At 40.8% G+C, this 144,179-nt stretch overlaps 3 protein-coding genes and 1 long non-coding RNA gene across 6 annotated transcripts in view; 2 read left to right on the top strand and 2 right to left on the bottom strand.

Moving 5' to 3' along the window:
* acp2 (acid phosphatase 2, lysosomal) overlaps positions 1-19,857 on the bottom strand; it is a 58,818-nt gene extending 38,961 nt beyond the window's left edge. Inside the window, exon 1 of the mRNA XM_061978606.1 lies at positions 19,588-19,857. Coding sequence (XP_061834590.1) covers positions 19,588-19,677 — 90 coding nt within the window. The 5' untranslated portion in view covers positions 19,678-19,857. The remainder of the gene's footprint in view (positions 1-19,587) is intronic.
* A 10,628-nt stretch (positions 19,858-30,485) lies between these two features.
* Positions 30,486-52,068, top strand: LOC133618116 (insulin receptor substrate 2-like). Of its 2 annotated transcripts, none has more exons than XM_061978588.2 (3): positions 30,486-33,213; positions 34,804-35,285; positions 49,234-52,068. In XM_061978588.2, exons 1-3 carry the CDS (start codon positions 30,626-30,628, stop codon positions 49,236-49,238), a joined length of 3,075 nt encoding a protein of 1,024 aa, XP_061834572.1. In that variant the 5' UTR covers positions 30,486-30,625; the 3' UTR covers positions 49,239-52,068. The 2 variants fall into 2 exon arrangements, with proteins under 2 accessions (XP_061834572.1, XP_061834579.1); XM_061978595.2 differs by having other exon boundaries at positions 34,807-35,285.
* Positions 52,069-59,172: 7,104 nt separating this feature from the next.
* On the bottom strand, positions 59,173-102,462 carry LOC140678811 (uncharacterized). Its single transcript, XR_012050427.1, has 4 exons — positions 102,414-102,462; positions 62,947-63,008; positions 61,612-61,668; positions 59,173-59,294 (listed from the first exon to the last, which is right to left on the bottom strand). It is a non-coding gene; the product is annotated as an uncharacterized lncRNA (long non-coding RNA).
* LOC133618149 (chloride intracellular channel protein 5-like) lies at positions 91,205-118,944 on the top strand. Of its 2 annotated transcripts, none has more exons than XM_061978624.1 (6): positions 91,205-94,366; positions 105,501-105,610; positions 108,600-108,725; positions 112,952-113,058; positions 116,780-116,961; positions 117,339-118,944. In XM_061978624.1, the coding sequence occupies exons 1-6, from the start codon at positions 91,523-91,525 to the stop codon at positions 117,498-117,500; spliced, it is 3,531 nt and encodes a 1,176-aa protein (XP_061834608.1). In that variant the 5' UTR covers positions 91,205-91,522; the 3' UTR covers positions 117,501-118,944. The 2 variants fall into 2 exon arrangements, with proteins under 2 accessions (XP_061834608.1, XP_072769272.1); XM_072913171.1 differs by lacking the exon at positions 91,205-94,366 and adding an exon at positions 103,362-103,395.
* The last annotated feature ends 25,235 nt before the right edge of the window (positions 118,945-144,179 follow it).

Raw genomic sequence — 144,179 nt, forward strand, 5'->3', positions numbered from 1 at the left:
TTGTTATTGACCAAATACTTGTTTTCCACCATAATTTACAAATAAATTCTTTAAAAATCCTACAATGTGAATTCCTGGATTTTTTTTTTCACATTCTGTCTCTCACAGTTGAAGTGTACCTATGATGAAAATTACAGACCTCTGTCATCATTTTAAGTGGGAGAACTTGCACAATTGGTGGCTGACTAAATACTTTTTTGCCCCACTGTATATCCATCCATTTTCTACCGCTTATTCCCTTTTGGGGTCGCGGGGGGCGCTGGAACCTATCTCAGCTACAATCGGGCGGAAGGCGGGGTACACCCTGGATATATATATATATATATATATATATATATATATATATATATACACATATATATATATACACACACACATGTACATATCTATATACATATACAGTCATGGTCAAAAGTGTACATACACTTGTAAAGAACATAATGTCATGGCTATCTTGAGTTTCCAATCATTTCTACAAGTCTTATTTTTTTGTGATAGAGTGATTGGAGCACATACTTGTTGGTCACAAAAAACATTCATGAAGTTTGGTTCTTTTATGAATTTATTATGGGTCTACTGGAAATGTGACCAAATCTGCTGGGTCAAAAGTATACATACAGCAATGTTATTAATATTTGGTTACATGTCCCTTGGCAAGTTTCACTGCAATAAGGCGCTTTTGGTAGCCATCCACAAGCTTCTGGCAAGCTTCTGGTTGAATTTTTGATCACTCCTCTTGACAAAATTGGTGCAGTTCAGCTAAATGTGTTGGTTTTCTGACATGAACTTGTTTCTTCAGCATTGTCCACACGTTTAAGTCAGGACTTTGGGAAGGCCATTCTAAAACTTTAATTCTAGCCCGATTTAGCCATTCCTTTACCACTTTTGATGTGTGTTTGGGGTCATTGTCCTGTTGGAACACCCAACTGCGCCCAGGACCTAACCTCCGGGCTGATGATTTTAGGTTGTCCTGAAGAATTTGGAGGAAATCCTTCTTTTTCATTGTCCCATTTACTCTCTGTAAAGCACCAGTTCCATTGGCAGCAAAACAGGCTAAGAGCATAATACTACCACCACCATGCTTGACGGTAGGCATGGTGTTCCTGGGATTAAAGGACTCACCTTTTCTCCTCCAAACATATTGCTGGGTATTTTGGCCAAACAGCTCAAATTTTGTTTAATCTGACATCACATAAACAAAGATAAGACCTTCTGGAGGAAAGTTCTGTGTCAGATGAAACAAAAATTGAGCCGTTTAGCCACAATACCCAGCAATATGTTTGGAGTAGAAAAGGAAAAACCAACAAATTTAGCTGAACTGTGCCAATTTTGTCAAGAGGAGTGGTCAAAAATTAAACCAGAAGCTTGCCAGAAGCTTGTGGATGGCTACCAAAAGCGCCTTATTGCAGTGAAACGTGCCAAGGGACATGTAACCAAATATTAACATTGCCGTATGTATACTTTTGACCCATCAGATTTGGTCACAATATAAGTAGACCTATAATAAATTTATATAAGAACCAAACTTCATGAATGTTTTTTGTGACCAACAAGTATGTGCTCCAATCTCTCTATCACAAAAAAATAAGAGTTGGAGAAATTATTGGAAACTCAAGACAGCCATGACATTATGTTCTTTACAAGTGTATGTAAACTTTTGACCACGACTGTGTATATATATATTAAGGCTGCAGCTAACGATTATTTTTCTATCGATTAATCTATAGATTATTTTTTTCGATTAATCGGTTAATCTATAGATTATTTTTTTCGATTAATCTATAGATTATTTTTCCTTTTACCGATTATTTTTTTTATTTAAAATGAAGATGAAAAAATAAATGTAGGCCAGTTTTTTTCAAAAGGCATGGCTTTTATTTACAAAAAAAAAAGTATGGCCACTCAGTCAACATTGACAACAACATGACAAAATATTCTGTAACAATGTAAACATTTAACAAAATTAAAAGTAGCTTATTTGCTTTTAATGTGCAAATATAAAAGTAAACATCCAGTGCAAATCTTAATATTCTGCAATAGTATAAGCATTTCCAAAGTAAAAGTATTGCTTATTTTGCTTTAAAATGTGCAAAAATAAAGATAAACATCCAATTCAAAAAAGTGCAAAACGGAAATATTCTGTAACAACAGTGTAAACATTTCAACAAAAGTAAAAGTATTGCTTATTTGCTAAAATGTGCAAAAATAAAGATAAACATCCAATACAAAAAAGTGCAAAACGAAATATTCTGTAACAACAGTGTAAACATTTCAACAAAAGTAAAACTTTTGCTTATTTTGCTTAATAACACAACAATGATAGTATGATTAAAGTGAAAGTTAATTGTTCGTTTGTACATAGTATACGTAATTGTTAATGTTGTAAAAGGTATTTGCACAACTAATTAACATTAGCGTTAAAGAGGAGCGCGTCTTTGTAAACACTGAACAGGCACGCCAAACGCTCCTCTCAGAGCGAAACGGTGCTTTAGTTTATGAATTTACAACACAGATACAAATGACACATTCATGTTTTTGTGTAATGATGACAACGTATACTCACGCGGACGATTGACTAGTTGATGGTGATGGCAAGAACGCTGCCGTTGTGCTGCTATGATAGGCCATTTCCACTCGACACAGTGTGCATACAACAACATTATTAGCAGAGGTGGGTAGAGTAGCCAGAAATTGTACTCAAGTAAGAGTACTGTTACTTTACAGATGTATTACTCAAGTAAAAGTAAGGAGTAGTCACCCAAATATTTACTTGAGTAAAAGTAAAAAGTATGTTGTGAAAAAACTACTCAAGTACTGAGTAACATACATATCACATATCATATATATATATATATATATATATATATATATATATATATATATATATATATGTGTATATATATATATACACACACACACACACATATATATATATATATATATATATATATATATGTGTATATATATATATACACACACACACACACATATGTATATATATATATATATATATATACATACATTGATATATACAGTATATAATTTATATTTATTTATTTTGCCGTTTTTGTTTACATGTTAAAGGTGTTTTAATAATTATACATGCATGTTTAACATATAGATTCCTTTCTTTCATGAAGACAAGAATATAAGTTGGTGTATTACCTGATTCTGATGACTTGCATTGATTGTAATCAGGAAGCAGTGCTGGTAACGTCCACGTTTTCAAATGGAGGAGAAAAAAAGTTCCTCCTTTCTGTCTAATACCACATGAAAGTGGTTGTTATTTGGCATCTTATTTGTCCACCTTCCATATTCGTTTTTATACCCTTTACATGAAATACATTGGCGGCAAACTCCGTAGCTTGCTAGCTTGTTTGCGCTGGCTTTCGGAGACTCTTATTTTGAAAGCGCAGGCGCGATGGAGCGGGACTTTTATTGTGAAGACAGGAACTGTGCAGTCAGTCTTTACGGTTGAAATAAAAAAAGGGTCTTTTTTCCTTGATGACTACGTCGACGCGTCGTTTCAGCCCTAATATATATATATATATATATATATATATATATATATATACACATATATATATACATAGGCAGAGGGGTTAGTGCGTCTCCCTCTGCCTCACAATACGAAGATCCTGAGTAGTCCTGAGTTCAATCCCGGGCTCGGGATCTTTCTGTGTGGAGTTTGCATGTCCTCCCCGTGACTGCGTGGGTTCCCTCCGGGTACTCCGGCTTCCTCCCACCTCCAAAGACATGCACCTGGGGATAGGTTGATTGGCAACACTAAATTGGCCCTAGTGTGTGAATGTTGTCTGTCTATCTGTGTTGGACCTGCGATGAGGTGGCGACTTGTCCAGGGTGTACCCCGCCTTCTGCCCGATTGTAGCTGAGATAGGCTCCAGCGCCCCCCGCGACCCCGAAGGGAATAAGCGGTAGAAAATGGATGGCTGGATGGATGATAAAAAAAAATGTTATACGGCCCTTAAGCAGGTTGATAGGTTAGACGAAAAACCCTTAAAAACAAAGTTTCAACAAAGTTGAACATTTAGGGGTTCCCATCGACCATTTCCGTCGCTATGCGTATGCATAGGTATATGATCATTGCGATCCTGGCCAGCGCCTTCCCGGACATGATTGAGCGAGTCAGAGTTTATTCGTTCTTGCTACGCCTGGACTGTGTGAACTTAAAGCGTGTTTTGCCAAGTGTTTGTAGGGGTGTGTTTCGACAGAAACGGGCTGGGATGCGTTCGGCAAGAACATTTAGGGTTCCACATCGACCATTTCCGTCGCTATGCGTATGTGTAGGTATATGATCATTGCAATCCTGGTCAGTGCCTTCCAGAACATGAGTGAGCGAGTCAGAGTTTATTCGTTCTTGCTGCGCCTGGACTGTGTGACCTTAAAGCGTGTTTTGCCAATTGTTTGTCTGGGTGTGTTTTGACAGAAACAGGCTGGGATGCGTTCGGCAAATTGTTGCCTTTGTGCATACTTGGGAGTGAATGTGCGTCAGATCATGTCTGGGCCACCAGTGGATTGGCACGGCGCCTCAAATAAACCAGTCAGTCTATATTTTGCAAGGGATGGATGATCATTTAGGGAGGGCTACCGCAAGAACTTTACATTCTAAAATTGAGGTATGGCTCACTGGCCATGCCAGCAGCGACCCTGTAGAGACAAGTTGGAGATAAGTTACCTTCAATTGGTGAAGTGCTTTGCTGGTTTGTGCAGTTCCAGAAGGAGGAAAAACAAACTCTTGGTAATGTAACAAGCATGGTGATTGCAATAAGAACAACATTTCCCAGACGACCGTAACATCAACCGTGCACCAAGAGACCCTGTATCCATCCACCTCTCAAAGACAGGCCAAAATAACGGACGTAATAATGTTTTATTTGGCCAAAGACATATGTCCTATGTATACTGAGTGCAGTACAATGAATGTGTTCCTTTGTATGTGCCTTTCGTGCATAATCTTATTTTTTCACTTGATCGCTGTGCAATTTAGTTAGCCCTTTGTCTTTTGCCCATTTTATTTTATTATTAGGAATCTGTTTTTGTAGTTTCATTTTGAAATGAAAGTAGGGCTGGGCGATATGACCTTTTATTAATATCTCGATATTTTTAGGCCATGTCTTGAATTGATACCTAGATATTTTGCCTTAGCCTTGAATTAACACTTGATGCATATAATCACACCAGTATGATGGTTCTATGTGTCTACATTAAAACATTCTTCTTCATACTGCATTAATATATGCAAATTTTAAACTTTCATGCAGAGAGGGAAATCATAACTACGTTAATTTACCAAAAGTGTATTTATTAAGCAGTTATTAAGCAGTGGCACAAACATCCATGTAATTTCCAAAACAGAACGTGCAAGATTGTCAGAGACATTTTAAAACAAGCTATTAGTGCACTTTTGTGCATGATGTCACTAAGATGACATGTCAAAACAACACTAAATTAAAGTGCACTTTTTGTACAGAACGCCACTACAATAGTTTAATACAAATAAAGTGCACTTTTGTGCATGATGTCACACAAGATATTTCAATAAGTGTCAAACAAAAATGAGCTGCATAATAGGAAATCAAATACTGTATGTCCTTCGCTGTGTGGTAGGTTCCTGCGGATGTTATCTCCTTCTGTTGTTAACTATTTTTTTCATACGGTGTTGATGTGGAAATGGTTGCTTCTGAATTTTGTGGGTGTGGCACCGGCCGGAGATGTTGACATGCGGAGTTTCAAGCACTCTTCATTCTCTAGCGGGTGACTTTTCAAATGATGATACAAATTAGCAGTAATGCTACTTTTTGTAGCATTACTTGTATTTGTATTTGTAGCAACGCTTAATGCCGCATACTTGACATATTACGGTTGTCTGTTCAACATATTCCTGCTTGAAGCCAAACCACCGCCAGATTATGGACCCTGTGCTGTTTTTCTTGGGAATTAATTATTCCTCCATCATTTGTTACCAAAGTTTGCACCTTCTTTTTCTCGTATTACCACTCGCACCGCTCCGTTTGCACCACAGCTAACGTTAGCCATGCCGCTACCTCTCTGCTCCGCGAGGGCGTATGACGTTGCACGCACGACAGTATGTGACATATGTAAGAAGGTGCACTTGTTTTATGTCTCTGTGAGAAGGAGAGACAAGAAAGAGTGAGAAACACATGCAGCTAAAAGCAACTGCGTGAGAACGTATACTCGAATATCACGATATACTCATTTTCTATATCGCACAGAGACAAACCCGCGATATATCGAGTATATTCGATATATCGCCCAGCCAAGTTTACATACTGTTTGTTGAAAATAAAAAGTGCAAAAAAATATATATTTTAAATAATAGTAAATAATGGTGATTATTAATCATGATTTTAACATTGATGAAAATATTTTGGCCATAATCCTGCAGCTCTAATGTGGATTTTAGAACATGATTAAATCCAGGTCTGAGAAATTGCGTCGAAGAAAATAGAAGTTGTGAGAAGTGTGTCAGAAATTGTCAATGCGGAACCTCTAAATAATCTACGATTAGCCTAATATTTTGACTGAGTTATTTTCAAGCCTAATCAAACAATACCAGTAAAGGTCATTCCAAAATTTTAAAAAGTGTGTTTGTTTGTTTGCCAGCACTGTTCAGTGCGAGCATTTTAGTCGCATTTGTGACTAAAAATAGGTCGTGGGAGAAGAAAAAATAGCACACGTTCTCCCAAAATTAATGCATCCAAAGTTGATCAAACAAGCGTAATATGTTCACCTATCTGTATAGCATGTTTGAAATAAACTTAAACCATAACCATATCCAAATCGACTGTGATTGTGAAAGTGATTGAAAGTGTCCCTCCGTGTGTGCTGCAGAGCTGTGTGTGTCCTCCTCCTCCTCCATGCCCAGAAGGGAGCGGGGCTCCAGTTGCTCACAACACGGATTGAACAAAGTGTTAGTTGGAGGAACTGGTCAGTAAAAGACGTTTTTTTCACCACCTCAAAACTTGACACAAACTGTAACTAGTGCTAGTAACAGTAGTAGTAATTACTACTATGCGCTAGTAACTACAAGGGTTAGTTAGTTAGTTAGTTAGATTCCGTTTATTTCGAACATGCAATATAATTACAACGGAAACAATATTGAACAGCAAATCAATGACTGAAGTGACAAACTTGCCATCCAAACAATACCTTGTTTGTGGACAATCACATACAGCCATGGAAGCACATTCAATCTATTTATTAAGCAGAGGTAACACAAACCACCGAAAGATTCAAAAGAGCTGCCGTCAGAGCCGACAAACTTCTGCTCCTAGCCTGCTAAGCTAACAAAAACCGCTCGAGCCTGCATGTACTCGCTGACGTCACATGTCACTAGGCAACAAGCACCGCCTCTTAAAAGGCACAAACACTGGACGCTAGGGCTGAAACGACGCGTCGACGTAGTCGACGTCATCGGTTACGTAAATACGTCGAGGACGTTTTTGTTCGTCGACGCGTCGCATATTTACATCACACTACCGTCATGGCGGAGCGCAAAGCAGACGATGCGAGCGGTGCGAGCGAGGGGAAAAAAGCACGCCAAAAGTCGTCAAAAGTGTGGGAGTATTTCAATAAACGGCCTAAGAAGAAACGCTACTTTTACTCCGCTACTTTTATCTACATTCAGCTCGCTACTCGCTACTAATTTTTATCGATCTGTTAATGCACGCTTTGTTTGTTTTGGTCTGTCAGACAGACCTTCAAAGTGCTTGCCTTACTGGTGACGTTTCACTTCGTTCCACCAATCAGATGCAGTCACTGGTGACGTTGGACCAATCAAACAGAGCCAGGGGTCACATGACCTGACTGGCTCCGAGCTAACTTCGGGTGTTACCATTTAGTGGTCAATTGTACGGAATATGCACTGTACTGTGCAATCTACTAATAAAAGTTCCAATCAATCAATCAAAAGTGTGAAGGAAAAAAGACCCTTTTTTATTTCAACCGTAAAGACTGACTGCACAGTTCCTGTCTTCACAATAAAAGTCCCGCTCCATCGCGCCTGCGCTTTCAAAATAAGAGTCTCCGAAAGCCAGCGCAAACAAGCTAGCAAGCTACGGAGTTTGCCGCCAATGTATTTCTTGTAAAGGGTATAAAAACGAATATGGAAGGTGGACAAATAAGATGCCAAATAACAACCACTTTCATGTGGTGTTAGACAGAAAGGAGGAACTTTTTTTCTCCTCCATTTGAAAACGTGGACGTTACCAGCACTACTTCCTGATTACAATCAATGCAAGTCATCAGAATCAGGTAATACACCAACTTATATTCTTGTCTTCATGAAAGAAAGGAATCTATATGTTAAACATGCATGTATAATTATTAAAACACCTTTAACATGTAAACAAAAACAGCAAAATAAATAAATATAAATTATATACTGTATATATCAATGTATGTATATATGTATATATATATATATATATATATATATATATATATATATATATATATATATATATATATATATATATGATATGTGTGTGTATGTTACTCAGTACTTGAGTAGTTTTTTCTCAACATACTTTTTACTTTTACTCAAGTAAATATTTGGGTGACTACTCCTTACTTTTACTTGAGTAATAAATCTCTAAAGTAACAGTACTCTTACTTTAGTACAATTTCTGGCTACTCTACCCACCTCTGCTAATAATGTTGTTGTATGCACACTGTGTCGAGCGGAAATGGCCTATCATAGCAGCACAACGGCAGCGTTCTTGCCATCACCATCAACTAGTCAATCGTCCGCGTGAGTATACGTTAAGGCTGCAGCTAACGATTATTTTTCTATCGATTAATCTATAGATTATTTTTTTCGATTAATCGGTTAGTCTATAGATTATTTTTTTCGATTAATCTATAGATTATTTTTCCTTTTACCGATTATTTTTTTTATTTAAAATGAAGATGAAAAAATAAATGTAGGCCAGTTTTTTCAAAAGGCATGGCTTTTATTTACAAAAAAAAAAAGTATGGCCACTCAGTCAACATTGACAACAACATGACAAAATATTCTGTAACAATGTAAACATTTAACAAAATTAAAAGTAGCTTATTTGCTTTTAATGTGCAAATATAAAAGTAAACATCCAGTGCAAATCTTAATATTCTGCAATAGTATAAGCATTTCAAAAGTAAAAGTATTGCTTATTTTGCTTTAAAATGTGCAAAAATAAAGATAAACATCCAATTCAAAAAAGTGCAAAACGGAAATATTCTGTAACAACAGTGTAAACATTTCAACAAAAGTAAAAGTATTGCTTATTTGCTAAAATGTGCAAAAATAAAGATAAACATCCAATTCAAAAAAGTGCAAAACGGAAATATTCTGTAACAACAGTGTAAACATTTCAACAAAAGTAAAACTTTTGCTTATTTTGCTTAATAACACAACAATGATAGTATGATTAAAGTGAAAGTTAATTGTTCGTTTGTACATAGTATACGTAATTGTTAATGTTGTAAAAGGTATTTGCACAACTAATTAACGTTAGCGTTAAAGAGGAGCGCGTCTTTGTAAACACTGAACAGGCACGCCAAACGCTCCTCTCAGAGCGAAACGGTGCTTTAGTTTATGAATTTACAACGCAGATACAAATGACACATTCATGTTTTTGTGTAATGATGACAACGTATACTCATGCGGACGATTGACTAGTTGATGGTGATGGCAAGAACGCTGCCGTTGTGCTGCTATGATAGGCCATTTCCGCTCGACACAGTGTGCATACAACAACATTATTAGCAGAGGTGGGTAGAGTAGCCAGAAATTGTACTCAAGTAAGAGTACTGTTACTTTAGAGATTTATTACTCAAGTAAAAGTAAGGAGTAGTCACCCAAATATTTACTTGAGTAAAAGTAAAAAGTATGTTGTGAAAAAACTACTCAAGTACTGAGTAACATACACACACATATCATATATATATGCATGGCGCAGTGGGAGAGTGGCCGTGCGCAACCCAAGGGTCCCTGGTTCAATCCCCACCTAGTACCAACCTCGTCATGTCCGTTGTGTCCTGAGCAAGACACTTCACCCTTGCTCCTGATGGGTGCTGGTTAGCGCCTTGCATGGCAGCTCCCTCCATCAGTGTGTGAATGTGTGTGTGAATGGGTAAATGTGGAAGTAGTGTCAAAGCGCTTTGAGTACCTTGAAGGTAGAAAGGCGCTATACAAGTACAACCCATTTATCATTTATTTATCATTATATATATATATATATATATATATATATATATATATATATATATATATACATACATTGATATATACAGTATATAATTTATATTTATTTATTTTGCCGTTTTTGTTTACATGTTAAAGGTGTTTTAATAATTATACATGCATGTTTAACATATAGATTCCTTTCTTTCATAAAGACAAGAATATAAGTTGGTGTATTACCTGATTCTGATGACTTGCATTGATTGTAATCAGGAAGCAGTGCTGGTAACGTCCACGTTTTCAAATGGAGGAGAAAAAAAGTTCCTCCTTTCTGTCTAATACCACATGAAAGTGGTTGTTATTTGGCATCTTTTTTGTCCACCTTCCATATTCGTTTTTATACCCTTTACAAGAAATACATTGGCGGCAAACTCCGTAGCTTGCTAGCTTGTTTGCGCTGGCTTTCGGAGACTCTTATTTTGAAAGCGCAGGCGCGATGGAGCGGGACTTTTATTGTGAAGACAGGAACTGTGCAGTCAGTCTTTACGGTTGAAATAAAAAAAGGGTCTTTTTTCCTTCACACTTTTGATTGATTGATTGGAACTTTTATTAGTAGATTGCACAGTACAGTACATATTCCGTACAATTGACCACTAAATGGTAACACCCGAAGTTAGCTCGGAGCCAGTCAGGTCATGTGACCCCTGGCTCTGTTTGATTGGTCCAACGTCACCAGTGACTGCATCTGATTGGTGGAACGAAGTGAAACGTCACCAGTAAGGCAGGCACTTTGAAGGTCTGTCTAACAGACCAAAACAAACAAAGCGTGCATTAACAGATCGATAAAAATTAGTAGCGAGTAGCGAGCTAAATGTAGATAAAAGTAGCGGAGTAAAAGTAGCGTTTCTTCTTAGGCCGTTTATTGAAATATTCCCACACTTTTGACGACTTTTGGCGTGCTTTTTTCCCCTCGCTCGCACCGCTCGCATCGTCTGCTTTGCGCTCCGCCATGACGGTAGTGTGACGTAAATATGCGACGCGTCGACGAACAAAAACGTCCTCGACGTATTTACGTAACCGATGACGTCGACTATGTCGACGCGTCGTTTCAGCCCTAGTATACGTTGTCATCATTACACAAAAACATGAATGTCATTTGTATCTGCGTTGTAAATTCATAAACTAAAGCACCGTTTCGCTCTGAGAGGAGCGTTTGGCGTGCCTGTTCAGTGTTTACAAAGACGCACTCCTCTTTAACGCTAACATTAATTAGTTGTGCAAATACCTTTTACAACATTAACAATTACGTATACTATGTACAAACGAACAATTAACTTTCACTTTAATCATACTATCATTGTTGTGTTATTAAGCAAAATAAGCAAAAGTTTTACTTTTGTTGAAATGTTTACACTGTTGTTACAGAATATTTCGTTTTGCACTTTTTTGTATTGGATGTTTATCTTTATTTTTGCACATTTTAGCAAATAAGCAATACTTTTACTTTTGTTGAAATGTTTACACTGTTGTTACAGAATATTTCCGTTTTGCACTTTTTTGAATTGGATGTTTATCTTTATTTTTGCACATTTTAAAGCAAAATAAGCAATACTTTTACTTTTGAAATGCTTATACTATTGCAGAATATTAAGATTTGCACTGGATGTTTACTTTTATATTTGCACATTAAAAGCAAATAAGCTACTTTTAATTTTGTTAAATGTTTACATTGTTACAGAATATTTTGTCATGTTGTTGTCAATGTTGACTGAGTGGCCATACTTTTTTTTTTGTAAATAAAAGCCATGCCTTTTGAAAAAACTGGCCTACATTTATTTTTTCATCTTCATTTTAAATAAAAAAAATAATCGGTAAAAGGAAAAATAATCTATAGATTAATCGAAAAAAAAATCTATAGATTAACCGAATAATCGAAAGAAAAAAAAAATCTATAGATTAATCGATAGAAAAATAATCGTTAGCTGCAGCCTTACTGGACGCACACACTAAAACGTATCTTAACTGCATTATGCCAGATATTTGAAGTTTTTTTTAAGTAACACATCAGCTACTTTACCAAGAATGTTATGATCCGCTGCCCGGATCATAGTTTGTTTATGTTTCACGTGTGTTTTCAGCACCTTGAGTTTTGTTTGTTTCAGTTGCCATGACAGCAGATTGCTCACACCTGCCTCTGGTTAGTGTTCGGGGCGCGCACCTGTTGCCCGGGCGCTAATCAGAGGGCTATTTTGTCTTTGCCCTGGCCTCACTTGGCCTGGCTTCCTAATTTTACTATGACGACTGGGGTGCATGATGATGCGGGGTTTCGTTCTCCCAGGAATGCAGACGGCTTCGGACACAGCGTGCAGGTAGGAAAATGATTTATTAAAGACATAAATCATACGAGAACAAACAAAATCGTGCTCATAGCACTTAAGGAAAAAAACAAAGGAACTAGCGTGGGAGCTAGCAAGCAAAGAGCCTAGCGTGTAAGCTAGCAAAAATACAAAACAGTCGTCAATTGTTGCATACAGCAAATTAGGAAGCCAGGTCAAAGACAAAATAGCCCTCTGATTAGTGCCCGGGCAACAGGTGCGTGTCCCGAACACTAACCATAGGCAGGTGTGAGCAATCTGCCGTCATGGCAACTGAAACAAACAAAACTCAAGGTGCTGAAAACACACGTGACTGAAAACATAAACAAACTATGATCTGGGCAGCGGATCATAACAGAGAAAGTATTTACATTCAAAAAGTAATTCCGTTAGTAATTTAATTACTTTTTTGGTAAAGTAACGAGTAACTATAACTACCGTAATGACTTCCATCCGTTTTCTTCATAAGTGTCCAGCCCCTAAAATCGATGAAAACCAAACTGTAACCTGCTACCCAAGAATGTACAACAATTCATCTCAACAAAAGAGGAAAAATACAACCTTAGAAGAAACATCTAATCTCAAACATTTGTATGCACGTAGAACACTTAAGACCTTTAACATATCAGTATGTGGAATTAAATTTTGGAATGGAATAAGCAAAGAAATCAAACAAAAGCACTAATATGATTGACTTTAAGAAACTGAACAAACTACAAGTGTTCACAAAGTATAAAGAAGAACAATTATCATAAATATCTTGAAACTTTTTAAAAACGAGAGATAATGATTATTTATGTATTTAATATTTGTTTACTTTCTTATGGTATATTATTTAATTCTTTATTATTTATTCACTGTTCTGTTACAAACAGAGAACATAGACATGGGATAAAACTGCTATGATATGAAAACTGAACTGAACTGAACCTTCATCCTGCATAACTGTATTGCTGTTTTCAGTTTATTCCAAACAATATTATTAATTTAACATGATTCATACATGTATGTGCACTTTATGTGTGTATACAATTGACTGTCCTCAGTGTGGTTAACTAACCACAATAAAGTCACTGTACAACTTGTTGTACAGTGACTTTATTGTGGAGAATATCAACAAAACACCTCAAGTGATTTTTTTCATCCCTAATTTAAAAGACTGTTTACATATTTGGAAAAACAAATTCCAACATTCAGGGAAGGCAGAGTAGAGTGTAGCCTGTGTTACCTTTTACAAAAAGCAGCAACCATTGAAATTGCGTTGAACAAAGAAGGCACAGTCTACGAACTCAAATTCCTTATGTGTTAAACATACTTGGCCAATAAAGCTGATTTTGATAATAAAGAAAAAAAACATGTTAATAACTAATAAAAAATGTGGTTTTAAATAAACATAAAACATTTGTTTAGCCTTTTAAAGAAAATGTATCCACCATTGCTTATGAAAATTGTTATGATGTCATATTGATCACGACCCTAGCCACGGCCACACTGCCACATATATAGTGGCAATCTAAGTTAAAAGTTAAAGTCCCAACGATAGTCACACAAACACTAGGTGTGATGAAATTATCCTCTGCATTTGACCCATCCCCATGTTCACCCGCTGGGAGGTGAAGGGAGCAGTGCGCAGCAGCGGTGGCCGGGCTCGGGAATCATTTTGGTGATTTAGGGCAAACCCTTTAATTATATGTGTGTATTTTGTCATTTATTATAAATGTATAACACTACAAACGATCAAATGTACAATAAGGTCAAGCTGGGATGTCCAATTGATGACACGCAGGCTACTTATGAAACGTAGCTGTTTTTTTATGACGCCAGAAAAAGCATGTGATGAAAACAAGCTGACACATTGATACTGATAAGGAACAAAAACACAAATATTTGTCTTTAAATATATGTGATATACAGTACCTGCTCAGTGGCCTTGTGGTTAGAGTGTCCGCCCTGAGATCGGTAGGTTGTGAGTTCAAACCCCGGCCGAGTCATACCAAAGACTATAAAAATGGGACCCATTACCTCCCTGCTTGGCGCTCAGCATCAAGGGTTGGAATTGGGGGTTAAATCACCAAAAATGATTCCCGGGCGCGGCCGTCGCTGCTACTGACTGCTTCCCTCACCTCCCAGGGGGTGAACAAGGAGATGGGTCAAATGCAGAGGACACATTTCACCACACCTAGTGCGTGTGACAATAATTGGTACTTTAACTTTAACTTAATGTATAACTTTTTTGACCTTTTTATTAGATAATTTCATTATAAATTACATGATAGTGTCGCATGCAACCCTCCCACCCCAACACTGTTTTACCAAACATAATGAATAACCATGATTAACAGGAAAATACAATTCCAGTAGGAATTGTGTGTGAATGCCCAATGCTGGAGCTAAACTGAAATGCAGAAGGAATGTAGAGTATTGTAATAATATGTTTGAATGTACAGTAGGAATGGTTTGAATATTGACGAATGCTCGTTTGAATGTGAGTGGAATGTATAAGGAAAGGTGGAAACGGTTTAACTGTGAAATGGTTTAAATGTAGAAATACTGTGACTGTAGGAAACATTTGAATGCTGAAGACAGGAAACTGTACTGCAACATACGATGAATTTAGAAATGAAAAATGTATGTTATAATAGTTGGAATTAAACTATGATAATGGCTGCAAAATTATCCAAGGAAGTATGCATCCCAGAATAAATGTACTCAATTAACCCTCTCGTAGGTCAGTTCATGCCTTCAGGCAAACAGGATTTGAACCAGTTTCTCCTGCTTCAACATCAATCATGCTAATCACTGTGCTAAACAGCCAGGCTTTCAAACCAGTTTGCTACTTTGGTTAAAAAAGATATGTGTGCGACAGGGCAAACTTTTCTGGATAATTTCGGGTATGAATAAATGTTTTTTAAAAACTATTTATTTATATGACTACAAGAAGATAGGCTCCAGCGCCCCCCGCGACTCCAAAAGGGAATAAGCGGTAGAAAATGGATGGATGGAAGATGTAAACATTTTTTAAAGAAAGATTTACTTTTATGGTCCCTTTCGGGTCTCGAACCCTTTTCAGTGGGGTGAAAGGCACGTGTTAGCCACTCAGCCAAACTGCAAGTGGACGACCTGCGCTACGGAAGAATAATGTGACATAGCATGTTGGTGATGTTTTAGTCCTATACTACTTATTTCTGCTCAAACTCTTAATGGATCTGCCCCAATACAGCATATTTATGTGCATACACTTGTCATGTCAATGTACACAAAATAAACATAACTTTAAAAAAATATTTCTCTCTATCAAAATCTAAAGATAGAGACAAAGGCACAATGTAATGAGAAAAAGCTGACACGTTGATACAATTAATGAACAACGCAGAAATGCAGTATTTTGCCATAATGGAGGTGATTGTTATTATCTGAGGGGGCAGCTCCACACTGTGTATGAAGACACAGCTGCTAGCTTGTCAAAAAACAAATACAGTGTCAGCCAGAGGGGATCTGCATTCATGATCAGCATTAAAAGGCATTAATTGGCAATGGCGATGAAGTATTTTTTCACGAAAATGGGCCGATACTGGCCAGTAGCCGATTGATCGACACGTACCGAGTGTGTATATATATATATATATATATATATATATATATATATATATATACATATACACACTCGGTACACACGGTATACGTAATCTTCCCCCAACAGTCAGTTGGGGAAAAAACAGTACATCAGGTGGCACAACTGGAAAGGAGTGTTGTGTTATTAAATTTAAAAGTCTAAGATTATGTTTTGCAGTTTCTAAAAGTTAGATATGTTTTATACATTCAAATTTTCTTCATGATGATTATACACCCTCACATATATATTAAAAAAAATAAAACATAAATAAATAAATAAATAAAATAAAATAAAAATATATATATATATATTTTATTTTTTATTTTTATATATATATATATTTTATTTTATTGTTTTATTTTTTTAATTATACACCCTCACATTTATATATATATATATATATATTAAAAAAAGAAATATATATATATATATATATATATATATATATATATATTTTTTTTTTTTTATTTATTTTTTTTTAATATATATATATATATATATATATATTTTTTTTAATATATATATATATATATATATATATATATATATATATATATATATACATACATACAGGTAAAAGCCAGTAAATTAGAATATTTTGAAAAACTTGATTTATTTCAGTAATTGCATTCAAAAGGTGTAACTTGTACATTATATTTATTCATTGCACACAGACTGATGCATTCAAATGTTTATTTCATTTAATTTTGATGATTTGAAGTGGCAACAAATGAAAATCCAAAATTCCGTGTGTCACAAAATTAGAATATTACTTAAGGCTAATACAAAAAAGGGATTTTTAGAAATGTTGGCCAACTGAAAAGTATGAAAATGAAAAATATGAGCATGTACAATACTCAATACTTGGTTGGAGCTCCTTTTGCCTCAATTACTGCGTTAATGCGGCGTGGCATGGAGTCGATGAGTTTCTGGCACTGCTCAGGTGTTATGAGATCCCAGGTTGCTCTGATAGTGGCCTTCAACTCTTCTGCGTTTTTGGGTCTGGCATTCTGCATCTTCCTTTTCACAATACCCCACAGATTTTCTATGGGGCTAAGGTCAGGGGAGTTGGCGGGCCAATTTAGAACAGAAATACCATGGTCCGTAAACCAGGCACGGGTAGATTTTGCGCTGTGTGCAGGCGCCAAGTCCTGTTGGAACTTGAAATCTCCATCTCCATAGAGCAGGTCAGCAGCAGGAAGCATGAAGTGCTCTAAAACTTGCTGGTAGACGGCTGCGTTGACCCTGGATCTCAGGAAACAGAGTGGACCGACACCAGCAGATGACATGGCACCCCAAACCATCACCCAACCATGCAAATTTTGCATTTCCTTTGGAAATCGAGGTCCCAGAGTCTGGAGGAAGACAGGAGAGGCACAGGATCCACGTTGCCTGAAGTCTAGTGTAAAGTTTCCACCATCAGTGATGGTTTGGGGTGCCATGTCATCTGCTGGTGTCGGTCCACTCTGTTTCCTGAGATCCAGGGTCAACGCAGCCGTCTACCAGCAAGTTTTAGAGCACTTCATGCTTCCTGCTGCTGACCTGCTCTATGGAGATGGAGATTTCAAGTTCCAACAGGACTTGGCGCCTGCACACAGCGCAAAATCTACCCGTGCCTGGTTTACGGACCATGGTATTTCTGTTCTAAATTGGCCCGCCAACTCCCCTGACCTTAGCCCCATGGAAAATCTGTGGGGTATTGTGAAAAGGAAGATGCAGAATGCCAGACCCAAAAACGCAGAAGAGTTGAAGGCCACTATCAGAGCAACCTGGGCTCTCATAACACCTGAGCAGTGCCAGAAACTCATCGACTCCATGCCACGCCGCATTAACGCAGTAATTGAGGCAAAAGGAGCTCCAACCAAGTATTGAGTATTGTACATGCTCATATTTTTCATTTTCATACTTTTCAGTTGGCCAACATTTCTAAAAATCCCTTTTTTGTATTAGCCTTAAGTAATATTCTAATTTTGTGACACACGGAATTTTGGATTTTCATTTGTTGCCACTTCAAATCATCAAAATTAAATGAAATAAACATTTGAATGCATCAGTCTGTGTGCAATGAATAAATATAATGTACAAGTTACACCTTTTGAATGCAATTACTGAAATAAATCAAGTTTTTCAAAATATTCTAATTTACTGGCTTTTACCTGTATGTATGTATATATATATATATATATATGTGAGGGTGTATAATCATCATGAAGAAAATTTGAAAGTATAAAACATATCTAACTTTTAGAAACTGCAAAACATAATCTTAGACTTTTAAATTTAATAACACAACACTCCTTTCCAGTTGTGCCACCTGATGTACTGTTTTTTCCCCCAACTGACTGTTGGGGGAAGATTACTGTTGTATTTCACACTAAACAGGCTTCTGTTTGAACACTTGTATTATCTTTTTTGTTTTAAAAACACATTTATAATTACTCTTAAAGTACCTTTTTTAAGAGTCATCCTAGTGTGTTCAGCTATGCTGGCATGTGTACCATCAGATATTTTGGGGATCCGAGTTGTCAAAGCATAAAAGTGAAAGTGAATTCAAACTACGGTACATCAATTCGAAAGAATAAAGTTACACATGACACGACTTCATTACATTATTTTACAAATAAGATAATCAAATTGGACACAAAAATATGCGTCATCACGTCATTAGCCCTAAAAACATTTTATAAAGCATATGGGCACTGAGGCAATTTATAAATGTCATGATATTAACTCAGATACTTTATAAACTATACATTGCAGCATATACATATTATAAACCATACATTGTAGCATACTGACATCATAATTCCTCATATTAGCCTGATAATTATCTGTCCAATATTTATTGTGTACCCCTTGTGTATATGCTGTCATTTAATATAAATATTTTATTTTAATTGAATTAATTCATGATTATTTTTATGATGATGTCATTTTCATTCGACTTCAAGAAAATGTTATGCATTTGTCAAGCACTTTGCGTATGAATTTTGCTATATACATAAACTTAGCTTGACTATTGTTTGTGTTTTGGGAGTTGCATCACTGAGGATGTAGAGTACCGTAGATCATGTGTAGTGCTGTATAAGTAATGTCAGGTGGTGACTATGAAGTGCAGTGAAGGAACTCAGTTTAATGCTAAATCACACTAAATAGTCATACTTTGGGCACAATTGACACGTTAACATTCTTGTCGGGGAAAATAAGATACAGTGTTTCACAAGCTGTACACTATTGTATCTGAGTTATTTGTTCAGTGTTGCCTAATAAAACAAATTATAAAATATTTACAAAATGTGAAACACCACGGCTTTATGGTGTAGATTTTCCCACCAAAAGACTTCGCACTTTTTATAAAAAGAAAAAAAAACTAACAAAAAAAAAGCACTCACCAATGTTACATAGTGCAGTTTTTTCCCGGCTGTGCCTTCCACGCCGAGCGAGCCCAGTGCCGAGAGAAACAGAACGAATTCAGGGACCATTTCAGAGTCCGACTCCGTCTACAAAGTCTTGGTGAACTGCGAGAAGATATCTGAGTGTCACAAGACAGGGTGTGATAGTAGTTACACAATATGTGAGCTTTAGTAGCACACGAATAAACATAAACAGTTCATCCCATTTGATTCTTCTTCTGCGGTATAATTCACATCACACTTCGACGTATTCTGGCACCATGCTGCCCCCCACAGGCGGACACGTTTCATGCAATCTGTTTGATATTACCAACGTTCAGAGTCAAATAACAACAAATATTGAATTACTAGTAGTCTCAGTGTGCTGTAACTTTAACAAAACATATGGACAGCACGTTATTGTTATGGTAAATTCATTGAAACAGAGAAAATATTATGAAACAATGATTACAAATGAGTATTAGATTCAGTTAGTATTTGATTCTACTACATGTAGGTGTAGAATATATGTTTGTAATAGTTGTAGTACTTTTAGAAATATACTGGTAGTTTCTTATAGTTGTGGTACTTGTGGTAGTGTACTTTTACTTTCTTGTGTTTGTAGTACTTGTAGTATCAATCAATCAATCAATCAATCAATGTTCACTTATATAGCCCTAAATCACGAGTGTCTCAGAGGGCTGCACAAGCCACAACGACATCCTCGGCTCAGATCCCACATCAGGGCAAGAAAAAACTCAACCCAATGGGATAACAATGAGAAACCTTGGAGGGGACCGCAGATGTGGGGACGGCCCCTGGGCGACCGGTGCAATGGACGTCGAGTGGATCTAGCATAATATTGTGAAAGTCTAGTCCATAGTGGATCTAACACAGTGGTTCTTAACCTTGTTGGAGGTACCGAATCCCACCAGTTTCATATGCGCGTTCACCGAACCCTTCTTTAGTCCATCCATCCATTTTCTACCGCTTGTCCCGTTCGGGGTCGCGGGGGTGCTGGAGCCTATCTCAGCTACATTTGGGCGGAAGGCGGGATACACCCTGGACAAGTCGCCACCTCATCACAGGGCCAACACAGATAGGCAGACAACATTCACACTCACATTCACACACTAGGGACCATTTAGTGTTGCCAATCAACCTATCCCCAGGTGCATGTCTTTGGAGGTGGGAGTAAACCGGAGTCCCCGGAGGGAACCCACACAGTCACGGGGAGAATATGCAAACTCCACACAGAAAGATCCCGAGCCCGGAATTGAACTCAGGACTACTCAGGACCTTCGTATTGTGAAGCACCATGCACTAACCCCTGTTCCACCGTGCCTTCTTTAGTGAAAAATAAAATGGTTAGTTTTTTTTCAAATTCAAGACAAATTTATATGTTTTTTTACTGGTGCACAAAATGAACCGTGCATGAACATCACCTTGTTCAAAGAACAAAACCAACACAGTGCATAAACTCACAACAAATTACACACCTGAAACTCAGTGTGACTTCGGCTGTTGCCGTATCCGTAATACACTGATAGAGAGAAGTTTTTATTTACACGATGACTCGGGTGTGTGACCTCCGCCGAACCCCTGAGGCCTACTCACCGAACCCCTGGGGTTCGATCGAACCCAGGTTAAGAACCACTGATCTAACATAATAGTGAGAGTCCAGTCCATAGTGGGGCCAGCAGGAGACCATCCCGAGCGGAGACAGGTCAGCAGCGCAGAGACATCCCCAACCAATACACAGATGAGTGGTCCACCCTGGGTCCCGACCCTGGACAGCCAGCGTTTCATCCATGGCCACCGAACCTGTGCCCCCCTCCTCCACGAAGGAGAGGGGGACAGAGCAGAAAAGAAACGGCAGATCAACTGGTCAAAAGGGGGGTCTATTTAAAGGCTAGAGTATACAAATGAGTTTTAAGATGGGACTTAAATGCTTCTACTGAGGTAGCATCTCTAACTGTTACTGGGAGGGCATTCCAGAGTGCTGGAGCCTGAATAGAAAACGCTCTATAGACTGCAGACTTTGTTTTGGCTCTGGGAATCACTAATAAGACGGAGTTCTTTGAACGCAGATTTCTTGCCGGGACATATGGTACAATACAATCAGCAAGATAGGATGGAACTAGACCGTGTAGTATTTTATACGTAAGTAGTAAAACCTTATAGTCACATCTTAAGTGCACAGGAAGCCAGTGCAGGTGAACCAGTATAGGCGTAATATGATCAAACTTTCTTGTTCTTGTCAAAAACCTAGCAGCCACATTTTGTACCAACTGTAATCTTTTAACGCTAGACATAGGGAGACCCGAAAATAATACGTTACAGTAATCGAGACGAGACGTAACGAACGCATGAATAATGATCTCAGCGTGTACTTGCGTGTACGTGTAGTAGTGTACTTGTAGTTTTTTGTAGATGCAGTGGTCTACTTGTCATAGTGCAGTTATAGTTTTTTGTAGTTACAGCACTTGTAGTAGTGTACTAGTAGTTTCTCGTAGTTGTAGTACTTGTAGTAGTATACATGAAGTTTTTGTTATTGTAGTACTTGTCATAATGTAATTGTAGTTCTAGTACCTAACAGGCTAAACAGGCGGCTGGCTAGTTTTTGTAGAGAACAGGGAACGTTTATTGATAATTGGCCGACCATTTCCCAAATTACTTCAACGTGTCAGGTGACATACTAATAATAATAATTAATTAGATTTATACAGTGCTTTTCTAGACACTCAAAGAACTGTTAGCGATAGGGAACACACAGGTGATAGACAGTTGCGATAGCCAATCAGATCACGAGTTGTTGTCAGTAAGGCCTTCTAGATGGCCTCACGTTGAACGTGACGTTTACGCATCCTGTGATTGCATACTCATCGGGTCCGTTAGCGCATGAATTTGAGAACACATAGAGTTGATAGACAGTTGCGATAGCCAATCAGATCACAAGTTGTTGACAGTAGCCCATCCAAGTAGCCTGATGTTAACGAGACTGTGATTGGATATTCACTTGTCATTCTAAAGTGAGTATCCATTCACAAGTTTCAATTTAACAGGAAGCGGGAAGTGTTGCGCCGTAGCCAGATCGGGATAGCAGAGAAGGAGAACAAAACGTTGTATAGGTGGCAGATATATACAGTCGTGCTCATAAGTTTACATATCCTGGGAGAATTTATGATTTCTTGTTGACACAAACAGGTTTGAATGGCTAATCAAGGTTCCAATCTTCACCTGTGACATTTTTGTTTGTAATTAAAGTGTGTGTATAAAAGGTCAGTGAGTTTCTGGGCTTCTGACAGACCATTGCATCTTTCATGATCTAGTGATGCATGCAGATAATATAATTATGTGATTTTAATATCCATATGAGTACTCCGTCAACCCCTGCGTGTGGGGCGCTCCAAACTATAATTGATAACTGTGATCTTACACAAATAATAAATGAAGCCACGCCTCGTAGCAGTAATACGATTTATCTAGTCCTTGTCCGGGGTGTCACCATCTCCAAAGTTACGTTACTAGCGTACACTAAAGTAATGTCCGATCACTATCTTATACAATTCGAAGTTCTGCCTCATTGTCAACAAGCTACTAAAGACCAATGCTTTAGCGCCCGTAACAACAATGCTGCCACAACTACGACTCTCGCTGGCCTACTGCCCTCGGTAATGGCACCATTCCCAAATTATGTGGGCTCTATCGATAACCTCACTAACAACTTAAACGATGCCCTGCGCAACACCACTAATAGTATAGCACCGCTAAAGCTAAAAAAGGCCCCCTGGTTCACCGAAGAAACTAGAGCTCTTTAAAGGGGAACATTATCACAATTTCAGAAGGGTTAAAACCATTAAAAATCAGTTCCCAGTGGCCTATTTTATTTTTCAAAGTTTTTTTCAAAATTTTACCCATCACGCAATATCCCTAAAAAAAGCTTCAAAGTGCCTGATTTTAACCATCGTTATATACACCCGTCCATTTTCCTGTGACGTCACACAGTGATGCCAACACAAACAAACATGGCGCATAGAACAGCAAGCTATAGCGACATTAGCTCGGATTCAGACTCGGATTTCAGCGGCTTAAGCGATTCAACAGATTACGCATGTATTGAAACGGATGGTTGTAGTGTGGAGGCAGGTAGCGAAAACGAAATTGAAGAAGAAACTGGAGCTATTGAGCCATATCGGTTTGAACCGTATGCAAGCGAAACCGACGAAAACGACACGACAGCCAGCGACACGGGAGAAAGCGAGGACGAATTCGGCGATCGCCTTCTAACCAACGATTGGTATGTGTTTGTTTGGCATTAAAGGAAACTAACAACTATGAACTAGGTTTACAGCATATGAAATACATTTGGCAACAACATGCACTTTGAGAGTGCAGACAGCCCAATTTTCATCAATTAATATATTCTGTAGACATACCCTCATGTCAGCAGGCCAGGGAAGCTAGGGTCGATATTCTTCTCTTGATCATCTTCGGTGGCATAAGGGACGGTGTGAGCCAAGACATCCAGGGGGTTTAGCTCGCTCGTCTGCGGGAACAAACTGCCGCCATTGCTTGCCGTGCTACCGAGGTCCTTTGTCCCTGAATTGCTCACACCCTAGCAGATTCAATGGGGGTCTGGCGGCAGATTTCTTTGACTTTATCGTTGGAAATGCATCTGCTTTGAGTGTCGCAGGATATCCACACATTCTTGCCATCTCTGTCGTAGCATAGCTTTCGTCGGTAAAGTGTGCGGAACAAACGTCCAATTTCTTGCCACTTTTGCATCTTTGGGCCACTGGTGCAACTTGAATCCGTCCCTGTTCGTGTTGTTACAACCTCCGACAACACACCGACGAGGCATGATGTCTCCAAGGTACGGAAAACAGTCGAAAAAACGGAAAATAACAGAGCTGATTTGACTAGGTGTTTGTAATGTGTTTGAGAAAATGGCGGATTACTTCCCGATGTGACGTCACGTTGTAACGTCATCGCTCCGAGAGCGAATAATAGAAAGGCGTTTAATTCGCCAAAATTCACCCATTTAGAGTTCGGAAATCGGTTAAAAAAATATATGGTCTTTTTTCTGCAACATCAAGGTATATATTGACGCTTACATAGGTCTGGTGATAATGTTCCCCTTTAAACTATCATTTAATAGCTGGAACCCAAATGGCGTGCAACTAAACTTGAGGTTTTCCATCAAACATGAAGTGATAGTTTAATAACTTATAAACACGCTCTTACCTTAGCTAAAACTAATTACTACTCCAACAAAAGACTTCTACCAGTAGCTCCACTCACTTGGCTGATGACTTTATGCAATTTTTTACTAAGAAAATTGTACTTATTAGAAAGGAGATTAAAGATAACGCATCCCAGCTCCAACTAGATCTCTTAACGCAGTGTATGTGTATGCATGTACAGTATGTGCGACGGATATTGCTATCCAAAGTAATATCTCTCTTCATAAATGGGACAAAACAAACAACATGTTTACTTGACCCACCTCCTGGGAAACTTATCAAAAAGATATTTGTAATATTAGGACCATCAGTGCTAAATATTAGTGACTTATCACTTTCCTTTGGTACTCTTCCCCTAGCGTTCAAAACATTCATCCTCTGCTCAAAAGACCTAACCTTGATTCTGATCTCCTGCTAAACTACCGGCCGGTGTCGCACCTCCCCTTAATCTCGAAAATCCTTGAGATTTGTTGCACAGCAGCTAAATGAACACTTAGCGTCTAACAATCTCTTTCTGGAAGAGATTGTTAGACTTGTTAGGTCTTTTTGGAAACAAGACTGAAAGTTTCCAGGCAAATCACTCTACCGAGACAGCCCTCGCAAAAGTGACTAATGATCTAATGCTAACTATGGATGCTGATGCATCATTCGTGTTATTGTTACTTGATCTCAGCGCCGCTTTCTATATTATCGATCAAAACATTCTATTAGAATGTATCAAAACACATATCAGTATGTCAGACTTAGCCATTTCTTGGTTTAACTTCTATCTTTTTGAAAGGATTCAATGCAACGTCCAATGTGACTTTGGAGTATGTTAAGGTAACGTGCAGAGTTCCACAGGGTTCGGTTCTTGGCCCAGCATTTTTCAGTATCTATACACTGCTGCCAGGCGACATCATACACAAATGCGTTGTTAGCTTTCACTGTTATGCTGGTGACACCCAACTTTACATGCCCCTAAAGCTGACCAACACGCCAGATTGTAGTCATCTGGAGGCGTGTCTTAATTAAAATAAACAATGGATGTCGATCATTTTTTCGTATCTTCACACAGGCACTTACTTAAGGATACCACCTTAAAATGTGACAACAAAACAATTATACAAAGCGAGACGGTGAAAAATCTAAAAATAATTTTTGACCCAACTCTCTTGTTTAAGTTGCAAATGAAGACTGTTGCCAAAACAGCCTTCTTTCATCTCCGTAACATCGCTAAAATTGGTCCCATTTTGTCCACCAGCAACGATCATTATTCATGCGTTCTTTACATCTCGTTTCAATTGCTGTAACATATTATTTTTGGTTCTCCCTATGTCTAGCATTAAAATATTACAGTTGGTACAAAATGCGGATGCTAGACTTTTGACAAGAACAAGAACGTTTGATCATATTACGCCTATATTGGCTCACCTGCACTGGCTTCCTGTGCACTTAAAATGCGACTTTAAGGTTTTATTACTTACGTATAACATAATAAATGGTCTAACTCTATCCTATCTTGCAGATTGTATTGTACCATATGTCCCGGCAAGAAATCTGCGTTCAAAGAACTCCGGCTTATTAGTGATTCCCAGAGCCAAAACAAAGTCTGCAGTCTATAGAGCGTTTTCTATTCGGGCTCCAGTACTCTGGAACGCCCGATCGCTAACAGTTAGAGATGCTACCACTGTAGAAGCATTTAAGTCCCATCTTAAAACGTATTTATACACTCTTTTAAACTGACCCCTTTTAAGAACAGTTGATCTGCAGCTTCTCTTTTCTGCTCTAATAATGTACTTGTAGTTTCTTGTAGTTGGTCAGGAAGGAATTTGGTGGGAGATACATTAAAAAATAGAATGTTTGCACCTCCATGTTTGACAGTAGTCATGATGTTGTTGGATTCAGATTCAACATTTCTCAGGAAACAAACAGTCCACTTGATGCCAAACACCTCCATTTTGTTTTCCTGAGACCTCATCACATTCTCCTAGTTGCCTTGTGTGACTCATTCAGGTGTCTGTAAAGCACTTTGAATTGCTTTGTGTGCAAATTGTGCTCTACAAATAAACTTGCATTGCCTTGATTGTCAGACTTGTAGTCCATTCCAGTGTTGTGCAGGTCTACATATGCAATCTCGTCTCTGAGGACCTTTGGTTTTACCCATTGTGGTGTAGAGGTTTGAATGGAAGATGTGTAGCATTATGAATGAAACCTTATTGTAGCTATGTCTAATTGCAAATTAATTTATAATACACAATAATAGGCAGACAAAAAGTTCCACGTGGACATTGTTAGCATCAGTTTATATAAACATAATAAGGTGTGGTATATCACAGGAATTTAAATACACATGCGTCTGTAAATTAGGAAGTAGTTAGTTTAGACCAATTATTGGTGGAATAAACCTTTTATATGCACAGCAACAACGTTCAGTGCTGTCTTTGTTTTCTCCAGCCTTTTCATCTGTTATTTTGTTTTCAGCCTGAGCATGTTTATAGAGAATGTGTGACAAAATTCTACTGGAGCTGTTTATGTGTTTGCTCAAATGTCAGATTATAGCCGGCAGCTAATGCTGAAAACACACGCTTCAAACAGGCTTAGCCCTGATAAGTCATCACCACAGCAAAACAGCCAAGGGTCAAAACGTCAAACAAAGGCCAGAACCACGTCACTAATCATGAGTACGTTTGTGATATGGCGATTACCCTTCATCAGCGGGTAGATACGAATCCTTTTATCATCTACATATGTAAACATATTGACACCTTTTTGGCTGAGTTACAACCTGCTTGATGTAGATTGAGTCTATAAATCCATGTGTTGCATACAAATAAACAGAAAATGATAGAGAAATCCTAACTCAGCTAGACATTTTATAGGATTCCAATCATTCCATCATTCATTTTGTGTGACCTCTAAGGGTTGCTGTAACACAAGACACAAATTAAAGCTACAGAAGATAAAATAAGTCAATACTTTTTAAATAAATGGGTTATACTTGTATAGCGCTTTTCTACCTTCAAGGTACTCACAGCGCTTTGACAGTATTACCACATTCACCCATTCACACACACACACATTCACACACTGATGGCGGAAGCTGCAAGCATGCAAGGCGCTAACCAGCAGCTATCAGGAGCAAGGGGTGAAGTGTCTTGCCCAAGGGTAACCTGTATCGCTGTTGATGAAGTATGCGTTGCATTCGCTCGTGTGTGCGTACAGAAGCAGCACATATCTTGTGACTGGGTCTGAACGATGTTAGAATGGATGAAAAGTGGGCGTGGCGATAGCTCGTAGAATACGTTAAAGGTTAATTTGTTCAACCTTGGCCCGCGGCTTTGTTCAGTTTTAAATTTTGGCCCACTCTGTATTTGAGTTTGACACCCCTGCCTTAGATTGTGTTTATTTCCAAAATGTTCTTTTTTTGGTTCCATTTCCTGTATGTCTCCCTGATTGCTCGTTCCCTCACCTGCCCCTGATTGGCAGCCTAGCCACATCTGGTCATAGTTGACAATTAGGCTGCTATTTATGCTTGTTTCACCCCCCAGTCAGGGCTCGAGGATTGTTTCTTTGTTACTGAATTTTAGCTGCATGTTTTGCGCAAAACTGCTCATCCTGTGTTCAGAATTATGCAATACTTCTCTGTGTCCTGCATCTTCGGGTCACATCCATCGCAACCATGTGAGCTTATGACACTATAGTTAAACATACAAATTCCTTACAACATTAACATAAAAACATGTGATAGGTCAAAAATATAAAATCTTTCAGTAAAAAAAAAACTATTACAATGCCCAATACAACTGTTTTTTCGATGCTCTAAAATCGAGTGAAATTTCTCCAAAGTTAATAATTCAGGTAACCTCAGATCCTTTTGTAAGTCATTCCAAAACAAGGGACCAGCATATCTGAAGGCTTTTTTTTTCTTGCGTCGGCTCTAGGAACCAACAAGATATGAATGTCCTGCGACCATGAGCTGTAACGACTGGAATCTCACAAATAGGTGGGAAACAGCCCAAGAAGAGATTTGTATATAAAACACATCCATCAAGAAAATCTGCGAACAGACAAAGGTGGACAATTTGCTGTTGCATACTAAGTGCAATGGTGGACAAGGTTGCCACAACCAGTAATAAAAGGTAAGGCAAAGTGATATACAGTACAGTACCTAGTGTTTTAAATAAGTGTCGGGTACATACATTAAAAACAAGTATCCTAAATCTAGCAAAGGCATGAAAGTGCATGGTCAGGATCAAGCGTTTCCTAACTAGTTGAGAAAAACTGGACTTGTTTCTAAAGAAAAAAAACGATTTAATTTTAAGTTTTGACAAGTTTTCCTATGTGTTATTTAAAAGACAATTTGTCATCAATAACAATCGACAGGTACTTGTGTGGTGACCATTTTAAGTTCGACCCTATGAGGAGTTGATATTTTTAGAATGTTCAATAGCAGTCGTTTGCCATTTGAGAAAAATATCACCTTAGATTTATTTGCATTGAGCACTCGTCTCAGTTGAGTCAGGTGGGACTGAACAACACCAAAAGCAGACTGCAAGAGCTAAAGGGTTTGCGCCATCATTGGCATGTAACGGTAATTCTTTTTACACTTTGTCAAGAAGTGGGAACTTCTGTATCAAAGAGCGAATGACCATCCTCTTGAGGAGAAGCTGGCAACCATCGTGTGGCGCACAGAGACCAGATCAGGTCAGTGTCTTAGTCAGTGAAGCAACCATGCGTAGGTGACCCTATGGGTGAAGTGCCTTGCACAAGGACCCTATGGCGGTGACTGGGATGGAGGAAGTGGGATTACAACCGGGAACCCTCCTGCTAGTGGACAACTGCTCTATACAATGTTAATTTATGTTGATATTGATGTACAAATGAAATACTAAAAAATATAGGCATGTAGAAAATTAATCTGAATTTCATTGGAATGTACAACAAATGTTTTTTGCATCAAAACAATAATGGATGAAGTAATTATTCAGTTGTTATACACTGTGTCCACTGCAGAGGACATGACCTAAAAAACAAATAAACACATTTTCTGACCAAAATCTAACTATTGTTAAATATTTCATGCAATGAAATTAAAATATGTTACTGGGTCTCAGGAGAATGTTTGCAAATTGTGAGTGTGGTTGAGATTCCAGAAGATGGCAGTGTTTCTACACCACTGAATTGAGCCACCGTTCCTGTTTTTGCAAGAACATTTATGACGCACCAAAAGCCATAACATGCACGGTGGCAATAATCAAGCACCAACATTGATGTTGTAACTTGATGTACAGTTTATTGCCAAACACTTGAAATGTGAACGTGTTTTATGCAGGTCTCAAAACACTGCTTATGTAACAATTGAGCATGCACACTCATGTTGCGCCTTGCAAACGCTCAATCATCCAAATACACTTACACAACAAAAAAGTGTACAATCAGTTATCTACGTGTCATATAACACAAAGTATTGTACACAGTTTTGAAAAATAAACGGAATTTTCAACGGGCTGCGGATAATTGTTTCCATGAGGCTCGAAGGGGGGGCGGTGCTTGCCATATTTGAATAGTAGAGTCAGCCAATCAGCGGCCGCAAATTGGATGATGGACAGACACGCCCCCCTATGACTCGCTGTTCCATTCTGTTTTTAGAGCAACGCGTCACATGTTGTTTTTCTCCACAACCGGATCACTTGGACCCTCGTCTTGACCGCGGAAACGTCTGCAATGGACTGAATGACAACACCGTCGCCTTCACAGCTTCTATATTTGATTTTTCCCGGCTCAAATTGAGAACTTTTTGTAGCAGAGAAATGGCGAGTCCTCCGGGGGCGGCGGGACACTTATTATTGAATGGCGTCAAGAAGTGCGGCGACCTGCGAAAACACAAACACGGACACCGGCGCTTTTTCGTGCTGAGAGAGCCAACCGAGAACTCTCCTGCACGACTGGAGTACTACGACAGTGAGAAGAAATGGCGGAGCAAGGGCGCAGCCAAACGGGTGATCGGTTTGGACTCCTGCCTCTGCGTAAACAAGCGGGCGGACGCCAAAAACAAACACCTGATCGCTCTCTACACCAAGGACGAGTACTTTGCTGTGGCTGCAGACAGCGAGCAGGACCAGGAGAGCTGGTACGTGGTTCTGACGGACCTTCTGGCCGAGTGCAGGGTGTACGACAGCCCCGCGTCCACGTCCTCTCTAGTGGGCTTTGAGGAGGCCAGCTATGGACTTGTTGCCCCTGCTGCCTACAAGGAGGTATGGCAGGTCAATTTAAAATCCAGAGGCCTGGGTCAGGTGAAAAATCTCACGGGCGTGTTTAGACTTTGTTTGTCCAGCCGGACAATCAGTTTTGTGAAGCTGAACTCGGAAACGGCGGCGGTCTGTTTACAGCTGATGAACATCAGGAGATGCGGCCACTCGGACAGCTTCTTCTTCATTGAGGTAGGGCGATCAGCAATTACTGGGCCCGGAGAATTCTGGATGCAGGCAGAGGACTCTGTGGTGGCCCAAAACATTCATGAGACCATTTTGGAGGCCATGAAGGAACTCTCTGAGTTTAGGCCCAGGAGCAAAAGTCAGTCGGCCAGCACCACCCCGATCTCTGTGCCCTCACGACGCAACCTCAACAACTTACCTCCAAGTCAGACGGGCCTGGTGAGGCGATCCAGAACTGACAGCATGGCTGCGACGTCCCCAGGGAGGAAGTTTACATCCTGCCGAGTGAGAACCTCCAGCGAAGGAGACGGAAGTGTGCCGTGGCCTGTGTCCACATCAATGCCTGTGACCGCGAGTCCCACCAGTTCAAACTCTGGCGTTCAACTCAGCAGGTCCCACACACTAAGCAGCGGGCGCACTTGCAGGATGCTAGAGTCGTCCTCTAACCTGCATCACAGCCTGTCTGTAGCGATGCCCAACTCCCCTCCTTGTCCCTCAAGCCCCATCAGTGTTTCTCCTGGATATGCTGGGCTCTCCACCCCCGACAAGGCTGGCCGACCCTTCAGCTGCAGCACCTCCATCTCTGGTTCCCTTAGCGACACCACCTTCATACTGTGCGATGATTACAGCTGTAGTCCAGGCGAAGCAAAGTTCCTGCCCTTGTCCTGCACCGATTCCCTGTCCAGCACCCCCCCATCACGCAATGAAGGAGCAGGGCTGGATAAAGCTTACAGGAAGCGAACACACTCCCTCACCACGCCACCCCAGCAAAAGGTGGTTACACCGCTGTCCTCTGCCTCCCTGGATGAGTACATGCTCATGAGGTTGAGCGGCTATGGACACAACACCACCTCACCCAAAGTGAGCTATCCAGAAGATTATGGAGACATAGAGATAGGCTCGTCCAGAAGTTCAAGTAGTAACCTTGGTGACGACGGCTACATGCCCATGACTCCAGGTGTGACGCCGCTATCAGGCAAGGTAGACAACTATGTGCCCATGAGCCCCATGTGTGTCTCTGCTCCAAAGCAGATTGTAAACCCCAGAGTGCATCCTCACGGGGCTGCCAGCAGGGGCTATAAGACCAGCTCCCCCTCCAGCATCTCACTGGAGGACAACGGTTACATGAGAATGTGGTGTGGCTCCAAGTCCTCCATGGACAGCCCAGACAGGCATGGAGAATACATGACCATGTCACCAGGAAACCCCCCTGCACTGCAGACTCCCCCTGATTACTATACAGGTGCAACGGCTGTAGAACCGACATCAGTGAGGGCAGCGTACCAATCCAGCTCCCACACACTCCCTGCTAATGTCCAAGCCTCCAAGAATGATGAGGGAAGCCAGTATGTGTTGATGAGCCCTCAGAGTTCCCTCCGGGGAGGGTCAGATTCAGACTACTATTCTATGATGCAACCTGCTGCAGCCCAAGCTTTGTCACAAAGCCCTTTAACGGCATCCCCAGCAAGACATGACTGGATGGAGAACCGGCCCCACAGAGGGAGACTGGGCAGACCCAACAGGCTTCCCCTTGACACCATCAAGACCCTGCCTAGCATGAATGAGCACCCAGTGCCCGGCAAGCCCAATAGCCCCGGAGAGTACATTAACATCGACTTGGAGAAGAACCGATTCTCTCTGCCTTCAAATGAGTCTGCAGAGGGGAGGCTGTCGACTTTGACTTCAAGCGACGAGTGTTCCAATAGGTGTTGTCTAACTTCTTACAGCAAACTTGAGTTGGCCTCGCACCCGCTAGAGGAGGCTGAAGGTATTGCTGCAGACCACTTGGATACACTCCCAGACTTGTCTATGTGTCCGAGCTCAAAAGAGGATGGGGTGTACCATCTGGACGAGGAGAACAGGCCAAGAGAGAGGAATGATGTTGAAAGTGACTACACTGAAAGGACGTTTGGGATGAACAGCTCATCCCCGCAACTTGTCCCTCAGGGGACAACAAAGTACTGGTATGTGCTTTTTCTTTTTTTTAACAAGAAGTGTTCACTTCCACTCTGTAGCCTGAGAATGTAAACAATATATATAAAGGTGTTACGTAAAGGGTGTCAAATGAGCAGCAAATCAAATCAAAATAAATTGATTCAATGTGAATGAGATCATTCTAATTTGCTCTGTCAGCTGTAACACAAAGCTAGTACGGTAAGTGGATATTTTGTTCAGATAGGAAGGATTTAGATGTTTTCAGTGCAAACGTGTAATGAAGCCTTATTATAAGTTAAATGCAAATATAAAATGTATAATTCAAAATGCCATGTACAAGTCTATCAAACAACAAAGACAAATGGAGTGAAATAGTCAATATAATTATTTACCTTGTAAGCCAGGCAGTTACAATTAATGTACGCAGCACTATTGAATCTTGAGCATTAATCATCACATTTAAAGACTTGCATGCAGTTTGACATGTGCACTTCGGTTAAAGGTTGCGGCTGTGTGACTGCATCATAATCATGCTACTACACATTATACTGCACCTGCATTTTGTGTGTCTGTAAAATGAAATACTTTGAGATTTAATTTACAAAACATAACGTTACCCCAGCCTAAAATATTTCCACATATGTGTACACACGAGTAATGTTTGACAATATTCTATTCTATCCTAAATAAGACATTTAGATTTTTCTGGCGCTGATTGATTGATTGAGAAGTTTATTGACATCTTAAAGAATTTAATCCATGTAATGCTTCAAAAAGGCAATAATAACAATATTCAATAATAACAGATATATCATCTGTAACATGTATATAAAAATATGTAAAAAATTGATACATTATGTACATATACACAGTATACATGTCAGGTGATTTGAAAAACAATATATACAAAAAATGGGGGTGGAGGGTATATACACTATGTACATGACACTATGTACATGATTGTTATCATCATTTTGTAATTGTTGCACTGCTTTGCGTTCTCATCGAGTAAGTTTTCATTCACACAGCTGGTGAAGTTTGTGGTCTCAATATTTGGATTTAATGGAATTAATAACAACATATTCTGTTCTGAATGTTTTTTGTTAGAATTTCCCCAACAAGGCCTTTGTTGAGCTTTTAGCAGATGCTGGTAGATGTAAGATATGGATATAGTGATGCTCAATATTCAGCAATATAGCTAAAATCTTGTTGCCCCCTGTACTATGGGCAGGAAATGTTAAACTGGTATTTATGAGAAGGTTCAAATGTGCTGTAAAATTTGAAAAACACACTGAATATGAATTATAAAGTTCCATCCCTCCATTTCCTACCGCTTGTCTCTTTGAGGGCCGTGGGGGCCTTGAGCCTATCCCGGTTATTTATTAATGAATAAAAGGTTTTAAACATTTAACACTTCAGTTGGGCTTTTTACTGTACAGTAATGATTTTTTCTTTAGTCTTTGCCTTTACCCTCCATAAAGTTTGGTTGAATTTGCTTACCATAAAGAATTTGCTAAGTATAATATTAACATAATTCAGCACACTGATCCAAATAAAGTTTTGCAGAGGTTATAATGTCTTCATGATTCAATTAGTTTTTTTATTTCTTTATTTTCCAGTAGCCAGAGCGGCAGAGAAAGGAGGCATTCGTTGGAGGAGCTGGCAGTCCCTGAAGGCATTGGGGTCTTCCTCCTTGAGGGTGCCTCTTCATCCACACTGAACCCTGTTGGCTCCGCCAAGGTGATTCGCGCCAACCCCCAAGGACGTCGACGCCATAGCTCCGAGACCTTCTCCTCCACGGCCACTGTCACTCCTGTCTTCCCTTCATTTGCTCGCGGGGAGACTGGGAAGAGGCACAGCTCCGTGGAGAACATCTCATCACGAAGCAGTGAGGGCTCGGACGAGGAGTATGGAAGTCCCGTCAACCGCTCAGCTGGTTACCCTCACGGACTCAACTATATTTCCTTGAACCTACTGGATGGCAAATGCGATGAGTTGGTTGGCTTCAAACCAGCAAGCAGCTGCAAAGGCGGCGTTGGTGGATTACACAGCACGCCATATGCCTGCTTGGGCTTCAAGGAGGCTGCAACCACTGCCAAAGGTGAGACGTTTAAACTTTTTTTGGCTCACCTTTTATTACCTACACTTAATCCAAATGCTTTAAATGGGCAGGCCGTAAACTACCATGGAAAGTCTGACGTTTACTGGTAACCAGGTAAACCTTATCCATGAATGTATGTTCTGTGTTCAATAATATATATATATATATATATATATATATATATATATATATATATATATATATATATATATATATATATATATCAGTGTTTCCCCAGAAAATTAGTTACCGTATTTTTCGCACTATAAGGCGCACTGGATTATAAGGCGCACCTTCAATGAATGGCATATTTCAAAACTTTGTTCATATATAAGGCGCACCGGATTATAAGGCGCTAAAGGGAATGTCAACAAAACAGTCAGATAGGTCAGTCAAACTTTATTATTAGATTACAAACCAGCGTTCTGACAACTGTGTTCACTCCCAAAATGAATAAACAACTGTTTTATTATTTTCCCCGAGCTAAAGTCAATGACGTGGTGTTTTGTTTATCTTTTAACAACAGCAAGGTATAACAGTAGTGCAACATTTATATCACATAGTGGAGGGGAACTTTTTCCTGATTCAATAAACACCTAAAAATGAGTGATACTGTTACGGTAATTCAAACGTTAGTGCAATCACCATATAGCAACACTCGAAATAGTGCAGAGCAATAACAATATATCAATAACTCAACGTTGCTCAAACGTTAATGTCACACAACACAACACACAAAATAAACATGTAAAGCTCACTTTATGAAGTTATTCCTCGAATTCTTCTTCTTCAGTGTCCGAATTAAACAGTTGGACGGCTCCGTCTCTTCGAAGTCGTCATTAATCGAGTCAGTGTCGCTGCTGCTCTACTCCCGTGTTCTACTGCGTCACTGATCGTCTTAAGTTTAAACTCTGCATCGTAAGCGTGTCTCTTAATTGGAGCCATTTTGGAGTCTTTACGTAAACAACCAAATGGAAATCAAAACGGCACGCCTCGTGCAGTCATATATCCCAGCATGCACCGCGCGCTTCTTCTTCGGGGGCGGCTGCTTACCGTAGAAGAAGAAGCGCTTCTTCTTCTACGGGGGAAAAAGAAGTTGGCGGCTGCTTACCGTAGTTGCGATTGATTGAAACTTTTACCTGTTGGAGACTCAATATTGGTCCATATATAAGGCGCACTGGATTATAAACTCAGTGGCCTAGTGGTTAGAGTGTCCGTCCTGAGATCGGTAGGTTGGGAGTTCAAATCCCGGCCGAGTCATACCAAAGACTATAAAAATGGGACCCATTACCTCCCTGCTTGGCACTCAGCATCAAGGGTTGGAATTGGGGGTTAAATCACCAAAATGATTCCCGGGCGCAGCCACCGCTGCTGCCCACTGCTCCCCTCACCTCCCAGGTGGTGATCAAGGGTGATGGGTCAAATGCAGAGAATAATTTCGCTACACCTAGTGTGTGTGTGACAATCATTGGTACTTTAACTTTAACTTTAACTTTAAGGCGCACTGTCAGCTTTTGACAAAATTGGAGGTTTTTAGGTGCACCTTTTAGGGCGTCGTTGCCGCCTGCACCTGGGGGGGGCAATCAATTCTGATTACATTGAACACTTTGACTATTAAAAAATAACCAAATAACAATATCTTATACTAAATAAGAATATTCGAGAAATAAAGAAGCCTACATCCGCTCCATTTGGAGAATGGCGATATACGATATATATCTCAATGTTTTTTCCATAAAGTATAAACAAAACACAAAACAGTCCTAGTTACCTGAGATACTAAGTATGTCATTATTAGTAAGTCAATATTTTGACTTACATCGCTTCTCTGATGTCTCCATCATGTTCAGAAGTCTCTTCTTTATCGGGACATCTTCTTCTACTGCATTCAGCAACTTTGTCTCCATTGGAAGTTTTCGTTTTAGTCTGTCGTGCTTGTGGCTGTTGAGTTTTGCCTCGTGAAAAAAAAATCATTTTTGTAAGGATTTTTACAAAATTACATTCAATAATCATGAATACATTATTTGGGATAAACCCACTTTAGCACAGGTGTAAGATAGTGACATGTTATTTACAACATGTCCAATGGCCCTCAACATCGTCGGGAAACAAAGTGTGTCAATAAAGAACTTCGAGGTATTTTAATTTTGACAGAAAAAACAACCATTTAATGCAACTGCAGTTTTGCTTTACTCAATATTATTTATTACAAGAAACTACTCAAAGCATTTTTAATACAACCCTATTTAAATACATCTAAAACAGCTGAACTTTAATATATGCTTGCCATCTTGACTTCTGATTCCAAAGCAAGTATTTTTGTCACACTGTTGTCAAACAATGAAAATTGTGATTCCACATTGTTGAAAGTGGTCATCTGAGAGCATTTGTAATTGCAGTGCAGTTCATATGAAAATGTTTTGATGCCCCATCTATCTGCCTTTTAACAATATTACCTCCTAGCAATGAAGTTAGCGCCCATATACCTGAAGTATCTTTCACCACAGAAGATTGTGGATTGCTCCCATTGGAATCTTGCTGCTCTTGTACATCATTCGGCATATCTTTGTCTGTGACCAGGCTGTTAAGGGTGAATGGAGAATCCCAACTACTGTGAGAGCTTGTGTCAATATCTGATGTTTCTATTCCAAATTGAATGGATGAAGTTGATGGAGAACCGCCCCAGATCTGCTCGCATAGTTGGAAGTACAGCAAAACAACTCTACCGTAACCACTTCTTCCACCTGCGTCGACTGCTTGTCTGTACTTTCCACGAATCACTTTCAGTTTAGTGTTGATAGTTGTTTTTGTGATGTCCTGTTTCCAGTGAGGAAATTCCTCAGGTGTCCCTCCAAGTCCGTGTTGTGAATGATAAGCAAAATTTAAGTGCAGTTCCCCTTTTAAACCAAATCTTACACTACTCAAACAAGTTAAGGAAATTGGGATTTCATGTGAAACATCAGGATGAATGTAAAATGCACTATAACCTGTACTTAAACTTAATTTAAACTCCTCTAAACTTTTGAATGCACATGTCTAAAGGTTAATTCTGTTCAATGGCCTGCCACAAGTAGATTTAATGCTGCGTGTATGTACACCCTCGCTCATGAACACATAACGCACCTAGTCCGCCGGTGAATACGAAGACGAAGCAGAATGGATCATTAGATACTCTTAATGGAAAAAAAGCAACAGGCAACCGTTCTTTTACATTTTTTACCCTACTTTTTAAAGAAACTAATGAATACAAATGACAGAGATAATTCCAAAAAAGTTTCGCTTTTATTTGATGAAAAGTTAGTGTACTGCATACACTGCATCTTACTCTTAGAAAAAATATACTCTTTATAAAGTTTGTTCTTTTTATAACGGATACAAATTGGACTTTGTGTAAAATAATTTAAAACAATTCTGGCATAATTACTGTGATGCTTTTTTTCGAATGTTGATCAATATGCATTGTCCCAATCAAATATAGTTATTCAATATGGAGTTTCCTATGGAAAGCAAAACTTCTGTCGTGAATGAAATACATCTGTAAACAAAAATGTAGTATATCATTGCATGCATATAAATAAACTCCAACATAGTGTGTAAATGTTGGCCCTGCGATGAGATGGCGACTTGTTCAGGGTGTACGCTGCCCTCCGTCCGAGTGCAGCTGAGATAGACTCCAGCCCCCTCTGACCCCAAAAGGGACAAGCGGTAGAAAATGGATGGATTGGAGATTGAGTACAATGATTGAGAGTACAAACTTAAAACTTCTGAAGCATTGAGAGCAAAATGAAGCATTGAGAGGTCTCTAGTATAGTACGCTGAGAAACGCAGGCTTTTCCACTGTTTGGGCACCCCATCTGTAGCGACGTGCAGCACGACCGCTTTAGTGTTCGTTGTCAAGAAGTCACATAAAGTACGACGCTCTTTTTAACTTTTATTGCCAATCTTGCGCTAACAGATTCAATTCTGACACATACTGTTTCTCGTGCGGACACCTCTGTCTACGTCTTTTTCTCTCACACACTGCCTCGTCCTCTGTTATCTTCACCTTTCAGGCGAAATATGTTCATGAACATGGTAACTCTGAACATAGATAACACATGAACATTAAAATCAACGCATCATGTTGTTACAACAGATATTTAACAGTTTTGTTTATTTTCAATTGCACAGCTCTCTGAATGGTCGAATAGCGTTGCAAATTCGCCCGTCGGTGTCCCGACTTGTTCAGGTGTTGCACAGTCCAACTTCACAAACATCTTTTTCTCTGGTTTATGAGTACAACGTCAATTAAGAGTAAACAGATGTTTCAGAATGATTAGTTCCAGTGTTTAAGACTTTGATGTTTCAGTTTTCATTGCTTATTCTTCACAAAAGGTAAATATTGAGTCAACAACATATGTATTCGTGTTTTTTGGTGTTTTGGAAGAGAATTGCAAGTCACGCGCCAGCCTCCGTGGAAAAGCTATAAACAAATAAAGGCACTTTCACTATGTGAAGCGAGAGTATATTTCAGCCATTAGCAATGTTGTGCTATATGTGTGTGAATCTCCCTACAATTTACTGTAGTTGTATACCAGTATATGTAATGTAAATCTTAAGTGACAATACTATTTTATTATATTATTTTCTCAATGTGTAGGAATGGAACATGTGGGTTATTCCAAGTATTACCTCCCAGGTAGTTGAGGCAGCAGAAGGCTGCTGTGAAACGTGACCAGGCTGATAACAGTGAAGTAAACACTGTGAGTGAGCGTGACGTTCCTGATAGTGTAGCATGCAAACACTTTGAAACAGACATTTCAGTTGTTTTTTTTTTATTAGAGCTACAAAATAACATGTAGGCTAATATTCATGGAATGCAAAATACTTTTTTCGATTCAATGTTAAAATGCAAAATAGGTTGTATTTAAATTTAAAGTTTATGTAAATACATTTCTAGAAATAGAAAGCAATAGCCTCCATACTAATAATTCAGAAACTTTAAAGACAGGTTATTTAATGCATTTGATCACCCCTCCACACACCATACAGAGAACAGAAGATACATTTTTGTAAAATAGCACGCTCTCATGTAAATAATTTAAATGATATAGAAAAATGTACTTTTGTTTAATATAAAACAATGCATAGACGTGTTGTATATGAAAAGTATCCTTAAATGGTTTCTGTTGCCCACCGGTACTATGTTAAAAGATAAGATTACTTTGCTGGTATTGTGAAATGTAACCAGTGTTTCCAACCGGTATTAATACATTTGGCACTACCTGTTCAGAATTTGCCATCCATGTTTATGCACGTTTATGTGGAGACTTTTATTTTGAAACCGTTAATACAGAGGCACTCCTACTTTCGGTTTTGCATATGTTACGATCGTAGCTTTCGATCGTGGACAAAAAGTTGTTGCCAATGTGAGTTTCCGAATGCATTAACAAATATACAGTATGTGACGCATTGATGGCTTCTACTGAGTGTGCCTAAGCAACCCAGTGCCACAGATAGATTACAGTTCTGTGGGAAACAATGGTAACTGTGGAGGAGCGATTGCGTTGCAGTCTGCTGTTTGAGTTCGCTTCATCAGCCTAATAGCCCAGCACCTACACACACAAACTCTATGGGCATGTGTGCACACTAAAAGTAAGTGTAGTAACGATCGCATCGCAGCGCGTGCACGTGTGCTGTTTATGTTGGGCTTCCTCAAACTTGTGATGTCATTAAGCTTTAGGCAGTTCCGGCTGTTTTTCAATGGGATCAGCGTCAGCATGTGTCGCACGTCAATACAAACTTTGTGGACCCTTTTCACTGTGATCAATCCTGTTTCCCGGAATATCCCAATCAACAAAACACAGGCCGCAGTACGTCATAAACAGAGTGCGGCTGAATGTTGACATAAAATGAAACCTGACCCTTGGCCTGTGCATTGTGACCGCCCTATGGTTGATGGCGGCAGACAGCGCTTTGAGGGCTGATGTGTAAGCATAAGTAAATATATGTCCTTGAAGGCAGCAACAGAGTGGGTGCGTTGCTATGCAGTCGCCAGGTAACTGTACATTCCTCACAGCTTCATGGTACTTTCACCGAAAGCGCCTTTTATTCAGCACCACATCTTAGGTGGGCAGCGCGGCGGTTATGTTAGTCTATCATGAAGCCCAAATTCTATAAAACCAGAGCATGGAATCTAAATTTAGGTTTGACATCTTGATTTATTACCTGACACAACTTTGTTTTCATTCACTCTCATGTGCATGAATACTTGTTTACACTGTACAAAATCAAAAGTTTGAATTAACTAAGAATTCTCTCTAGTTGACTCAGGGTCAGAATTATACCAAAAAATAGTACAGCGTCCCAATCACAGCATTGTATGTACAGTATGTGTGTTAGCTAACCCTTCTACTCCTGAACCAATTGTCGATATGAAAGGCATCCTTTAAATTACACTACCGTATTTTTCGGAGTATAAGTCGTCACGGAGTATAAGTCGCACCGGCCGAAAATGCAAAATAAAGAAGAGAAAAAAACATATATAAGTCGCACCGGTGTGTGTATAAGTCGCATTTTTTGGGGAAATTTATTTGATAAAACCCAACACCAAGAATAGACATTTGAAAGGCAATTTAAAATAAATAAAGAATAGTGAACAACAGGCTGAATAAGTGTACGTTATATGACGCATAAATAACCAACTGAGAACGTGCCTGGTATGTTAACGTAACATATTATGGTAAGAGTCATTCAAATAACTATAACATATAGAACATGCTATACGTTTACCAAACAATCTGTCACTCCTAATCGCTAAATCCCATGAAATCTTATACGTCTAGTCTCTTACGTGAATGAGATAAATAATATTATTTGATATTTTACGGTAATGTGTTAATCATTTCACACATAAGTCGCTCCTGAGTATAAGTCGCACCCCCGGCCAAACTATGAAAAAAACTGAGACTTATAGTCCGAAAAATACGGTATATATAAAATAGAACACAATTGAATTGCAGCTTGTGTTGGATTGTTTTGCTGCTCGACTGAGGCTTTAGAGTGAATGCATGCATGATGGGACAAGAAGACACGTGCACAACCCCACCCTTCTGCCTCATTAAGTCTTCCACTTGGCAGAAATGAGACGAGCAGAAGTGCGAAGGGCTTCTGCACGGTATTGTTTGTTCTTGAGAAAGAGGCAGGGGGTCCAAGGTTAAAGTGTAGTCACTTGGCCGTGATCATGATTTTTGTGTTCAAGGTTGTCGCTGTCATTAATTACATACAAGAGGTGCGATCACATTCAGTAAATGTCTTTATTACCCATGTAAATGTAGTCACGTTCAAGCAACCCTTCTGTGTGTTGGACTTCTGGATTATTTAGAGCAGGGCTGTCCAAAGTGCGGCTCGGGAGCCATTTGCGGCCCGTGGCTATTTTTCTAAAGGCCTGCGGGACAATCTTTAGCATTCTAATATTAGCACGTTAGCTTTTTTGATCATTTTTGTAAGATATACACCTCAGCGTCAAATAGTTTGTTGAAGAACTATACCTGTTAACATGAATATGCTAGCATTTGATTTTAGCTAATTTTGTAGCCATACACCTCAGCATACTTGGCAACCCTCCCGATTTTCCCGGGAGACTCACAAATTTCAGTGCCCCTCCCGAAAATCTCCCGGGGTAACCATTCTCCCGAATTTCTCCCGATTTCCACCCGGACAACAATATTGGGGGCGTGCCTTAAAGGCACTGCCTTTAGCATCCTCTCTCACCTGAAAAGGAGACTATTATATCGTTTTTTCTTGCCCTGATGTGGGATCTGAGCCGTGGCTTGTGCAGCCCTTTGAGACACTTGTGATTAAGGGCTATATAAATAAACTTTGATTGATTGATTTTTAAAAACTTTTTTAAGTACACACTTCAGAGTAATATATTTTGTTACTGGACACATGATACAGTTAGCAAAAAATTCTAGCATGCTAATGTTAGCATGCTAGAATTTTTTTAAGCTAATTGAGCAGGTACACCCCTCAATTTCGTAATTTGGTATTTCACTAATGCTAACTGTAAGCATGCTGTTGTTTGCTTTGTACTGTTAGCATGCTAGCTTTTTAGCTAATTTTGCTCATAGTTTTTGTTGCGTGGTGCTATCTGTCCAGCGTGCTACCTGTTAGCATTTCAGTTTGGCTTTGGCTCTTCCGTATTCACACAATATTTCTACCGAGATTGCATTTTTTATATCTTTGAAATAAACCTAAATATTGTACAGGTTTTAAAGGTGAAAACTACCAACATGGCATTCTTTGATTTGTCAGTCTGTGGACTTCAGTGGTAAAAGTTTGGGCACCTCTGAGCATTATATTTATGTTGTCAGATCCAAGGTTAAATGTTTGTACCTTTGCACTGATGCAAACACTCCTATTGCAAGCATTTCTCTTGTGCACATTTCAAAACACTCACATACATACTTTACTTTCTCTCGCTTCCCCATCTGGCGCTGTCCCACAAGCCAAAGAGAGCTTGACCATCCACACTATGGAATTCATCTGGAAGATTAGCAGTATTCGTGTCTATCTCCTACTAAATCTCCCATCTGCTTAGACGTCATTCACTTAGTAGAATAGTCAGTGATGTCATTAATGGTCGGCATACTTTGTCGCACACGCACATACTACATTATTGGCTACCCAGGCACAACATCAATATATCCAATAAAAGAGTTGTATCAAAACTGATCCTGCCATTTAAAAGGTCACATTAGTGATGTGAGGATTTTGTTTTGCTGTAGAGAACAAAAGCACAATTTGACATAAATATAGTTTTTATGTGATCGCTCACATAGAGCAGGCATAACACTACAATTAAATGTACACCACAAGAGTGGATAAAAAGAGCACAATGGGGAAAATACATTACCTAGAACAGTGGTTCTTAACCTTGTTGGAGGTACCGAACCCCACCAGTTTCATATGTGCATTCACCGAACCCTTCTTTAGTGAAAAATAAAATTGAGTTTTTTTCAAATTCAAGACAGTTTTATGTTTTTGGTAAAACTTTAGTATGGGGAACATATTCTAAGTAACAAAGACTTCATTTAGAGTTATTTGGACACTAGGGGAACATATTCTAAGTAACAAAGACTAAATTTAGAGTTATTTGGACACTAGGGGAACATATTCTAAGCAACAAAGACTTCATTTAGAGTTATTTGGACACTAGGGGAACATATTCTAAGCAACAAAGACTTAATTTAGAGTTATTTGGACACTAGGGGAACATATTCTAAGTAACAAAGACTTAATTTAGAGTTATTTGGACACTAGGGGAACATATTCTAAGTAACAAAGACTTAATTTAGAGTTATTTGGACACTAGGGGAACATATTCTAAGTAATAAAGACTTAATTTAGAGTTATTTGGTTAGGAGTAGGGTCAGGGTTAGAGTTATAATAAGGCCATACCGAATAAGGCATTAGTAAGTACTTAATAATGACTAGTTAAGAGCCAATATGTTACTAATTTGCATGTTAATAAGCAACTAATTAATGGTGAATATGTTCCCCATACTAAAGTGTTACCATGTTTTTTTTTACTGGTGCACAAAATGAACCATGCATGAACATCACCTTGTTCAAAGAACAAAACCAACACAGTGCATAAACTCACAACAAATTACTCACATGCAAATCAGTCAGCTGTTGCCGTATCCGTAACGCCGATAGGGAGAAGTTTGTATTTACACGATGAGTGGGGTGTGTTTTGACCTCCGCCGAACCCCTCGGGTTCGATCGAACCCAGGTTAAGAACCACTCACCTAGTATCTGTGCAATTTCAGTAGAAATTGCATGTACATGCAGTATGCGCAAACCGCAGAAACGCAGAACTAAAATGCTTGAATGTCCAGGGTGAGTGGAGTGTGTGGATCGAGGAACGATTTGACTCGCCTGAGAAATGTGGGCGTTGTAGAATTAAAAAATCCCCATTCATTTAAATTGGAATTTCCTATAAATTCGAAAAAGCGGGACTTTTGTGAAATATGGGACATAGTACAATTGCCCTGAGTGGGTTGGCATTAGAATTTTGTGAATCGGTCGAAAATTGTGGAAATGGTAACAATTTTCATTAGAGAATAGGTGTAAACCACAGTAATATTGGGAAAACCGATAATTTTTCTGACAAAAAAAAAATAGATGACTTAAATGTCCTGACTAAGAGGAACACTGGTGGTGGAATGCTTGACATAGGATAAAAATGGGGAAGTATTGAAAAGAAAAAAAGAGTAAAAAAGGTGGTATTTAATAGGGAGAATTTTTTGTAATCTGGGTAATTTGAAATGAATGTACAGAGTGAATGGAGTGTGTGGATGGCTGTTGAAACGGTTCGAATCGGGTGAGAAATGTGTGAATTGTGCAAGTTTGAAAATTGGACGTAGTAAAGCAACAAGGTTAGCGGGTATAAACCGTTACTTAGGATTACACTTACATCAGCAACAACTTTTGCACTGATAGATAGATAGATAGTACTTTATTGATTCCTTCAGGAGAGTTCCCTCAGGAAAATTAAATTGATAGAAAGTTACCGATCATAACATAGGGGAAAAAAACGAAAAGAATAAGAGGCAGTTTCAAAGTAAAATTATTCAAAACGGGAGTCTCCGCATAAACGTGCATAAAGATGGAGAATTCCAAACATGTAGCGCCAAATGGACTAGTGTTGGTCCAAATGTATCAGTGGCGGACTTTCTCAAAGAAATAAATGTACAGTATGTGGAACACTGACAAAAAGATAGAGAACTGGAAGTAATCATAAAGTCAAATCGAGCATCTTCCTGTTGTAGCCAATGTGCTTAAAGTAAGGCTAATTGACAAGTGTCTGCCAATGTTCCTCACAATGAAAGTCTGAGACTCTGCAAACAGGAAACACAAGTTGGGAAAAAAAATTAACAATGTGGATGTCGTTTTTTTTACTACAAGGCATTATATTGTTTCACTTAGATATTTTACGTTATCTTATTACAATAAATAGGGCAAAAACACCAAACCACTCCAACTCACCACCACATCATAAACCTAATCACCAAAATGATTCCCGGGCGCGGCCACCGCTGCTGCCCACTGCTCCCCTCACCTCCCAGGGGGTGATCAAGGGTGATGGGTCAAATGCAGAGAATAATCTCGCCACACCTAGTGTGTGTGTGACAATCATTGGTACTTTAACTTTAACTTTAACTTAAATTACATATGCAAATTGTCCAGACATTCATTCATTCATTCATTCATTCATTCATTCATTCTTTCATGCTCTGTACCTGTTGTGTATCCTATGGATTTCAATTTCATTGAATGCCACTATACCTGAAAGGGTATACTATAGAGAAAAAGCATGTTCTTAAAATAAAGTATGTTAATTAAACTTTCCAGTCATGGTGTGGGCGCGTGTGTGTGTGTGTGTGTGTGTGTGTGTGTGTGTGTGTGTGTGTGTGTGTGTGTGTGTGTGTGTGTGTGTGTGTGTGTGTGTGTGTGTGTGTGTGTGTGTGTGTGTGTGTGTGTGTGTGTGTGTGTGTGTGTGTGTGTGTGTGTGTGTGTGTGTGTGTGTGTGTGTGTGTGTGTGTGTGTGTGTGTGTGTGTGTGTGTGTGTGTGTGTGTGTGCGCGCAGTGAGGTAAAAGTAGGCTGGGATGTTCTAGATCGACGTGTTAGCGGCTGGATAAGTGCGTAGCCAGTGTTCCCAGCGTTGTGCCAGCAGCCTCGGCTGCAGATGAGATTACTTGCGGCAGATTAGACAGCAGGCCTTGATCAGATGCTGGCTACAGGGAATCAAAGCATGCCTGAATATAATTTAGTACCGGTATATCACATGGTGTACAATAATAAAATAATGATATTTGATACCCTGCTGATTTTCTATGTAAATATGACCAATACAGAACAACAGTCAGTGTAACACAGTCAAAATGTTAAAAAAAATGGAATAAAGGTTATATATATATATATATATATATATATATATATATATATATATATATATATATATATATATTGCAATGGGTTGTGGGAAGTTAAGTTAAGTTTTAAGTCCCTAAACTTGGGGAATAGTTGGACTAGCGGACACTAAAACAAACACACATACAGGTGAATTGTAGTTACTGCATTGCAATTGCTCTTCCACAGTTACATTCTACAAACTAAAATAGTTCAATACTAATATATAGGAATGGGAATTGATAAGATTTTTCTGAATCCGATTCCACTTTCGATTCTGCTTAACAACTCGGTTCCTTACCAGTTTTCTTATTGATTCTTATATGGGGGGAAAAAAGGGTAGATTTGCATCAATCTTGTTTAGTTTTGAGGTAACATGACCTTACGAAGCCTACAGTGAGATCTCAAGAGGCACATACATAGCTTAGAAGACAAAAAGAAAAAATAACTTTTTTGTAAATAAATATAAGAAATGTATATTCTTCTGTGGAATTTAATCATTTGCAAATTACACAATAATGTACATTTAGTACCATGTGATATTAACTTAATACATGCAGAGTGAGCTATGTCAAGCCTTTAATGGTTATAATTTTGATGACTATGGCTTACAGTTTATAAAACTTTGAATGGAAAATTTCAGAAAATGTAAGGTTTCAAAAACTGTAAGCCATGATGCTCAAAAGGCTAGACATACCTCACTAGGCATGTAATGCGTTAATATCACAGATTAGTTTCACATTTGAAGTTAATTTTTGACATGAATGGACTTTTACACCATGTTCTAATTTTATGAGTCTTACCTGCATAATATAATGTCTGAGAGAAAATCTGGTTGCAGGAAAACATGCAGCTTTTCTCCGACTACAATTGTAAATTCACCTACCGAAAATCAGGAGTATCTACTGTAGAAAATGTGTGCAAGCTTTTGACCACAAACTTAGTAGCTGCTTGGTGACATTTGTCTAGCAGCAGACGTGAATTGGAGCTGCTCGCCTCAGAGCCAGTCAGAATCTCTCTCGTCATGCTCATCTAAATGAGAAGGCATTCGTTCCAATTGAACAAATAGCCCTTACATGATAGGAGGTGTTAGTTAGTACTAAAAATGTGACTTTCATTTATAATTATTGCATGCTGTATTTAAGTGTTGATTGAAATTGAAAGTGGAGTTTAATACTGTTGCGTGATTGGATGTTTGCGTGTCCTTCCCATTACTCAGTGACACTTCCTGTTTCCTGGGTTACCAAAGCGCGAGTGACTTCATGAAATTAATCTTGCGTCATGATTTCTGGTTTCTTCCGACCTAAAAATATAGATATATATATCGGATATTTAATCGAACACATTTTATATTGATATCGATTATGTGTCTATCGCGATATATACTGACATTGTATTATCAGCCCAGCCCTGTTCTGTGCAGTAGTATATACACTTTTAATAAAAAACAAGAAACAAAAAATGTTGATGTTTTTCCTGATCTGCATTTGAGAGTGCACTGATTTAAAGATAATGTATATTGTACATATAAACGGATATAATGAAAGTGGTGTTATGAAGCCGGGTTACGGGTGCCATCTACTGTTGGTAACGACAAGATACGCCGACAGTCCTATTATCATGTGTTTGTGAGCGAGGAGGACACGCCAAATTAAAAAAAGAAATGGATGGCAATTTTTTTTCTTGTGTCTTAAATGCATTTATGGGGTCACTGGTCCTCCTTGGGTGGTTGCCATAGCAACATAGCACCGTGAGAGTGCCCCCTCCCCCATCACTCCACATCCCACATGACATCATTATGAAATTTGCCATCATTTGCGTGCTTGCCCTGCCACACCACTCTTTGCGTCCCCAAAGAGAAACTGAATGTTACTCATCTGTAATGTGTACAGGAAAGTACGTCATTCCATCAACATAAAACTCTGCAAGATAAAGTGTTTGATTTTAATAATGATTGATAATGGTGTCTTTTCTTTTTGTGTCTTTCAGATTGAAATAGACATCTCGGATCAACAAGACACCATTACTGACCACTGACAACCCAAAAGATGACACACACACACACACACACACACACACACACACACACACACACACACACACACACACACACACACACGTGCGTGTCTGTACTTTTTGCTGTGACCCAAATGTGAGCTCGAGCATGCAAGCAAAGGCACCGATATTACTGTATATTTATTTATTAATATATATGTATATATATATATATATATATATATATATATTTTTGTTATGTATGTATGTATATACAGTATATATATATATATGTGTGTGTGTATGTACATATATGTATGTATGTATATGTACATATATGTATGTATGTATATATATTTATGTTTATATACACATATGTATGTATGTATTTATATGTACATATATATATATAATATATATATATATATATATATATATATATATATTAGGGCTGCAACAACTAATCGATTAAAATTGATTATAAAAATAGTTGGCGATTAATTTAGTCATCGATTCGTTGGATGTATGCTATGCGCATGCGCAGAGGATCCTTTTTATTTTTTATTTTTTTTTATAAACCTTTATTTATAAACTGCAACATTTACAAACAGCTGAGAAAAAATTATCAAAATAAGTATGGTGCCAGTATGCTGTTTTTTTCCAATAAAATACTGGAAAGGATAGAAATGACGTTTGTCTCTTTTATCCGATTATTAATCGATTAATCGATGTAATAATCGACAGATTAATCGATTATCAAATTAGTTGTTAGTTGCAGCCCTAATATATATATATATAAATAGGAACACACACACACACACACACACATATATATATATATAACAAATGCACACGTTTTACAGGTTAAGCCTTAACCCGGAAGTGATTAATCTTCATTCATATTTGATAACACAATATTTTATTTTTATTAATCACATGCGTTAGCGCATTAAGGTTGACAGCCCTAATATATATATATATATATATATATATATATATATATATATATATATATATATATATATTTTTTTTTTTTAATCTATATTTCTGTGATGAAAGTTTATCAAAAGTAACTGGAGGAGCGATCGCGCTACAGTACTAGCTCAATCCCTCCAACACACGCACACACTGTGCACGTGCATGTGTGCACCCCAGGGATTACTGTCGAGGAGCGATCGCACCTTGTGCATGCATGTGTTGATAATAAACCCTGCCCCAAAAAGCTGTAACCCTCGAGGGACCACCTCAGGTGTGTGTGTGTGTGTGTTGGTTTAAAGTAGTAAAGTATCAGTCAGTGAACACTGTCCCTGTGAAAGTATAGAAGTATCTACATAGAGATATAACAGGTGTGTTTATTTTGAAGGATTAATAATATCTATGAAGTTGAACCCAATGCCTTAAATGTCTATATTGTTATTTTCTATCAAAGAATAAGAATTTCTATATTGTTATTCTATTGTCAAAGTATTTTATGATACATTATTCAAAAAAATGGAGTAGGTATGTTGTATTAATACTAAAGTATTTTCATGATATGCTATTTATTCTCACAAGTTTATATTTGTGTCAGTCAAAAAATATATTTGTAAATGTGTAAAGTTCTATCCCAATGTTCCGCCTTTTTGCCGACCTCCAGCGCCGCACCCTGATGTGATTGGACGGCATGTACACGTGACAATAGCAGGGACTTGACGGACACTAGCAAGATAAAACATGGAGGATTTCATGGGAATATGAGAACTAAAATAACGTCCAAATGAGATTACATTTGTGGGAATCATCACAAATACTAGCAAATACTAATATTCTTCCTGTACTTAGACCTTTCTTTGTCCAGTCAAAATCAGAATACAATGACTACAGTACAAATGTATGTATAGCACCACATTGGCTCAAAAGGAATTTGTAAGCAAATACACACACTTCAGGGTACTAGACGTTGAAGTCTTAGAACCAGGTTCCACTGTATACGGGTTGGTACGAGTACACACACTTCAGAGTACTAGAAGTTGAGTGCTTAGAATCAGATCCAAGTGTATACGGAGTAGTACAGGTACACACACTTCAAGGTACTAGAAGTTGAAGGCTTAGAATCAGGTCCCAGTGTATACAGGGTAGTACAGGTACACACACTTCAGGGTACTAGAAGTTGAAGGCTTAGAATCAGGTCCCAGTGTATACGGGGTAGTACAGGTACACACACTTCAGGGTACTAGAAGTTCAAGGCTTAGAATCAGGTCCCAGTGTATTACTGACATGGCAGAATGCAAAAACAAGTTTAAAGAGTTCATTGACGTTGGTATTTATGATCTATGCTTATTCATGTGCTGTAAATTGATTAACTGTGCTGAGAGTACAGAGAATGAATAAATATAGATTTTACAACTAGAATATTCCTGTAAAAAAGATTTAGATTTTTTTTGACTGTGTGTTTAATGTTTTCTTTTTCACAATGTAAAATAAAAATATAATACCTGTACATCAATTGCCTTGTTGACAGACTTGCCCTAATGGAATATGCAATGGAGACAATATTATATTATTATTACAATATTGTAGTTTACAACAGCCCAACCAAATGAACATCTTTCTTTGGTTTGCGCTTTCTACATTTTACTTTTTAGTCTGGTGTCCTCGTCTTCCATTGTACATTGATCCATTTACCGGTACATGGATACATTGTGTACATGATCTATTGTACATCCATGTCATGATGGCAACACTGACAACAGCTGATTTGAATGATTTTCATCCTTTCTGGTCGTCAGTTATTGCATTGAATTGTATAAACTGTACAGCAACCCAAACAAATAAATATATTTAAACAAATGCAACTGCCTTTCTTTTTCCCAACATATCCTAATATTCAAACAGTATATGGTATGTTTTTTGTTTGTTTTGCATGTTACATAAATTAACATCAAGTTACTACACAATTCAACCCAGGGCATTCGATCGATCGCAACTGGACTGTTTGGTTTGTCTTTGAAGACGTTTCATCGCTTATCCGAGTAGGTTTCATCAATTTGTGCTCATAGATTTAGATTGGTCGGATCTAGCCCAGTGGCTGGTGCTAAATACCCAAGTATTTATACTCCAAAACCAGGAGGGTGTGCCTGGGCAAGGATGGTTTCGCCCTACCGTAGTGAAAAAAATAACTGTTTCAATGCAAACAAGCAATCCTACTGTCAAAGCCAACAACAGTCGTTGAAGTGTAAATTCCCCTCGTTTGCATTCATTTGGAGGCAAAAAACTGAGAACTCAACTGATAATGAATCACACAATAGATGCGTAAAGAATTTGTCCAGCAGAAATCTTACCCAACCAGAAAAATATGTATTGGCGAAAGGGTTGAACTTTGCCATGACTCCACATCGGGTTCCTACAGTTGATTTGATCACGGAATCAGCCACTAGGAAAAACAACTGAACAGAAACAGGCTGAAAGTGACAGCAGCTCTTTTTAATGCCAAGCCCTTACCCCCAAACCTCTCCTTGGAGGAGAGGAAGGCAGTAACATCACTGGGCAAAGATGAAAACATTACGATCCTGCCAGCTGACCAGGGGAGATGCACAGTCCTCAACACAACTGACAACAAAACCAGTTGCTTACACTCCTCAAAGACTCCAACACATGAAGTCCTCAAAAGGGACCCCACAAGTGGGTACGAGAGAAGAATCGAGTAATTACAAACTCTACAAAAGTCAGAAGCCATCAACCAGGCATTGCATTACATCTTATACCCACAATAAATCATCCCTGGTATTTATGGCTTTCCAAAAATACACAAAGATAGGGCTCCCCTCTCTCTCACTCTCTCTCTCTCTATGTCCACTACTTGCTGTACATATTCTACCAAGTCAGACCTACACTGTTTCAATATCCATTTCTCTGTTCTCAATTGTTGATGACTGATGATAACAACCAAACCTAACCCCCCCCCCCCTCCACACCCCGAATTGTAAATAATATAAATAATTCAATGTATATACCCTGATGATGATCTTGTGTGATGACTGTATTATGATGATAGTATATATGATAGTATATATCTGTATCATGAATCAATTTAAGTGGACCCCGACTTAAACAAGTTGAAAAACTTATTCGGGTGTTACCATTTAGTGGTCAATTGTACGGAATATGTACTTCACTGTGCAACCTACTAATAAAAGTCTCAATCAATCAATCAACCCTCAGACCCATTGTCAGAAGCATTAAAGGGGAACATTATCACAATTTCAGAAGGGTTAAAACCATTAAAAATCAGTTCCCAGTGGCTTATTTTATTTTTCGAAGTTTTTTTCAAAATTTTACCCATCACGCAATATCCCTAAAAAAAGCTTCAAAGTGCCTGATTTTAACCATCGTTATATACACCCGTCCATTTTCCTGTGACGTCACATAGTGATGCCAATACAAACAAACATGGCGGATAGAACAGCAAGATATAGCGACATTAGCTCGGATTGAAACTCTGATTTCAGTGGCTTAAGCGATTCAACAGATCACGCATGTATTGAAACGGATGGTTGTAGTGTGGAGGCAGGTAGCGAAAACGAAATTGAAGAAGAAACTGAAGCTATTGAGCCATATCGGTTTGAACCGTATGCAAGCGAAACCGACGAAAACGACACGACAGCCAGCGACACGGGAGAAAGCGAGGACGAATTCGGCAATCGCCTTCTAACCAACAATTGGTATGTGTTTGTTTGGCATTAAAGGAAACTAACAACTATGAACTAGGTTTACAGCATATGAAATACATTTGGCAACAACATGCACTTTGAGAGTGCAGACAGCCCATTTCAGGCGCGCTAAGAACATATATTTTTCCACGATTTCAGCACTCAGGTTAACCATACCTAAATAGACACAAAATACTGCATTACACAAGACTACCCGAATGTACTCGAATGATTGAAAAAAAAAAGTTTTTAAGCTAAATTATTGGTAAACACAGTTTATGTATAATAATTTACGTAAAACCGCGAGTAATGAATAAAGTTTTCATCAATTAATATATTCTGTAGACATACCCTCATCCGCTCTCTTTTCCTGAAAGCTGATCTGTCCAGTTTTGGAGTTGATGTCAGCATCTGCTTTGAGTGTGGCAGGATATCCACACATTCTTGCCATCTCTGTCGTAGCATAGCTTTCGTCGGTAAAGTGTGCGGAACAAACGACTGACCATTTCGTCGGCTTTCCCCACAGCCTCGTATTTTGAACAAATTCCGTCCAATTTCTTGCCACTTTCGCATCTTTGGGCCACTGGTGCAACTTGAATCCGTCCCTGTTCGTGTTGTTACACCCTCCGACAACACACCGACGAAAGTGAGAAAATGGCGGATTGCTTCCCGATGTGACGTCACAAATATATATATATATATTGACACTTACATAGGTCTGGTGATAATGTTCCCCTTTAACGCTGTGACATACAATATCGCTAAGTATGTGGTCAACATCTTAGCACCTTTGGTTGGCAAAACTTCACATCATGTCCAAAACCCAATTGACTTTGTAGCGAAGATCAGAGGTCTAAAACTGGACAAAAATTAAACTATAGTTTAATTCGACGTCACCTCCCTGTTCACCCATGATGCAGTAGAGACAGTGAGGCAACGTCTGCTAGGTGATCACACCTTACAGGATAGATCCACACTAAACTCAGTACAGATTTGCCTTTTGCTGGAACACCCTGAGACAGAGATTGGTGCATCCTAAAGACCGGACACCCCACACCCACAAAAACAATCTGGTGTATGCTATCTGGTGTAATGATGAATGCACTGATTCATATATTGGTAAACAAAACAACCACTAAGCCGACACATGGCACAGCATAGACGGAAAAACTCTTCAGGCCAAGACTCGGCTGTCTACCTGCACCTCAAGGAGAAACGGCACTCCTTTGAGAACAAAAATGTACAGATTCTGGACAGGGAGGACGGATGGTACGAAAGAGGGATGAGGGAAGCCATCTATGTCGAGGTTGAAAAACCATCCCTGAACAGAGCAGGTGGTCTGCGACACCACCTGTCTCCGACATACAACACTGTCCTTTCAACCATTCCAAAAAGACTCTGCAATTTAGCCTCCAACAAATAACAGGAGTTCGAAACATTCTGGTCACATTTGTTTACAACTAAATGGAATGCTTATGCGGGGGATTCCGACTATTTCGGACTGGTAGTAGTCGATCCACAGCGATCGTTCTGCCACACAATACCTCAATGCTTACGAGGGGAAATTACACTTCAACAACTGTCGCTATCTTTGACAGGAGAATGGCTCGTTTGCATCAAAACAGTTGTTTTTCTCACTACGGTAGGGCAAAACCATCCTTGCCCAGGCACACCCTCCTGGTACAAATAACCCTGGACGAGATCTGATTAATCTAAGTCTATGAGCACGAACTGATGAAGCCTACTCGAATGAGAGGCTAAATGTCTTCTAAGACAAACCAAACAGTGCAGTTGCAATAAATTGAAAACCGTCAGATGACAATGACCTGGATGAATGAGAACATTCATAGACATACACAATTCAACATGTTCAAAAAGAAGAATAAGAAGCAGTCTATTTAATATGACCCCTTGTGCACAAAATACTACAAAACTAAATTGATAAGCCAACCAAGTAAAGATAATTAAATAGGATAGCATAATAAATTTGACAACATTTAGCTTGTAAGAAAAATGAAGGAAAATGTGTTGAAAATGAAATGGATAAGTGACTAAAATCATTGAAATGAGTATAAAAATCTATAAAAATAGAAAATACAGTTGTTTTTAATAAGGAGAGTAAAGATAATTGATTAAATAATTAATGTGAATACAATGTTAAATACAATGAGAATAAATAAATAGAATAAAATAAGTTAAATGAATGAAACATTTACGCATGTACGAAACATATATTATAATTGTAGTCAAAACATACAACAAAAACTCTAAGAATGTAAAATATCAAAGTGAAACGTAAATTTATATTTTTATGTTGGAAGAAATGTGGAACTTGTTATAAACGTTCCATTCATTTTCTAAGGGAATTTAAAGGATGAAATGTGCTTGTAGCCCCACGGCGGCATAGTGCTTTCGTCTTTGTGAATTTACGTATTTCATTGGGAAGACAACGTGTTCCCAAACAGTCCTAAAGCTCTGGATCCACCTTGGCACGGTTACTAGCCGTGGGTTATTTACATGTTAAAAACAAGGACTTGTACAAATATGCAAGTTACATTCCCACTGACATCAAAGCATTTGATAACAAAAACAGTTTTTGGATTTACTGTATTACAATGTTTTACCTCTTGTAAGTTGAAAACATTCCTTACAAAACAGTTCAATCATGTGAGAGAAGCAAGAAGTCACTGCTGGCTGCAGGCACAGCGTGCGAGTGCTCGTTGACAAAGCTTCAATATGAAAATCAGCTCTGAGAACATGACTCACACCTTTCATAATGACAACTTGTGGTATGTATTATGTTCTGTAAGTCAAACTCCTTCATTACTGACGACCTTCTTGAACAATCGTGATTGAACTGAATACTTTTTAACCATAAATTTAATTTAACCTCATATTTTGGTTATGTATAGTTTCATCGCTTTATTGCTAGGGAAAATAATTATTGAATAAATGTACCCTTACAAAGAAAGAGGTGTGGCTTAGACCACAAAACTAACGACATCATGGATATAATTTGCCCTGTGTATGACGTGTGTCTTTAATAACATTGTTATTCTGAAGCTAACCAATAATAAATACAAAACTTCTTACCATTAATGCGACTTCTTGCACAGGTGCGGTAGAAAACGGATGGATGGATTAAAATGCACGAGAAGGTTTTAGATTTTGAACGTAATTTTTAACACTGTGATTACCAGCGGAATTATTCATTACTTATCGTGTTAAGCATATATATATATATATATATATATATATATATATATATATATATATATATATATATATATATATATATATATATATATATATACACACACACATATATATATACACACACACACACATATATATATATGTATATATATTTGTATTTTTTATTGCTATATATTAAAAAACAAGTTTTGGACACAAGAGGACTTTGAAGGATTTGATAAGGTCCAATAGTTTTGTATATATATATATATATATATATATATATATATATATATATATATATATATATATAGCTATTCCCCGCGACCCCGAAGGAAATAAGCGGTAGGAAATGGATGGATGGATATATATATAGCTATTGGACCTTATCAAATCCTTCAAAGTCCTCCTGTGTCCAAAACTTGTTTTGTAACTTATGGCAATAATATTCCTTGAATAGTACGTCATACATACTGTAATATACAGAGTATGGTATAATAATACATAAATATCAACAGTATGAACAACAAAACACACATATTCATGAAAAGTAAACAGAAAATATCGAATTCATCACGCTAGTATCAATCCAACACTGATACTGCGCTACATCGACATTACAGTTGGTTCTTGCACCTGTCGCTGTCAAATTGGAGACTCCCAGGACGTAAGTACACAGTAATGTAGCTATTTCAGTGGAATGACCAAAGTACAATATTGTGTTTGGAAATGTTGCTCGTGTTCCATTCAGTGACGTCATGTGTTTACGATCTTGTGGTTGCTTGTAGTGACGTCAAGCAGGAATTATGCAACGCAACTCGGCGTGCACCCTGCAGGACAGCGTGACACGCGCACGACGCTAAGAGGTGCATGGTGCGTCACGTGCGCGCACACGCACACCCACGGACACGCACACTACACACGTACACACGTACACACGCACACACAGGTGAATTGAGCCAAGACGTGCAATCAATCTCACTTCACCGCGAAGTGTGTGTGTGTGTGCGTGCGTGCATGTGCGTGCGTGCGTGTGTTTGTGTGCGTGTGTGTGTGCGTGCGTGTGTTTGTGTGTGTGTGTGTGCGTGTGTGTGAGTGAGTGTGAGCGTGCATTTTGAAAGCTCGTGCACCCCAGGGCTCCACGTGACAACTCCGCACACACACACGCGCATTTCCCAGCATCCTCTACGGCAGCAACAGTGAAGTAAACAACTCTCGACAAGTCAGCATTTTTACCTTCATTGTACGTTCAGCGGGCTCTCCCTGCTGGCTAGCTGATGGAATAACACTTTTTTTTAAATCATGAATTTATTTGATTTTTTTTTAAATTATTATACCATATAAATACTAATTTACGGTTTTCTTTTTTAATTAATGCTTCCCCCCCAACTAATTCCTGTCTATAAGATGTGACATAAGAAGCAAGAACACTTTAAATGTGTTAAAATGTGTACACTGTAATGCTTAAGAAATGTGACAATCATGTGACTATCCCTTAATATCAGCTAAACTAACTTATTTCCATTTTTCTTAACCATTAAAGCTCTTTTTCCCCCAACCTGTTCTACCCAGCTAAATGGGTAGTCTTGCTCTCGCTGCCTGGATCTGCTGTACAAATGTATTTACAAGTGTGGGGTACTTCTTATGTTGCATTATTTGTGTTTAACTTTTTTAAATGTTTGGATATATGCTGGCCCGTTTCAAGGTATTTGGGGCCCCTAGGCAAAGGGTGTACCTGGGGCCCCCCAAACTAAAACCGATTGAAGTACATCACACACAAATGTTTTCCCTGAACTTTTGTAATTAAAGCAAATGTATATTAATATGTATACATTCTATCAAATGTGTAATTAAGATTAATACAAAACATACAATGTACCCAACTTGAATGAATATAAATACAGTATGAGTGCAAAATATAATACAAAATGTGTAAATATAATTCATAAAATATAAAATATTTACATATTACACTGAAAATGGTTTCTTAAATAGTTAATAAAACAAATAAAATTAAGCAAACAAAAAATGTAAACATAATTTAAACATACTTCCGGTTCTCTCGCATCAGTAGTGTGGACTCAAGAGTCCTTGATGAGGTGGATGTAGCCACAAACATATTTTTTTTATTGTCTTTGTCCTCCTCAAAAACGTCAGGTGATGTTGATGGCACTGTTGAAAAAATAAGAATTAATTTATTTAGCATATTTTGCATGCATGCAGTGCAACAGTTGACCACTTGTCACATAGATATTAGCACAGGACCTACATTTGAAAATATGAAGCGACTGTATGGACAGTGAGTGTCAATATATAAAACAAAAGATAAAATATATTTGTATGATCTATGTACTGCATCTACTGCATGCATGTGTGTACTCTGTACAGTATGTGTATATGTAACATGTTCTGTAATGTGTTAAAAAAGGACACTCGCAGTCAGATAAGAGAATTACACTGTACCATCATCAATTTGAGGGGGGGGGAGGCATAGGAATTTGAGCAACCACCAAGCTAGTTTATATTTATTCATTTATTTTTAATTGCTTTAAGGGAATAATTAGCTTATTCATACGTTTTGTACACTGACTTTGGGACTAACAAAGCACATTTAAAAGCATTAAGCACATCCGTGTTGGCGTGCATGGTGGATATTTACATCAGCATTAAGCTCGTTTGGCGTGCGTTCAGTAATTTCAAAGTGGCCAAACTCACAGGTGGAAAAAATCCTCAGTGCTGCACTCTGTAGTATTTGCACCTGGCTCGCTGACAATAAGCTATCCATACACTTAGGTAAAACGAAATCCATCCTATTTGGGTCCCAAATCAACCTTAAGAAAGTCAGTGACTTCACTATAAAAGTGGGTGACATTGTTATCACCAGGAAAGATGAGGTCACCTACCTAGGTTCCATTCTAGAGGCTAATCTTTCCTGTGATAAAATGGCAACCAAGGTAATCAGAAAGGTCAACCAACAAACGAGATTTCTCTACAGAATCTCCTCTCTGGTCAACAAAAGCACCATGAAGATTCTAGTGGGAACTCTTATTCAACCCTTTTTTGATTACGCATGCACCTCCTGTTACCCTAGCACCTCCAAAACCCTCAAATCTAGACTCCAAACATCCCAGAACAAGCTAGTCAGGTTACTTCTAGACCTCCACCCCAGATCCCACCTCACTCCTACCCACTTCTCCAAAGTGGGCTGGCTCAGGCAGGAGGACAGAGTAAAACAACTTGCACTGAGCCTAGCCTATAAAATTCGCTACACCTCCCTGATGCCGAAGTACATGTCAAACTACTTCCTAAACGTAAATGACCACCATAACCACAACACCAGGGGGAGCTCCACAAACCATGTTAAACCCAGATTCCGATCTAACAAAGATCTTAACTCATTCTCCTTCTATGCCACGTCAATATGAAATGCACTCCCAACAGGTGTAAATGAAAGTGCATCCCTACCCTCCTTCAAAACCGCACTAAAAGAACACCTTCAGGCAACTACAACTCTAGACTAACACCCTCCCCACCACATCCCACCTCCCCGGATTGTAATTAATCAAATGTAAATAATCAAATGTATATACTTGTACTTATTGTCAGAATAATTGTTTGTGGTGAAATAAGTTCCAGGCAAAAGGACAGGGGCTGTCTTTGAGGCCTACCAAGAGGAAGAAGGCTCGTAAAACTTCACTGTGACTTCAAAGCGGACAGATGGCAGGATCTGCTCAACTTCCAGACAAACTCTTTCTGAAGTATTTTAAGAGCCCTTTTTGAACTATTTTATGGAACTCTCTTTGAACTGTTCAGTAACTGAAGGCAACGCTATTTACGACCCACTTCCCTCTGGAAGCAGCTGTGGGCAGGTGGGGGGAGAAAGTCAAGTAAAGAAGCAGGAGTGCAATCTTGTGGCAGAGCATGGTTGAAGACTGTACCGAGAGTACAGTCGCCATGTTTCTCGTCAATATTGAGTCCAAATTTAATTCTGTCTCTGTTTGATTCTTTGCCTCTTATCTTGTTTAATAGATGTCATCAGTGTTTGAACCTGACACTTATGCTTTCTGAGCTCACTACGTTCACTACTCGCTGTTCATATCCTACGAAGTCAGACCTACACTGTTTCAATGTCCATTTCTCAGATGATATAATTGTTGATGACTGAAGTGCTGATATCAACCAAACCTACCCCCCGCCCCCCGCCCCAACCCCCTCCACATACCACCCCCCGGATTGTAAATAATGTAAATAATTCAATGTATATACTCTGATGATTAACTTGTGTGATGACTGTATTATGCTGATAGTATATACTTATACCATGAACTGATTAACGTGGACCCCGACCGACTTAAACAAGTTGAAAAACTTATTGGGGTGTTACCATTAAGTGGTCAATTGTACGGAATATGTACTGTACTGTGCAATCTACTAATAAAAGTCTCAATCAATCAATCAAAGCCATAGAGCCAAAAAGTAGCAGTCTTACCGGTCTTTTGCTGTTTCTTCTTTCTTTTGTTCTTATTTCTCTTCCACTTCTGGCTTCCTGAAGGGGAAATGAGAACTGTATTCCAACATGCAGACAGCAAACATTCTGAGTATGTCACGACGAGTGGTCGCGCACAGACTCTTCCAAGATTGGCTGCTGAAAGGTACGATTCCGACAGTGTCCTTGACATTATTCTGATATTGTCATTGTTTTTCCAGTGCTAGAATCACTAAAGTGGTTGTTGCTGTTACATTTGAATACGTGACTAGTCGACGTTAGGGGGCCCCCTTTCAGCTGAGGGCTCTAGGCAACTGCCGAGTTTGCCTACCCAGTTGCGACGGGCCTGAATAGATTTAGTTGTTTGCTGCAACAGGACTGTATTAGAAGGGGATACAAAGGAGAGAATAGATGACAGAGGAGGGAATTGTGAGGATAAAAATGTGACAAGACAGAGAGAGGCAACAACAACATGACTACATCAGCAGATACAGTATGTACAAATATGATACCAGTAATGGTAAAAAACAGTTAGTGAAGTACATAATAATACAATATTTACATTGATCATTATTACAATATTATTAAAGAAATAATAATATTAATAATTCTTACTTACTGACTTACTTACTGCCCATAATGCCTCCTAGCATGTAGGGCAGCAATGAAGGATCTCCACTCGTGTCTGTTTTGAGTTGTGTTCTTGACATCTCCCATCCATCCATCCATCCATTTTCTACCGCTTATTCCCTTTTGGGGTCGCGGGGGGCGCTGGAGCCTATCTCAGCTACAATCGGGCGGAAGGCGGGGTACACCCTGGACAAGTCGCCACCTCATCGCAGGGCCAACACAGATAGACAGACAACATTCACACTCACATCCACACACTAGGGCCAATTTAGTGTTGCCAATCAACTTATCCCCAGGTGCATGTCTTTGGAAGTGGGAGGAAGCCGGAGTACCCGGAGGGAACCCACGCAGTCACGGGGAGAACATGCAAACTCCACACAGAAAGATCCCGAGCCCGGGATTGAACCCAAGACTACTCAGGACCTTCGTATAGTGAGGCAGATGCACTAACCCCTCTGCCACCGTGAAGCCCTGACATCTCCCAATGTCAAGTTAATATTTGTCATATTAATATTAATATTAATAAAGAATAATCATACATTAGATAATTAAATAGATTATAAGTGAAAGGAGGAAAAGACGAAAAGGGAGCTGAATATAGAGTATTAACTTATACAGAGTTATGGTATTAATAGGTCAAGCTTAAAAGCTTAATAGTGTGCTGTGTTTTAGGTGAGTCATGACGCTGAAGCGTGTATATGTATGTACCTGTATGTATGTATCCTCCCCATGATCCAGCAGGGGCTCGGCTGATAGAGGTCCACGCCATGCTTAAAGGGGAACATTATCACAATTTCAGAAGGGTTAAAACCATTAAAAATCAGTTCCCAGTGGCTTATTTTATTTTTCGAAGTTTTTTTCAAAATTGTACCCATCACGCAATATCCCTAAAAAAAGCTTCAAAATGCCTGATTTTAACCATCGTTATATACACCCGTCCATTTTCCTGTGACGTCACACAGTGATGCCAATACAAACAAACATGGCGGATAGAACAGCAAGGTATAGCGACATTAGCTCGGATTCAGACTCGGATTTCAGCGGCTTAAGCGATTCAACAGATTACGAATGTATTGAAACGGATGGTTGTAGTGTGGAAGCAGGTAGCGAAAACGAAACTGAAGAAGAAACTGAAGCTATTGAGCCATATCGGTTTGAACCGTATGCAAGCGAAACCGACGAAAACGACACGACAGCCAGCGACACGGGAGAAAGCGAGGACGAATTTGGCGATCGTCTTCTAACCAACGATTGGTATGTGTTTGTTTGGCATTAAAGGAAACTAACAACTATGAACTAGGTTTACAGCATATGAAATACATTTGGCAACAACATGCACTTTGAGAGTGCAGACAGCCCATTTCAGGCGCGCTAAGAACATATATTTTTCCACGATTTCAGCACTCAGGTTAACCATACCTAAATAGACACAAAATACTGCATTACACAAAACTACCCGAATGTACTCGAATGATTGAAAAAAAAAAAGTTTTTAAGCTAAATTATTGGTAAACACAGTTTATGTATAATAATTTACGTAAAACCGCGAGTAATGAATAAAGTTTTCATCAATTAATATATTCTGTAGACATACCCTCATCCGCTCTCTTTTCCTGAAAGCTGATCTGTCCAGTTTTGGAGTTGATGTCAGCATCTGCTTTGAGTGTCGCAGGATATCCACACATTCTTGCCATCTCTGTCGTAGTATAGCTTTCATCGGTAAAGTGTGCGGAACAAACGACTGACCATTTCGTCGGCTTTCCCCGCAGCCTCGTATTTTGAACAAATTTCGTCCAATTTCTTGCCACTTTCGCATCTTTGGGCCACTGGTGCAACTTGAATCCGTCCCTGTTCGTGTTGTTACACCCTCCGACAACACACCGACGAAAGTGAGAAAATGGCGGATTGCTTCCCGATGTGAGGTCACAAATATATATATATATATTGACACTTACATAGGTCTGGTGATAATGTTCCCCTTTAACGCTGTGACATACAATATCGCTAAGTATGTGGTCAACATCTTAGCACCTTTGGTTGGCAAAACTTCACATCATGTCCAAAACCCAATTGACTTTGTAGCGAAGATCAGAGGTCTAAAACTGGACAAAAATTAAACTATAGTTTAATTCGACGTCACCTCCCTGTTCACCCATGATGCAGTAGAGACAGTGAGGCAACGTCTGCTAGGTGATCACACCTTACAGGATAGATCCACACTAAACTCAGTACAGATTTGCCTTTTGCTGGAACACCCTGAGACAGAGATTGGTGCATCCTAAAGACCGGACACCCCACACCCACAAAAACAATCTGGTGTATGCTATCTGGTGTAATGATGAATGCACTGATTCATATATTGGTAAACAAAACAACCACTAAGCCGACACATGGCACAGCATAGACGGAAAAACTCTTCAGGCCAAGACTCGGCTGTCTACCTGCACCTCAAGGAGAAACGGCACTCCTTTGAGAACAAAAATGTACAGATTCTGGACAGGGAGGACGGATGGTACGAAAGAGGGATGAGGGAAGCCATCTATGTCGAGGTTGAAAAAACATCCCTGAACAGAGCAGGTGGTCTGCGACACCACCTGTCTCCGACATACAACACTGTCCTTTCAACCATTCCAAAAAGACTCTGCAATTTAGCCTCCAACAAATAACAGGAGTTCGAAACATTCTGGTCACATGGCACCCCAAACCATCACTGATGGTGGAAACTTTACACTAGACTTCAGGCAACGTGGATCCTGTGCCTCTCCTGTCTTCCTCCAGACTCTGGGACCTCGATTTCCAAAGGAAATGCAAAATTTGCATGGTTGGGTGATGGTTTGGGGTGCCATGTCATCTGCTGGTGTCGGTCCACTCTGTTTCCTGAGATCCAGGGTCAACGCAGCCGTCTACCAGCAAGTTTTAGAGCACTTCATGCTTCCTGCTGCTGACCTGCTCTATGGAGATGGAGATTTCAAGTTCCAACAGGACTTGGCGCCTGCACACAGCGCAAAATCTACCCGGGCCTGGTTTACGGACCACGGTATTTCTGTTCTAAATTGGCCCGCCAACTCCCCTGACCTTAGCCCCATAGAAAATCTGTGGGGTATTGTGAAAAGGAAGATGCAGAATGCCAGACCTAAAAACGCAGAAGAGTTGAAGGCCACTATCAGAGCAACCTGGGCTCTCATAACACCTGAGCAGTGCCAGAAACTCATCGACTCCATGCCACGCCGCATTAACGCAGTAATTGAGGCAAAAGGAGCTCCAACCAAGTATTGAGTATTGTACATGCTCATATTTTTCATTTTCATACTTTTCAGTTGGCCAACATTTCTAAAAATCCCTTTTTTGTATTAGCCTTAAGTAATATTCTAATTTTGTGACACACGGAATTTTGGATTTTCATTTGTTGCCACTTCAAATCATCAAAATTAAATGAAATAAACATTTGAATGCATCAGTCTGTGTGCAATGAATAAATATAATGTACAAGTTACACCTTTTGAATGCAATTACTGAAATAAATCAAGTTTTTCAAAATATTCTAATTTACTGGCTTTTACCTGTATATATATATATATATATATATATATATATATATATATATATATATATATATATATATATATATGTATATATATGTCTTAATAAGGTTATCCAAAAAATAGTGCTCGATACCATAGTACAGCGCAATGTATGTATGTGTGGGAAAAAAAATCACAAGACTATTTCATCTCTACAGGCCTGTTTCATGAGGGGGGTTCCCTCAATCATCTCCTGATGATTGAGGGAACCCCCCTCATGAAACAGGCCTGTAGAGATGAAATAGTCTTGTGATTTTTTTCCCCACACATACATACATATATATATATATATATATATATATATATACGTATATATATATATATATATATATATATATATATATATATATATATATATATATATATATATGTATTTTATTATATATATATATATTTTTAATTATATATATATATATATATATATATATATATATATATATATATATATATATATATATATATATATATATATAATAAATACTTGAATTTCAGTGATCATTTATTTACACATATACACACACATAATTGTTGAGTTAAGGGTTGAATTGTCCATCCTTGTTCTATTCTCTGTCACTATTTTTCGAACCATGCTGAACACCCTCTCTGATGATGCATTGCTGTGTGGCACGCACAAAAGTGCTTTCATCAAATGCACTAGATGGCAGTATTGTCCTGTTTAAGAGTGTCACAACATTGCTGTTTACGGCAGACGAACTGCTTTACGGTATACAAAAACGTGACTGCTGTTGTTGTGTGTTGTTGCCGCGCTGGGAGGACGTTAATGAAACTGCCTAACAATAAACCCACATAAGAAACCAAGAACTCGCCCTCCATCATTCTACAGTTATAACGTGATTGGGCAGGTATGCTGTTTATGTCACGTTCGGTGCGCATGGTGATGCGGGGGTTTGTTCTCCCAAGATGCAAGGGACGAATCCGGACAGGACTTGCAGGTAATAACTTGATTTAATAATAAAAAAACACAAAACTGGTACAAAACAGAAAACAAACCGACAGGAAGAGGTGCCGAACGCACTGGAAGCTAAGGCTAACACTTAGCACAAACTATGGAACTTAGCTGAGTCTAGGAAACAAGAACGAACTTACGTGGCAGTGGCGTGATGCAAAAACAAAGAAAGCAGAACGAGTGATGAACAAAGGTGGGCTTAAATAGCGTCTGTGATTACAACAGGTGCGCGTCAGAAACACAAGCGGCAGGTGGAATTAATAGGTAACTATGGTAACCAACTCAAAGGTGCACAGACAGGAACAAAATGAGTCCAAGACTAACAGAAAACCCAAACAGAAATATGATCCGGGCAGCGGATCATAACAGTACCCCCCCCCCCCCCCCCCCCCCTTAAGGGACAGATTCCAGATGTCCCCTGGAAAAACTAAAACCCACCAACTACACAACAGTTCAAGAGTCAAGGGAGGGCGGAGGGAGGTCTTGGCGGAGGGTTGCCAGGCCACGTGTCCCCGAATCCACCGGGGACGAGTCAGGTGGCGGCGGCGAATGGAACGCCGCTGCCGCAGGCGAGGCGGACGACCACGGAAAGGCCACATTCGTGGCTGACGAGGTGGGCGGGAGTGACGCCAGAACCTCAGCAGTCTTTGAGTCTTACGCCCAATTCGTGGGCATACAAGAATTAACCCCTGAGAGGGCTGCATGCCGGTGTCTGATGGCTGTTTGCGCAGCTGGCCAGCCCGAGGTCGTGGAGGCAACAACGCTGGCGACGAGGAGGGTGGCGGCGCCGTGGGAAGGCCCGCCGGAGACGAGGAAGGAGCAGACGTCGGCGTGGAAGCGGCAGGCATCGTCATCGAGGTAGGCGAGGCCGCAGCAGGAGTCGACGTCGCCGCCGTGGAAGCAGGAGGAGACGACGTCGCCGCCGTGGATGCAGGAGGAGCAGACGTCGCCGCCGTGGAAGCAGGAGGAGCAGACGTCGCCGCCGTGGAAGCAGGAGGAGCCGACGTCGCCGCCGTGGAAGCAGGAGGAGCAGACGTCGCCGTTGTGGAAGCAGGAGGAGCATACATATATATATACGGGCAGCGGATCATAACAGTTTATATTGTGGGTTAGCGGACTCAGGTCCTCATGGACCTGAGTCCGCCTGAATTTCGGGAGATTTTCGGGAGAACATTTGTCCCGGGAGGTTTTCGGGAGAGGCGCTGAATTTCGGGAGTCTCCCGGAAAATCCGGGAGGGTTGCGAAGTAGAATGTTGTCACCCTCTTCTGGTCAAATTTACCGCTACATGTATTAAAACTAGGTTTTATCGGAAGAGTTACTTTCAGACAAACAACAACACGACCACCAATACAAAAGACATTAATACAAAATTAATTACAAAACAAACTAAATATCTTCCTCTACAATTTCTTCTAACACATATTTGACTAAGTTTCGTGATGAAGCTTACACGCTGGGATTTCTACCATTGTTGCTGAATGTGTCCGTCACTTAAAAAGATCGCCAGGAAGCAATGACTCGAGCTGTCGAGGTAGAACATTCATACTTTGTTGTCCAGTCGTTGTTAAAAGTCAGATTTTTGCAAGTTATTTAGATTTTTTTAGGTGTTGAATGTGTAATCTTTTTCAAGTCACCCCACTGTTGCTTCATTGTGACACATATGCTTCGGTATCGCCCCCTGCGGGGTGACGAGGGTACTACATACAAGATCAACCATAGTTTTAATGGTTTTAATGGCATGCCAAATGAAAAACTTTGGCGGGCCGGATATTGTATACTGCAGTGTTTTTCAACCACTGTGCCGCGGCCCGTGAGATACAGTCTGGTGTGCCGTGGTAGATTATCTAATTTCACCTATTTGGGTTAAAAATATTTTTTGCAAACCAGTAATCCGCAAATAATGTGTTGTTGTTGAGTGTCTGTGCTGTCTGGAGATCGGCAGACTTGCCACGTTATACTCTTCCATATCAGTAGGTGGCAGCAGGTAGCTAATTGCATCGTAGATGTCGGAAACAGCGGGAGGCAGTGTGACCCACCCATAATGTGTCACATTTTTGTGTTGATATATTTATTTTATTTTATGGTTTGAATTCCTTTTTGGAGCTGTCATTCCACATTTATCAATATTCACATTGGTCAGTAGGGGGCAGCAGGGCGTTTCTTCCCAATTGAATGCGATCACCTACAGACCGGAAGTGTCTTGTCATTCTGACGAGAGCGACCAGTATGTGACCAACTGAAACGTTCTGTGTGCTTTTTTCCTCCTGTATAACAGGACAATATTATCTGACTGCTTGTCCTGGCTACCTGGGACCTGCAACAGATATTTGGGGGCTCGTCCGGGATCGGCAACGCCATTGATGGTTTGACGGTTGCTGATCCAGTGATATATATGAACCCGAAGGCCAGAGTGACTGCACGTTACTGAAGTGAGGTGGCGTGTCTGCGGTGCGGCGACAGAGCAGAGGTGGTGTGTCTACAGTGCGGCTACAGAGAAGAGGTGGCGCGACTGCAGGACAACTACAGTGCAGAGGTGGCGTGACTGCAGTGCGACTTCAGTACAGAGGTGACGTGCGACCATAGAACCAAAGCGACTACAGAGACTGCAGTGCGACTACAGGGACTGCAGTGCGACTACAGGGACTGCAGTGCGACTACAGGGACTGCAGTGCAACTACAGTAACTTAGTGCGACTACAGAGACGAGGTGAAGTGGCTGCAGACCGACGACAGAAGCAAGGTGTCATCACTGCAGCTAAGGCCATGTCTGAAGGACGAAAAGAACTCTTATGGAGCATCAAAAAGCAACTATACCATCTCTCAGGCACCGAAGCCTATGACGTTGCGATGTCCATCGGAATTGATCATCCAGGCACAGATGAGCTGAGCTTAACCGATGAAGAAAGCTGCATCGACCATATCCTTTCCTTTATGCAATCTGATGATCTGTTTAATTCTAATGATGAGGGTATTGGTCGTTTGATGATATTGAATGATGTAATATTGAAGGTTATCAAAAAACGTGATTGTTTTGAATTGCCTGTTTTTGTTTCAAATGATGAGCTATCTTGTTCAAATGCACCACCCACACGCTCAGGTGATACTACATATCCACACACTAACCCCAGTACACACACCCACACAACCACACCAGATATGAAGCAGCTACAAGCCATGTATGAAGAACTAGGCAGGAAGTTACAGGAATGTGTGACTCCCATCACATCTTCTGGCCTGACAACCACAACTGACCCACACCTGAACAACCATGATGCAAATGACCCCCTAATGACTCAAAGAACCCCAGCACAAGTTGGCAGCCAGCCACGTCACCATAGTGATATTGAACCCACACCACGCCAAACCTCAGAGAGGTTGGTCTCCCTACAAGATCTTGCTTATCTCCAGCGAAAAGAGTACAGGCTCCATGGGGGCCAAATAAGTGACACTACATCTGATCTCAGCTACAACAGCTTATGCAAACAAATAGATGAAGGTCTCAGAGAGAAACACACTGAGGGTGAGGTCATTAGAGGGGTGCTCCGTACAATCAAACCTGGCAACTTCAGAGATATGTTGACAAACAAAGACGACCTGACTGTCACAGAACTCAAAAGCTTCCTCCAGTCACACCTAGGTGAGAAGGGATGCACAGAGCTCTTTCAGGACTTGATGTGTGCCAAGCAATATGAAAATGAGACACCACAGCAATTCTTGTATAGAATGATTGGCCTCAAACAAAAGATTATGTTCACTACTAAACAAACAAGCTCAGTAGTTAAGTATGATACCTCCACAATACCGTGCATATTCTTGAACACATTATGTCAGGGAATAGGAGAGAAGTATGATGATGTCAGGCGTGAGCTCAAGCCTCTCCTTGCTGACCCAACAGTATCTGATGAAGCTTTGCTGCGACAGGTGATAAAGACCACCACAGAGGAAAGTGAGAGAAAGCGCAGATTTGGTCGCAGCTCTGCCCGCAAAGTAAGTCAGGCCCATAGCACCCAGGCTGAACCTGAGGAGAAAGTTAAGAGTGAGGTAAAAGTCAACACTGTTAATAAAGATGACACAATACAGAGACTTAGCTCCCAGGTTGAAGCATTGACCCAGGCAATGGAGACCCTGAAACAGCTGGTCACACAGGCTCATGCACCAGATCAGCGCTGTACACCAACCTCTTACTGTGACCCTGAAAAGCCCAGAACTGAGAGAAAGACACAGAGACCCTATGGCTGCACACAATGTGTCGCCCAGTCCAATCCAAATTGCAACCACTGCTTTGCATGCGGAGAAGAAGGCCATCGTGCAGTTGGGTGCTTGAAGAAACAGAAACCGTCGGGAAACGGGGTGCGGTCAAGACAGAGGGACAACCTTTGACCGCTCCTGCACCCATGTCCCAACCCCAAACAGGCCTAAAACAAAAGCCAGCTAAAATCAGTGATGCCAACACAATACAATCTCAAAATACCTCACAGCCATGCAAGCTAGTAGCCCCACTCATTGGCCGCAAATCCCTGCTGAAATGTAGTATGGGTGGCTACGCTGTCACTGTCCTGCTGGACACAGGAGCCAATGTGAGCCTAATTGACCGCACGTGGAAGAACAAGTATCTACCTAGCCAAGATATTCGACCTCTCTGTGAGCTACTGGACAATGAGCTGAATGTTTCGGCAGTCACCGGTGATGAAGTGCCTTACGACGGATGGGTTGAAGTGGTGGTAAACCTGCAAGGCAATGATGATCCAGACTTATCCATCCGTGTACCCTTCCTAGTGAGTTGCCTGAAACTAGACAGACCATTAGTTGGTTTTAATGTAATCCAAGAACTCATTAAGAGTAATGAAGGCCGGCCTAAACTCATGTCCATTCTGTCTAACCTCCTTGCAGGTGCCATGGAGATTGATGATGTTAGTGCTGGGGCCATAGTGAGTTTTATTCGGACTCAGAACTCCCCAAAAGAGGAAAATGCTGCTGTAAAAGTGGGTTTCAAAGAGGTCACAATTTGTTCAGGTCAGGTAGTTCACATTAAGTGCAGGGTTCCAGCCAATATCAACCCCTCAGAGTCATTTGTGTTGTTTGAACCCAACCTTGACAGTGTACAGCTGGAGTCATTGAGCATTGGAGCAGGCTTAATGGAGATTCACCAGACAGACAGGTGTTTCATTAAAGTTCCAGTGTCAAACCACTCCCAACATGATGTGACCTTGCCAAGCTTCACAGTCCTAGGCATCATTGAGCCCATTGACAAAGTCATAGAGACAGACAGTCCCCACAGTGACCATAAGAGTATTCATGTTAACACTGTTGACTCCTCACCTCCCCCCAATTCTAATCAGGTCCCACCCACTGCAGACCTGTGGCACCCACCAGTGGATGTCAGTCATCTGACAGATGATCAACAAGAGGAGGTGAAACAAATGTTGATGGAGGAATCAGGAGCTTTTGCTCGCAATGATGGTGACATTGGGAACATCCCAACCCTCCATATGACCATCAGTCTGAAAGATGACATTCCAGTCCAAAAAACATATTCATCCATTCCCAAACCACTCTATCAAGAGGTCAAACAGTACATCCAAGAGCTGCTTGCAAAGGGCTGGATCGTCAAGTCAAAATCACCCTTTGCAGCACCTGTTGTCTGTGTCAGAAAACGTGATGGATCTCTAAGACTGTGTATTGATTACAGGCAGTTGAACCAGAAAACAGTGCCAGATCGCCACCCACTGCCTCGCATCCAGGATCTCTTGGACACCCTGGGCGGCCACAGCTGGTTCACCATTCTTGACCAAGGCAAAGCCTATCATCAGGGCTACATAGCTGAAGGATCCCGCCACATGACAGCCTTCATATCGCCTTGGGGTCTATATGAGTGGGTGAGAATACCGTTTGGTCTCAGCAATGCCCCTGCTGCTTTCCAACGCAGCATGGAGGAGATGCTTGTCACCTTGCGTGACGACTGCTGTATTCCTTACCTTGACGACATCCTCTGCTACTCCAAGACCTTTGCTGATCATGTCGATGCAGTGCGTCGTGTCCTGAGAGCCCTGCAACGTTATGGAGTCAAGCTGCGACCCACAAAATGTGAGTTGTTCAAACCAGAGGTCAGGTATGTGGGGAGGTTAGTGTCAGCTAATGGGGTGAGAATAGACCCAAAAGACATCGAGGCTGTAATGTCACTGAGGGAGAAAAGACCCACTACAGTGGGGGATGTCCGTAAACTGTTAGGTTTTCTGAGTTACTATAGGATGTACATTCAAGATTTCTCCCGCATCGCTAAGCCAATATATGGGCTGCTACAAGTGAAAGGAAATCCTGATGCAACACAGGGGAAGATAAAGAAAAGTAAAGGAGCACAGTTGCCTTCAAAGACCCCCATACAGTGGACTGATTGTCACCAGACCATCCTCGAGCAGCTCATTAACGTCCTGTCACACCCACCTACACTAGCATACCCTGACTTTGAACTTCCCTTTACACTACACACAGACGCCTGTCAGCAGGGACTCGGTGCAGTCTTGTACCAGCGACAGAGTGGAAAGCTGAAAGTCATTGCATATGGTTCAAGGACATTGACCCCCGCTGAAAAGAACTATAACTTTCACTCTGGAAAGCTGGAGTTCTTAGCCTTAAAGTGGGCGGTATGTGAAAAATTCAGGGATTATCTGTTTTACGCCCCATCCTTCACAGTGTATACAGACAATAATCCACTAACATACGTGATGAGTACTGCAAAGCTGAACGCCACAGGCTACAGATGGGTTGGAGAGCTTGCTGACTTCAGATTCAACCTAAAGTATAGGCCAGGAAAAGTCAATGTGGATGCTGACACACTGTCTCGTCTCCCACTGGACATAAACCGTTATGTTGAGGAGTGTACTGAAGAGCTCGACAGAGATGCAATACATGCTACTTGGGAAGGAAGTGAGGCTGCAAAAAGGTATGACATTGCCTATGTTGCTTCTCTTAACCTGGCCCAAAGTTCAGAGTCTCAAGTTAAGTCCCCAGTACCGACCATCAGCCAAAGTGAACTAATCAGATCTCAGAGGCAGGATGCAGCCATCAGTGAGATAATCAAGCTGAAACAGACAAAAACAGCACTGACAAATGAGGACAGGAAGAAAGCAGGTGGCCCTGTGAAAAGACTCATGCATGAGTGGGGTAAACTGTATATGGAATGTGGCCTACTGTACAGGAGTGCAGGGGGTCGACAGCAGCTTGTCCTACCTTCTGAATATCGGCCCCTTGTAATAAAGCATCTCCATGATGACATGGCTCATCTAGGATCAGAGCGAGTCATTGGGCTGGCAAGAGGTCGTTTCTATTGGCCCTTCATGAAAAAGGACATTGAGGTTTATGTCACAAAACAGTGCCCCTGTATCAAGAAAAAGAAACCTGTGGTCCATGATAGAGCACCAATGGGCAGTATCACGACCAGTGCACCTCTTGAGCTTGTGTCTATCAATTACATGCACTTGGAGCAAAGCAAGGGTGGATACGAATACATCTTAGTAGTCATAGACCACTTCACCAGATTTGCCCAAGCATATCCAACACGAAACAAGTCAGGCAGAACAGCTGCAGAGAAAATATTTAATGACTTCATCCCTCGGTTTGGTTTTTTATCCAAATTGCACCATGATCAAGGCAGAGAGTTCGAGAACTCCCTGTTTAAGACCCTTCAGCAACTGTCTGGGGTGGGACACTCCAGGACAACCCCGTACCATCCACAGGGAAACCCTGCCGAGAGATTCAATCGGACGTTGTTTCAGATGTTGAGAACACTGCAAGAGGAGAAAAAGAGCAACTGGAAGGATCATTTAGCACAGGTGGTGCACGCATACAACTGCACTAGACACGAGGCCACAGGTTTCTCACCCCACTACCTCATGTTTGGGCGCCACCCCCGCCTCCCTGTTGATCTGCTCTTTGGTCTGTCCTCTGAAGAGGAGGGTGAAACACCCCAAGGGTATGCCGACAAATGGGCTGTGAGAATGAAAGAGGCCTACCGCATTGCATCTGAGAACAGTCAGCAGTCCAGTGCACGGGGCAAGAGACGATATGACCTTCATGTGAAGGGGATTGTTCTACAGCCTGGTGACAGGGTTTTAGTTTGCAACATGAGTGAGAGAGGAGGCCCAGGAAAGCTCAGGTCCTACTGGGAACAAACGGTAAACATTGTTAAGGAACAAATAAATGACAGCCCTGTTTACAAAGTGTCTCCAGAGACAGGTGGTGGCAAAGTCCGTACTCTACATAGGAATCTCCTCCACCTTGTAAACGACTTACCTGTGAGTGTGGCTGAACAGTCAAAGAACCAAGCACCGACTAAAGAGAGACAAAGGAATAGGAGTCAGGTTGAAAGGAATGCAGAGAGAGAGACATTCCAAAGCAGTGCTTCATCTGACTCTGATGAAGATGGCCCAAGACCACAGTACTGGCTCAGAGTATCAAGGCCAGCCGAGTCACAAAGGTCAAATATAACAACCACCCATGTGCCTAATAGAAACCATGTTACTTCTCCATCCTTACATGAACAAGCAAGGATGACCACACAAGCAGTAGAGCACAGACAGCCTCCCAGCTTCACAGCAGAGGAACCTGAACTGATGGAGCAAGAACAATCCAGTGAAGACGAATATTAACAGAATGCTGAAAATGAACATTGCCAACCCAGATATGACACTAACCAGGACAGTCCTACTTCCTCTCAGTGTGGTTCAGTCAGGAGACCAGTGCGAGTCAGGAGACCACCCAGGACACTGACTTACGAGTCTCTTGGTCAGCCATCCTACCAGTCAATTGGGTCAGTCAACAATATTGGACTTTGTGGGCCGCAGACATTGCCAGCATGGGGAATACAGTCAGGCCCAACACCACATTACCCACCCTATCCCACACTATACCCAACACTGCCATACACCGTCATGATGCCATACATTGCACCTTCCTTTGCATACTAACATACAAGTTTTGATTTGAAAAAAAAAAAGTGTATTGAAAAGAGTATTTTGTTTTGAATGCCGGGAGTCATTTTCTTTGTCGGGGAGCGTGTGACCCACCCATAATGTGTCACATTTTTGTGTTGATATATTTATTTTATTTTATGGTTTGAATTCCTTTTTGGAGCTGTCATTCCACATTTATCAATATTCACATTGGTCAGTAGGGGGCAGCAGGGCGTTTCTTCCCAATTGAATGCGATCACCTACAGACCGGCAGTGTCTTGTCATTCTGACGAGAGCGACCAGTCTGTGACCAACTGAAACGTTCTGTGTGCTTTTTTCCTCCTGTATAACAGGACAATATTATCTGACTGCTTGTCCTGGCTACCTGGGACCTGCAACAGCAGCGTGCAGGTAAAAAAGGTGTCTAATGCTTAAACCAAAAAAAACAAAAACAAAAGGTGAGTGCCCCTAAGAAAAAGCATTGAAGCTTAGGGAAGGCTATGCAGAACGAAACTAAAACTGACCTGGCTACAAAGTAAACAAAAACAGAATGCTGGACGACAGCAAAGACTTACTGTGGAGCAGCAAAGACGGCGTCCACAAAGTGCATCCGAACATGACACGACAATCAACAATGTCCCCACAAAGAAGGATAAAAACAACTGAAATATTCTTGATTGCTAAAACAAAGTAGGTGTGAGGAATAGCGGTCAAGGAAGACATGAAACTGCAACAGGAAAAAAGCAAAAAAAGAGAAAAAGCCACCAAAATAGGAGCGCAAGACAAGAAGTAAAACACTACACACAGGAAAACAGCAAACAAGTCCAAATAAGTCAGGGTGTGATGTGACAGGTGGTGACAGAACACCTACTTTGAGACGAGCTAAATTGATGCACGCTTGGTTATGCTTTAAAGGCATATCCAACAATTGCGACAACGACTTTTTATTGTCAATATCGGCTGCTGAGTTTCAGTTTTTAATTATTTCTGCTGGTGGTGTGCCTCCGCATTTTTTCAATGGAAAAAATGTGCCTTGGCTCAAAAAAGGTTGAAAAACACTGGTATACTGTATACCAGTGGTCCCCAACCGGTCTGTGACACATTTGGTACTGGGTCGCAGAAAAACATTAAATAATTTATAAACGACTGGATGGATGCATTTTCTCCGACGTAACTTTCGCCTGTCCCACTAGACCAGCGGTCGGCAACCCGCGGCTCTAGAGCCGCATGCGGCTCTTTAGCTCCGCCCTAGTGGCTCTCTGGAGCTTTTTTAAAAATTTATGAAAAATGGAAAAAGATGAGGGGAAAAAAAAATCTATTTTTTGTTATAATAAGGTTTCTGTAGGAGGAAAAACATGACACAAGCCTCCCTAATTGTTACAAAGCACACTGTTTATATTAAACATGCTTCACTGATTCGAGTATTTGGCGAGCGCCGTTTTGTCCTACTAATTTTGGCGGTCTTTGAACTCACCGTAGTTTGTTTACATATATAACTTTCTCCGACTTTATAGGACGTGTTTTATGCCACTTCTTTTTCTGTCTCATTTTGTCCACCAAACTTTCCACAGAGGTGAGTTTTGTTGATGTTATTGACTTGTGTGGAGTGCTAATCAGACATATTTGGTCACTGCATGACTGCAAGCTAATCGATGCTAACATGCTATTTAGGCTAGCTATATGTACATATTGCATCATTATGCCTCGATTTGTAGCTATATTTGAGCTCATTTAGTTTCCTTTAAGTCCTCTTAATTCAATGTATATCTCATGACACACTATCTGTATGTAATATGGCTTTTAATTTTTTGCGGCTCCAGACAGATTTGTTTTTGTATTTTTGGTCCAATATGGCTCTTTCAACATTTTGGGTTGCCGACCCCTGCACTAGACACACCAATAAGCTTGTTTATAGATGTACAATAAAACCATTTGTTGCCATTTGTTATATTTGTTATAACTTTGTGACATGATACAATGCACATTAATGCACATATAAAATATAATTTTGACAGATTGTAGCCAAAGGCTGATTTCCATCTGCATCTCATTGCACAGAAACAAGCCTAGGGTTCCCACTAATTCAGCGTTATAGTGAGTTGTATTTTTCATGCACTTATTTTTGCTGTATTTATCTGGCACAAGTGGAAAGCCGTTCCCTGAAAATGATGCCTTCATTAAACCGGTCCGTGGTGAAACATTTTTTGGGGACCACTGCTGTATACAACAAGGTCCATAATAAGTTGAGTTTCAGTTCAGATTATTTAATTGAGCAAAAAAAAAAAAAAAAAAGGAAATACATACATTTCCATATTCAACATAAGCACCAAGAATGTTGCTTTGTTTTCAATGTGTACTAGGGCCCATTTAGCCTTTCTTGAAGAAAAATGCCTTATGCTTAAGTTATTTTCGGCTGTACAAACCGTTCAAATCGCGAAAAGGATAAACGTTTCTTCAGATTTCCTCGAGAGGTAAAAGGGAAAAGTGTCACGCACTCCAGTCCAAGGGAGTAGAGTCAAGTTTGCAGTGATAACTTCGTTAAAGATTTGTTTAATATAATTTTAACATAAGTATTATCTTGATATTATTTGTATTTCTTAAACACATGTTTGCTACGAGTGTTTCGTAAACCACCAACTCCGCGAGTCTAAATAAAATAAATCCAATGTGAGCAAAACCCAAAAGAGTTAAGCTTTTACCAAAGGCAACAATCATAAATGAAGCTTTCAGCACATACACAATGTTGACATCTATAGTTATATTTTGATAAAGACGGGGAAAAGCACGCTACTCGTAAACGGCGCGTACAGCAAAAAGGCTAAACACATGACTGTATTTATTCGGGAGAGTCTTGATATCAATTTCCTTGACCCAGTGACACACAAAGAAGTTGTAGGGTTGGAATTGGGGGTTAAATCACCAAAATGATTCCCGGGCGCAGCCACCGCTGCTGCCCACTGCTCCCCTCACCTCCCAGGGGGTGATCAAGGGTGATGGGTCAAATGCAGAGAATAATTTCGCCACACCTAGTGTGTGTGTGACAATCATTGGTACTTTAACTTTTTTTAACTTTAGACCTCCATGCTCTTCCAAGCTTTTATCTGTTTTGTTGCGCAGAATGTCTGGAGCACAAGATAGTCCGGGAACTCCACCGACGGATAATCCCTGACATCACACAACAAATAATTTTTTGATAAAGAATACGGATCGATTCCATTGCATAGTTAGATATTTTGCTCTTATTTGCTTTTTGCAGGGAGATCTCTGCCCCTTGCGTACTCAGAGTTCCCGCGCTGCTTGCTGTACAACAGCAATCTTGGCTTGGTTGACCACCACTGTTTTTCACTTACGGGAAGAAGTCATGTGACTGAACGCAAGCAATATCTAGTTGTATTATATATCAATGCTCTTGTACTTGATGCCCTCCAGGCACCAAATTATTCCTAATTTCTTTACGTTGAGCCGATAGCTCTATTCTGCGCGTTCTCCTCTTTGTCACCTGCTCACCGTATCCCACTCATTTCCCCCTCTCTCCAGGAGGTCTCTCCCAGGCACGCCTCAGCTGCGTCACTCCACGTCAGACTCCCGACACTTTCTGTGTCCTGCAGTCACTGCACGTCACTCTCGCGTTTGGCTTGTTTTTCTTGCCTATGTCCTGAACTCTCTCTCACATGCCCAGCATCCTGCTAATCAAGCAACAACTCTGAGTCCTCATTTGCTCCAATCACATTGTTTGGTCTGCTGTACCCAGCTGTCTCAAAGGAGTTCACTTAACAGTTCCTGAAGTAGCACAGTAAACATACTAAAATGCGCTTTAAAACAAATGCTGATCATAACTTTCTTTTGAATCGTGTCAAATCATTTAACAGTGAAGGTTATTGGCTGCAAACTCCTATTCCTCCAGGACCTGTTCTCCTCCAGGACCAGGAGGCGTGTGGGTCGGATCACAGCTGACTCTTCTCACCCTGGACACAAACTATTCTCCCCTCTCCCCTCAGGCAGGAGACTACGGTCCATCCAGACCCACACCTCCCATCACCTGAACAGTTTTTTCCCATCGGCCATCAGGCACATGAACAATAACAAGATCTGATAGCTCAGTTACAGCTCATGTTATTCTATTCTGTGTTATATGCAGTGTTGGGTTAGTTACTGAAAACCAGTTACTCGTTACAGTTACTAGTTACTTTATTTCAAAAGTAACTCAGTTACTAACTCAGTTATTTACACCAAAAAGTAATGCGTTACTGTGAAAAGTAACTATTTAGTAACTTATATATATTTTTAATTTTTGTAATTTTTTTAAGGCCTCCTTTAATGCCCTTTTAGCCTTCATTTCAGTACTGTTATTGCACTGGAGAATAATACAATCTGTTGATCAACTTGACATGCATTTGCATCACTGAACTCTGCTAAGCAATGTGGTCTACATACAACACACAAAGACAAAGATATGTTTCAAAGGGCCAATTTGTTTCAGGCCAGAACAAATTGACAAAACTATTTTAAATAGCTGCAACATAACATACATAAGTAACAAACAGCATAATAACAACATAGCTGTAAACCACACACTACAAACACAAAGCCTAACCAGGTGTTTTTCTCTCTCAAGAAATTCTGAAATAAAATCATGTCTGAAATCCAGAACACTACACATTTCCCCAGTTTTAGTTTAGAGATAAGGAAAGATTGGCCTGGCCCACTAGGATTCCTCTTTATGTTTGTGAACTTTATAGTCTATACATTTAGTGATGTGATAATCAAACACTCTAGAAGTCTAGAATGAAAGAGCAACAGTATATAAGAGCATTGACAGAGTGTGTGTACCTTCAGTGCGCAGTGCCTCGTTAAAATCCAGCCGCTGTTGGAGGTGGAGGTGAAATATGTCTCTCTTTACTAGCTTCGTCGAAGCATGTTGCTTTTGTAGCTGTTTCAGCAGATTTGAATTGCTAGGATAGAATCTTTGATCCAAGACAACTTACATTTAACTAAAATGTTATTTTCTTTGTGCCCGACAAAAGAAAAGTAGTGAGACAATATTAATATTAATGTTAAGAAACTCGACTTCTGGCTCTGCCATGATGTAAACACAGACACGCCCCCTCCCACACACACACACACACGAGCGCCTCTTTCTCGGTCGCCTTCTGTGCAGCTCTCCAATAAAACACACGCAGATCTTCTCAGTTTCTAGCCGATACTACATAAAAAATAACGTAAAATAACACAGTAACACATCATGTAGTAACGGTAATTGAGTTACTGAATATAAAAAATAACGCGTTAGATTACTATTTACCGCCTAAAGTAACGGCGTTACAGTAACGCATTACTTTGTAACGCGTTAGTCCCAACACTGGTTATATGTGTTTTATGTTGCACGATTGCACCAAGTAAAATTCCTAGTTTGTGAACCCGTTCTCAAACAATGGCAATAAAAACTACTCTGATTCTGATTCTGATTCTGAGTGTGAAAGGTTTCACACTTTTTTTTGCTTAAAGGCCTACTGAAACCCACTACTACCGACCACGCAGTCTGATAGTTTATACATCAATGATGAAATCTTAACATTGCAACACATGCCAATACAGCCGGGTTAGCTTACTAAAGTGCAATTTTAAATTTTGCGCGAAATATCCTGCTGAAAACGTCTCGGTATGATGACGTCAGCGCGTGACGTCACGGATTGTAGAGGACATTTTGGGACAGCATGGTGGCCAGCTATTAAGTCGTCTGTTTTCATCGCAAAATTCCACAGTATTCTGGACATCTGTGTTGGTGAATCTTTTGCAATTTGTTCATTGAACAATGGAGACAGCAAAGAAGAAAGCTGTAGGTGGGAAGCGGTGTATTGCGGACGACTTCAGCAACACAAACACAGCCGGTGTTTCATTGTTTACATTCCCGAAGGATAACAGTCAAGCTTTACCATTGGTCTGTGGAGAACTGGGACAACAGAGACTCTTACCAGGAGGACTTTGAGTTGGATGCGCAGACACGGTACCGTGAGTACGCTTCCAAACATTTGATCGCTTGCCCGTACGTGCGTGCCGCTATGTGCATGTCACGTACGTAACTTTGGGACTTTGGGGAAATATATGTGCTGTATGAACTTTGGGGAGGTGAACGGTACTTTGAGCTGTGGGATTGAGTGTGTTGTGCAGGTGTTTGAGTTGTATTGGCGGGTTATATGGACGGGTGGGGGGAGGTGTTTGTTATGCAGTATTAATTTGTGGCATATTGAATATAAGCCTGGTTGTATTGTGGCTAATAGAGTATATATATGTCTCGTGTTTATTTACTGTTTTAGTCATTCCCAGCTGAATATCAGGTCCCACTCGCCTCTCACAGTATCTTCCCTATCTGAATCGCTCCCACTGCCCTCTAGTCCTTCACTCTCACTTTCCTCATCCACGAATCTTCCATCCTCGCTCAAATTAATGGGGAAATCGTCGCTTTCTCGGTCCGAATCGCTCTCGCTGCTGGTGGCCATGATTGTAAACAATGTGCAGATGTGAGGAGCTCCACAACCTGTGATGTCACGCTACTCGTCTGCTACTTCCGGTACAGGCAAGGCTTTTTTATCAGCGACCAAAAGTTGCAAACTTCATCGTCGATGTTCTCTACTAAATCCTTTCAGCAAAAATATGGCAATATCGCAAAATGATCAAGTATGACACATAGAATGGACCTGCTATCCCCGTTTAAATAAGAAAATCACATTTCAGTAGGCCTTTAAGGACCTATCTCACTGAAAGGACACACTGTGTATCCCATAACATTGTGGCCCCAGAGTTTGTTAAGGTCACCTGCAAAGTCCCACAAGGTTCGGTTCTTGGCCCTGCCTGGAATTGTCCCCCCCAATATTGGAGAAAGATGCGTTTGTCCCAACACAAAAAAATGTACCATGGAAGAACTTGTGCTTTTATTTTGAAAGCACAACACTGTGTCATCATCTCTGAGTGGTGTTTGGGTGGGGTGGGATCGGAAGCAGAAGTGGACCAAGGATTTGTGGCTGACAGTGAGAGTGTCTGAATCTTTTTGGCTGTTGAGCATAAACTGATTTGTGACTGGATGGAGATGGAAGGGGACAGTGAGGGGATGTATGAGGAAGGTATGGACATGGATAGGACGAGGGGGGAGAGATGAAAGAAGGAGAGAGGAGGTCATGAAGGAAAGTCGAGTTCAAAAAGAGTGCCCAAAGATAATGAAGGAGTCGAAAAGATTATGGTAGATAAATGCAAGATCATATATAAATTTAAATCAGATCAATATATGAACGATATTAGTTTGATGACACTGGTCAAGGGATTAAAGAAAGACATTGGAGAGGTGGAGATGGCGAAAGTATTGAGGGACGGACGGCTTTTGATCAAATGTAAAAATGAAGAGCAAAAGAACAAAGCAATGCAGTTGCAAAAACTCTGCAATACGATAATAAAGGAAACAATAGAAGTGGGAGAACGAAAGGGGCCAAGAGGAGTCATGACAGGAATCCCAAGAGGAGAACATTCATTGTGATGATTTGAAAAGAGAAATAAAAGGGGGAACTGTCACAATGATGAAGAGAATGATGACATTGCTAGTGCAGCTTGTTTAGGAAGTCCTCCTGGAAAAAATCATGATAGGGTTTTTAAGCTTCTACGTTAGAGCTTACGTCCCACCCCCAGTACACTGTTTCAAGTGCCAACGCTATGGGCACATAGCTAGTGTGTGATGTGGAAGGTGTGGAGGGGAGAATGAATATGGACAATGTGGAGGCAATGAACAGGTCAAGTGTTGTAACTGTGGGGGAATCACACAGCAGCGAATGGGGGCTGTGTCATAAGGAAACAGGCAACAGAAGTACAGCAAATCAGAGTAGAAATAAATATTACATATGCAGAGGCGGTTAAAGTAAGACATCAAGAAAGTGGAGAACAAGACAGAAGTGAGAACAGTTCAAGTAATAAAAAACAACAAATACAAGAATTTTCCATGGACAAACTAGTTGTGTTCCTGGCATATGTAATAAACTGTACAGAACAGGCAAGAAATAAGACTGAGAAGATAAAAAATAATCGTCAAAGCAGCAGCAAAGTTTTTAAATGTAAAATAACTATCTTGGGAACAGGTGTAAGGTGAACTACAGAGAGTAGACGAAACGGAGTCATGTGACTACAATGTATCCATGTTCATTGTTCAGTGGAATGCCAGAAGTCTAATAGCAGACGGACGGAATTTAAAGGGATATATTAATAATATGAAAACTAAACCACATGTATTATGTATTCAAGAAACATGGCTGAAGACAAAATTGAACTTTAAAATAAAAGGATATATAACAATATGTAAAGATAGGAATGATGGGCAAGGAGGAGGATGTGCCATATTTATTAAATAAGACATGCATTACACAATATTAAAAGTAACACAAGAACTAGAAATAGTAGGAGTCACAATATGGAATAATAAAGAAAGGTACAAAGTGCTAAACGTCTATAATCCATGCAAGAAATGACAAATACATCAACTAGAAACAATAGTCGAGCTCTGGAGTAGCAATATCATTTGGTGTGGTGACTTTAATGCACATAGCACAATGTGGGGTGAAAGGGATGACTGGAATGGGGACACATTGGAAACATTTTTGGAGGAAAAATAATTGGTGTGTGTGAATGATGGGTCAAGGTTAGATGTAGTTACGGGTAAAGAAACAGCAATATATCTAACACTAGTGTCACAAGGGTTAACAGGAAAGGTGGAGTGGGATGTAAATAAAGACAGCACTATAGGAAGTGACTACTACCCAATAAGAACAACACACAATTTTCAAGATATCATCCAGTATAAAAGGCACCGAGCTAAAGTAAGGTATGTCATTAAAAAGACGAAAAAAAGAGTATTGGAGAACATTTTGTGAATCACTAAATAGAACTACTCCATTAGGCCAGGTGTGGGGAATGATCAAGAACATGTCAGGAATCAGAAGTGAACATACAAATCATGTGATGAAAGATGGGACATGGTGTGTGGTAGAAAATAAAGAAAAAGCAGAACTTTTTGCAAAAACATTTGTTAAAGTGCACAGTACTGATATTTTGAGAAATGTACAAAACGAAAAGAGAGAAGAAAAAAATAGTTTAAATATTGGTGAAATGACGGAAGATAACGATAATGGCTTTAGCAACACAATAGATATGACATTTTCTTTGAATGAAATGGTTCGACTCCTCTCTGAGCTGCCACCTTAACGTGGTAGAGGAGTTTGCGTGTCCCAATGATCCTAGGAGCTATGTTGTCCGGGGGCTTTATGCCCCCTGGTAGGGTCTCCCAAGGCAAACTGGTCCTAGGTGAGGGATCAGACAAAGAGCAGCTCGAAGATCTCTATGAAGAACACTGACAAGGAACCCAGATTTCCCTCGCCCGGACGCGGGTCACCGGGGCCCCCCTCTGGAGCCAGGCCCGGAGGTGGGGCACGATGGCGAGCGCCTGGTGGCCGGGCCTGTCCCCATGGGGCCCGGCCGGGCACAGCCCGAAGAGGCAACGTGGGTCCCCCCTCCAATGGGCTCACCACCCATAGCAGGGGTCATAGAGGTCGGGTGCGATGTGAGCTGGGCGGCAGCCGAAGGCAGGGCACTTGGCGGTCCGATCCTCGGTTACAGAAGCTAGCTCTTGGGACGTGGAACGTCACCTCGCTGGGGGGGAAGGAGCCTGAGCTAGTGCGCGAGGTGGAGAAGCTCCGGCTAGATATAGTCGGACTCACTTCGACGCACAGCAAGGGCTCTGGAACCAGTTCTCTCGAGAGGGGCTGGACTCTCTTCCACTCTGGCGTTGCCAGCAGTGAGAGGCGACGGGCTGGGGTGGCAATTCTTGTTTCCCCTCGGCTCAGAGCCTGCACGTTGGAGTTTAACCCGGTGGACGAGAGGGTAGCTTCCCTCCGCCTTCGGGTGGGGGAACGGGTCCTGACTGTGGTTTGCGCTTACGCGCCAAACCGCAGCTCAGAGTACCCACCCTTTTTGGATTCACTCGATGGAGTACTTGAGAGTGCTCCCCCGGGTGATTCCCTCGTTCTACTGGGGGACTTCAATGCTCATGTTGGCAGCGACAGTGAAACCTGGAGAGGCGTGATTGGGAAGAATGGCTGCCCGGATCTGAACCCGAGCGGTGTTTTGTTATTGGACTTTTGTGCCCGTCACAGATTGTCCATAACGAACACCATGTTCAAGCATAAGGGTGTCCATATGTGCACTTGGCACCAGGACACCCTAGGCCGCAGTTCCATGATCGACTTTGTAGTTGTGTCATCGGATTTGCGGCCTCATGTTTTGGACACTCGGGTGAAGAGAGGGGCGGAGCTTTCTACCGATCACCACCTGGTGGTGAGTTGGCTGCGATGGTGGGGGAGGATGCCGGACAGACCTGGCAGGCCCAAACGCATTGTGAGGGTTTGCTGGGAACGTCTGGCAGAGTCTCCTGTCAGAGAGAGTTTCAATTCCCACCTCCGGAAGAACTTTGAACATGTCACGAGGGAGGTGCTGGACATTGAGTCCGAATGGACCATGTTTTGCGCCTCTATTGTTGAGGCGGCTGATTGGAGCTGTGGCCGCAAGGTAGTTGGTGCTTGTCGTGGCGGTAATCCTAGAACCCGTTGGTGGACACCGGCGGTGAGTGATGCCGTCAAGCTGAAGAAGGAGTCCTATCGGGTTCTTTTGGCTCATAGGACTTCTGAGGCAGCGGACAGGTACCGACAGGCCAAGCGGTGTGCGGCTTCAGCGGTCGCAGAGGCAAAAACTCGGACATGGGAGGAGTTCGGGGAAGCCATGGAAAGCGACTTCCGGACGGCTTCGAAGCAATTCTGGACCACCATCCGCCGCCTCAGGAAGGGGAAGCAGTGCACTATCAACACCGTGTATGGCGAGGATGGTGTTCTGCTGACCTCGACTGCGGGTGTTGTGGATCGGTGGAGGGAATACTTCGAAGACCTCTTCAATCCCACCAACACGTCTTTCTATGAGGAAGCAGTGCCTGGGGAGTCTGTGGTGGGCTCTCCTATTTCTGGGGCTGAGGTTGCTGAGGTAGTTAAAAAGCTCCTCGGTGGCAAGGCCCCGGGGGTGGATGAGATCCGCCCAGAGTTCCGTAAGGCTCTGGATGCTGTGGGGCTGTCTTGGTTGACAAGACTCTGCAGCATCGCGTGGACATCGGGGGCGGTACCTCTGGATTGGCAGACCGGGGTGGTGGTTCCTCTCTTTAAGAAGGGGAACCGGAGGGTGTGTTCTAACTATCGTGGGATCACACTCCTCAGCCTTCCCGGTAAGGTCTATTCGGGTGTACTGGAGAGGAGGCTACGCCGGATAGTCGAACCTCGGATTCAGGAGGAACAGTGTGGTTTTCGTCCTGGTCGTGGAACTGTGGACCAGCTCTATACTCTCGGCAGGGTCCTTGAGGGTGCATGGGAGTTTGCCCAACCAGTCTACATGTGTTTTGTGGACTTGGAGAAGGCATTCGAACGTGACCCTCGGGAAGTCCTGTGGGGAGTGCTCAGGGAGTATTGGTATCGGACTGTCTGATTGTGGCAGTCCGCTCCCTGTATGCTCAGTGCCAGAGCTTGGTCCGCATTGCCGGCAGTAAGTCGGACACATTTCCAGTGAGGGTTGGACTCCGCCAAAGCTTCCCTTTGTCACCGATTCTGTTCATAACTTTTATGAACAGAATTTCTAGGCGCAGTCAAGGCATTGAGGGGATCTGGATTGGTGGCTGCAGGATTAGGTCTCTGCTTTTTGCAGATGATGTGGTCCTGAAGGCTTCATCTGGCCAGGATCTTCAGCTCTCGCTGGATCGGTTCGCAGCCGAGTGTGAAGCGACTGGGATGAGAATCAGCACCTCCAAGTCCGAGTCCGGAAAAGGGTGGAGTGCCATCTCCGGGTTGGGGAGGAGATCTTGCCCCAAGTGGAGGAGTTCAAGTACCTCGGAGTCTTGTTCACGAGTGAGGAAAGAGTGGATCATGAGATCGACAGGCGGATCGGTGCGGCCTCTTCAGTAATGCGGACGCTGTATCGATCCGTTGTGGTGAAGAAGGAGCTGAGCGGGAAGGCAAAGCTCTCAATTTACCGGTCGATCTACGTTCCCATCCTCACCTATGGTCATGAGCTTTGGGTTATGACCGAAAGGACAAGATCACGGGTACAAGCGGCCGAAATGAGTTTCCTCCGCCGGGTGGCGGGGCTCTCCCTTAGAGATATGGTGAGAAGCTCTGCCATCCGGGGGGAGCTCAAAGTAAAGCCGCTGCTCCTCCACATCGAGAGGAGCCAGATGAGGTGGTTCGGGTATCTGGTCAGGATGCCACCCAAACGCCTCCCTAGGGAGGTGTTTAGGGCACGTCCGACCGGTAGGAGGCCGCGGGGAAGACCCAGGACACGTTGGGAAGACTATGTCTCCCGGCTGGCCTGGGAACGCCTCGCGGTCCCACAGGAAGAGCTGGACGAAGTGGCTGGGGAGAGGGAAGTCTGGGCTTCCCTGCTTTGGCTGCTGCCCATGCGACCCGACCTCGGATAAGCGGAAGAAGATGGATGGATGGATGGAAATGGTTCGAATATTGAAACAAATTAAAAATTTCGACCCCAGGAAACGATCAGGTGAGTTACCAGATGATCAAAAACTTGGGTAACATATGCAAAGAAGTGGTCTTGAAATTATATAATAGGATATATGAAGAAGGAAAATTACCAGCTGAGTGGAAAGAAGCTGTAATAATTCCAATATACAAACCAGAAAAAGACCTGTTAGAGGCAGGTAATTATAGGCCGATAGCATTGACCTCAAATTTGGGCAAAGTAATGGAAATCATTATTAATGAAAAAGTAGTATATTATTTAGAGTTAAAAGAAATAATAAAAAACTACCAAAGTGGATTTCGGAAAGCAAGAAACACAAACGACCCAGCTGTGCAGCTGGAAGAGGAAATTAGAAAAGGACAAATAAATAAATAAAACATAATTGCAGTATTTTTTGACATAGAGAAAGCTTATGATATGTTGTGGAAACAGGGGTTGTGGATACAGTTAAATACAATTGGGATTAGGGGGAAAATGTATAGATTAGTAAAATACTTCTTAACAAGTAGAACAATTTTTGTAAAAATAGAGAATGAATATAGTAGAAGTAGAGCATATGAAGTGGAAAATGGGACCCGCAAAGGAGTATAATAAGTCCAGTACTATTTTCGATAATGATAAATGAAGTGTTTAGTGAAGTGGAAGTATTAGTGGGGTGGCACTGTTTGCTGATGATGGAGTGATGTGGAAGAGATGTAGAAATACAAATCATATAGAAAAGAAGATTAAAAAAGTGGTAAATAATGTTCAAGAATGGGGAACAGCTTGGGGTTTAAAATTCTCTGTTGGGAAAACTAAAGTCATGAATTTTACAAAGAGGAAGGTTCAAAACAAGCTCTAAATTAAACTTTATGGAGAAAATATGGACTAGGTACAAGAATTTAAATATTTGAGAATATGGTTTGATAAATATATTAACCGGTCAATCCACATCAGTAAAATAGTGGAGAAAAGTAAAAAGGTGTTAAATATAATGTGTCAGGACGTGGACTTTGGCGGCGCAAATTACTGTGCGGATTGCTTTCCCGGGATGCAAAACAACTAGACTGGACATCGGATGAAGGTAGATGCATGTTTTATTTTAACTATAAAAAAAAGGAACATACAAAATGCGTGCACAAGGCGGAGAACAAACTTGGCTATAAAACAAAATTAACATTTAGACAGAAACTATGGACATGAAACAAAACTATACTTACTGTGACGTGAAAAAACTAAACTTACGTGGCATGGCATGAAGCATAAACTATCGAATAAACAGTGCATGGTAATGACAATGTCGCCAGGCAAACTAACTGAAAAGGACAGGCTTAAATAATAGTGACATGATTACAACAGGTGCGTGTGTCCAAATGAGTCCGGTGCGTGAGTCCAAATGCATGACAGGTGAAACCAATGAATAGTCATGGAAACAAAAACAATGGAGCGTAAACAGAAACTAAAAAGAGTCCAAAAACCAAACAGGACATAACTAAACAAAACCTGATCAACAGACATGACAAAATGAGGGCTTTGAGGGGTAAAGATTTGGGGGCTGATGGACAGGCATTGAAAGCAATATATATCCATTTAACTCCATCTGTTATTGATTATGGATGCATCATTTATCAATCTGCTTCAAAAACATGACTTGGGAAAATAGACAGGATCCAGTCACAGGCATGAAGGTCATGTTGTGGAGCTACTAAATCAACCCCAGTGGCAGCATTACAAGTAGAAATGAATGAAAAACCTTCAGACATGAGAACAGATCTACTGTCAGTTTATTGGGCAAACTTAAAAGGGCCCTAGCAAGGACATCCAACTCACCAAGTGTTACTAAACTGCCAAGAAAAAGAGAAGAAAAAGATGAATAGTTTCGGGTGGATAATAGGAGACATATATGAAAAAGCTCAAATTGACAATATTAAAGTTAGCCCTTTGCTCCACTTGGGTACCAGAATTCTGGAATGCCCTGGTCACTACAGAAGAGATAAAAAAAAGAAAAGACTGCTTAGAGCAGAAAAATGAATGAGATGTTTGACAGCAGCTACTTTAACGTGTCCCTCACAGCAGCAGTTGCTTTATGCATTGCTCTGAGGACAGTGCATGAGGAGATGGAGGATAACATAATAAAACTCAACTGCATATTAATAAAGAGTTGATATTATAGTAAACAGGTCTGCCTTCTTACAGCATGGAGAACGAGGAAGAGCAAAAAGACTCATAATACGTGTGGCAAAAATGGGCTTATAACAAAACTTGCTTGTTAAAACACTGAGTTATTGATTCTTTTATCTTGCTAGATTTTTTTTCACAGCTCTGTCTGTTAATTAGATTTAACTGACCTAATACTGATAGTCATAATAACTTATTTACATCTCAATAATCATTGAGGGCATACATCAATCAAACATTTTATGTACAATCCTGGTTTTGGAGGATACTGATGAGAAATAATTATTATTTCAATAGCTGGCATGCTTATGTTTTGTAGTCAATGCAATTGCAATTGTTTTGGTATTCCTTTACCGGTGAATTAGCAGCAATTATGAATGTTCTGCATTTCTGTTTTGCTTGCACTATGAGCGAATGCATAGGATTTCAAGTCAGGTTATACTGGGGTTTAAGCTCCCAGTCATGTGGAGATCAGGTTTGATTTAATCCCCAAGATACAGAGTGAGGGAGAGACTCCATGCGTGCGCATGAGAGAGAGAGAAAGAGAGAGAGAGAGAGAGAGAGAGAGAGAGAGAGAGAGAGAGAGAGAGAGAGAGAGAGAGAGAGAGAGAGAGAGAGAGAGAGAGAGAGAGAGAGAGAGAAGTAGCTTGTTAGGGTTGTCCAACTGTGCTCAAGCTGCAATACGTTTTTCGGCAACTGGCTACGGGTGACTACTTGCTCCTTGTTTCCTTTTTATTTATAGTAAGGTTTTTTTTTCTTTTAAAAAAGACGACGGTCAACTTAGCAGTTTTTTAAGTCGTCTTTGGAGCAGTCTTGAAATTGTATTTGCTTAAACCTATTATCAGCATTTGCTTTGTAACTTCTTTCAAGACACATTTCAATCTGGAATACTGCATCAATCTTACCTCGCATTCTTGGGAAAAATCACTTTGGAAAAAATTTAGGAACTTAAAAAATCTTTGCTATCTTGAAATTCTGGACCGCTTACGCAACTGTCAACAGATCCACAACACAGTTTTTTATATATTTTTTCAATGGCTCAGTCAGACTTCTGTGCCAACACGGACCTGTCAGACTCCACTGTGGTCCAGAGGCTGGTCACTTTTTGTCCAGAGGCAAACACACAGACTGAAGGAGAAAATGGAAATGCTGAAGATGAGGAAATTGAACTCGCCGACGAGGTGGGGGAGGATGTCTTGTTGATGGTTGGGCCAGCTGAAGAAGAAGGTCCAGAGAAGGGTGAAGCAGAAGAAGTAGGAATCCTCCCAATAGAGCTAAAACCAAGTGTAGTGACAGAGGGACAAGATGGGCATGGAGAAAGACAGGAGGAAAGCGGAGAGAAAGGAGAAAAAGAACTAAAAGATGAACAAAATGAGAAAGAGAGCAGTGTTGGGGTACAAGCTTTACAGACATCAACTGAAGACTTTTTGGCAGCAGTAGAAATCAAACATATGGAACTTGAAGGTGATGACAAAGCGGCAGGTAACGAAGAGGTCAAAAACTGTCTGCAGATGAACATAGAGAGTACACAGCTAATAGTGGAAGATGTGGAAGAACTCCAGACAGTAACATCAATTAAGGATTATGTCATGACAAGCGTTGACATTTTGGCTTTGGGCAGTGAAACAAAAAAGGGCGATGGAGAAGAATCAATGAATGAGGGGATTATCCAGGAAGATTGCTCCAATAAAAGAGAGATAGGGACTGCTGAAAACCAAATTGATTTACCAGATGCGCTGCAATTTGAAGATAGCAAAGATGACAACAGTGAAGATGAAATTAGTGACGGTGAAGACGGAGAGACTGAGAAAGCGGGTGGAATCCAGGATGAGCAGCATCACCGAATCAACACCGAAAGTTTTTGTCACATATCAGGACTGGTAGAAGATGATAACTGCCAACAAGAAAATGATGAGCACAAAGACACAGAAGAAGCCAGTGGGAAAAAGGGGGTCATGCAGGAAGAGAGAAGGCTAAAGAAAACAAACATGAAGTCTCAGGTCTCAGCAAAGGATGAATGTGGTACAGAAAGATACACAAATGAAGCACATGGAATGCCAGATAAAGCATCTGGGAACGAGGAAAGCTTACTGGGCAAGGAAAGACCGCATGACATGAACATGGTGCCCGAATGTCTAATGTGTCACTATACGTCACTGGATGAAGGCCAAGATGACCAAGACGAAAACGGGAAAAATGATGAGGATAACACACAGGGCATTGTGGACGTAACAGAAGATATGATTGAGAAAAGTGAACATGAAAATATGCATGTCAAAGGATTAGAAGAGCACCAGATGACCATGGATGAGGACCCTCACAGCGTTCAAGGGTCAGCTACAAATATATACGAGACCTTTGAATGTGCACTGACCACAGATGAAGCTGTTGTCAATGACAACATAGAATACACTCACAGTGTTCAAGCCTCACTTCTAGATTCACAGAAAAACCTTGAAGGTAATGGCATGCACGCTGCCAAGACATCTATCAGATCAGAGGATGAAATGAAAGATGCTAGCACGGATGAAGCAATGCAGGTAAAAAGTCAAACAGATCCCTACGAGGGTTTGCCTGAAAGTGAGGTTATCATACCTTACTTAGCTCCAATTGAACCCACTGTTGATCAGACTATACAGTTGAAGGACAAGGAGAAAAATATTGAAAATACCCCATATGACAATATCGTCAGCTCAGGTAAACAGGAATCCAATAGCATCTCACAACTTGACTTCCAGGATGAGGAGATTTTGGAGTGTGTGGATGTCAACATGCCTGCTTCAGATAGAGATACAACACCAAGTCTGGAAACTGAAGATGAACCTAATATTGAGCATATCACTTATTTTAATAAACTAGACAAAGACAGTTGTATTGGAGGAACGGGTATATTTGAAATTAAGGAGCAAGAGCAAATGAGTTTGCAGATGGCTGAGAATGACAAAGATCCAGAGCAGAAAGACTTGGAAAACATTATTAAGCTTGATCACCAGATTGAGGATATACATTTAAGCAACCAAACAGAGCACGACTTTGCACTAGAAAAAGACGTGGACCTGCTTGGGGAGGAGATGATGTTCGAGGAGTCCATAGTTGATGGAAGCAAAGAAAATATGGATAGTAGAGACAACATGGGGGAGAGGCTATATCAAGAATTGGTAGCAGAACCTGTGACAATTTTAGATGATAACGTTGATGAGATAGACAAGGCTCAAAACACAGAACTTGAAGGTCTGGAGACTATTGGTGATCAATGTGAAAATGCCATTGTCCTGACAAAAAGTGAATGCCTTCACAAGCTGACACAAAGTAACAAATCAGACCCAGACGAAGACGAGAAGCTGGGTCGAAATGACTTGGAAGTGGATATGAATGGTCGAGTCAAAGAATTGAAACAGGCCATGGAGAACGAGATACTTTGTCTTGATCCACAGCCATTAAGGAAGGAGGTGAAATTGTTGTCCACTCGGAGAAAAGATAATGCATGGATTAAAGTAGAGCAATCAGAACACGAGGCAGCACCAGAAGAGCAGGAAGAAAATCTTGTGACAACAGATGTCAGAGAAATAGAGACTGGCGAGAAGAAAGATGCTTTGACTGAGATTTTAAGTGTGCCTGTGAGGGACGAATGGATGAAGGAGCTAAAGTCAGTGATTAAGGATGATGTCCTTTCAAAACAGAGAGAGCAGCAAGTGAAGAAGAAGAAGGTAGTGCTGTTTGAGGATGGACAGTCATTTTTACCCTATCCGGAGAAGCTGACAGAGAGGAGACAGGAAATGGTGTCTCACAAAGCGGTGGAGAGAGCTTTGCCTGCTGTTCAGGAGAACACAACAAAAGCAACACTGGACCAAGATGATGAGATCTCACTTTATGTCAAGGTATGACAAAGTGCACTATATATTTTATATTACCAACACAGGTAGATAGAAAATCCATGATGCATAATGTTCAGCATGTAATACTTAATTTTTGTATGGTGTTGTGGCTTCTTTGGAATGTGCGCTTTGGGCAATGAAGAACTAGTCATTGGTCATGTAGTTCACATTGCTGACTTCAAAACAGCTGGTCGCATTCGCTTACCCCAAGTGCTTCCCTTGACCCAATTATTACTCACACATAGCCATCTGTATTTTTGCCGTAATATGTTGGCAAACAATTCATGTAAATAGAGATTGTGTTTATATTAATCTCTTAATGGCATGAAATCATGTGATAGGAATGGATGGATTAATAGCGCTATGGTACTTTGTCAGCATTGCTACAGTGCCAGGGCTCGAATTTAACCACAGCAACCGCTGCAACTGCCACGACCACCCTCATCATTTGCCGTAATGCCCTAACATTTTTTACCAGCATTGGCGGCAAGAACATGCCATAACCGCCCTTGACTTTTTACTTGTTAATGGACTAGGGATGTAACGGTAAACGGTAATGATAATTTGCGATACAATTTCAGATAGTTAGTAATACCGTCTAATTTTTATTTTTCGGAAAAACATCATTTATTAATGCATTTTAGGCAACAAGAAGTCAGGCGCATGCGCACTTGCGTCGTTTGGTTTGATAATCATGGCGGACTAACTACACAGACTTTGCTCCAGAGATTTCCCCTTGGAGTAATTGGAGCCAAGTGCTTGGTTTAACGTCATTTTCCTTCGCTTCCCAGCGTGCGCTTAAGAGCGCACTGTTGTGTTTAGGTAGAGACAGGTGTTGACAATATTGGAGACAGACGGACTTGTCCCCACGCTGAAAGTATACAGCGTAGGAGAAAAAGTATTTGATGTTGCTTTTATTTTCTGAATAGAGCGTCCCTTAGCTGTTGTGACTGAGAGTTAATGAGGTGAGGAAACATGCAGCAGGCGATGTGTCGGGAACGTTGTCCCACAACTTGTTTATAAAGTCTTTAGTTTGTTTACTGGGACGTTCACTCGTCCTTTATTTAACTGCAAAATGTATCAGTGTTCAAATAACATCAATACGAGCTAAAATGTTTTGTCATCTCATCAAACTGAACGAAGGATGTGAAGATTGTGTATTCGATGTGCAAGGTATCACTTCTCTTTATTTTTGTTGGCCAAACTGTTGTACTGAACCATAAGGAGAAGAACAAAGCGTGTTTATTAGACTTCATCTTCATTAGCCAAACTGCTTTGTGTTTTATTTTGATATCAAAAAGTTAACGCCATGTTTTTTATTTACATTACTTGTGTTTTTTTCATGTCACAAAGGTATTACTTCAAAAACCATTCATGTGACAGCATTTTGTTAATGTTTTATTGTGTATAATTAATTCCTATATGACATATTTCTGCTCAAACTCTTAATGGATCTGTCCCGATACATTATCTACATGTACAAATAGATGGACATAACTTTAAAAAATTAATACATCCATCCATCCATTTTCTACCGCTTATTCCCATTGGGGTCGCGGGGGGCGCTGGAGCCTATCTCAGCTACAATCGGGCGGAAGGCGGGGTACACCCTGGACAAGTCGCCACCTCATCGCAAGGCCATCACAGATAGACAGACAACATTCACATTCACATTCACACACTAGGGCCAATTTAGTGTTGCCAATCAACCTATCCCCAGGTGCATGTCTTTGGAGGTGGGAGGAAGCCGGAGTACCCGGAGGGAACCCACGCAGTCACGGGGAGAACATGCAAGCTCCACACAGAAAGATCCATAATAAAAAAAAAACCTCCCTCTATTAAAATGTATAAATAGAGATAAAGGCATCATGTAATGACAAAAAGCTGACAATAGTATATTATTAAATAAAATAATGTTGTCTGTCTATTTGTGTTGGCCCTGCGATGAGGTGGCGACTTGTCCAGGGTGTACCCCGCCTTCCGCCCGATTGTAGCTGAGATAGGCTCCAGCGCCCCCCGCGACCCCGAAGGGAATAAGCGGTAGAAAATGGATGGATGGATGGATAAAAAACTAATATTTGTCTTTTGATATATAAATAACATTTATCTAAAACCTTTTTATTAGACATTACAAATTACATGATGGTATTAAGTTCACACCCCAGCACTGCTTTACCTAACAATCGGTAATCATGATTTAATATTGATAACAATAGTCGTTATTACTTTGGCCATAATTGGTAGCTCGAAATCTCATACATGCACACTATTTTTATCTATATGGACAAGAAGTGCAGTTACGTCTTATGGCTATCAGGTGCCATATTTCCACATTCTTGTATGTATGTATGTATGTATGTATATGTGTATGTGTATATGTGTAGACATTTTGTAAAATCATTCATCGTCATTGAGACAGGGTTTCTATAAAATTCATTGGGTTAAGTGTGGATAAGTGCTGTAAGGCAAGGCAAGTTTATAGAGCACAATTTGTATGTACACAAGGCTATTCAAAGTGCTTTACAGAAAATTAAAAGAAGGCAAAAATAAAAAACAGTTTCAAATTAAAAAATACAATTATAAAAACAATCACAATTAATTAAAATTAAAACCAATCAAAGAGTGTGGATAAGATATGTTCAGTTGTCACATGCACTATTAAATACAAGTCTTTTCAGCCTGGATTTGAACATTGCCAACGTTGAGACCTGCCTCACAACTTCAGGAAGACTATTCCAGCTATGAAGTGCACAACACAGAACATGACAATGAGAGGGTAGGGCTGGCATGTCAAGCATCCTAAATTGGCAACCAGGAACAGGTGTGTCCTGATTGCCAATCATGTACAGGTGAGAGAGGCAATGCACAGGCCAGGGAAGAATTGGCAGAAAATGAAAGGCAAACATGAAGTGGAAACAAAAAAACAATAGTGCTGGATTGGGAATAACACCACACACAGGAAAACCAACACAAGTCCAAAAACTGTCATGGAGTTTTATGACACAAAGTACAGTTCTCAGACCTAAGTGGATAAAACACTTAAACACTTCTGCTGCATTTTTGCAGTTTTTTAAGTCATTAAGTAGTAAAAATGTATTGTATTACTATAGCACGTATCCATGGAACCAAGTTAGGGTGTAGGAATGTTATTCTGCTGCAGGTGGAAGGCTAATCTTTGCATTCTTGCTCGCTAAGCTGATTAGCCTGCTGTTTGGTGCCGAGCGCTGTGGTCACACTTTTACTTCAACTTTTATTGTTTCAGACCAACAATAACTAAAGTCTGAGTTGGGCTTTATCACCCCAACACATATCACATTGGGCCCCAATTTATACCAAATCCATTGATCATTAATAATCCCTGTCTTCTACTGATCCAGAACAATTATTTCATTAGTTTTTTGGCATTGTAGAAACATATGTATTTAGCCTAAAATTGTCAACACGTGTTAACTCAGCAATTATCTTTTTGACTAAGTATTTATTTGTTTCGACCATAGATGTTTTTCTTACCCGAAACGTGATAGAGATCAGGTCAATGCATATGCCCGTGCAAAAATATCCTTTCAAATTACACCCATCTGAATTTAAGATGAAACTCAAAAACTTTCAATATGACATGCATTCAAGTAAAAACATGTTTTTAAAGTTTGTGTATGACATTCTGACAATTAAATTGCAAAACACAGTATATTGCTTGTATTACGATAAGTGATTTCTTCCCGGGAGTGAAAGCCAATGGGGTTCAACCGAGCTAAAATGACTGTTGTACAGCAAGCAGCGTACACAAGGGGCCTATATCTTCCTGCAAAAAGCAGATATGAGCAAAAAATCTAACTATGCAATGGAATAGATCCCTACACTTTATATATATATATATAAAAAAATATTTGTCGTGTGATAAAATATTTTTTGTCGGTGCGGTTCCCAAACATATTGAACTATCGTAAATGGTAAATGGGTTATACTTGTATAGCGCTTTCCTACCTTCAAGGTACTCAAAGCGCTTTGACACTATTTCCACATTCACCCATTCACACACACATTCACACACTGATGGCAGGAGCTGCCATGCAAGGCGCTAACCACGACCCATCAGGAGCAAGGACGTGACTAGGGTGGTAGAAGCTGGAGATCAAACCAGGAACCCTCAGGTTGCGGCCACGGCCACTCTACAATGTGGCCGTCCCCACATCATTCTACATGACAAAACAGAATAAAACTTGGAAAAGCATGGAGGTCTACAATGTCTTTGTGTGCGGCTGGGTCAGGGAAATTGGTATCAAGACTCTTCCAGATAAATATGCATCGTTTTTGCTCGGGTAAAGTTGCACTTTGTGTCTCCAGTCATGTTTGTTGCCTGCCCCTGCCGTTGCACGCGCCGTTTATGACAGATGTCAACATTGTGTATGTGCTGACAGCTTCATTCATAATTGCTGCCTTTGGTCAAAGTTTAACTCTTTTAGGTTTTGCTCACATTTGATTTATTCTATTTCGACTCGCCGAGTTGGTGCTTTATGTAAAACTCGTAGCAAAAATGTGTCTTAAGAAATACAAATAATATCAAGTTAATACTTAAATGGGAAAAACACTAAATGTTAAAGGCCTACTGAAACCCACTACTACCGACCACACAGTCAGTTTATATATCAATGATGAAGTCTTAACATTGCAACACATGCCAATATGGCCGGGTTAGCTTACTAAAGTGCAATTTTAAATTTTGCGCGAAATATCCTGCTGAAAACATCTCGGTATGATGACGTCAGCACGTGACGTCACGGATTGTGGAGGACATTTTGGGACAGCATGGTGGCCAGCTATTAAGTCGTCTGTTTTCATCGCAAAATTCCACAGTATTCTGGACATCTGTGTTGGTGAATCTTTTGCAATTTGTTCAATGAACAATGGAGACAGCAAAGAAGAAAGCTGTAGGTGGGAAGCGGTGTATTGCGGCCGACTGCAGCAACACAAACACGGCCGGTGTTTCATTGTTTACATTCCCGAAAGATGACAGTCATGCTTTACCATTGGCCTGTGGAGAACTGGGACAACAGAGACTCTTACCAGGAGGACTTTGAGTTGGATACGCAGACACGGTACAGTGAGTACGCATGCAGCTGCGGCTTCCAAACATTTGATCGCTTGCCCGTACGTGCGTGCCGCTATGTGCATGTCACGTACGTAACTTTGGGGACTTTGGGGAAATATATGTGCTGTATGAACTTTGGGGAGGTGAACGGTACTTTGGGCTGTGGGATTGAGTGTGTTGTGCAGGTGTTTGAGTTGTATTGACGGGTTATATGGACGGGAGGGGGGAGGTGTTTGTTATGCAGGATTAATTTGTGGCATATTAAATACAAGCCTGGTTGTGTTGTGGCTAATAGAGTATATATATGTCTTGTGTTTATTTACTGTTTTAGTCATTCTCAGCTGAATATCAGGTACCACCCGCCTCTCACAGCATCTTCCCTATCTGAATCGCTCCCACTGCCCTCTAGTCCTTCACTCTCACTTTTCTCATACACAAATCTTTCATCCTCGCTCAAATTAATGGGGGAATCGTCGCTTTCTCGGTCCGAATCGCTCTCGCTGCTGGTGGCCATGATTGTAAACAATGTGCAGATGTGAGGAGCTCCACAATCTGTGACGTCATGCTACTCGTCTGCTACTTCCGGTACAGGCAAGGCTTTTTTATCAGCGACTGAAAGTTGCAAACTTTATCGTCGATGTTCTCTACTAAATCCTTTCAGCAAAAATATGGCAATATCGCGAAATGATCAAGTATGACACATAGAATGGACCTGCTATCCCCGTTTAAATAAGAAAATCGCATTTCAGTAGGCCTTTAAAGGCCAATCAAACAAACCTTTAATGCTGCAAACTCGTGCATTCTTCAGCTCTGTTCCTTTGTACTGGAGTGCGTGGTACTTTTGTCGTCTTTTTTCATATAATCTTAGACTTAGACAAACTTTATTGATCCACAAGGGAAATTGTTCTTGCACTCTTCCGCCATTCTTGATAAACTCTCGAGGAACTCCGAAGAAACGTTGATCTTTTTCAAGATTGAACCAGTTCGTACAGCCGAAACAACGCAAGCACAGGGCATTTTTTTTCGAGAAAGGCTAAATGGCGCCTAACCCATTAGGAACAGACGCTGGCTTGACCACCGCGCATATTCAATGAGCCGCATGTGACGTCATTTTGAAGGTTTAAGGTTTATTGGCGCTCTATACTTCTCCCTACGTCCATGTACACAGCAGCGTTTTAGAAAGTCATACATTGTACTTTTTGAAACCGATACCGATAATTTTGAAACCGATACCGATAATTTCCGATATTACATTTTAAATCATTTATCAGCCTGCCGATATTATCGGACATCCCTAGTTGAGGGTAAAACATGGGGTGGAATAAGAACAACACAGAAGAATTTTGGTGCAAAATAACTGTCAATTAGCTTTAACGCTTACACAAATATGAAAATATTCGAATCAAATAGTGTTTTTAAGTGTGTGTTTATTTGTTCAGTGTTCATAGTGCCAACATCTATTTTCAATGCCAAAACTTAATGGCATTGCTGTTGCTTCATATTCCTCCTCACTACCTTTCTTTTATCCATTCAATTATATGTATACAGTGTCTATAGTATACTATACAGTGTTAAGAGGTACAGTATGTGTGAACAAGCCAGGGTGTACTGGGATGAATTTCAGCTCACTCATGATGTATATATTGGTACCTGTTCCTAATTAGGTCGGTCCGTGAGGACCGTGGAGATTCCGGACTAATGATACTGCTATTGGTATTTTTTGTGCCAGCTGACCTGTTACAACTTAGACAAGGTGTTGACCCCAAATGCAGAGACGGAAGGCAAGTTGGAATAAAAAAAAAAGTCTTTAATTAAGTCCAAAAATTCAAACAAAATGTGATGGGGCAGAAACGCACACTATATAAGGTAGTCAATAAGTTGGAACCTCAGAGGTCGGCAGGGGGAAAAGCCAGGGCACACAGAGCCAAGGAAAAGTCCACAAAAGATATCCAGTCTACCTCATGGAGGATGGAAAAACACACAAAGGTTAGGTGTAGAGATGTCCGATAATATATGTTTTAAAATGTAATATCGAAAATTATCGGTATCGGTTTCAAAAAGTAACATTTATGACTTTTTAAAACGCCTACACGAGCGTAGGGAGAAGTATAGAGCGCCAATAAACCTTAAAAGCACTGCCTTTGCGTGCCGGCCCAGTCACATAATATCTACGGCTTTTCACACACACAAGTGAATGCAATCCATACTTGGTCAACAGCCATACAGGTCACACTGAGAGTGGCTGTATAAACAACTTTGACACTGTTACAAATATGCGCCACACTGTGAACCCACACCAAACAAGAATGACAAACACATTTCGGGAGAACATCCGCACCGTAACACAACATAAACACAACAGAACAAATACCCAGAACCCCTTGTAGCACTAACTTTTCCGGGACGCTACAATAAACAACCCCCGCTACCCCCCAACCCCGCCCACCTCAACCCCCCCCCCCCCATGCTCTAGTATACTCTGGACTGAAGCTGTGCGCCTTCATTGTTTTTGTGGCTGTTGTTTTGAGACATGTTTAAAAAAAAAAAAAAATAATGCACTTTGTGAAAGTCAAAGTATAGTATTTCCCATAGTTGTAGTGGGTATTTGGATTATCTCAGGGAGAGCATGTCCCAAATTCCAAGCTGCTGTTTTGAGGCATGTTAAAAAAAATAATGTACTTTGTGACTTCAATGATAAATATGGCAGTGCCATGTTGTTTTTTCCATAACTTGAGTTGATTTATTTTGGAAAACCTTGTTACATTGTTTAATGCATCCAGCGGGGCATCACAACAAAATTAGGCATAATAATGTGTTAATTCCACGACTGTATATATCGGTATCGGTTGATATCGGTATCGGTAATTAAGAGTTGGACAATATCGGAATATCGGATATCGGCAAAAAAGCCATTATCGGACATCTCTAGTTAGGTGCATTATAAAAAGGCGAAAAACATACCCAGACTTGGATGTCAAGCAACGCATGCGAGGTGGAAGGACAGGGAACGGTAACCAGCAAGGCACAGCTGTCTGTGCCAAGTTTAAGTAGTCCACGGACTGATTGGTTGCAGGTGAGACCCTCGCTGAGGAAGAATGAACTGAAAAAAAATGTACTGTAGGGAAAATGAAGGCACAAAATAAAAGAGAAGGCAGGAGAACAAAAAAACACAACATGACCGACGTAATTATGACACCCTGTCACATTCCGTTCAGCTGCTACACATTAAAAGCAGCTTTAAATAATAACAGATAAGGAAGCAACACCACACTAAAGTTTGTAACGCAACAATATTTTCTCATCAAAAGTTCCTCCAAGTCATGTACGCTGTGTCAGTTTGAAGTGAACGCACTTACGACAAGTCCAAAATAGGAGCGCAAGACAAGAACTAAAACACTACACACAGGAAAACAGCAAAAAAGTCCAAATAAGTCACTGTGTGATGTGACAGGTAGTGACAGTACACCTACTTTGAGACAAGAGCTATATTGATGCATGCTTGGTTATGGTTTAAAGTCATACCCAACAATTGCCACAATGGCTTTTTACTATCTACTGAATTTCGCTTTTTAAAGATTACTGCTGGTGGTGTGCTTCCGGATTTTTTTTAACGCAAAAAATGTGCCTTGGCTCCAAAAAGGTTGAAAAACACTGCATTAAACCACATCCAATTGTATTTACAATTTGCAAAGTATGTGAAAACACTATTAACAACACAAAATACCAAATTTTCAGTCAGCCATTTTGTGAATTGGACTCTGAATATCTTCAGCTATTTTCGGAGATTGACATCACTGTAGTACCGCTTCTGCACTCTGACAATGTTATCTGATCAGTCACACTGGATATATGCAAACATTGGAAAGAGTTGTGGTGTTTATCATTCACAATCTTTATGGAAGACAAGAACACATATGCTTGGCTTTTTTATGCATTCGAAAACGTAATTAAATCGCCAAGAATTGATTCAACATATCGAGGGTCCTCTGTTGCTCTCTCTCTAAAAACTTCCAGAAACTGCCAACAATATTCCATTTAAATGTTGTGACCTGAAAATTAGCCAAACATGAGCAATATTGTTAATATAAGCTCCAATGCAGATGGGACTATTTTTAGCGGCGCATTGATAGCAGTGAGCTAATGCTAGCTTACGCTGCTATTGTTGACAAAATGAGCCGACGGCTGCTTCTGCTTCGTCTCAAACTTGCTAAAAGTAAATTCTAGAATTTAAATCAAGCAGCTCTCACTTGGTAGTGGACAAATGTGGCCATGGTCTGACAGGCTGGTCGACTTTGACAACCCCCGAGATGGCGAAATAGACCCCACAAGATGCTTCCTGCAGGAACTTTTTGTGGGGATTGGGATTGAATCTTTATCTAAACAGAATTACGTGAGCGTCACGTCGGTCCGCATCCCAGCGAGAGTGGAAATATTACATACAGTAAGAGTTTGTTTTATTCTGGTTTGTTATTGTTAGTTTGTATGTTTAGCACCTAGCAATGCTGCGGATGCTAGTGTTAAAATGAAACGGCATCTATCACTCGGCTTCTAAAACTTATTGCTCATCCTCTTTGTGATCGGGCTCAAATATATAAGGTCCTGGATCATATTTTTTCCAAAAGTAATAGTTGTTGGCTCTCACAAAGTCTTCCTGATTAGCATTAATGTTGATAGGGAAGGGATCTTTAGTTCCTACCACTATTTCACACGATCCCGCGACTGGTTTCCTCATTATCTCTCGAAATGGCTAGGGAATCTCTGTAAGATTGATACTATTTTGATCATATCTACTCATTCGCAAACTTTGGAAGTCTTTTGGTGTCATAAATCAGACATAAATGATAATAGCTGCAATATAGAGGCAACTTGTTATTCCACTGGTACTACTGGTGTCAAGACTTGGACTATGGCTAGGTTTGTTCTCCCGTGCTGCTAATGATTTGGACCAGACATGGCGTGAAGGTGAATACATTTTAATTCTAACTCAAAAAAATACAAAAAGGTATAAACAAAAGGCGCTCACAGCGGAGGTAAAACAACTTGGCTATGAAAACAAATACTTGCACGTGGGCAAAAAAACTAAGGACATGAACAAAAGTTGCTAACTGTGGCATGAATAGAAACAACTTACTTGGACATGGCATGAAGTGCGCAGAGGTAAACAAAGTGTGAAGCAGAGAGTCAGGGGTATGAAGAGCATAAATGCGGGATGTCACCAGAAAGACAAACTGAAAACAATGAACTTAAATACTACAGACATGATTAACGAAAACAGGTGCGTGACTCAAAACGTGAAACAGGTGCGTGACGTGACAGGTGAAAACTAATGGGTGGCTATGGTGACAAACAAGAGTGCACAATGAGTCCAAACGTGGAACAGGTGAAACTAATGGGTAATCATGGAAACAAGACAAGGGAGTGAAAAGCCAGAAACTAAAGAGTCCAATAACTAAACAAAACAAAACATGACTAAAACAAAACATGATTACACAGACATGACAACTGGTACTTTAACAGAGAATGAGCAAGGAACATGGCCAGTGAACTTATCTTTTGGCCAGCATACTGTAAATATGATAAGTATAAATATATGCGTAGATGTGAAAACCAACCTCAAAAGGAATATTTAACAACCATGTAACTACTTAGCTAGATAATAACTAAACTGTAGCTTTCCCTTTCCACTTTTTTAAATGTGACTATTTGTTTGAAATAAAGTCATCGTGTAAAAAACTAGATGACAAATAATGAGGAGCTGAAGATGTACTATTTGACATGAAAAAACACAAAAAGTCTTCTCACCTTAAGTTTAGCTGTCCTACTTCAGAGAAGACAACATAAATGAGATCTGATCCCAATTCTGTAAATTTCTATATCACAATTTGAGCGATATAATAAGTGTGACAACCAACCCCGTCTCACCCTATAACTCATGTTTTTTTTTATTTCTCTGTATGTGCGTGTGTGTGTCTGTTTGTGTGCGTGTGTGTGTGTGTGTGTGTGTGTGTGTGTGTGTGTGTGTGTGTGTGTGTGTGTGTATGTTTATAGGCAGGGAGCGATGGGGAGAGCATTGGGAACTGTCCTTTCTCCCAGCGACTCTTCATGATCCTCTGGCTCAAAGGAGTTATTTTCAATGTCACCACCGTTGACCTCAAGCGGTAAAGATGTCACCGTCATTATACATGATAGGATAGGATAGAATCTATTTATCCAACGATGGGGAAATGATGTGGTTGCAGTGCAGACACAAAAAGTCAGTATAATGAACATGTTAGGTGGAGTTGGCTCATGTTTGCATGAAAAAAATGACTTTCAAACGCAGAGTGAATGTCAGTACATATGCACCAGTAAAAAAACATGGTAACACTTTAGTATGGGGAACATATTCACCATTAATTAGTTGCTTAATAACATGCAAATAAGTAACATATTGGCTCTTAACTAGTCATCATTAAGTAAATGATAAATAAATGATAAATGGGTTGTACTTGTATAGCGCTTTTCTACCTTCAAGGTACTCAAAGCGCTTTGACACTACTTCCACATTTACCCATTCACACACACATTCACACACTGATGGAGGGAGCTGCCATGCAAGGCGCTAACCAGCACCCATCAGGAGCAAGGGTGAAGTGTCTTGCTCAGGACACAACGGACATGACGAGGTTGGTACTAGGTGGGGATTGAACCAGGGACCCTCGGGTCGCGCACGGCCACTCTTCCACTGCGCCACGCCGTCCCAGTACTTATTAATGATTTAAACGGCATGGCCTTATTATAACCCTAACCCTCTAACCCTGGCCCTAACCTTCTAACCCTAACCCTAACCAAATAACTCTAAATTAAGTCTTTGTTACTGAGAATATGTTCCCCTAGTGTCCAAAAACTCTAAATTAAGTCTTTGTTACTTAGAATATGTTCCCCATACTAAAGTGTTACCAAAAACATATAACTTTGTCTTGAATTTGAAAAATTTTTTATTTTTTATTTTTCACTAAAGAAGGGTTCGGTGAATGCGCATATGAAACTGGTGGGGTTCGGTACCTCCAACAAGGTTAAGGTTAACAACCACTGACATAACCAAAATGAGTTCTCGAGACGTTTTCCTGCATCCCGTCATGATAGACATCTCCACTAAATTTCATGCCTACTAATGAAACAGGTGGCACATGCTATTGTTTTTCAAAATTTAAAAGACGGCGCATTTTGAGGTTTGTATTTGGGAGACGAAGGTAGCGTCAGCAGACAGCTCTGATAATGGCTAAAACTACAGTACAGACGAAAAACAGTCAGCATGTAAGAAAACATCAAAAACTGTATTTCTGATCACAAGATATCGCAAACTCGCATTTAAAGAAGTCGAGATGAATAGAATGCATCTTCTATAAGAGGAGCCTTTTTGACTGGCAGGCCATTTGGTGGCGAGGGAAGAATTATCGTTTACATTTGGCAAATTGGTACATAAGGATATGAACTGGTACTTATAAAAACAGCACACAAATTTAGTTTTAAGACAATGTCTCCTCTATTTTGAAATATTAAGGATTGTTCTGTTCTATACTATTCTATTCTACTCTGTTCCATTCAAACTTTGTGACATTCAAGTTGAGCAGTAATTTAAATAGTCAATAGTATAACAAAGATAATAAAGGATTAAATTTAGAGATGTTCGATATTATCGGCCGATAAATGCTTTAAAATGTGATATCGGAAATAATCGGTATCGGTTTCAAAATTATCGGTATCGGTTTCAAAAAGTAAAATGTATGACTTTTTAAAACGGTGCTGTGTACACGGACATAGGGAGAAGTACAGATCGCCAATAAACCTTAAAGGCACTGCCTTTGCGTTAACATAATATCTACGGCTTTTCACACGCACAAGTGAATGGAAGGCATACTTGTTCAACAGCCATACATGAAACACTGACGGTGGCCGTATAAACAACTACAACACTGTTACAAATATGCGCCACACTGTGAACCCACACCAAACAAGAATGACAAACACATTTCGGGAGAACCTCCGCACCGTAACACAACATAAACACAACAGAACAAATACCCAGAACCCCTTGCAGCACTAACTCTTCCGGGACGCTACAATATACAACCCCCGCTACCCCCTACCCCCCGTCCCCACACCTCAACCCCGCCCACCTCAACCTCCTCATGCTCTCTTAGGGAGAGCATGTCCCAAATTCCAAGCTGCTGTTTTGAGGCATGTTAAAAAAAATAATGCACTTTGTGACTTCAATAATAAATATGGCAGTGCCATGTTGGCACTTTTTTCCATAACTTGAGTTGATTTATTTTGGAAAACCTTGTTACATTGTTTAATGCATCCAGATGGCATCACAACAAAATTAGGCACAACAATGTGTTGATTCCACGACTGTATATATTGGTATCGGTTGATATCGGTATCGGTAATTAAGAGTTGGACAATATCGGAATATCGGATATCGGCAAAAAAGCCATTATCGGAGGGAAAAAAACAATCAACAATATGATTTGCTTGAGGGGCTGTACAGCACAGATTAGAATAAAAATAATGAATACAAAAGTAAAGAAAAAATCGACTTGCTTGTATCATCACGTTCATGCTCATAATTTCAGGGTTCCTGAACGCACCTCACTTGTAACCATGATTGGTGCATAATGAGGAAGTTGTACGCTATTTTACCTGAGGCACCGATAATATACGTATATATATATATATATATATATATATATATATATATATATATATATATATATATATATATATATATATATATATATTCTTTGTTTGATACTTATGGTTTACATCGGCTGCAGTGCTATTATAAAACCGAAAATCAGAAATGTCTTCACAAAACTTGGTACATACCTTCAAGAGACTAACAAACAAGTGTGTGTCAAACGTGTGCAAGACTGGTTGCCGTCGAACAAAATGTCTTTGCAGGACTTAACAAATAATTATCCATAAATCAATGAGCATTTGAAGAAACGTTAAGTATATCTGTATTATATGTATGCCAGTATACTGTATCCCTCAAAGCGCGTTGACCACAAATGTTATGTTTCTTGCATGTATGATTTATGTGTAAGGTATTTGATTGCAGTAACACTGCCCTGGTTTTACATGTTGCTTTTGTGTTGTCAGGAAACCTGCAGATCTACAGGACCTCGCTCCTGGTACCAACCCTCCATTCATGACCTTTAATGGTGAAGTCAAGGTGGACGTCAACAAAATAGAAGAGTTCTTGGAGGAGAAACTGACCCCGCCACGGTACACAAACACAAGTGCACTACACAGTAATAAGAGTGGAATAGCTGTCCACTTTGACAAGAAGTATTTAGATTGTAATGCCCAAAATCAAGAGTTCTAAACTATTACAATTTGATGGTCCAATGACAGCCAATTGTACTGCAGAGGGTACTGCAATGTCATGTTTTGTGTAGGATTGAGCCCCAAGATGTTAAGACCGAAACCAAATCGTCAAAAAACTACAGTGCCTGACTTATTTTTTTATTTCCTTATGTCTTTCTTTACTTCCTTTCCAGCTCTCTTATTTTGGTTCCACTTCCTGTTTTGAATTTGTCTTGCAGTGACTTCACCAATGCTTCTGCACTGTTCTCACCACCTGCTCTTGATTTGTCATCAGTGTACTCACTTGTCTGTGATCACTGATCAAGAGGGTTTGAATGCCTGTTTCACCTTGCCTTCCTGGCTGTATCATTGATGGAGGTTCGTTGCTGACAGTTCGCAGTTTTCCATTCACGTTTTCGCTCGTCATGCCTTGCCAAGGACGCTCATGCTTTGGTTGTCATTTCATCGGTCTATGCTTCATGTGCCCTTGCCTTTGACACAGCTCTTTATTTTATTTTTAATAATTACATATATTCTTACATGTAAGCCGTTTCCTGTTTCTGCATCTTGAGGTCACATACTGTACAAGAACCGCTATGAGGAAACCTGACAGAATGGTCCAGCCCACAAGTGACCTAGCAGAGACACCTGTCAGCGATGTGGACCAAAACATTTCCTGGGAGGTTTAAAGGAATCCTAGCACATGGAGTGGGGCCCAGAAGCACAACTCGTTGCAATGTACTCTTTCTGGCCCAGTGCCACGGCCAGGCTGCCATCTCATCCTTGTTGTAGACGAAAGCAGTCCCCAGCGGTTTTCCCAGGTGGACCTTCTCTTCACCACACTCAGGTGTGGACACCCTACCCTTCCTTGCTGCCTCTGCCCGAGTTTAATAATTCACTTCGCCAAACTTTTCATGACCTTCTCTGCTAGCCAGCGCAGCCCTTGCTGCATGGACTCTCTCTCTGGCTATAGCAGCCAGCCAGCCCCAGCTCAGCGACCACCATACTTGCCAACCTTGAGACCTCCGAATTCGGGAGATGGGGGGCAGCATACCCCTTACCCTTTGAGCTTTTCTGGATGAAATTAAATTATTTTTTCTTCCAATCATCTTGGAACTTCAAAGCGTATTTCTTCTTCTTACTCGTCGTCGCCATGTCTCTTCTTTGTTCTTCTGCTTCGTCACCTTCTTGTTGTGTGTGCAGTTGTGCACTGAGCTCCAAAAGCCGTAGGTGTTATTGTAGCGTCCCGGAAGAGTTAGTGCTGCAAGGGATTCTGGGTATGTGTTCTGTTGTGTTTATGTTGTGTTACGGTGCAGATGTTCTCCCGAAATGTGTTTGTCATTCTTTTTTGGGGTGGGTTCACAGTGTGGCGCATATTTGTAACAGTGTTAAAGTTGTTTATACGGCCACCGTCAGTGTGACCTGTATGGCTGTTGACCAAGTATGCCTTGCATTACCATTAAACCAGTTAAAAGATCATATAACGTCTCAGCATGTCTTGACATCTTCGAGGAAAGGCCATTGTTAAACCTGTCCAACGCTACATTATTATGTTACTGGGCCGGTTCGCTGTTCATATGGAGGAAAAGCGGACGCCTGAACAGCATGCGGCTGTTAAGGTGAAGGTTTCAGGTGAGAGAGGACGTTAAAGGCAGGGTCTTTCAGGCACGCCCCCAATATTGTTGTCCGGGTGGAAATCGGGAGAAATTCGGGAGAATGGTTGCCCCGGGAGATTTTCGGGAGGGGCACTGAAATTCAGTAGTCTCCCGGGAAAATCGGGAGGGTTGGCAAGTATGGCAGCCACACATCAACCCAAGCGCCAGTTGTACCTCCCTGACTTACCAAAGCCCAGCTGCCGCCACTTCCGACAACTTGACTTGCTAAAACCAGGTTCTGCCTGTTCCTACGCCACAGCTGCCCCTTTCAGTTGGGGGCCCTCGGCAACTGTGTAGTTTACCTACCCGGTTGCAAGGAGCCTGGGTGGTAAGGTGGGTAAAGTGTCTTGCCCAAGGACACAGCGGAAGTGAGTAGGTTGGCAGAATCTGGAAGCAGGGTTCGAACCAAGAACCTCCAAGTTTCTGGTCGACCGCTCTACCATCCGAGCCAGGCCTCCCACGCCTTGATCACTGATCAAGAGGGTTAAAATGCCAGTGTCACCTTGCCTTCCTGGCTTGTTCTTTGTTGACAGTTTGCTTTTTTTCCGTTAAAGTTTTTGCCAATCTTGCCTTGCCAAGGACATTCATGCTTTTTTTTCTTCTTTTTGATAATTAAATATTTTCTTACCTGCATAGCGTTTCCTGTTTCTGCATCTTGAGGTCAGACCAACTACCGCTATGAGGAAACATAGCATACAGACTTGTAAGGGTTCATATCCTACTGTCAATTTTTCCGTCTTATGTATGGTCTATATTTAAAAAGTTTTACTCTCGTTCTACATAATGTAGAAGTACAGTATCATGAGCTTGGCATGTTTTTAAATGACCCCTGCTTTCATTTTTATGACACTCCTAAATCTGTAGCTGATCCTTTGACCCCTGTCTAATTGCAACATAGTTGGCGTTGTCGAGGGGGAGGCTGCCGTTTCTGAGCGTTTCGGCCAAGAACCCAGATTGATTGGCAACACTAAATTGGCCCTAGTGTGTGAATGTGAGTGTGAATGTTGTCTGTATATCTGTGTTGGCCCTGTGATGAGGTGGCGACTTGTCCAGGGTGTACCCCGCCTTCCGCCCGATTGTAGCTGAGATAGGCTCCAATGCCCCCCGCGACCTCGAAGGGAATAAGCGGTAGAAATGGATGGATGGATGGAAACTAATTTAGTCATGTGTAGGGGCAGAACGATTCATGCAATCTACGATTTGGATATTTTTTTGGTTTTGTGATATCGTGTTCATTTTTGTGTACATTGTTTTTGTTTTTAACATCCCAAAATACCATATATACCAATAATCCATCACTACTATTTATCAATTGTGGTTCTCATATTGCATTAGCACAGTGTTTTTTTGTGCTTTTGGACAATAAGTAGTAATAAAACTTGTCAAAATGCAGATTATCTGAAACTTTGAAGTCATTTGGGAACTGTTTGGCTCTTGGAAGTAAGAGATGAGTTTTATCGTTTTTTTATCGCGCACATGTGTTTGAGGTGGCCACTTCTAGTCCAAGAGACAGGCTCGAGAAGGTTGAAAGGCGCTGGCTAAAGGCTGGCGTGGCTCCATTGAGGTGAGGGAAAGTTCAGTTTGAGTTTAGTTTAGTTGTGAGGAGGTCCACACGTACCAGTAAGCATTATTTCCCAAGACAAATTGTTTTCATAAACATTTTCATCCCAATTAGTGCCCCACTGGGATTCAATCTATTCTCTACAGCCCCTGAAATGAGCAGGACAGAACTCATTTAATGAACAACTCACTTAGAATCCAATCGTGCACAAATACAAAAACCAGGTGTGAATACAAGTTTCGAATAAAACAGACCAAGTAACTGTTTATTTCAGTTTCACCAACTTCGATCAATTTTCATGTAATGTATTTACCAGGGTGATTGATTGACAAAATAATGACAATAAGACCACAAGAAGTCGACCTTCTTGACAAAGCAGACTTATTGAGTGTAGCAGCGTTTGAATAAATGTCCTCTGCAGTGGATATTTGTGTTTGCTATAACTCTATTTCTTTTGTCAGAGCCAGACATTTGGTAAAAATAACTGTTATACAAAACAAAAATGTCCACTGCAGGACATTTAGTTCTCAGGAGAACATATTCCTTTTAACTCTCTAACAGGTGGGGTCTTCCTCTGGTCCTTCTTGATTTTGTTGCTTGGGGTAGCCTGGCATCTGGTTTGACCATATCTTCAGGATTAAGTGTGTTTAGCTCGTAAAATCTCTCCCCAAGATTTTGCGATTTTTACAACCCTTTTTTGATGATGCACTTTTTTGGCGCGTTTGCTCCTTAACCAACATGCGCTATATCTATTCCTCAGGCTACAAGGGTTCCCTTTTCTCTAACAAGTACACTTCATAATAGTTGATAAGCAGATAAGTGTTTAAAAACATTAAATCTAGTGTTTTACATGACAGCATGCAAATATTTAAGGAATATATTCCTTCAGTGGTCAGGTTTCATTCTGTTACACGTTGTGTTGTCACCAGCTACCCTAGACTGGCTTCTAAACATCCTGAAGCCAACACAGCCGGCATCGATGTGTTTGCCAAGTTCTCTGCTTACATCAAGAATGCCAGGAAAGACACCAATGAAGGTAGGACACACAGAGCTCTTACAGTACAATTGATCAACTTCCCTGTTAGGGTCTGTCCAAGCTGCACCCAGGAGCAAAGAGAAGAAGCAGTGCAGTGTATGAGAAGATTGATAATCTCAGGCTCAGGGCCATACAAAAAACAATGGCACAGGAGAAAGTAGCCTCTGCTATGAAATACTAGAAAACAGTATAAAACAAAGTTGCCAAGGGGAAGGCAAGCAAAGGCTGAGCAAAAACAGAAACAAAAGTAGCAAGTTCAGCATGAAATACTGTACTCAGAGGAAACTAAAGACTGGCAAATCTCAACGGTGATCAAGCAAGAGTCTAGTTTGTGTGAGGCTTACAGGAGAACCTCCAGCGTTGCAGGTGAAAGCAATCAGCTAAAGAAGCCTGGTGGTAAATGTCTTCAGGTGCGCTCCGCTTCTCCTTCCTTTCAACAGCACCATAGCTATTGAGGAGACAGAGAGTAGTAAGTAGATCTAGCTTCAGTTGCAGACACTCTAAGTTGTGCCCACTTTAAGTCTAAAGCATGGTGTATATTCTCGCGTCACGTAGCTTGCATAGGCAACGCCGTCGCGCCCTCTACCCCTGCGCACCCTCCCACAAGGCTTGCATGCACCCACAAAAAACCTAGGTTCGCGTTGCCGTGTCCTTAACTTACAATAGTTATTTAACAGTTTTATTTACATGATAGCTCTCTCTTGTCCCATGTCCCGAACGGCCGAATAGCGTTGCAAATAATAATAATAGCGTCCTCTGCTGCAACTTGTTCAGAAGTTGCACAGTCTATCTTTACAAAGGTATTATATGGTTTATAAGTAAAACATCCATTAAAAGTAAACTGCTGATTGTGAATGTTTAGTTCCAGTGTCGTCTTTCGTCACTCTTCACAAGAAGGAAACAGTATCTAGTCAACAACAGCTGCAGTTGCTCTTTCTGGAGACACTGCCCCTTAGTGTTTTGAAATAGAATTACAAGTCGGCCGCCACCCCTAACGTTAGAATTATATATTATATAACAAGATGCCGTCGGGGTGGACGCAAGCTATGCGATGCCAGAGTAGATTCCAGCCTTAAGTTGGGCCCATTTTAAGTCTAAATCGCGCCCATTCTAAGCTGCGCCCCCTTAAAGGCCTACTGAAACCCACTACTACCGACCACGCAGTCTGATAGTTTATATATCAATGATGAAATCTTAACATTGCAACACATGCCAATACGGCCGTGTTAGCTTACTAAAGTGCAATTTTAAATTTTGCGCGAAATATCCTGCTGAAAACGTCTCGGTATGATGACGTCTGCGCGTGACGTCACGGATTGTGGTGGCCAGCTATTAAGTCGTCTGTTTTCATCGCAAAATTCCACAGTATTCTGGACATCTGTGTTGGTGAATCTTTTGCAATTTGTTCAATGAACAATAGAGACAGCAAAGAAGAAAGCTGTAGGTGGGAAGCGGTGTATTGCGGCAGGTGTTGTGCTGGATAACGCACCCCCGCCGTAGAATGCACCCCTTGACTGGTGTGCCGGATAACACAGCCGGTGTTTAATTGTTTACATTCCCGGAAGATGACAGTCAAGCTTTACCATTGGCCTGTGGAAAACTGGGACAGCAGAGACTCTTACCAGGAGGACTTTGAGTTGGATACGCAGACACGGTACCGTGAGTACGCATGCAGCTGCGGCTTCCAAACATTTGATCACTTGCCTGTACGTGCGTGCCGCTATGTGCATGTCACGTACGTAACTTTGGAGACTTTGGGGAAATATATGTGCTGTATGAACTTTGGGGAGGTGAACGGTACTTTGGGCTGTGGGATTGAGTGTGTTGTGCAGGTGTTTGAGTTGTATTGGCGGGTTATATGGACGGGAGGGGGGAGGTGTTTGTTATGCAAGATTAATTTGTGCCATATTAAATACAAGCCTTGTTGTGTTGTGGCTAATAGAGTATATATATGTCTTGTGTTTATTTACTGTTTTAGTCATTCCCAGCTGAATATCAGGTCCCACCCGCCTCTCACAGAATCTTACCTATCTGAATCGCTCCCACTGCCCTCTAGTCCTTCACTCTCCCTTTCCTCAGCCACAAATCTTTCATCCTCGCTCAAATTAATGGGGAAATCGTCGCTTTCTCGGTCCGAATCGCTCTTGCTGCTGGTGGCCATGATTGTAAACAATGTGCAGATGTGAGGAGCTCCACAACCTGTGACGTCACGCTACTCGTCTGCTACTTCCGGTACAGGCAAGGCTTTTTTATCAGCGACCAAAAGTTGCGAACTTTATCGTCGATCTTCTCTACTAAATCCTTTCAGCAAAAATATGGCAATATCGCAAAATGATCAAGTATGACACATAGAATGGACCTGCTATCCCCGTTTAAATAAGAAAATCGCATTTCAGTAGGCCTTTAAAGATGTGCCTACAGGGGTGAGCTAAAAAAGCCATACATACAACAACTGAAATAATAACAACCATGGTGCATTGCATTAGCCATCTTGGATCATGTTACATATCAAGTGTGTACTCTCGCGTTGTCAAACTTCACTCTGAGCATGTCTTTAAGACATTGTTCACTTATGTTGTCGTCATCACTGGGGGCGCAATTTAGAGTGTCTGCAGCTGCACCTAGACCCTTCTCAAACGTTGCCAGCAAAAACACAGTAAAATCTAGGGTAAAAAAACTGAAAATCAATATTCAACAAACAATTCTGCCAGTGTAAACTTGTTTGAAGTACATGAACTTCCAGATCTACGATGTGGAGATCAATACTGCCTAGTATGCGATAAAAAAAGAGAAACGTGTTTACAGTGACGTTTACAGTGGACCACCATAGGTCACAGCATTGTTTGGACTGTGTACCACAGTTCTTTGTTTTAGTTTGATAAAATACTTCACTGTGGTTTTTTGTATTTTTACTATAACAAGAGAAATGATTTAGCCTGTTTTATCTGACCCAGAAGAAATAACCACCAGTCCCCTGAAAAATATCCTGTTGTTTGTATTAGAGATGGGATTTATGTCTGTTTGAAGGGAGCTGGATCTTAAATGATTTTTTCAAAGAGCCTTTCAAAAGACTGGCTTGTTGTTACATTTCTTATTTATTTTCACTAAAGTAACTTGTTTTTTTTAACAAGGAAAAAATTACTCGTAGGAGTTACAAGTTATAAATGGATCAGAACAATTCAAACTTACACAGAGCATATCGGTGAGAATGTTCCTGAAAAATTTACAAAAGTTTTATTTTGCTTTTATGTTTTCATTGTAAACATTCCATAAGGTGGTGGCATATTTCAATTTGTATTGACAATTCCTAACCTAAATAAATTTGTGGATCACAAGCACAGATAGAAATAAACGATTAATAGATAAGAATAATATGTCTACAATTGAATATAAATAAAGCTACAATGAAACTTGGACAAGATAAAAATATGAACGCAAAATCATAGAACCCTTGATGTGTGTACACCTGAACTAGTCCACAAATGTACAACAGAACAATTAACTGGAACTGTTAATCCTAATACTGCTTTGTTCCCTTTGATTAATTTTCCAGTCAATTGTGTACTATGCACATGCCTGGGAAGTTTGTATATAAAATGGCTCACAAAAGAACGTCTTGCAATTGTTAATAGGCTCTCATCCTTCACTTAAAAAAGCCATTCAAAAGAAATTTTTTTTTTGGGAACATCACATCTCTAGTTTAAACCTGTTTTCTGTTCAGTCTTAGAGAAAGCGTTGCTGAAGTCTCTTCGTCACCTTGACGACTTCCTGCGGACTCCTTTACCAGAGGAGATAGACGCCGACGCCCCGGGAGATGTCCCTGAGTCCAAAAGGAGCTTCCTTGACGGGCCAGAGCTCACGCTGGCAGACTGCAACCTGCTCCCTAAACTACACATCCTAAAGGTTCATTGTTAAAAACCATCATTCCTTCATTCTCCTTCTTCTTTCTTTATGAGTCTGCTGAGACACTTGGTCATGTACGAAACACTTTTGGAAAATTAACTAAGTAACTAGTTTTTTGGAATGGATAGCTCCGTTGTTAGTGACCCTAACAACCGAGTTATCCATTGTTAGGTTCTGGAACCAGAACTTATGTTCTGGTCCCAGTCAGGGCATATATAAATTTATATTGACATATATAAACATAAACATTTATGTTCTTTTTTTTTGTATTATAGTTTGTTGAGTAGAATACATTTTTTTCCCCGTTTTTTATTTTTATTTCCCACATATTGAAATGAAAATGTTGAGGTATCAACTGTATACTGCGGCTTTTTCAGGTGGTGGCCATGAAGTATCGTAACTTTGAAATCCCGACTGAGATGACAGCTGTTTGGCGGTACTTGAACTGTGCCTATCAGAGGGAGGAGTTCAGCAGCACCTGCCCGGCCGAGAGGGAAATTGAGTTTGCTTATGTGGGTGTTGCAAAAAAAATTAAATAAGGTCGAAACCTACAGAAGATCAAGGTGGTCATGAGAAATGTGAACTAACAAGTGACCAGTATTTGAAAACATGTCCCAAAAGGTAACTATACATTGTGGATTAACGCATGTAGGTGTGGACCTACAGGCTTGCGCTATAGAATACAATCTCAATTGTTCAGGTCATTGTATTCTCAGGGCATTGAACTTGACTGTTAATATTGTCTTAAAATACATTTGGTCTCTCATCTGAGCAGGTTGAATAAATTATGCTCATAGACATAGATAGGACAGCTCTAGTCTGATAGCATTGTACAGAATCCAAAGTATTTATCCTCTACCAGACAAGGATGGAGTCACTCTATTCTAAGACAGTTGTTAAGATATATAAAAAAACATATTGGTGTATGCTGTCCAGCGCAGTGACGACTGCATTGATTTATGGATTGGGAAAACACAACAACTACTAAACATGTGCATGACACAACACATATGAGCAAGCATACTTAGCTGTCTACCTGCACCTCATTGAGAGAAACAGCACTTTTTTAGGACAAAAATGTATATGTTCTGGACAAGGAGGACAAATGTTTTGAGAGGGGAGTGAGGAAAGTGCTATGTCAAAGCTGAAGAACCATCCATGAACAGAGGAAGGGGTCTGGTACGACACCTATAACCCAAATGCAATGCTGTCCTTTCAATCCTTCATTTTTAGCTTCTGAAAAATAACAACAGGATACAGACGTGAAACCTTTATTTACTTACGCCTCTTTGCGTACTTTTCGGTTTACGAACGTTTACATAGGGCCAAATATGCATCTGTGTGCAAACAATGAGAAGAGGCAGGGGCCTCTACGTCACATCCTGTTTACATCCTGTACATACAGCCGCAGCCATTTCAAAGACCATCGACTGCGAGCAGCGCTTCTGGTTTATTTCCACAATTGTTATACATTGTGCATGTATTGTTATACATTGTGCATGTCAGAGTTGTCAGCCGGTCTTAAAGATCACTTTGTGTGACCAGAAACGCTTTAAATGTGTCTGAACTTTAGGTTGCTAGACAACTGCTTTGACCCAGCATTTTAGCTATTTTGCCTCCGGGCTTGCAGCCCCTTCAGTTCGAGGACTTTATCGGCGAAGGGGCATTTGTTCCGCAGCAAGTCTTTAATTTTGATGGGACCGAAAAAGATTCCACAGCGGACTTTATTACAACGTAGGAGAAGGCACTACCGGGACACAACTCGATGAAGAATCGCCTCAAACTGCGAGTTTGTTCTAACGCTAGCGGTGACTACGTGAAACCACTGCTGTTTTATAACTCCGAAACTCCCAGTGTTCAACAATGCCACAAATATTCCCATGCATACACAAGGTAAAATTATTTTAGGTTTTTTTTGTATTTGGAGTGCAACCACAAGACACACGACGTGTGTGCTTGTTATGCTAGTTTTATATGTATATATATATATATATATATATATATATATATATATATATATATATATATATATATATACAGTACAGGCCAAAAGTTTGGACACACCTTTACATTTCCATGCTTTTTTTAAATTTTCATTTTCATGACTATTTACATTGTAGATTGTCACTGAAGGCCTCAAAACTATGACACCTGTGAAAACCACTTCAGGTGACTACCTCTTGAGGCTCATCGAGAGAATTTCAAGAGTGTGCAAAGAAGTAATCAGGGCGGTTGGTGGTTATTTTGAAGAAACTAGAAGATAAAACATGTTTTCAGTTATTTCACCTTTTTTTGTTAAGTACATAACTCCACATGTGTTCATTTGTAGTTTTGATGCCTTCAGTGACAATCTACAATGTAAATAGTCATGAAAATAAAGAAAAGACAGTGTGTCCACACTTTTGGGCTGTACTAAATATATGTATACATATGTATAGATTTAATCCCCTGAAGAGCAGGGAAATCTGCGAAACAGGCTTGAAGGGATGAAATAAACCTCTGTGTTTTTTCCTGACCTAATGTACGCATATACAAAAACCTCGACTATATATATATATATATATATATATATATATATATATATATATAAATAATACTGTATTTAAAGTGAGCAGTTTTTTAAAAATCTAATTAGGGGCTTCTGACGAGGCTAGAGCCTATTATTCATGATTGATTCTTATGGGGAACTGCTTCACGATAAAAACATTTTGGGTTGCGAACTATGTTCAAGAACTAATTACGTTTGTGAATTGAGGTGCACTGTACTAACGATCCTATTATTGTTGTTGTGCTGGCAGAAATTTCACTTTTTATTTATTTTAATAGCTGTCGGTTTATATTTAAACCATCATTGTCAAGGCATGTCCCCTCCTGTATAGAATGCATACTCTGCATCCAGCACCACACCCTCAGACTCGAGCTGCCATATTTAAGTCTATGAGCATGAACTGATGAAGCCTGCTTGGATAAGAGGCCAAATTTCTACTAAGGCAATCTGTACAGTCCAATTGCAATCAATCCAATGCCCTGACAACATTTATTACACACATATTTTGATCAATTTAGTGTTCCTTCTGTTTTTGAAACGCTGTAATCAACAGTGATACCCAACAAGGAGCTATACAGTCCACTAGTTACATTTTTTAAAATGTTTGAAACAATATCATTGTAATTGACAGATTAACATGCATGTGTCATACTATTGATAACTCATACTTTTGTTGCAGAACTATTTCTGTGCTTTGTAGATTTTTAAAGGTCATACATTGTGTTTTATAGAGTATTGCAATCAGTCTGCATTTCGACTAATCATTTATTTGAATGGGGGAGATTTTATCTGGTAAATGGTGTGTAGATAAAATGAACATCATGTCAAAGTATCTCCATAAAAGTAAACTCCTGACAATTATAACTATCTTTTACTTTGGAATTAATTTCTTTAGAGAAAATGAAATAACATAACAGTGCCTTGTCCTAATCTGATGAACAACCAGTCCTACTTGTAACCTCAAAATCTCTATTAAAAATCATTTTATTTTTTTCAAATGTTTATTTATTCATTTGATTGGGAAAATATAAATAAAGCAATGAGAAACAGACACTTATTTGTATTAATGTAGATTTCTAGTCACTGTCATGCAAAACTCTGCCAAATTCTGCTTCCAGGTCATTTCTAATTTTATCAAAGGATTTCTCTATAAGGTGGGAGATCTATCCATTAGTTTTTTTTACCTTTCCAAATAAAGGATGAGAATAATATTGTTTACAGCATGAAAAAAGGAGGTTGGTAAAAAGATCGGAAGATACAGAAAGCGTGGAAGCATATTTATTTCGGTGCAATTTACTCTACTCTGTTATAGTTATATGTAAATTATTCCACCTTTCCAGATCAGATTTAAATGTTATTCTTGTGGTTTTTGATTGATTGATTGAGACTTTTATTAGTAGGTTACACAGTGAAGTACATATTCTGTACAATTGACCACTAAATGGTAACACCCGAATAAGTTTTTCAACTTGTTTAAGTCGGGGTCCACTTAAATTGATTCATGATACAGATATATACTATCATATATACTATCATCATAATACAGTCATCACACAAGATAATCATCAGGGTGTATACATTGAATTATTTACATTATTTACAATTAGGGGTGTGTGTGTGGGGGGGAGGGGGGGGGGGATGTTAGGTTTGGTTGTTATCATCAGTCATCAACAATTGAGAACAGAGAAATGGATATTGAAACAGTGTAGGTCTGACTTGGTAGGATATGTACAGCAAGTAGTGGACATAGAGAGAGAGAGAGAGAGAGATCAAAAGGCATAAGAAAAATATCTGCATTTGATTGTTTACATTTGATTATTAACAACAATCCGGGGAGGGTGTTAGTTTAGGGTTGAAGTTGCCTGGAGGTGTACTTTTATTGCGGTTTTGAAGGAGGATAGAGATGCCCTTTCTTTTATACCTTTTGGGAGCGCATTCCACATTGATGTGGCATAGAAAGAGAATGAGTTAAGACATTTGTTAGATCGGAATCTGGGTTTAACGTGGTTTGTGAAACTCCCCCTGGTGTTGTGGTTATGGCGGTCATTTATGTTAAGCAAGTAGTTTTACATGTACTTCGGTATCAGGGAGGTGTAGCGGATTTTATAGACTAGGCTCAGTGCAAGTTGTTTTACTCTGTCCTCCACCCTGAGCCAGCCCACTTTGGAGAAGTGGGTAGGAGTGAGGTGTGATCTGGGGTGGAGGTCTAGAAGTAACCTGACTAGCTTGTTCTGGGATGTTTGGAGTCTAGATTTGAGGGTTTTGGAGGTGCTAGGGTACCAGGAGGTGCATGCGTAATCGAAAAAGGCTTGAACGAGAGTTCCCGCCAGAATCTTCATGGTGCTTTTGTTGACCAGAGAGGAGATTCTATAGAGAAATCTAGTTCGTCGGTTGACCTTTTTGATTATCAATCAATCAATCAATCTTTATTTATATAGCCCTAAATCACAAGTGTCTCAAAGGGCTGCACAAGCCACAACGACATCCTCGGTACAAAGCCCACATACGGGCAAGGAAAAACTCACCCCAGTGGGACGTCGATGTGAATGACTATGAGAAACCTTGGAGAGGACCGCATATGTGGGTAACCCCCCCCCCTAGGGGAGACCGAAAGCAATGGATGTCGAGTGGGTCTGACATGATATTGTGAGAGTCCAGTCCATAGTGGATCCAACATAATAGTAAGAGTCCAGTCCATAGTGGGGCCAGCAGGACACCATCCCGAGCGGAGACGGGTCAGCAGCGTAGAGATGTTCCCAGCCGATGCACAGGCGAGCGGTCCACCCCGGGTCCCGACTCTGGACAGCCAGCACTTCATCCATGGCCACCGGACCTGTGCCCCCCCCCCCCTCAAGGAAAAGGGGAGCAGAGGAGAAAAGAAAAGAAACGGCAGATCAACTGGTCTAACAGGGGGGCTATTTAAAGGCTAGAGTATACAAATGAGTTTTAAGATGGGACTTAAATGCTTCTACTGAGGTAGCATCTCTAATTGTTACCGGGAGGGCATTCCATAGTACTGGAGCCCGAATAGAAAACGCTCTATAGCCCGCAGACTTTTTTTGGGCTCTGGGAATCACTAATAAGCCGGAGTTCTTTGAACGCAGATTTCTTGCCGGGACATATGGTACAATGCAATCGACAAGATAGGACGGAGCTAGACCGTGTAGTATTTTATACGTAAGTAGTAAAACCTTAAAGTCACTTCTTAAGTGCACAGGAAGCCAGTGCAGGTGAGCCAGTATAGGCGTAATATGATCAAACTTTCTTGTTCTTGTCAAAAGTCTAGCAGCCGCATTTTGTACCAACTGTAATTTTTTAATGCTAGACATAGGGAGACCCGAAAATAATACGTTACAGTAGTCGAGACGAGACGTAACGAACGCATGAATAATGATCTCAGCGTCGCTAGTGGATAAAATAGAACGAATTTTAGCGATATTACGGAGATGAAAGAAGGCCGTTTTAGTAACACTCTTAATGTGTGATTCAAACGAGAGAGTTGGGTCGAAGATAATACCCAGATTCTTTACTGATTCGCCTTGTGTAATTGTTTGGTTGTCAAATGTTAAGGTGGTATTATTAAATAAATGTCGGTGTTTAGCAGGACCGATAATCAGCATTTCCGTTTTCTTGGCGTTGAGTTGCAAGAAGTTAGCGGACATCCATTGTTTAATTTCATTAAGACACGCCTCCAGCTGACTACAATCCGGCGTGTTGGTCAGCTTTAGGGGCATGTAGAGTTGGGTGTCATCAGCATAGCAATGAAAGCTAACACCGTATTTGCGTATGATGTCGCCTAGCGGCAGCATGTAAATACTAAAGAGTGCAGGGCCAAGAACCGAACCCTGAGGAACTCCGCACGTTACCTTAACATAGTCCGAGGTCACATTATTATGGGAGACGCATTGCATCCTGTCAGTAAGATAAGAGTTAAACCACGACAAAGCTAAGTCTGACATACCAATACGTGTTTTGATACGCTCTAATAAAATATTATGATCGACGGTATCGAAAGCAGCGCTAAGGTCAAGAAGCAGCAACATAGATGACGCATCAGCATCCATCGTTAGCAGTAGATCATTAGTCATTTTTGCGAGGGCTGTCTCCGTAGAGTGATTTGCCCTGAAACCGGATTGAAAAGGTTCACAGAGATTGTTAGACACTAAGTGTTCATTTAGCTGCTGTGCGACAATTTTTTCGAGGATTTTCAAAATAAAGGGAAGGTGGGACACCGGTCGGTAGTTTACCATGAGGTCAGGATCAAGGTTAGGTCTTTTGAGCAGAGGATGAATAACCGCTTTCTTGAATGCTAGGGGAACAGTGCCAGAGGAAAGTGATAAGTTTATAATATTTAGCACTGATGGACCTAATAATACAAAAAGCTCCTTGATAAGTTTCCCAGGAAGTGGGTCAAGTAAACATGTTGTTTGTTTTATCCCACTTACACGCTGTAATAGTTCCTCTAATGTTATTTCATCAAAAAGAGAGAGACTATTTTGTATTGCAGTATCCGTCGTAGATACAGTTGTATCTGTGTTCATAGAACCCAGTTGTAGCTGGGATGCGTTGTCTTTAATCTCCTTTCTAATGAGTTCAATTTTCTTATTAAAGAAATTCATAAAGTCATCTGCCGAGTGGGTGGAGCTATTGGGAGGAGTCCCTTGTTGGGTTAGCGATGCTACTGTACTAAACAAAAATTTAGGGTCGTTTTTGTTGAGGCGGATGAGATTTGAGTAATATTTAGCTTTAGCTAAGGTAAGCATGCGTTTATACGATATTAAACTATCACTCCATGCTTGATGGAAAACCTCAAGCTTGGTCGCGCGCCATTTGCGTTCCAACTTTCTACATGATAATTTATGAGCTCTGGTTTCCTCTGTAAACCATGGGGTGCGCCTTTTAGGGGCCCTTTTTTGTTTTAGCGGTGCTATACTATCAATGGTTTTGCGCAGGGCATTGTCAAAGTTGTTAGTGAGGTTATCAATAGAGCCGACATAATTTGGGAATGGTGCCATTACCGAAGGCAGTAGGTCAGCAAGAGTCATCGTTGTGGCGGCATTAATGTTGCGGCTGCTATAGCAGTTATTATTATTATTAGTTTGTTGACAATGAGTCAGAACTTCGAATTTTATAAGGTAATGATCGGACATTACTTTAGTATACGGGAGTACCATAACTTTGGAGGTGGTGACACCCCTGACCAGCACTAGATCTATCGTATTGCCATTGCGATGCGTAGGTTCATTTATTATTTGTGTAAGACCACAGCTATCAATTATAGTCTGGAGCGCCACGCACTGAGGGTCCGATGGGGTATTCATATGGATATTAAAGTCCCCCATTATGATTATATTGTCTGCGTGCGTCACTAGATCAGCAACGAACTCTGAGAATTCATTAATAAAGTCCGAGTAGGGCCCTGGGGGGCGGTAGATAACAGCCATATCGAGAGGCAGAGGTGCGACAGACCTCATAGTAAGCACCTCAAACGATTTGTATTTATTATTTAGGTTAGGGGTAAGGTTAAAGTTTTCATTGTATATTAGTGCGACCCCCCCACCCCTTTTAAGGGGACGGACAATATGCGCATTCGTATAGTTAGGAGGAGATGCCTCATTTAGCGCAAAAAATTTGTCTGGTTTGAGCCAGGTTTCGCTAAGACCAATGACGTTAAGATTGTTGTCTCTAATGACCTCATTAACTAATAACGTTTTGGGAGACAATGATCTTATGTTTAAAAAGCCCATATTATAAGTATTGGGCTGTTTTGACGAGTTTTTGTTTAAATTATCCGTAGTAGAAATATTAATAATGTTGCGTTTATTATACGTAGTGCACTTTAAATAGTTTCGACCATATCTAGGAATTGATACGACGGGAATTTTCAGATTGTTTGCTTGATGCTGCGATCGACTGAACGCATCATGATTTGCCACCTCAGTAGAATGCATATCTACCCCGGACACATTCACAACAGAAAACACATTATGTGAGTTGTGTGTTATTCTAAGAAAATTGCTATGCGTACAGGAATTATCCAGCCTGGTGCTGGCTAGTTCTAGCTTAACTGACTCCTCACCCGGACTAGCAGGCTCTGTAATTGCCTGTGACCGGGCTTGCTCTAGTGTAGTTAGTCAAATGTGACTTAAACAGTAGTCTATATTCTTAGACAGGATGATGGCGCCTTCCTGGTTAGGGTGAAGGCCGTCCCTCATCAGCAAGCCTGGTTTGCCCCAGAAAGAGGGCCAATTATCAATAAACGTTAGTCCCTGTTGTCTACAGAAGCTAGCCAGCCACTTGTTAAGCGAGACTAATCTGCTATATCTCTCATCATTACCTCTCGCAGGCAGGGGGCCAGAGACAATTACTCGATGCCTGGACATCTTTCTGGCGAGATCACAAGTCCTGGCTATGTTTCTCTTTGTAATCTCTGACTGTCTCATTCTAGTGTCATTGGAGCCAACGTGTACAACTATATTCGCATAACTAGTGGTGCGATTAGCCTGTCGTACGTGTTTACTAGGCCTGTTGCGAGTTAGCTCCCTAAGATTAGCCTCTATGTCAGGTGCTCGGGCCCCCGGGATGCACTTAATTGTGGCTGGTTTGCTAAGCTTTATGTTTCGGGTGATGGAGTCCCCTATGACTAAGGTGTGGTGCCCGGTAGACTGGGGTGTAGGACTAGCTAAAGAGCTAAATCTATTATGCGTCTCAACCGGTACACCGTAGCTTGTAGGCCGCTTAGGACTGCTACAGGCTGGGCTAGTTAGCTCGCTACAGCTAACGCTAGCAGATGTGTCCGCAGCATCTAAAGTTACGAGATTACTCTGCTCTAACTGGCGGACACGGCCCTCTAGCAGAGCCAGCCTCTCCGTGAGTAAGGTGCAAGACGCGCAGGAAGCCATACTCACGGTGTTTTCTGTCACCGAGTGAAGTTCCTGCTGTCTTCCGAGAAGTCCTGGTCACGGTGTGCAGGAGTAGACTCCTTCTGACCGGCGCCCGGCGACGCCTTTCTCCGCGCTAGCTTCGTTAGCTTAGCAGCTAGCTGCTAGCTAGCTGCGGGAGGGGTGGAGAGACAGAGATCGGGTGATTTGCAAGTTAAATAGCACTACTAAATATGTTGAGAAAGTAATAAAGAAAGCTGCAGAACAATTTAAAAGCACACAAATAGAACGATACTTAGCTTTTTCGAAACAGCGAGCAGTCAGCGAGCAGTTACCTTGGTTGCCATTTTAACAAAGGAAAGATTAGCCTCTAGAATGGAACCTAGGTAGGTGACCTCATCCTTCCTGGTGATAACAATGTCACCCACTTTTATAGTGAAGTCATTGACTTTCTTAAGGTTTATGTGGGACCCAAACAGGATGGATTCTGTTTTACCCAAGTGTATGGATAGCTTGTTGTCAGCGAGCCAGTGCAAGTTCTACAGAGTTCAGCACTGAGGATTTTCTCCACCTGTGACTTGTCCCTGTCTGATACCAGCAGGGCCGAGTCATCCGCAAACAAGAACAATTCACTGTCGCATGCTGATGACAAGTCGTTTATGTATACTAGGAACAGTAAAGGCCCCAATATACTGCCTTGGGGGACTCCACAGCTCACTGAGGGGGGGGGGGGAAGACACGGTGCCGTTCACCTCTACCACCTGTTCCCTCCCCTCCAAGTAAGATTGCATCCAGCTCGATGAGGTTTTGTCAAATCCGATTGCTCTGAGTTTATCCAACAGTATAGCGTGGTTAACGGTGTCAAAGGCCTTCTGAAGATCCAGCATGACCATGCCGCAGTATTTGCCCGCGTCCACCTCATGTTTGATGTGGTCGGTCAGATAGAAAAGGCATGTGTCAGTGCAGTGGTTAGTTCTGAAGCCGGATTGGAATTTGTACATGAGTTTATTGGTGGAGATCTGGTATCTTACGGCAGATGTGTACACCCAAGTACTTAAAGCTGATTTTAGACATTTTAAATGTAACTTATCTGAACAATATCCAGGTTGTGGTATTTCAATTAACTGGAATCCAGTGTGCTGTGGGGCCCTATTGTAGTGAATCACACCTGAGACGTGTGTCACTTGTGGTGGAGCACACAGTGTTGGCCACACAGACTGGGAGGCAAGAAAAAAGGTAGCTGAAATACAGAAAATAAAAACGGGGTATAAAATATCATATGTAGAGGCAATTAAAAAGTGCAGGGAGATAAAGTTGGGGAAAGAGTAGACGTGTTGTAGAATCCAGGAGGACTCGCTGATTGTTAAAAAAGAAAACATTGTGTGTTTCCTGGCTGATTTGATCACCTGTACATTTCAAGCTAAGCATATGCAGCTTGATATTTGAATATAAAAGGCACCACCTGTGAGCAAATAAAGGAACAACTCAAAAACCACGAAGGGCGAGAGAAGGAGATAGGCGTTCTCAAACCTAAAAATAAACGATCTGGAATGAAAAGTATGAGTGTGTCAAGTGGTCAAAAGGTGAACAGCTGTCATTTGAGAGAAAAACGCAAAATTTGGGAAAAACCGGAGTATTAATTGGTTGCAGGTATATACTGTATATTAGGGCTGTCAAACGATTAAAACATTTAATCGCGATAATTGCATTTTGTCCATAGTTAACTCAAAATGAATTGCGAAATTGCAGAAAGGTATTATTTTTAGTCATTAATAAGTGTACCCTAGACATATCATTTTTTTAAGTTTTTAATAACATGGCTGGACAATTAATTTGTTTTAACAAAATGTTTTTGAACTTTATGCTTTTTGAAACAGCTCAACACGAAAAGGGTATAAACAAATTTTTAAAGAGAATAAAAAAAATACTTGCAGTGTGTTGATGTCTTGCCAGATTTTCTATTTTGTAGGAATACAGAATTTGTGTTCCTACTTTAGGAGCACTTGCATTTAGAGGAGAGGAGGTACGCTTCCATGTTTAGATCGCAGTTTCACGCATTAATAACCAGTGTTGGGTTAGTTACTGAAAACCAGTAACTAGTTACAGTTACTAGTTACTTTATTTCAAAAGTAACTCAGTTACTAACTCAGTTACTTACACCAAAAAGTAATGCGTTACTGTGAAAAGTAACTATTTAGTTACTTCTTTTTTTCTTCTTCTTTTTTTAAAGCTCCCATTAATGCCCTTTTTGCCTTCATTTCAGTACTGTTATTGCACTGGAGAATAATACAATCTGTTGATCAACTTGACATACATTTTTATTTTCCTTTTAACATAATTAATGAAAAACAGTGCAACATAAAAAGGCATTCCTCCTTTCTTTAAACTTGGACCAATGACCATGAATAAAAAACAAGTTAAAGTGCAACATAAGAAGGCACATCATCTTCCTTGAAACATAAAGCCTGACATCTGGAGTGATGCTGCTGTCTTCCACACTTGGAGCCATGGATTGTAGAATACTTGTTTTCAGTGGCAGGATCATTGACACAGATGGTGAAGTTTCAGTGCTCAGTAGAGATGGAACACTTTTGAGGGGTTTAAGCACCTGGAGGACCTCACCTGCCACTCTCACATCATCATCAGACAGGGTGACATTTGTCTTCAGGGTGTTGTGGGTCAATGCAGAGTATATAGCTGCCTGCTGCTCCAACATATCATAAGTGGAGTTCCACCTCGTTGGGACATCATGTATGAGCAGGCAGCTTTAGCATTTCTTGCTTTGTCTTAAGCACATGAGCAGCTGTTGTGCTTGGGTGGAAGTAAGAAACCTTCCTGATCCTCCCAAAGAGGCGCTCCATCCTATTGACTGAGATTCCCTTCTGTGATGCCAAATTCACTACATGTGCAAAGCACCTATCTGTGGTCCCAGTCCTGCCTCATTCTCTGTAATTATTTGATTTTTGGCATTATCACGTGTGACTGGGATATCTTTATCTTCCATTCCTCCACTGCTTGTGTCAGTACCTGCGCAAGGTGACTCTCGTAGAGGGGGCGTGTCTTCTCATCTCCCAGTCTGCTGTGATGAAGTGAGCGCTTATAGTTCCGCTGGACGTCCACCCGTCTGTCATGAGCGCAACAGCTGATGCTCGGGATAGTTCATCCACAACTTTTTTCTTCTCCTGCTCATAAAGATCTGGCACAATCTTATTGCTGAAGTGGGTGCGCGACGGGATGTCGTAACGTGGTTCAAGCACGTTCAGCATGTGTTTAAAACCCTCGTTTTGCACAACCGAGTCTGCAATTATAAACACACCGATTCAATGGCGGGGGCGTTCAAGCTCCTCCGTTACTCCGCTCGCCATGACCACGCTGTGTGTGGACTGAACGTGCCAACAACTTTTTTTTTTGTTTCATATATCAAACCGCGGATCACGTGATCCGCGGTTTGATATATGAAACAAAAAAAACTTGTGTGCCTCATCCCCTCCCCACACCCACACCCACACACACATAGACCGCGCCTCTTTTCTTCTCTCCGGCTTGTGACAGAGGAAGATTCAGAAGAACTTCTGTTTCTAGTTGATACTACATCAAAAGTAACGTAAAATAACGCAGTAACGCATCATGTAGTAACGGTAACTAAATTACTGAATAAAAAAAAATAACGCGTTAGATTACTAGTTACCACCGAAACTAACGGCGTTACAGTAACGCGTTACTTTGTAACGTGTTAGTCCCAACACTGTTAATAACACAACATGTGGATGGTTACGATCATGATTTTATTTTCAAAAATGTTAGGTGATGTTTTTTCTACATGATTAAATGTTTCTGATATTCTGTAATTTACATGTCGTACACGTTAGTAATTTATTTTTGACATGTTTGAAACAAAGCAAAAGAAAGAATAATGGGGAAAAAATAAAATAATCTTGATAATATTACAGTAGGTACAAAAATAGAAACAAATATCTCACAATGAAAACACATAAAACATGAAAACAATAACTAGCTTTTTCATCATAATTATTATTATGTCATGATCCGTTACCCGGGTCATGGCATGATGTATGTTTTGGTAATGTTTCTGTGTTAGTCTGTTTCCTGGGTGCACCCTCTTTCCCCGTTTACTGTTGGTTTCCATGGGCACTGATTCTCCTCACCTGTCTTAGTTTTGCAATTAGTGTTCCCACCAGGTGTTTTGGTTAATCACTCCCCTTTATAGTTTCCTGTCACCCAGCAGTAGTTGTTGGGTCAATGTATGGATGCAAGATGGCGCCAGTATGTGCTTTGGCCTGCCGTCTCTCGCTGTCAGCTCTGTTCGTTTTTGTGTTTTTTGCGTCTATTTTCGTCTCTGTCAGCTCACTGCTTGTGTATGACCGCCAAACACTGTTGGATCTTTGCCCCTCTCCCACTGATATGATCAACTTCGACGTTGGTTTTTCGACATCCCAGTCAGCTTTTTCACCTGGCCGGATTCCTGCCTTCCTTTCCCGCCCCCTGGCTCCTCTCCCCCGGCGGAAGCGTCTCCGGCGCCGCGGTAAACGTGGCGGCCAGCTGGTGAAAGTTAGGGCACTCCTGGCCCGGCTTCCCGTGGCTCCCCGAAGGAGGAATGGTGCGGTATCCGGTCTCCTCCTGCACCCACGCTCGCTCGATCCCATCGGCTCCTGGCTGGTTCCTATCGTTGGTTTGGAGGAAGAAGCTTGCCGTCGTCGCTCCTGCTGTCCCCGCCCCCGGAGGCGCGGGGTGGATCACCGCCACCTGCGGGCTGTGTGTCGGGCCCCACCCGGATTAATTGCGGCCTTGGACGTGCTGGCCCCCGCCAGGTTCGGTCTTGTGAACGCAAGATCTTTGACAAACAAAACTTTTATCCTGAAGGATTTCTTCACTTCCCGCGGACTGGACTTCCTCTGTGTGACGGAGACATGGCTGAGAGCCGGTGAGTCCGCCCCTCTTAATGAACTTCTGCCTCCGGAGTGTTCCTACTTTAATTTCTCACGGCCGTCCGGTCGAAAAGGAGGAGGATTAGCAGTCGTTTTTAAAAATGACTTTAAATGCCGTCAGATCCGCCTACAATCCTCCTTTTCAAGCTTCGAACTGTGCATGTTTGAACTGGGTCTTTCTGATGTCGTCCTGTGTGCCGTCATCTATCGACCACCCAAGTACCACAAAGACTTTATAACTGACTTTTCTGAATTTCTGGCTGAAATCCTGCCCAAATATGATCGTGTCCTTATTGTGGGTGATTTTAATATTCACACCTGCTGTCCAGACGAGCCGCTTTCCAGGAGCTTCCTGAATATAATCGACTCATTTAACTTTGTACAGTCTGTGTGTGGTTCTACACATGAACGCGGGCATACACTCGATTTAGTGCTCTCGTATGGTTTGTGTGTTTTTAATTTGGACATTTGCGACGCTGTGTTCTCTGATCACATGCCGATCCTGTTTGATATTGCCACGCAGTGTCCAGTTAAATTGTGCGCACCGCCCCAACGCTCTCGCATGTTTAATTCTTCGTCTCCTGCTCGGTTCTCCTCTATTTTTTCGACTCTTTGTGATGATAATTCTGCAGCATCTGTGTGTCTGAATACTGAAGAGTTGGTTTCTGGGTTCAACTCTATTTATTTACAAACACTGGACACGATCGCGCCTTTCAAATGCCGCTGCTCTAAAGCTACGCCTCAGCCCTGGTTGAATGACGTCACTCGGGCTGCCAGGCGCGTATGTAGAAGAGCAGAGAGAAAATGGAAAAAAGACAGGCTGCATGTGTCCTTTGCCATTTTTAAAGAAAGCCTGTTTTCCTTTCAGATGACTGTAAAAGCAGAAATGAATATATATCTATCTCAGATTATATCTTCTAACTGTAACAACCCCAGAGTTCTGTTTAAAACTATTAACACTGTCATTAATGCTCCCAAATCTGCTGGTTTTGATGCTTCTTTTGAATTCTGTGAAAATTGTCTCCATTTTTTCACTGACAAAATTGTGTCAACTAGAGCCAGTCTATCTCAGCCTTCATATGACCCTTCTGTTCCCCTGCATTTCTCTTCTGTTTTCCATCAGTTTGAGCCGGTGTCCTTTTCTTTTTTAAGTGACACAGTTAGTCATATGAAGCCCTCTGGTTCTCCTGCAGATGCCCTCCCACCTCGCCTGTTTAAGGAGGTACTTGCTACTATTGGATCAAGTGTCCTTAACATTATCAATAGTAGCCTCTCTTCTGGAATAGTTCCAGTAGAGTTTAAACATGCAGTGGTACGACCTCTACTTAAAAAACCCAGCCTCGACCCCTCTCTCCTCTCTAACTTCAGACCTATCTCTAATCTTCCATACATTTCCAAAATATTAGAGAAGGTTGTCTACAGTCAGTTGTTGCCCTTCTTAGAGGATAATGGTATCACTGAGCTGTTCCAGTCCGGTTTTAAAGCCCTCCACAGCACAGAGTCAGCGCTTCTAAAAGTTTTTAACGATATCCTCCTGTCCACTGATTCTGGTAAATATGTTGTCCTGGTGCTTTTAGATCTGTCTGCTGCGTTCGACACCGTCGACCACGCCACCTTAATCACTCGTCTTGAGAACTGTGTGGGCATTAAGGGCGCCGCCCTCAACTGGTTCCGGTCGTACCTCCCCGATAGGAGTTTTTGTGTAAAAGTAGACAGTTTTATGTCGTCTACAGCTCCTTTACCACATGGGGTCCTTTACCACATGGGGTCCCCCAGGGCTCAATCCTTGCCCCAATTTTATTTGCGCTTTACCTTCTCCCCCTTGGTTCTATTTTTAGGAAGTACAGTATTGCATTTCATTTTTATGCCGATGATTGCCAGATTTATTTTCCCATGGCACAAAATAACACGGTTCAACGTCTTATTGACTGCCTGCACGACATGAAAGTCTGGCTTTCAGCTAACTTCCTGAGCCTAAATGAAGACAAAACAGAAGTTATGTTGTTCGGTCCAAGTCGCTCTCCCTCCCCCAACGTTGACCTCGGCACTCTGACCCCGTATCTCAGCGACTCTGTCACAAACCTGGGGTTAAAGTTTGACTCAGATTTTAAATTCGAAAAACAAATCAGCAGCGTCGTTCAAAAAAGCTTTTATCAATTACGCCAAATAGCGAAAGTGAAACCGCTTCTATCAGGACATGATCTTGAGAAATTAATCCACGCCTTTATCTCGACTCGTCTTGATTATTGTAATGCCCTGTATGTTGGTATTAGCCAGGCCTCCCTCGCCCGCCTGCAGCTCGTGCAGAACTCTGCTGCTCGTCTGCTAACACAGACCCGCAGACGTGAGCACATCACCCCTATTTTAGCGTCCCTTCACTGGCTCCCTGTGCGTTACCGAATCAATTTTAAACTCCTTTTATTTGTTTTTAAATGTCTAAACAACCTCACGCCAACCTATCTCTCCGACCTCCTTCAGCCTTACTGCCCCACCCGATCCTTAAGATCAGCCGATCAGCTGCTGTTGACGGTCCCTGACACAAGGCTGAAGCTTAGAGGTGACAGAGCTTTCGCCGTTGCTGCTCCCAAGCTCTGGAACGACCTACCCCTGAGTGTTAGACAAGCCTCCTCTCTTCCTGTTTTTAAATCCCTCTTAAAAACATACTTTTATTCCATGGCTTTTAACACTGAGTGATATCCATCCTGCAATGGCGCCCCATGGTACACCTGCTGTGATCCTGTTTTTATGTTTTTATTAATTCTATTTTAATTATTTATTTTTTATCGTGTTCTGTTTGTGTTGTGTTGTGTTTGCTCGGTACTCGTTTTGTCTTTTAACCTGTTCATTGTACAGCACTTTGGCTACCCCTGTGGTAAATTTTAAATGTGCTTTATAAATAAAGTTGATTTGATTTGATTTGAATGTTTGCAATTGGCAACCGTTACGTTCTCCTGGTTTTTCTCCTCGCTTTAGTGATTTTTGTACAGTCTGGCTTTCCTCGTTTTTTCACCCTTGGTGCCATTTTGGTTTTGTTTGGCTCCACGCTTGCTTGCGTCCCAGTTTTGTATTTTTGTCCTGCGTTTAATTTAGTAAATACTTCATCTTACCTCCACACTACTCCTGCTTGTCTTCGATATTGGAAGGAACGCTACCAGCGCAGCAATGCGTCCCCGAAGACGTAACATATTACATACTACGATAAATTTACAGGTCTTAATAAAATATATTATCACAAATATTTTACCCAATTTACTCACTTTACACTTGTTTTGCTTTATATGTAATTTGTACTGTTTGTAATTCCACAAGATCTTGAAATTTCAATAGTTTTGAATGTAAGAAAAATGTATTTGTGTGATCACTATATCCTGCCTTATGAATGACCCTTATTGCTTTCTTCTGCAGGGTGATGAGTAAATATAGTGTGCTTATGTAATTATTGCCCCAAATTTCTGCACAGTAGTGCAAGTTAATGGCATTCATATCTATGCATGACAATATTTTAGCCTTCTCTACCTACTCATTAATACAATGTAATATTCAGCCTGTTAAACATTCTGCAATCGCGTACGATCAATCAGAACAGGTTAAAAAAGAATATCCCATAGTGATGGTCATTTTGTGTAGTAAACTGTAATTACCCGGTGTGGGCTGCAGAGGGCAGTGGCAGGCATGCCTGCAGTATTAGACCTAGTCTCACTGGCAGCGAAGAAGAAGACTAGATTGTTCAAAGACAGAAAGTCTTCCTCCTTCATATCGCTGTATACTTAATTCCAATCTGCAGGAAACAAATTGTTTAGGGAGCGCTATTATTGTGAAGCTGACAACCGGACGTGTGTGACTGGTATGAGAAAAGACTGACATGTTTTGACGAAAATCTCTGATAAAAGTGACTTTAGATTTCCTCTCTACCGTCTTTGTTACTGCTGAGCTTGTATTCCATCCTACTAAAGCACTTCGAGTAACAATCTACATTTTATGCTATGAATGCACAATTCAAACATGGACGTGAAGGTTGTCCCCACTCCAAGCAGCAATGCGCGCTCAGCGTTCGCTCCATGGATGTCGTCTCACAGCGATTGAAGGTAAAATTGTCTTGTCTTGTCCGAAGAACGACTTGCCATGGCTTTGGATCAGGTGCCTTTTCTTTGTGCAGTGCTACTAGCTATTTTTGAGGCTGTCTGTGGCTCAACAGTAACTTGACAACATTGCACATTTCCCCAAACAACGGGACGAGCTGTCGGTCAAAAAGGTTAATCGCACGTTAAAAAAAAAATATCGCCGTTAAAAGAACTTATAGTTAATGTGTTGTTATCGTGTTAACTTTGAAAACCCTAATATAAATACAAACCCCGTTTCCATATGAGTTGGGAAATTGTGTTAGATGTAAAAATAAACGGAATACAATGATTTGCAAATCCTTTTCAACACATATTCAGTTGAATATGCGACAACATATTTGATGTTCAAACTGATAAACATTTTTTTTTTTGCAAATAATCATTAACTTTAGAATTTGATGCCAGCAACACGTGACAAAGAAGTTGGGAAAGGTGGCAATAAATACTGATAAAGTTGAGGAATGCTCATCAAACACTTATTTGGAACATCCCACAGGTGAACAGGCAAATTGGGAACAGGTGGGTGACATGGTTGGGTATAAAAGTAGATTCCATAAAATGCTCAGTCATTCACAAACAAGGATGGGGCGAGGGTCATCACTTTGTCAACAAATGCGTGAGCAAATTGTTGAACAGTTTAAGAAAAACCTTTATCAACCAGCTATTGCAAGGAATTTAAGGATTTCACCATCTACGGTCCGTAATATCATCAAAGGGTTCAGAGAATCTGGAGAAATCACTGCACGTAAGCAGCTAAGCCGGTGACCTTTGATCCCTCAGGCTGTACTGCATCAACAAGTGACATCAGTGTGTAAAGGATATCACCACATGGGCTCAGGAACACTTCAGAAACCCACTGTCAGTAACTACAGTTGGTCGCTACATCTGTAAGTGCAAGTTAAAACTCTCCTATGCAAGGCGAAAACCGTTTATCAACAACACCCAGAAACGCTGTCGGCTTCACTGGGCCTGAACTCATCTAAGATGGACTGATACAAAGTGGAAATGTGTTCTGTGGTCTGACGAGTCCACATTTCAAATTGTTTTTGGAAACTGTGGATGTCGTGTCCTCCGGACCAAAGAGGAAAAGAACCATACGGATTGTTATAGGCGCAAAGTTGAAAAGCCAGAATCTGTGATGGTATGGGGGTGCATTAGTGCCCAAGACATGGGTAACTTACACATCTGTGAAGGCGCCATTAATGCTGAAAGGTACATACAGGTTTTGGAGCAACATATGTTGCCATCCAAGCAACGTTATCATGGACACCCCTGCTTATTTCAGCAAGACAATGCCAAGCCACGTGTTACATCAACGTGGCGTCATAGTAAAAGAGTGCGGGTACTAGACTGGCCTGCCTGTAGTCCAGACCTGTCTCCCATTGAAAATGTATGGTGTATTATGAAGCCTAAAAAAACAGCTGTACATCAAGCAAGAATGGGAAATAATTCCACCTGAGAAGCTTAAAAAATGTGTCTCCTCAGTTGCCAAACTTTTACTGAGTGTTGTTAAAAGGAAAGGCCATGTAACACAGTTGTGAACATGCCCTTTCCCAACTACTTTGGCACGTGTTGCAGCCATGAAATTCTAAGTTAATTATTATTTGCAAAAAAAAAAAAAAAAGTATGAGTTTGAGCATCAAATATCTTGTCTTTGTAGCATATTCAACTGAATATGGGTTGAAAAGGATTTGCAAATCATTGTATTCCATTTATATTTACATCTAACACAATTTCCCAACTCATATGGAAACGGGGTTTGTGCATATATAATATTGATATATTTATTTCTTTTGAAATAATGTTTAATGGCGTACACATTTTGATTGTAAGCTATTAGTAAAAGATCATTGACATCCGGAGGGTGGCAGGAATGCACTAGCTCAGTCTGCAACCACCGTAAAACAACAACCAAGAAGAAGAAGAAGAAGAAGCCCCAAAACAAAAAAAAGTGTGGATTTAAAGGGGAACATTATCACCAGACCTATGTAAGCGTCAATATATACCTTGATGTTGCAGAAAAAAGACAATTTTTTTTTAACCGATTTCCACTCCAAATGGGTGAATTTTGGCGAATTAAACACCTTTCTATTATTCGCTCTCGGAGCGATGACGTCACAACGTGACGTCACATCGGGAAGCAATCCGCCATTTTCTCACTTTCGTCGGTGTGTTGTCGGAGGGTATAACAACACAAACAGGGACGGATTTAAGTTGCACCAGTGGCCCAAAGATGCGAAAGTGGCAAGAAATTGGACAGAATTTGTTCAAAATACGAGGCTGTGGGGAAAGCCGACGAAATGGTCAGTCGTTTGTTCCGCACACTTTACCGACGAAAGCTATGCTACGACAGAGATGGCAAGAATGTGTGGATATCCTGCGACACTCAAAGCAGATGCATTTCCAACGATAAAATCAAAGAAATCTGCCGCCAGACCCCCATTGAATCTGCCCGAGTGTGTGAGCTATTCAGGGACAAAGGACCTCGGTAGCACGGCAAGCAATGGCGGCAGTTTGTTTCCGCAGACGAGCGAGCTAAACCCCCTGGATGTCTTGGCTCACACCGTCCCTTATGCCACCGAAGATGATCAAGAGAAGAATATCGACCCTAGCTTCCCTGGCCTGCTGACTTCAACTCCAAAACTGGACAGATCAGCTTTCAGGAAAAGAGAGCGGATGAGGGTATGTCTACAGAATAGATTAATTGATGAAAACTTTATTCATTACTCGCGGTTTTACGTAAATTATTATACATAAACTGTGTTTACCAATAATTTAGCTTAAAAACATTGATTTTTTTCAATCATTCGAGTAGTCTTGTGTAATGCAGTATTTTGTGTCTATTTAGGTATGGTTAACCTGAGTGCTGAAATCGTGGACAAATATATGTTCTTAGCGCGCCTGAAATGGGCTGTCTGCACTCTCAAAGTGCATGTTGTTGCCAAATGTATTTCATTTGCTGTAAACCTAGTTCATAGTTGTAAGTTTCCTTCAATGCCAAACAAACACATACCAATCGTTGGTTAGAAGGCGATCGCCAAATTCGTCCTCGCTTTCTCCCGTGTCGCTGGCTGTCGTGTCGTTTTCGTCGGTTTCGCTTGCATACGGTTCAAACCGATATGGCTCAATAACTTCAGTTTCTTCTTCAATTTCGTTTTCGCTACCTGCCTCCACACTACAACCATCCGTTTCAATACATGTGTAATCTGTTGAATCGCTTAAGCCGCTGAAATCCGAGTCTGAATCCGAGCTAATGTCGCTATAGCTTGCAGTTCTATCCGCCATGTTTGTTTGTATTGGCATCACTATGTGACGTCACAGGAAAATGGATGGGTGTATATAATGATGGTTAAAATCAGGCACTTTGAAGCTTTTTTTAGGGATATTGCGTGATGGGTAAAATTTTGAAAAAAACTTCGAAAAATAAAATAAGCCACTGGGAACTGATTTTTAGTGGTTTTAGCCCTTCTGAAATTGTGATAATGTTCCCCTTTAACATGTTCTACATCATATTATGTGAACAACTGGGATAATGTGAAGAGGACGCTTTTTATTTTTGACGCGATAATGTGAGTGTGAATGTTGTCTGTCTATCTGTGTTGGCCCTGCGATGAGGTGGCGACTTGTCCAGGGTGTACCCCGCCTTCCGCCCGATTGTAGCTGAGATAGGCTCCAGCACCCCCCGCGACCCCAAAAGGGATGAGCGGTAGAAAATGGATGGATGGATGGATGATGACATCAGCAGGCGAGCCATCGATTGTGAAATCTACAGACTGTAAGTTAAAGCTGCGTGTAAGGCTTAAGGTGTTCTGTTGAAAACAGTTGCTATTCTCGTTTAAATGGCGATAAACACAAATATGCAGACCACCAATATTTATGTCAAGTAGAACTTCTTCAGGCTGCAAGTGTCTACATGCTTACTGGTCAAAACACACAATGAAATAAATATAATTTAATAGAACAGGGGAAATGTTGACTCCCTGTTTGTTAGTTTGTACAGTAAAACACAACTTGAAAAAAGTGTCGAGTGTATAAGTGCTGTTAGGTTTTTCTGTGTAATTTATTGGAAAATACAGTTTGAGGCATGATGCAGCTGACCTAATGATAAACTAGTTTAACAATAATGTTTTTGTATTATTCATAAGACTACTGTACTTTTCAGTTTGGTAAATATTGACAATTGTGTGTGAAGTCCTACTAAAGGTTTAAGAATTAGGCCATCAAGTTAATGTAAACGTGATGGTTGATAAAATGTGGATGAAGGATACTTTAAAAAAAATGTATTTTACTTTTATTTTTTAGTTTCCCTTCTGTGAGATTGACACCTTATTGTGGTTAAAAGCTACCAGCAGGAGCTTAGCAGGTGGGACAGCTACGTTCAATCAATCAATCAATCAATGTTTATTTACATAGCCCTAAATCACAAGTGTCTCAAAGGGCTGCACAAGCCACAACGACATCCTCGGTTCAGAGCCCACATAAGGGCAAGGAAAAACTCACAACCCAGTGGGATGTCAATGTGAATGACTATGAGAAACCTTGGAGAGGACCGTAGAGAAACCCCCCCCCCCTCTAGGGGAGACTGGATGCAATGGCTGTCGAGTGGGTCTAGCATAATATTGTGAAAGTCCAGTCCATAGCGGATCTAACATAATAGTGAGATTCCAGTCCATAGTGGGGCCAGCAGGAGACAATCCCGAGCGGAGACAGGTCAGCAGCGCAGAGATGTCCCCAACCGATGCACAGGCGAGCGGTCCACCCCGGGTCCCGACTCTGGACAGCCAGCACTTCATCCATGGCCACGTTGTACAGGTGTGAAGGTAGACTCCTGACAAAGTGCAATCCTCTTCCCCAAGATGGAGTTGGACGCATAGGGCCTGATTTACTAAATGTTTGCGTGTACTAAAACACGTGCAAACTTGATAGCACACGCAAAGCTGATCTACTAAATCTACTGTGCGGTGGATTGCGTCTCCTAGGTGAGCAGAATTAGGCGTCCCATCAATGTTATGTCCCTTTCTTCATTAATAGGCTAAATATATGCTGATCATCAAAACGCCCACAATACTGGGAGGAGAAAATGCAAATAATTATTTAACAAGCGCAATGTGCACAGCTGCAGGATCGGTGCTCACACTGCACAGACAGACGAGAATCCTCCGTCATACATGAACGTTTCAACATATTTAGGTGGTCATAAAAAAAAAATAGATATGTTGTCTATTCAGCAACATCATTTTAAAGCTGCTAGAGGACTTGAGGGGCTGATTAAAGCCAATTCAATTGATGCGTTTTGGTGTCCTTTTAAAAAAAATGTTTGTAATTAATTTTAATTTAAATTAATTTAAATTTTTTATGACTTTTGCTTTTTCCACAATAATATATATCATTAAAATATTCCCTTAAATGAAAAAACACTTTTTGAAGTATGCATTTTTGCTTATTGAGAGGAGTAAGTTCACCCTCTCTCCCATGTACCTTCAGCGGTTAAAAAAAAAAGAAAAGATTAACAATGGTGTGAATGTAGATGCATTGCACGACTGCTTCTAAAATGCCCATAAAAAGTGGTAAATGTCTCCTGCATGTTTAAAAACATTAAAGAATGCCACAGGCTCCTGCATGATGTCATGAATGTGCAGTAAATGACCGAGTGTGTCACAGTCTCTGTTTGTGTCTCTGTGTGTGTCTTTGTGAGAGTGGGTGTGTTTTGGGCGTAGGCTTGGCTCCAGCTCTCAGCCTGGAATGGCTGATCCCAGCTCCCTAATCACCTCACCTGCCTGCCATCACCTCATCACCTGCAGCCTATATATGTTTGGACTTCATTCGGCGCGGTCGCCAGATCCTTCACAGTTCTACACGTGGTAACGCTTCTCGCCAGTTTTTCTGAGCATTCTAGTGGTTTTGATGATCTTGCTGATCTGCTGTTTTTGTGTTTTTTGCTCCTCGACTTACACCCGGTTTTCCTCTGCCTTCAGTACTCTGATTGATTGATTGATTGAAGCTCTTATTAGTAGATTGCACAGCACAGTACATGTTCCGTACAATTGACCACTAAATGGTAACACCCGAATAAGTTTTTCAACTTGTTTAAGTCGGGGTCCACTTAAATTGATTCATGATACAGATATATACTATCATCATAATACAGTCATCACACAAGATAATCATCAGAGTATATACAGTGAATTATTTACATTATTTACAATCCGGGGTGTGGGATGTGGAGGGGGGGGGGTTAGGTTTGGTTGATATCAGCACCTCAGTCATCAACAATTGCATCATCAGAGAAATGGACATTGAAAAAGTGACTTGGTAGGATATGTACAGCAAGCAGTGAACATAGTGAGTTCAGAAAGCATAAGAATAAGTATCTACATTTGATTATTTACATTTGATTATTTACAATCCGGGGAGGTGGGATGTGGAAGGGGGAGAGTGTTATTTAAGGGTTGAAGTTGCCTGGAGGTGTTCTTTTAGTGCGATTTTGAAGGAGGATGGAGATGCCCTTTCTTTTACACCTGTTGGGAGTGCATTCCATATTGATGTGGCATAGAAGGAGAATGAGTTAAGACCTTTGTTAGATCGAAATCTTGGTTTAAAGTGGTTAGTGGAACTCCCCCTGGTGTTGTGGTTATGGCGGTCATTTACGTTATGGAAGTAGTTTGACATGTACTTCGGTATCAGTGTGTGCCTGCCTCAGCCTGCTCTTCTGGACCACAAAAGCCAAGAACTACAAGCTACCTCCTTTCACTTGAAGTGAATGAACTCATATGTTCTACATATGGTGAATGTTCATATTCATCTTGGAGAAAGCAAACCTTCAAGTTTAAGAAAACAGTGGTATTTCAGTTTGAGCACACAATAAGATAAGGCCCCTTATTTTGATATTCGCAGGTGGACTGGATGGTTCTCGTAGGAAAGAGGCCCTAATTGGGACTTTGGAATGCAAAAGTGATAGCCCTATCCTTGAGAAGAGACTACATATCTAGCTAAACGCCAACATTTAAGTTATGACGTAAAGCAGTTGTTTTCCAGACACTTGCACACAAACATCTCCTTTTATGGTCAGGATGTGTGTGCTCTCCTGACCCAGTGCGCACACACAGACAGGAGGTAGGAATATAAGACTGGTGGTTTGGCTTCTCCAAGTTAGGAGTCCTTCATTTTTTTTGACCTAGATTCCTCCGGGTACTGCAGACATGTTTAAATGACACTTGCTTGTAATAAAGCAACTTTTTATTCAGCAAAGCTTCTCCGACGTCTCTTTTGATCCAGCTACGCAGCCCGGAAGGGGGTGACAAGACCAGAAATACACTTCACACTCTTGGTGTTTCAATAATAACTAGAGATGTCCGATAATGGCTTTTTTGCCGATATCCGGTATTACGAAATTTTCCAACTCTTGATTACCGATTCTGATATCAACCAATACCGATATATATATAAAGTTTTGGAATCAACACATTATTAAGCCTAATTTTGTTGTGATGCCCCGCTGGATGCATTAAACAATGTAACAAGGTTTTCCAAAATAAATCAACTCAAGTTATGGAAAAAAATGCCAACATGGCACTGCCATATTTATTATTGATGTCACAAAGTGCATTATTTTTTTGAACATGCCTCAAAACAGCAGCTTGGAATTTGGGACATGCTCTCCCTGAGAGAGCATGAGGAGGTTGAGGTAGGCGGGGTTGCGGGGGGAGGCGGGGTTGCGGGGGGGGGGGGGGGGGTGCGGGGTTGAGGTGGGGCGGGTTTAGGGGTAGGAGGTAGTGGGGGTGTATATTGTAGCATCCTGGGAGAGTTAGTGCTGCAAGGGGTTCTGGGTATTTGTTCTGTTGTGTTTATGTTGTGTTACGGTGCGGATGTTCTCCCGAAATGTGTTTGTCATTCTTGTTTGGTTTGGGTTCACAGTGTGGCGCATATTTGTAACAGTGTTAAAGTTGTTTATACGACCACCCTCAATGTGACCTGTATGGCTGTTGACCAAGTATGCGTTGCATTCACTTGTGTGTGTGAAAAGCCGTAAATATTATGTGCCTGAGCCGGCACGCAAAGGCAGTGCCTTTAAGGCAGGGGTGGGCAATTAATTTTCACAGGGGGCCGCATAAGCAACCCGAGCACTGCTGGAGGGCCACACCGACAATATTTCAATTACATTTTGCTCAATATTATTTTTGATATACCGTAAGATAAATAATGATAATAATAAATAATAATAATAATAATTTCATTTAACCTAACTTAACTTTATACAAAAGCAGATTGCTTTTGATGGTTTTATTTTTAACACTGTCTTACACAACACTTCCTGATGTTTAAAAAATGTCAATTTCTGCACAGGGTTAATTTCTGTCTTTTTATCCTGCATTATCCAACATTTTTCCCCGTCAGATTTGGACAACCATCTGTTGTTAAAAATCGTTTTTAATCATATTTATTTTATATTGTTTTTTATATTGGTTTTATATGTAATTTTTTTTTGTTTTTATTTATTCTTTGGTGGAGCTAAGGATAATATTTGAATTTTGTTTTTAATATTGTTGTGCAGCACTTTGGAAACATTTTGTTGTTTAAATGTGCTATATAAATAAAGTGGATTGGATTGGATTGTCACACCTGCCAGCTTGTCCCATTTCAGTCCTAACATGTCCAAACACGCATTTACCTCTGTGAACAAGTCATTACCTGTGGTTGTCTCTTTGATTGACTGCATGGCTGC

The sequence above is a fragment of the Nerophis lumbriciformis genome, linkage group LG01 (genome assembly GCF_033978685.3).
Source record: "Nerophis lumbriciformis linkage group LG01, RoL_Nlum_v2.1, whole genome shotgun sequence".
Lineage (NCBI taxonomy): Eukaryota > Metazoa > Chordata > Actinopteri > Syngnathiformes > Syngnathidae > Nerophis > Nerophis lumbriciformis.

What these genes read in the sequence shown, in the direction of transcription:
- LOC133618149 (XM_061978624.1), top strand. Translation starts at nt 91,523, where the DNA reads ATGGCTCAGTCAGACTTCTGTGCCAACACGGACCTGTCAGACTCCACT. An exon ending in AGATCTCACTTTATGTCAAG is followed by an intron (nt 94,367 to 105,500) that starts GTATGACAAAGT and finishes GTATGTTTATAG; the next exon opens with GCAGGGAGCGATGGGGAGAG. An exon ending in CTAAACTACACATCCTAAAG is followed by an intron (nt 116,962 to 117,338) that starts GTTCATTGTTAA and finishes CGGCTTTTTCAG; the next exon opens with GTGGTGGCCATGAAGTATCG.
- LOC133618116 (XM_061978588.2), top strand. Translation starts at nt 30,626, where the DNA reads ATGGCGAGTCCTCCGGGGGCGGCGGGACACTTATTATTGAATGGCGTC. An exon ending in CAGGGGACAACAAAGTACTG is followed by an intron (nt 33,214 to 34,803) that starts GTATGTGCTTTT and finishes TTTATTTTCCAG; the next exon opens with TAGCCAGAGCGGCAGAGAAA.